This window comes from Lissotriton helveticus, chromosome 12 (assembly GCF_964261635.1).
Source record: "Lissotriton helveticus chromosome 12, aLisHel1.1, whole genome shotgun sequence".
NCBI lineage: Eukaryota > Metazoa > Chordata > Amphibia > Caudata > Salamandridae > Lissotriton > Lissotriton helveticus.
In genome coordinates, this window is record NC_136073.1 from 834,926,674 (window position 1) to 835,070,852 (window position 144,179).

General features: G+C 45.3%; 1 protein-coding gene across 2 annotated transcripts; it reads left to right on the forward strand.

Annotated features, from left to right (window-relative positions):
* The first annotated feature begins 26,719 nt into the window (after nucleotides 1–26,719).
* ACSBG2 (acyl-CoA synthetase bubblegum family member 2) lies at nucleotides 26,720–103,319 on the forward strand. 2 transcript variants are annotated; one of them, XM_078671170.1, is made up of 15 exons: nucleotides 26,720–27,102; nucleotides 61,711–61,846; nucleotides 64,673–64,788; nucleotides 70,540–70,796; nucleotides 74,414–74,502; nucleotides 75,069–75,189; nucleotides 77,731–77,811; nucleotides 78,990–79,139; nucleotides 81,331–81,507; nucleotides 83,578–83,759; nucleotides 88,580–88,813; nucleotides 91,543–91,760; nucleotides 94,518–94,657; nucleotides 95,860–96,106; nucleotides 102,088–103,319. In XM_078671170.1, exons 2-15 carry the CDS (start codon nucleotides 61,734–61,736, stop codon nucleotides 102,204–102,206), a joined length of 2,244 nt encoding a protein of 747 aa, XP_078527296.1. In that variant the 5' UTR covers nucleotides 26,720–27,102; nucleotides 61,711–61,733; the 3' UTR covers nucleotides 102,207–103,319. The 2 variants fall into 2 exon arrangements, with proteins under 2 accessions (XP_078527296.1, XP_078527295.1); XM_078671169.1 differs by lacking the exon at nucleotides 26,720–27,102 and adding an exon at nucleotides 60,784–60,879.
* The last annotated feature ends 40,860 nt before the right edge of the window (nucleotides 103,320–144,179 follow it).

A 144,179-nucleotide genomic window follows, 5' to 3' on the forward strand; every position in this document is an offset into this window, starting at 1 on the left:
GGGAAAGGCTAACAGACTCTAAGACTGGAGCATGCATTATTCTACATGTAGTACGTGATGAAGAATATTAAATGACCATTAAATGCAGTATTTCTCTTACATGGAGACGTAGAGGCTAGACAATGACGGAAACTATTGATGCGATTCAGTAGCTTAGGAATGCAGAGAAGGAGGGCTGTACTGATAACTCGAATCATAACATACTCTTGGCAGACTCAGAGGCAGAGCCAAGCTGGGCCGGGCACTGCGATGCAGGAAATAAGTGAAGGGTCGAGGATACAGGTGGGGGCTGTATCGCTCCTCAGCGAGGCTTCAGGGGACAGGAGCTGAATCTGGTGTCCAGGCCCTTTTGAGGCCTAGAAACGGAGATTTTACAATGCATTAACGTGCACACTGAAAAACGTGGCAACGTAGCTTTACATAGGCCTGATATTCGTATTATTCACGAGAACTGGAAACTGGCATACTAGAGGTGGACACAACTATAATTGCGTCTTTAATCAGACATGGGGAATAACATATGCATATTAATCATGCACAGATAACATATGATGGAGGACGCGTAGGGACACAGAACATAGCAAAATTTTACTTTTCCACATTCCCTCCTTGTCACTACGTTTCCTTCAGGAAACATCAATATTCATGATACCATCTATCATTTCATACAGTATCATTTGCTCGTCTCGAATTTTCTTGGAACGGGATTTAGAACGGGGCTTGGGACTAGGAATACAAGAGGTAGCACAAATGCCGCAAATCGCAGGGCCACATTGTATACAGAGGCAGCAGCTAAATATGATCACTACTGCAATACCTAGAAAGGACAAGACTTTCCATCCCCAGGCGGAAATTATATTCCAGAACCAACCGGACCAAGTCCAGGTGCCTGGATTTTGGTGTAACAGATGGGCAATTTTATGAAGTCTGGTTATAGCTGAATAAACAGACGGCGCGTTATTTGGAATGAAAATGCAGCAACTAGATCCGATGACTCTACAGGCCCCGCCCCTATCGGCCAATATGACGTCAAGGACGAGACGATTCTGGAGCACGACAATTCTCATAAAAGATTGTTCTTCGGTTAAATTACTTAGAGCAGAAGTAGTCTCAATTACTACTGCTTCGAGGGTTCTAGTTAATCTACGTATCAGTTTACTATTCACAACTGTACCTAAATAAGGAAAGACACCTTTATTGATATCTATATATTGTTCTAGAGCAGTTTCAGTATAATCGACAATCGGGAGGTTTCTCTTGTGTCTAGTATGTACTAGGTGGGAATTCCTATGGTAATCGGGCGGGGCTAGAAAAACAGGTGGCAGTAGGAAGGCAATGTAACAGGTTCCCTCCCAATCGAGGGGCAGACGAACATATGCGGTCTGACCACAAATAAAATAAGAATGACGTGAAGCTTTGAAAATAGATTTCCTACTGTCACTATACTTGACAATAGTAGTACAATCACTATGTCCTACATGTACGGAACCATTATTTCGGACACATAATTCGCCTTTGACTGGTAGTACTGAAATAGCAGGTAAGTCTGGAGTAGTATCAGACTGAACATTCAGGACCATGAAATTCGAAGAATAATTACCTAAATTGTAAACTTCATTTTCTAGATCTAACCCGATTCTGTGGGGAAGACCTTGCTTGTCTGGAAAACATGTACTGTTAAGAAAAGACATATCTGTTGAGGACGACGTTAACGTGGACCATGCTCCACACGAACCATTATGTGAAAATGGATAAGGAAAGAGTGGCAGAACTCCCTTCGGTGTCTGGAAAGGGGGGAGTCGACCACACACCCAACAATTTGTAGCATTGCTGGTCTGGTGTGAGTAATGTAACATGCGGATGAAAGTATTATTTCGCATAGCGAGGCGGTAAGAGAGTTCATGAGGAGGCAGATCACTAAACGTGTGCTCTACTGTAACATTAGAAGACGTATTTACATGAGAAACTGGAAAATACAGGTAAAACGCATAACTGGTGCAGGAAATCATAATGCTGAGAAATAATATGAAACATAGAAAAACGATACATCGGATTGAGTTTTGACTAACTCTCTCACTATGGGGGTCTATTTTATACATGTCAGAAACAGTCTAACCGTTTCACCTAGGGGAGGACTTAGACAATCAAACTGGCTGACTTATTTTACTAGACCGGAGTTTCAACTTATACTCCTGTTGCGGAGTTTTCTCTAACAGGGGAGGGTTTGTAGCAATGTCTTTTGCGGGACAGTCCTTAAGAATAGTACTTTGGCAATCCTTCAAATCCTGGGAAAGGTTCTTTGAGACGGGTTTCAGTCCATAAAACTTTTTCACGTGCGAAAGGTGCACCCAGCCTTTGCGACCTTCCAACTTCACGGCTGTACGGGTGGCGAGGAGGACCTGTCGGGGCTCCTTCCAGCGTGGCTCCAGCGGACTTGAGCGATCAAAATTGCGAATTAAGACCATGGATCCGGGAACGATTTCATGCGGTGCCACCTCGGTATTGTCTGGGAATGCGGCGGCAACCTGTGAACGACAAGAGTTGAGGGCAGACATCAAGGAAGCTAGGTAATCTGTCAGCATATTACTTGAAACATCGGTAATACTTCGGGGTCTAGGAGTACCCCACATGTTAGGGGGGCGGCCGAAAACGACCTCATACGGGGACAGACCTGATCTGGAATGTGCGACCATGCGCATATAGAACAAAGCGACTGGCAGAGCTACCAGCCAGTCCACACCTTTCTCTTTACAAATTTTTGCGATGCGAATTTTCAGGGTCTGGTTATGTCTTTCTACGAGACCTGCTGCTTCAGGATGGCGTACACAATGGAACTTCCACTGGTATCCTAACAAAAGGGAAACGTGCTTCATTAACTCTGAGGAGAATGGCTGGCCGTTATCAGAATATACGACCCTAGGGAGTCCATAACGGGGGAAGAACTCACGAACCAACTGCTTGGCAGTGGTCGCGGCTGTGTAATCTGGGACTGGATATGCCTCTGTCCACCTGGACAAAGCGCATACAACTACAAGGACATACTTGAAACCTCGACATCGCTCCATCTGAATATAATCCATCTGGAGGACTTCAAAAGGGTGGTCAGGAGGCTGGAATCCCCCTTGTTCCACCGGGACACTTTTACCTGGATTAAACTGACAACATATCATACAGGTACGGACTTTCTGCTTGGCTGCAGCTCGTAAATGCTTGTTGAACCAAATGTTCTGGATACTGTCTAACATAGCTTTTTCTCCTAAATGTGCTGGACTATGTGCGGTATTGATAATGACTTGAACCATAGAGTCGGGGAGAAACCATGTGGCTTTACCCTTCGTTACCCATCCTTGATCTGTCTGGACCCCTCCTTGTTCGGACCATTTCTTGATTTCATCGGGAGTAGCATGTAGCTGGATATCTATGACATCTTGAGTAGGGTCCTTAACTGTCATACATGTAATCGGATCTGGAGTGTGTGTCATGTTAACTGGAATGTCTGGAGTCTGTGCTGTAAGCTTGGCTGTACGATCTGCTAGATCGTTACCCTGGGAAATAATGTCAGTAACTTTCGTATGTGCTTTGCATTTCATGATAGCAATGGATGTCGGTAAATGTATGGCATCTAACAGAGCTTGAATAAGGAGACCATGCTGAATCTTGGTTCCATGAGAAGTCATGAAACCTCTTTCCTGCCAGAGCACTCCAAAGTCGTGTACGACTCCAAATGCGTAGCGTGAATCTGTGTAAACATTAACTTTCCGGTTCTTAGCATGTATGCAGGCTTGAGTCAGAGCAACTAGCTCTGCTGCTTGAGCGGACAGGGTGTCAATACGGTGTGTCTCAATAACTTCGGTGTCGGTAGTCACTGCATACGCGGCGACTAGTTCTCCTGTACTTGTTCTCATACATGAACCATCCACATAAAGTGTCAGGTCGGGATCTGGTAATGGAATATCTGTCAGATCTTGTCTTGGCTTTGTCATGATGTTGACTACTTCCACACAGTCATGTGTGGCAGGATTTGGATTAGCTGATGGTAACAGTGTAGCAGGGTTCAGGATGTTGCAGCGTCTGATTTCTATGTGTGGCTGGAACAGTGTCAATTCATAACCTGTTAAACGTGCGATTGTCAAGTGCTGAGTCTGTGTTCGGTTTAAAAGAACTTCCACGGAGTGTGGAACTTGTACTGTCAGGGAGTGTCCTAATACTATGGAATCACTTTGTCTGATAGCTAGTGCTGTGGCTGCAACTGACTTGAGGCACGCAGGCAGAGCCTGGGCTACAGGATCCAATGTGCTCGAAAAATAAGCACAAGGCTTGTATTGTCCTGCTTGATCTTGTGTGAGAACAGATAATGCTGTACCTTCACGTTCAGTGACGAAAAGTGTAAAAGGCTTACTGTAGTTCGGTGTGGCTAGAACTGGAGCTTGACATAGGGCTTTCTTTAACTCATTGAAACTGAGTGTATGTTCAGATGTCCAAGGGAGGACAGACGATACGGCTGTCTCCTGTGTCGTTAACTGTATCAGTGGCTTGGCTAGAAATGCATACTGAGGAATCCATTGTCGGCAGTAAGAAGTGAGGCCGATAAAAGCACGTACCTCCTTCTGGGTCTTGGGCTGAGGAAGACTCGCTATTAACTGGATACGGTCAGGTGTCAACTGCCTACCCCTCTTGGACAGTAAGTGTCCTAAGTATACCACTTGCTGGACACAGAATTGAAGCTTCGAAGGGGACACCTTGTGCCCCATCTCGGCTAGGAAATACAGAACCGTCAGTGACGCTCGCTCGCAGTCACGTTCAGAACGGGCTGTGATCAGTAGATCATCGACATACTGGAGCAGGGCAGTGTCAGTTGGCATGTGAACATTATCAAGTTGTCTCTTAAGTGCTTGACTGTAAATACTAGGACTTTCTGTGAAACCTTGAGGAGCTCGTGTGAACATATAGCTCCTTCCATTTAAACAAAATCCGAAAAGAAACTGGCTGTCTGGATGAATGGGAACACTGAAAAATGCGTTCTTGAGGTCGATTACAGTAAAGAACGTGGCTTCGGAATCAATGGCTGTCAATAAGGAAGAGATATCTGGGACAACTGGGTACTGAGGAATAATACATTTGTTAAGTTCTCGTAGGTCAATCACTAATCGATATACTGGGGGTGCATTTGGATCAGTACGTTTCATGACTGGAATGATCGGAGAATTGCATACATTGGAGTCAGTTTCTACAACTACTCCTTGAGCGATGAGCTCGTCAATAATTTTGGATAAGGCTGCTACAGCCTCAGGTGGCAATCTGTACTGTCTGATTCGTGGTAACACTACACCTGGCTTGAGAGTCACACGATGGGGTGTGATTTGCATGTAACCTACATCAGTTGGACCTTGCGCCCATAAATGCTGCGGAACATTAGACAATCTGGGATCAAAATCTCGTAATACATAGTGACCCTTAAAGTCACGCAGGAACAATCGTATTCCCTCCGGGGAACAGCATATAACTGCACCCAACTCTTTCAGTGTTTTAATGCCTAATAGATTCTCTGGACATGACTTAGTAAGTAACAGGTCAGTAGTACGGGACAATGGACCTACTTCTAGAGTAACTGGCTTTGATATTTCATTTACGATGGGTTTTCCTGAAAATCCAAGGGAAACATTTCTAGAGCCTGAGAGCGGAGCCCCTGGAACTTCGGCGTGACTAATTGTGGTCCTACTTGCCCCTGTATCAATCAAAAACTTTCTGTCTTTCCCTAATACTTGACTATGAACATAGGGACCTTCTTGATCTACAGGTATCTCGATGAGAGGCAAGCCTACCTCCCTCTCTAGGCTGTTTCATGAATACTGCTGGTACTCTGGATACTCGGACTGTGCATACTGATACATTTGCTGTGTAACATGCTGTGTTGCAGCGATGGGCTGCGGTGCTGTAACTGTCGGTGGTGCATTCTGTGGCTGAGGAATCTGTAAAACTTGTTCTTGTCTAGGCGGACGTGGTCTTTCTTTAGTCTTACCAGTAGCTATGTTGTGTTTCAGAACTGCACACTCGTTTATAAAATGACCTGGCTGTTTACAATAATTGCAGTTCCCTTTAACGGGAGCTGCAGGATGACTGGCTTGATTCGGACCCCTCTTCTGACTGTCTTGAGGAACAGATTGTGCAACTAGTACTTTCATTTTCGTGTCTTTCATACGCTTCCTTTCGTGGTCCTGTTCTTCTCTGATTCTATTCTGGTGGTATTGGAGCATCTGTAACATCTGGGACGGGGTATTAGCTTGCCAGGTACTTTCGACTTTCAAAACTCGATTCTTAATTTGTGGACTTGAATTCTCGACTAATTTAGTAACAAAAAGGTGAGGGTATGACTCACTACTTGTCTTGAGGCCACTGTTGATGCTAAAACATTTCTCAAATCTAGAATAAAAATCACTAATGTCTTCGTCTTGTTTCTGTTTACAGGCTGAGATTGCATCCCAGTCTTCCTTTTTCGTTGTTAACAATCTGGGTAAAACTTGAATCAATAATTCAGGTAATTCTTTACATTTCGCTCCAAGACCGGTACCTGGTACTCGTGCCTTGTCTTCAGCTTCTAGAACTGCCCAATCGATCTTTTTCTCTCCCACCTCCCATTCTTTTTCCTTGAGCTTTTCATACACCCCTGCGGGCAACAGAACCTTTAACATTTTAATTATATCTGGATACGTGTATTCTCCCATACGGAGCATGTCTTTTAATTCTCGGTGGAACCCTGCTGGATCTTTATCATGACAGGGAATTAATTTTTTCATCTCTAAGAGTTCCATCTTTGTAATCGGAGTGTAAACAAACACTCGTTCTAGTTCGCCACCCGTTCCTCTAACTGGGTGGACTTCTCGTAACGGATTCTGTCTCTCCATGTAAAATGGTTTACTTTCTGGGGGTGAGACATGAACAAAATGCGGGTTCAAAAACGTTCTATATTTGTGACGCTGTTCTAGAATGACACTAATTAAATCGGTACCTAAACCTTTCCATCTATACTGGAGTAACTCGTTCAGGATATCATGTAACGGGCCTGGATCAGAGTGCTGACCCTCATACAATGTAATGAGGTGCTGAATCATATACATACCCGCCAGTCGTTGCTCGGCTGGGGGCATTTTCAGAAACATTTGTGCCACTATTTCGTCTGGAAAAGTGGTAGAATCAGTAGTCCATCGGACTGCTGATCGGGCTAGTTCTTGTTCATGCATAGTACTTAACTCACTGTAACCGATTCGTGATTTCAGAATGTGATCGGTAGCTTGAAACACTTGTTCTAGAGAACCTTGTTCTGGTGCTGGATGATGGAAAGTAGACTTGTGTTCTAGGCGTAAATGGCGATCTGGAAATCTAGATTTTCCTACATACGCTATTCTGGCGGAATTTTCGTCGTCTACCTCTTCAGTATCAGAGTTACTTTCTTTCTCGCTTACTTGTGCTGCTTTACGCTGTTCGTGTAACTTTATTATTTCTTTACGGATTTTCTTGTACATACTCTCCATACCACCGACGGTCTTGTGCTTACCCTCGGCTATATTATCACTCCACCTTGTCAGGATTTTCATTTCGGCCGGATCTTTAGACGGGTAATCTTGTTCTCTTATTAGACAGTTAATCAGAAACTTTAATATCATGAGCTGGATCTCGGCTTTCCTTTGAGACATGGCCTCGCTAATGCTTTCTGGATCATCCCCTGTACGGATGAAACGATATATTCTGTCTAGGTCTTCTTTCATATTCGGTAGGGTGACTAGATACTCGGCCACCTTTCTTACGCGAAATGAATATAAAACCATATTATCCTCGCCTGGGACTGGATCATAGCCGCATTCATTAAGGGCTTTTCTTATTTCTGCTACAGTCTGATGTCTGGGCGTACGCTGTGACGCTTGTGCATGTAATTCGGCTGACGTTAAACGCTTATGTGGCGGCGGGGTCTGAGGAGGACCTCCTCCTGCGGCCCCTAAACTAGAATCGTCGACTGATCCTCTTCGTACTAGTGTGGCAGGAAATTGAAATGCGGGCTGAACTGGTATGGCGGGCTGGACCAGGGGGGCCGTAGCAGGTACTGCAAGGGGTACCCCGGTGTCTGGAGGAACGGGAAGTGCCTGATTTGCAGGGACTGGCGGAGCGCGAACAGGATTTGCATATTCTGGGACTGTGTCGTCCAAATAGGACGAAATGAAAATATCAGCTGCGGTCTGTTTGTGACGTAGCTTGGTCGGAACTAATGGTGGCGGAAAGTTACTGGATGCCTCCGGGGTCGCTTTTGGCAGGCCCTCGGCAAGAAGAGGATACATACCCTTAATAAGAGCATGCCTCTGTCTGTCTGACTGTTCGGTTTTAACTTGTTCACCAATCTCGATTAATTCCCTTTCTTGGGCTCGTTCTAAGGATTCTCTACTTAATTCTGACTTTCTGATTTCTTTTTCGGTTCTTTTTGAGATTCTTTGCGCCATAACTCGATGGCATCTTTCTGTGACTGTCTGGCTTTCTTTTTCCATAATGCTTCTACTCTCATGATGCACTCGGCATCCCATGTGCCTGACACAGGCCATCTATACTTTTCCTCTAACTGTTTGGTATACTCGACCCATAAATCTAGATACAATATGGCGCTTATGCCATGCTTCTGATACATAAAATGACCTGGACTGTCCCTAGGCGGGACTGGAACTGCTGCTTCCAGCAGACCCTTTCTAGTTTTTAACTGACGTAACTTGGAAAACAAGGGCATGACTGAACTGTAATCTAGACACAATACAATACACAATGAACACAATACTTATTCCCCATTCATACCACGACATTAAAATACATGAAGAACATTTAAAATAACAGTTCGAACAGAAATACCACCTGGAATACGGAACACAGTATACATGAATTTTCTCGAGAACAGAACTGACTAGAACAGAAACTAGATGCACTGCTGAAACAGTACGAAACTTACCGGTCTCATCAAGAGACACGTCAGGACCCGTATCCACCGGAGTGGACACTTCGTTTGTGGGCTTGTGTACCACCAACCCACGGACCAGAGTCAATTAAATTGACCCTGTCTAGATACTACCCCAGTAACGGTACTCACCGGGCAGCAAGAACGGAAGGCCTCGGACTGGACTGGACTGCTACGACGACGGACGACGAACTTCGGACTTCAGTTACGGGTGGACCTCCGGATACCTCGGACCTTGGACTCTCGGCTTGGGCTCTGGTCGGGACTCGCCGCGTTCCTCCACCGTCTCGTCTGGATGCTGGACCGCCTCCTCCGTCTCCTCCGTGGGCCTGAGGGATACTTGAAGCAGAAATATCTGCCGGTGCGCAGAAGAGTTCCGTCACGACTGCAGAGGGTCAGGGGGTCGGCGTGGCTTCACCGACGCGTGGGGAAAGGGCAAGTCCCTATTCGGGCGCCATTATGTGGTAAATAAATAAATAATACCCTATTTTTGAATGCATAAATGAATAACAGATAGCTCAATAAATAAGAGTCAAGATTCGAGGTAGTAGGAGTTTTGCAGGTTTAATACAGCATAAGGACAGGAACAGGACGACCTGCACGGGAATAGGATGGCAGCTGCCGGGGACAGGATCGGGACAAGGGAAGCATAGGAAGGAAGGAAGGATAACTTTTAATAACAGTACATGAGCATATATACATAACGCAAACACATAGCATTACATTGCAATAGGCGTAGCAGTGGGTGGAGCAAGAGGCGTGACGCGTAGCAGTCGCGAAAGATAAGGGTGAAAAGAGGTGTAACAGGGCGTATACATAGACATGTGATGCAAACGTAACAGAATATGTCATGAATGGGGCGGAACCCATGGAGGGGGCTACCTAAGGAGCCGGGACCTCTAACCTGATGGTGCGCGCAAACTGGCAATGACGTGTTACTAGGAGAAGCTGGGGGCTATGAACTCTGTGCTAGGAGCAGAGACTGAAGTCTGGAGAGTCAGGGCGACATGTACCTAAGCAGTATCTAGTATCTGATGTTTAGAGAACATGTTGATACAAACTAGAAGTCAGGAGGGGAAAGGCTAACAGACTCTAAGACTGGAGCATGCATTATTCTACATGTAGTACGTGATGAAGAATATTAAATGACCATTAAATGCAGTATTTCTCTTACATGGAGACGTAGAGGCTAGACAATGACGGAAACTATTGATGCGATTCAGTAGCTTAGGAATGCAGAGAAGGAGGGCTGTACTGATAACTCGAATCATAACATACTCTTGGCAGACTCAGAGGCAGAGCCAAGCTGGGCCGGGCACTGCGATGCAGGAAATAAGTGAAGGGTCGAGGATACAGGTGGGGGCTGTATCGCTCCTCAGCGAGGCTTCAGGGGACAGGAGCTGAATCTGGTGTCCAGGCCCTTTTGAGGCCTAGAAACGGAGATTTTACAATGCATTAACGTGCACACTGAAAAACGTGGCAACGTAGCTTTACATAGGCCTGATATTCGTATTATTCACGAGAACTGGAAACTGGCATACTAGAGGTGGACACAACTATAATTGCGTCTTTAATCAGACATGGGGAATAACATATGCATATTAATCATGCACAGATAACATATGATGGAGGACGCGTAGGGACACAGAACATAGCAAAATTTTACTTTTCCACACTCTGCTGGCCATTTATGTCCACACTGCATGTGCATGTCCCAGGCACAGGGCAGGTTTGTGCAATGACCTCATCCTGGCGAACATTGCACAGAAGAACCATTGACCGCCATTTGGTCTATCCCAGAATGCATCTTTTGCTTTCAATTTTTGGTAGCAAACTCAGGGCAATTTACATATGTACAGGGCAGGGTCGGATTGGGATCACAATTTGGCCCGGGCACTGACGAAAAAAGTGGCCCACATTCAAGAGGCGTGGCCCATATTTAAGGGGCGTGGCCCACATTCAAGGGGCGTGCCCTTTCATGAAACACCATTTGCACAGACAAGGAATGAGAGTGGGAGGATACTGTTCTTGCACAGGACACAGGGCCAAGGTGACAATGGCCTACATGCTGAGCAACTAAAAAAAATAGCAAGGCCCCTTTCTGTCACAAAATTATTCCAGCCCTCCAGCACAGGAGCACCTGAAAAGCAGCAAAGCACCTGCTATTACTAACCTACATAGCCCTCCCCAGACCTTCCGCTCAGGAGCAGATGAACAAAGGTAAGGCCCCTGCAATTAGTAAATTAATCAGCCCTCCAGGCCTCGGGAAAATGTCCTGGCAGGGGAGCACAAAACACAGCTTTCTGGGTCATCCAAGGTAGCCAGGGGGAGGCTGAGGTGAAGCTGGTGCATGGGAAGTGCCTTCCCAATGTGTTCTGGCAGTTTGAGTGTTTACCATTTACTGTAGTATTACCCTTGTACCTGTGTATGGTACCCTTTTGTAACTTGCACACGTCACTTTTCTCTGGTATCACACTGTATGCTACCTCTCACTTTTGTTTGCTTTAGATACTTGCACAAGTGCCACCATTGCCTACGTAAAGTTTGTTCTTGTGCTGGAGTGTCTGCCAGTTATTGCAGTATTATACCTCTACTTGTAATTTGTACGCTTTTGTAACCTGCACACATATCACTTTTTCCTCCTGTAATGTACCGATTGCTACCTCATGTATTTTGGTTGCTCGCCATTGTCACTTTTGATTCATGTAACTTAACGTTTGCTTTTGTAATTTGTCCACTTGTAATTTTTCTCCTTATGTATTATTGCTGTTCCTAGTGTGAAGCGCTCTGACACCTTTGGGTAAAGTCCGCGCAATATAAAATCGCATAAATAAATAAATAAAATAAAAAAATTCCAAACATCACCTGGCCCCCACAGCAAGACCCATTCTTCCTCGCCCACTATGCCCTGAATGTGAAGGGCTGTGGGCGAGGTGTTAAGACTAACACCGTTTCTGGGCTGCATGGGCCCCAGGGGGGCCGAGGTGAAAATGGCTCAAAGGCCTGAGAAACACCTGGCCCCCAGGGAGGCCGATTCTTGCAAACAATTACCCCTCCCCAGCCCAGCCTCAGTTTGATTGCTTGGCAGGGCACGGGTGAAGGAGAGGCCACAGCTGACAATCGCTGTCCGGCCGCACAGCGAGGCTGCTTTCATTTTCTCTGTCTGTCTCCGTGCACTCTGTGGGCCGTTTTTTTTCTCCCCTTTCCTAGTCCACTCTCTGTGGACTGGGACTGGGGAGAAAAAAACGGCCCAAGAGGGCACTGAGGCACCGGCCCTTCGGCCCATGCCCGAATGCCCACCTTGCCAATCCGCCCCTGGTACAGGGCCGGCCTGGGAACCGAAACCGGCCCTGGTAAACTGCTTGGCCAGGCCCCCTGGGGTGAGGAGGGTGGTGTGGCCGAGCTGATTGAAACGGCCGATTTTAGCCAATTCTGTTACAGGGGGGCGATATTGCCGGCCCCCGGTAACAAAAATGGCCTCCGTGGGCCTAAAACCGGCCCCCACCCTGGCAGCGTACCAGGAAAATGCCCGGTACCCACTAGGGCCAGTCCGGCCCTGCATATATACATGCACACACGCCTGCCCGGCCACGTGCAAATACACGCACATGAGCAGGCTCGCCCACCGCACACGCACAAACACTCTCTCTCACACCTGTCGGGTGTTGTGTGGGCTCTTCCCACATGCTTGAATGCAAAGAAGCTCGTGAACTAGATGAGACACCAGTGATGTAGCTGTCAATAGTGCAGCCGGTGCAGTGCCACCAGGGCCCAGGGGCTTTCGGGGGCCGCTTCACCCCAATTAGTGACTGTTATTTTACTACCAAACCAGGGGATGGGGGCCCCATTTCTTTCTGTGCATTATTTCTGAGGGTGCCCATGCTAAACCACTGTGAGACACATCTGCTGTGAGATAAATGCAGTGATGCTCGAATCAAGGGTGAATTTGGGGTAACTATAAACACCTCAAGAATGTCTGCTGTAGTTGTAATTGCAGTGAAGAGATTTGAGCTGAGGTCTGTATTCCATGGAGGGCCTGGAATTCAGTGCTTAATTTGTAAAATAATAAGTGCTGGGGCCCAAACTTTTCCTCAGACGCTGCTAACAGCAGTGCAGATGTTTGTGGTGCCGAATAAATATGCGGTGAAGTAGGGGGCGGTGAATGCGGCAGCTCCCCCAGAAATAACCATACCGAGTTCAGAGAGTGAATGAGCAATAGAGATGCCTTAAAATGTTATTTTTATCTTATCACATTTGCTGCTCCTTCAAAGCCAGAGGTCAAATGTCAGGCTCTGTCTTCAAAAAAGTGATGCTTATTCGTTTAACGTGGAGATTGGTGTTCACTTTTCAATTTCTGACTGCAAGTGAGAGGATTCTGTAAAGATAACTGTGTGGCAATCATGCTGGCGTACAGGAGTGTGAAAGGAAGGACTGTAGGATGTAAATGTTTTTACTAAATGTGTTACATGTAAGTTGTGCACGAGTGAAAAATATATCACTTCCGTTTACTTTCCACGAGTTTGGTGATGTCATTTCCTTGGTATATATTCAAGTGATAATTTAGGTCATGTTTTACCTTATCTTTCCAGATTGCTTAGAAGGAGTATACCAATTGGTTATTGTATTTATGCATGTCTTAATGCACATTCTACCTTGATAGTTATCAGGTAAACCTATTAGGTTATCAATGAGTGGTTAAAAGGATCAATCACTTTGGTCCTGAAGAAAAGCCTAGGGGGAGGCTTGAAACATGTAGACCAGGGAGAAAACCACTCAATATAGTGTACTTTTCTCCTCTCCCCTGTTAACAATACCCGCCACAGGAATTAATAAACTTTAGGTTCCACGTGGCCAGGTATTTTTTTAATTCACATCTTTTTCTTGACCCTTTCACTCTCACAACAACACATAGTAATCACCTCACAAAAGTGCTCCCACATCTTCGTCGGTCGTAGCACGCCCCGTATCACATGCAACTGTGCAAACGGCATCAGCACTGGTGCTCATACCCTTTGCACAGATGTGCTATGACACTCTCTTTGCACAGTCACCTTTGCATGCCACACCCCCTGTTTGAAAGGCTATTTTTGTGCACACTGTGCTCGTTAAGAGATCTTGGCCATAGCTCTGCAGCACTTCTGGTTTTTCAGAGCCATCACCGGTCATGGGCAGAACAAGTCTTCCCAGACCCGAACTGTCCTGTTCAAGGCAGGGGGGAACCCTGAGGCCAATGTCAAATGTACATTATTAGAACCTCAAAGGAGACATGAACACATATGCACATTCCATGTTATGTTATGTATTTATTTTTGTATAGCGCATATGTCACCGTTCGGTCTCAGACCAGTAAAGACCAGACCAGACCAGACTGTAAAGCAGGAGTAGCATTACAGAACTCTTGAAAGAAAAAAAGAGAAATTAATTTGTACCATTTTGATTGCTTGTGTCAAGAGAAGTGGTGGAAATAATATTTGCATAGCTGCAAAACACGGCCAAAGCAGAATTTTACCTTTTTGTTTTTTGCTGTTCAGATTTAACAGTACCTGTATTTATGCATGAATTCATGCTTTCTTCCTATTTTTGCTTTGTTTATATTATAGTAAATTGATTTTTAAATAGCACTTCATAGATTTCTGTTGTTTTAAGCACTGTAAATTAAAAGCATTATCGTTCCCCTTATTAAGGAAATGTTGCTGAAGAAAACAGTTTCAAATATGCGCCTTTATCAACAGCCCTTTCTATTGAATCTACCTGTTTCCCTCTTTGGTGTTACCAGCTGTCGGTTGTGTTTTTCTCTCAGTGCCTTTATTTAACACTAATTTCCTCGTTCTGTTTGCGCAAGGTTTTTGTCCATTGTGTGCTCTTGGCCGCCTCAGATGCAAATATGGCTTTTATTGTTCCCTTTTATTTTCTTATCTCAGAAACAATTGACTGTACTAACCCTTTATGTGAGGTTTCTTTGACTGGTTAAGTCAAGTCAAGTCAAGGTTATTCGGTCTTTTAAAACCATTACACCATGTAATTCCATTTTCATTACTTGAAGCGTCCTCTGAAAAAAGTTAGTAAAAAGTATAAACATCATTGTTCATTGTTCTACTCTTAATAAAATCAAGACCCTGATTATATTGTCCGGAAAGTGCTGCAACCCTAACAATCGTCTTCATCATAAAATGTCTTTGACTGGAAGAAAAAAACATTTTAAAGTGGCATTGCATTTAGGTTTTGCTAATATACACATGATTAGCCTTAATCGCAGTCGATTTTAAAATGTGCCAGTGGAGTGACAAGGGTGCCATGGGCCCTGGTGAAAGCAAGTATTATGGGCCGTCTGCTCCGAGGTGGACATTAAAGCACAGCCGTAATTAAGGGGCAGTGAGTCCAGTATTCCTCCAGGCCTCAGTGCCACTCAATCAATCAATCAGGCGTTTGTTAAGCGCGACTACTCACCCGTAAGGGTCTCAAGGCGCTGGGGGGCAAGGCCGAACTGGGAACCAAAACCGGCCCTGGCAAAGTACTCGGCCAAAGCTGCGAAACCGGCCCTGTAACAAAAACGGCCCCCAGAGGCCCAAAACCGTCCCCCACCCTTGTGGCGCACCGGGGGATTGCCCGGTGCCCACAACGGCCAGTCCGGGCCTGCTGGGGGGGGGGGGAGGGCTAGCAGGCTCCAGTCCATCAAGGGGCAGTCTTTTGAAGAGCCACTGTACCTGCCGTAACACAAGGCCCCGCAGCCCCCGCATTGCGGGGGGGGACCCGCGAGGGCCACTGGCTCCGGGGGCCCCGCAGGGGCCCCTCACGTAAACATGCTGCTGCGCACACAGTAGGGCTGTGACAAAATGGTGTGCCCAGCGTGGGCCGGCCGGGCCCCTGCTGCGAGTCAGTAATGGTGGTGGTGGGGCCGGGGGCCCCGGCCGCCGGCCGGGGCCCCTGCGAGTCTCAGTCTGCAGTCAGTCTTCCATCTTTTATGGTGCGGGGCGCGGGCCGGCCAGGGCCCCCGGCCCCGCTGCCGGGGGCCCTGGCCGTCAGTGATGTTGAGTCAAGTCAGTGACTAGTGTGAGGCAGCAGTTCGAAACTTCGAATTTTCAAATTAAATGTATTTATATTGTGGTCTGGAATTGTGCGCGGGGCCGAGTCTACTCTGACTTGTAGTTCGAACGAAAATGGTTGGTGCGGGGCGGGCGGGCTGGGCCCGGGGGCCCCCGTTGGGGACCCCGCCCGACCAGTGGCGGCTGGTGACATTTGAACCTGGTGGGGCGGAAAATGATTTCCGCACTGTAGCTCGCGAGCGCGGCGCGCGTGCCCGAACACCCCCACCCAACCCCCCCCCCCCCACCGAGAAAAATGTGAAAATCGAGTGGACAAATGGTGCATTTGCAAGCAATTTTGAGAAGGAAGGAAGGTTAATAAAGAAATTGTGAAAGTGCAGATATGACAGTAATAAAGAGATGTCATACAACATAGGTAGCTACCTGCTTATTCAATATGTGGCTTCATAACAGACTTTGAGATACAATGCATTTCTGACTACCTCACAGAGGTTTTTTATTTAAAAACAAGTAAACAGATCGCAAACTGCAGGGCCCACCCTCTGACTCACTCACCTGCGCACTTCACTTGAGCACCAGTTTCGATACATATTTGACCCATTTATTTGTCATGCACGGGTGGGGGTTGAGTGAATTGCCCAGAATCACAGGATGTTGTGCGTTCCTGCTGCGACTCGAACATGGTTCCCTAGTGAGGTACTAACCCAGCCCAACGCTGCTTGGCTTTCACCCAGCCATTGCATGTGCTTACCAACCCAGGTGACGCGCCCCCCAAGATGCAAGACTCGCCCTGATATTGCCCACACCAAAATAGGCTGCTCCCGCCACCGCCAATGCTGCCCGACTGCCTCACTGAGGTAACAAGCAGAAAGAAACAAGCTGCAATGTGACCAGCCCGCTGCAGTTGTGAATAGGATTAATGCAAGTTACCACAAAATTTAGCAGAAATACAATCTAATAATCACCATAAAAAGGACCAACCAACTACAAAGAAATGCCCCCAGCAGGCGTACCGTTCAATTAGCATTGTGGTCAATAACACATTTAACCAAATGTGCGCACATATGAAAGAGGCTGTGATGCATGTGTAATGCTCTGGGCTACACAAACACACTTACGCACAGGAAAGTGTACTAAAATCAACACTGTGGGACTAAGTAGTTAATTATAAACCCTTTGGTAGATGTCATCAATAACCATGTACGTGCCTCCCGATATTACTGATGTGAGGGCCATCTTAAAACTTTATGCCCACGACTAGGGGGAACAGATTTTGATAAGCAACATCTATGAATGTCCAGACATAAAAATAGACTTACTTCTGTCCCGATTTTTGCGTTGCCTTGAAAAACTGTGTATTCCCGGCGGCGTACATAACATTACCTATGGCACGTCCTTCACCCGGAGCCCCCCCTCTGTCTCCCCTCTGCTGCCGCGTGCTGCACGTTTGTATCATGGGAATTCAAGCCAATAGGCTTAAATCTTTTAAACAGGAACAAAGAGTGGGGGTTAAGTTCTACCCAACAGCAATCTTCCTTTCTCCCCAAGCAGGAGTCTAATGACCCAACATGACCTGTGTCCTGCCTGCCTCCAGGCCTTCAACAAAGATCACAGATTGGGGCTTATTTACAAGCTCCTCGCGTTGCATTGTCAATTTAAATAAATGTGGAAAAATACTAGCTGTAGCGTCATCTTTTGCTTGTGGCAAAAATAAATGTGGATAAATACAGAAAAAATGCCCGAAAAATAAATATGGATAAATACAGACGGAAATGGCAAAAAAATAAATACCATAAAACCGGGAGCCCTAATTATAGCCTTTTGATCATTAGTTACAATGTCATAGATACTTTTAACATACACTATTCCTGCATCGATCTATGTGAAGCAAAAAGAAAACAAGTCAGGCCGCACACTATGCTAACTGCAGCCAGCCTGTTTATCAGTGCCGGTCCGTGCGCCTCGTGAACAGCGCCGCGCGCCCCACTGCAGACTCCCCCTGCATTCCAAGGGAACTGCTCACGAGGCGCTCGACGCGATCCGATTCTTTCTGCCATGCAGAAAGCAGCAGAAGTTCACGCGCACAACGTTATCCTATGGGACAACGCTGCGCGCGGCCAGGTCTTGTCTCCCTTCGTCGGTCTCAGACTGCTGAGACGACGACTATAGTTCTCGCTTGCGAGAACGCGCTTTCAGTGCGTTTATCGTAGGCGAGCCCTAATAAACGAGGCACCCTGTGGACTGCAAGAGCTAACTAGCAAACACAAGTAAATGAATGGGGCCAGCTGCTAGCCCATATTATTGCCCAGAGAACCCTGTGTACTTTATGGAAATTGTTGAGGGCTAAGGGTGGGACAACAGAAGACCAACTTGGCGTTGTGCAACTCTGAAGGTCCATCCATCGAGGGGCGAACCGTCAAGCCCTGGAGAATTCTAAGCTACAGGTTGCGCCTCAAGCGTTATTTGACGCATCACCACCTTTTCAGATTATTCTGCTAAATTTTGTTTATGCTCAGATTTCTGACTCTGGAGGGAATCCTGAAGATGCCTTTCCTCGTGCATCCATAGCTGCCAAACTGAGCATTCTTTCCATGACTGGCACAGCAAGCTGTCATCTGTTGCCATGCTGTTGCCCACATTGCCTGGCAGGAGAAACCACTCTGCAGTCCTTCAGTTCTGACTCTTTTTACTGCAGGGGCCTGACTCTCCACAACATTACATACATTTCCTTACACTATATTCCGCACCCATGTGTGTGTAATGGGTTACCTCACTTAGGGCCATAAGTATCATGCAATTTCCAATCGCAAAGTCTGAAATTCGCAGAATTTCAGCCTTTGTGAATGCAAATTTGGTAAATGGAATGTATGAAGCAAAACTGGTGCAAAATAAGGAATCGCAAAATTTGCGATTCCTTATTTTGCAATTGCATTTAAAGAATCGAACATTTTGCGATTCCTTAAATGCAATGTATGTAGAATTTTTTTTAGCAAAATGCCCTTAAGGAATTGCAAATTACCACCAACTTCTAGTTGGTGGTAAGTTGCGAATTCCTTGAAAAATGCAAAAATGTGCATTTTTCAAAGTGCCATATGACGCACATACATGCCCTTAGGGCATGTATGTGCGCCACATGTGCACCCATGCATATTTCAGGGGTGTAACAGGGTGTCCTTTGGACACCCCTGCACCCTTGAAATTATTCTCAATTTGCGATTAGCAAATTGCGAATCGCAAATTGAGAATAACTTCCCATTCAATCCTATGGATCTCCTGGCCTATAGAAATGAATTTGAAAGTATTCCTTAATTGCAATTTGCAATTTGCTAATCGCAATTAAAGAATTCTAAGGAATCGCAAAAAAATGCGATTTTGTACATACATACCCATTTACGATTCTCAAATAGCGATTTTTAAAAAATCGCTATTTGAGAATCGCAAATGGGTATCTTGATACATATGGCCCTAGGTAAGACTACACACAAGGTAGGCCTGAGTACATTGGGACACATGGCGATTGTGTTTTGGCCAGCCCTAGCTATTTGTTTACTAGATGCAGGAAATAAACTTGGGTTTATAGTGAGATCATGGTTTATCATGTTCATTTAGTCCAAAGGAATACAAATCGTTAAGTATTATGCATGGTGCTTAATTTGTGCTGGCATTTGCAGGTGGTGGCCTCCAGCACACACTTTTAGGGGACATTATGTATTTTTTTTCATCAGACTTTGAACCACAGCAAGTGTGAGATCTCAAAAAAGTGAGTAAAAGGCAGAGAAGAAAGAAGGCAAAACAGTTCGAAAGGCAGAAAGCAGGGATGGAAAAGAATCTGCAAGGGTGAGGTAAAGAGACAGGATGTGTAGGTGTCAGAAGAGAGAGGAAGAGGTGGAATGCTAGGCAGCCTTTGATTTCAGCAATAGGCCTGAGCACAAAAATAAAGAGGCCCCTATAAGTGAATTAGATAGCTAAAGAAGTGGCCCATATTTGCAAATTGGAGCACTTTTGAACTTGTAAGACATTCTCTGTAAGTCCTTTGCAAGGCCTGGGAGACTGCATGGATTTGAGCTTGCTGACGGCAGTTTTTGTTTTAATACCAGGGAAATCAACACTACTGTAAAAAGCATTTGCAATGCAATAGGTCTCACATTTGCAAGAGTTTAAACTATCGCATTGTAAATGACAAAGCCTTTTATGTGTCAGGATTCAGGCAAGCCGGGCCGAAGACGGCTGTAATGCCAGAAACCGGTCCCCGGAAGCTTGTTTCCTTCCCAGTGTAAGAATTGGCTTTTGTAGTTTGGTTTGCCCTGTTCCCATCATGCACTGGGACAGGAACAGACTAATTTGCATACAGCCAGGTTCTAAAACTGGGATGGTGCAGTGAGCTAAAAAACGGTGTTGGATCTAGCCCTGATCTCTTGACTGGGTGAGAGTATTCTGCTTAATTCAGAGACTCTGTCCCTCACCACCCCTTGTTGTAAATAATTTTGTCCACCCTAAGCGTGGAAGGGTATACTCAGACATGAGTCCCTTGCTCATTGCACCATCAGGATTCAAGCAAGCTGGGCCGAAGACGGCTGTAATGCCAGAAACCGGTCCCCGGAAGCTTGTTTCCTTCCCAGTGTAAGAATTGGCTTTTGTAGTTTGGTTTGCCCTGTTCCCATCATGCACTGGGACAGGAACAGACTAATTTGCATACAGCCAGGTTCTGAAACTGGGATGGTGCAGTGAGCTAAAAAACGGTGTTGGATCTAGCCCTGATCTCTTGACTGGGTGAGAGTATTCTGCTTAATTCAGAGACTCTGTCCCTCACCACCCCTTGTTGTAAATAATTTTGTCCACCCTAAGCGTGGAAGGGTATACTCAGACATGAGTCCCTTGCTCATTGCACCATCAGGATTCAAGCAAGCCGGGCCGAAGACGGCTGTAATGCCAGAAACCGGTCCCCGGAAGCTTGTTTCCTTCCCAGTGTAAGAATTGGCTTTTGTAGTTTGGTTTGCCCTGTTCCCATCATGCACTGGGACAGGAACAGACTAATTTGCATACAGCCAGGTTCTGAAACTGGGATGGTGCAGTGAGCTAAAAAACGGTGTTGGATCTAGCCCTGATCTCTTGACTGGGTGAGAGTATTCTGCTTAATTCAGAGACTCTGTCCCTCACCACCCCTTGTTGTAAATAATTTTGTCCACCCTAAGCGTGGAAGGGTATACTCAGACATGAGTCCCTTGCTCATTGCACCATCAGGATTCAAGCAAGCCGGGCCGAAGACGGCTGTAATGCCAGAAACCGGTCCCTGGAAGCTTGTTTCCTTCCCAGTGTAAGAATTGGCTTTTGTAGTTTGGTTTGCCCTGTTCCCATCATGCACTGGGACAGGAACAGACTAATTTGCATACAGCCAGGTTCTGAAACTGGGATGGTGCAGTGAGCTAAAAAACGGTGTTGGATCTAGCCCTGATCTCTTGACTGGGTGAGAGTATTCTGCTTAATTCAGAGACTCTGTCCCTCACCACCCCTTGTTGTAAATAATTTTGTCCACCCTAAGCGTGGAAGGGTATACTCAGACATGAGTCCCTTGCTCATTGCACCATCAGGATTCAAGCAAGCCGGGCCGAAGACGGCTGTAATGCCAGAAACCGGTCCCCGGAAGCTTGTTTCCTTCCCAGTGTAAGAATTGGCTTTTGTAGTTTGGTTTGCCCTGTTCCCATCATGCACTGGGACAGGAACAGACTAATTTGCATACAGCCAGGTTCTGAAACTGGGATGGTGCAGTGAGCTAAAAAACGGTGTTGGATCTAGCCCTGATCTCTTGACTGGGTGAGAGTATTCTGCTTAATTCAGAGACTCTGTCCCTCACCACCCCTTGTTGTAAATAATTTTGTCCACCCTAAGCGTGGAAGGGTATACTCAGACATGAGTCCCTTGCTCATTGCACCATCAGGATTCAAGCAAGCCGGGCCGAAGACGGCTGTAATGCCAGAAACCGGTCCCCGGAAGCTTGTTTCCTTCCCAGTGTAAGAATTGGCTTTTGTAGTTTGGTTTGCCCTGTTCCCATCATGCACTGGGACAGGAACAGACTAATTTGCATACAGCCAGGTTCTGAAACTGGGATGGTGCAGTGAGCTAAAAAACGGTGTTGGATCTAGCCCTGATCTCTTGACTGGGTGAGAGTATTCTGCTTAATTCAGAGACTCTGTCCCTCACCACCCCTTGTTGTAAATAATTTTGTCCACCCTAAGCGTGGAAGGGTATACTCAGACATGAGTCCCTTGCTCATTGCACCATCAGGATTCAAGCAAGCCGGGCCGAAGACGGCTGTAATGCCAGAAACCGGTCCCCGGAAGCTTGTTTCCTTCCCAGTGTAAGAATTGGCTTTTGTAGTTTGGTTTGCCCTGTTCCCATCATGCACTGGGACAGGAACAGACTAATTTGCATACAGCCAGGTTCTGAAACTGGGATGGTGCAGTGAGCTAAAAAACGGTGTTGGATCTAGCCCTGATCTCTTGACTGGGTGAGAGTATTCTGCTTAATTCAGAGACTCTGTCCCTCACCACCCCTTGTTGTAAATAATTTTGTCCACCCTAAGCGTGGAAGGGTATACTCAGACATGAGTCCCTTGCTCATTGCACCATCAGGATTCAAGCAAGCCGGGCCGAAGACGGCTGTAATGCCAGAAACCGGTCCCCGGAAGCTTGTTTCCTTCCCAGTGTAAGAATTGGCTTTTGTAGTTTGGTTTGCCCTGTTCCCATCATGCACTGGGACAGGAACAGACTAATTTGCATACAGCCAGGTTCTGAAACTGGGATGGTGCAGTGAGCTAAAAAACGGTGTTGGATCTAGCCCTGATCTCTTGACTGGGTGAGAGTATTCTGCTTAATTCAGAGACTCTGTCCCTCACCACCCCTTGTTGTAAATAATTTTGTCCACCCTAAGCGTGGAAGGGTATACTCAGACATGAGTCCCTTGCTCATTGCACCATCAGGATTCAAGCAAGCCGGGCCGAAGACGGCTGTAATGCCAGAAACCGGTCCCCGGAAGCTTGTTTCCTTCCCAGTGTAAGAATTGGCTTTTGTAGTTTGGTTTGCCCTGTTCCCATCATGCACTGGGACAGGAACAGACTAATTTGCATACAGCCAGGTTCTGAAACTGGGATGGTGCAGTGAGCTAAAAAACGGTGTTGGGTCTAGCCCTGATCTCTTGACTGGGTGAGAGTATTCTGCTTAATTCAGAGACTCTGTCCCTCACCACCCCTTGTTGTAAATAATTTTGTCCACCCTAAGCGTGGAAGGGTATACTCAGACATGAGTCCCTTGCTCATTGCACCATCAGGATTCAAGCAAGCCGGGCCGAAGACGGCTGTAATGCCAGAAACCGGTCCCCGGAATCTTGTTTCCTTCCCAGTGTAAGAATTGGCTTTTGTAGTTTGGTTTGCCCTGTTCCCATCATGCACTGGGACAGGAACAGACTAATTTGCATACAGCCAGGTTCTGAAACTGGGATGGTGCAGTGTGCTAAAAAAACGGTGTTGGATCTAGCCCTGATCTCTTGACTGGGTGAGAGTATTCTGCTTAATTCAGAGACTCTGTCCCTCACCACCCCTTGTTGTAAATAATTTTGTCCACCCTAAGATTGGAAGGGTATACTCAGACATGAGTCCCTTGCTCATTGCACCATCAGGATTCAAGCAAGCCGGGCCGAAGACGGCTGTAATGCCAGAAACCGGTCCCCGGAAGCTTGTTTCCTTCCCAGTGTAAGAATTGGCTATTGTAGTTTGGTTTGCCCTGTTCCCATCATGCACTGGGACAGGAACAGACTAATTTGCATACAGCCAGGTTCTGAAACTGGGATGGTGCAGTGAGCTAAAAAACGGTGTTGGATCTAGCCCTGATCTCTTGACTGGGTGAGAGTATTCTGCTTAATTCAGAGACTCTGTCCCTCACCACCCCTTGTTGTAAATAATTTTGTCCACCCTAAGCGTGGAAGGGTATACTCAGACATGAGTCCCTTGCTCATTGCACCATCAGGATTCAAGCAAGCCGGGCCGAAGACGGCTGTAATGCCAGAAACCGGTCCCCGGAAGCTTGTTTCCTTCCCAGTGTAAGAATTGGCTTTTGTAGTTTGGTTTGCCCTGTTCCCATCATGCACTGGGACAGGAACAGACTAATTTGCATACAGCCAGGTTCTGAAACTGGGATGGTGCAGTGAGCTAAAAAACGGTGTTGGATCTAGCCCTGATCTCTTGACTGGGTGAGAGTATTCTGCTTAATTCAGAGACTCTGTCCCTCACCACCCCTTGTTGTAAATAATGAATGTTGCAGGAAAGCATGTCGTGCCTGCAGTAGGAGAAACTCATTAAAGAAAATAGTGCTTACAGACTAAAAAAGACGTACCATGTAACAACCACAGTAAAAGGGTCAGTCTTCAAGGGAGGTTACAATGAAGATAAGGCAGTACTGAGGAGGTACTAACAAGCCTATTAACGAATCAGAAACCAGCATTTAAGAAGGACAATGACGCAAGCCAATGAAAAATATGAGCGGAGTGTGGGTGGGGCGTCTATTCCATACTCCAATACAGCATGCCGTAGACCAGCGCATGCACTGCCAGGCTTAGCCTACAAACCGGCCCAGAAGCAGGGGCGTAACACAGGCCCCCCACAGCCCACGCGGTGCGTGGGGCCCCTAGCTCCAAGGGGCCCCCTTGGCACTGCACTCTGGCCGGAGAGCTCCTGATTGAGCCCGGAGGGGGCCCCCCTAAGTACTGTGCAGGGAGGCCCCCTCACTTTTCGTTACGCCAGTGCCCAGAAGATCATAAAATAGGCCCACAAACAGCTCAAACAAACGGCCTACACACTGACCAGTCTCTCGGATACTGGCTGATTGTTCTGTAAGGCAGCCCGACCTTGAATCATACCTTGCCCCACAGTCAACAGTTCATCTGGGGAAAAAAGATATTAGATAAGACAAAGATATGCTTGGCTATTACATTACAAGCTGCATAAGGATAAACAGGGCTCTGACAATAGTTTTGATCTTCTCTAGCTCTTTATCTGCAAAAGATATGCTGGTTTATCTGTAGGAATTTCAAGTATGTCTGTGTGAATTACCCCAATGGAGATCATTAACCTATTTAACGATGATTAACTTGCAACCTGCAGGTTACGCAAACATCTCTGCCAACAAAGTATGAACCCCCAAGGTTCATAGAATTTGTATCTTTGACTTACATGTTCTATAGAAGGATCTCTAGCAGACATATTAACCGGCTAAACTATTTTACCTGTATTGCACTCCGAGACTTACCTGAAACAACAACATTCCCTTGAGGAAGTGCATTAACCCCTTAAGAGGTAGCCGGTTAGTGATCCTTATGCACATTTTTACCTAGAAGGTTTACTTTTTGTCAATCTTAGTTGCACATTTCACCGATTCGTATTCTTGTGACTCTGTCCCTTTCTGCGCAACCTAATCCCAAACTGAGTGTTCTCTGCTTTCATTCTTTCCGTTTCCTGCACCGTTCCCTGACAATTGAACAAAAGACAATCAAACAAACAAAAAAAAAGACTATCACAAAGGGATTTATATATCTGAAAAAATAGTAGACAATATGTTCTTGTACAACAGGGCTTTAAGTGGGGTGAAAAAAACTGGGATGTGGTGTCTCTCCAAGGGGCGTGGCCGGTGTAATTAAGTGCTTCACTTAAAAACATGTAAACTAAAACTCTGTGCTTAGCATAGTCTGCCTCCTGACTGGTATGTTGCTGCTTCTGTCATTGCATCCAGATATATAATACAACAAGTAACATCACCCCATACAACAAGCCAGGACTATTGGCTTCGTCAATGGTTATTAGCTGCATAAGATAAATAAGTAACAACAATGGCTTTCTTTGTATAAAATATTTAAAATGCTTCAGTTCTAAAATGATGAGACAGTTAAAGAACTATAACCAGTTTCTTTGAAGTTACATCAAAGGCAGTGAAGGGTGGTACAGCTGCGGAGTGTATTTTCACCCTGATATTGAGGGCAAAAGTGAGCGCCCAATAGGTACCCCTATCAGCACCAGCTTTTTAGAACTGCCGGTGCTGAGCACCGTCAGGACCTGGCCCACTTAAAACCCTGTGTACAATATACTGGGCGTAAACTCAACACATTCGGAATCTTCACTATTTCCATCGCATAGAAATTAAATTGTTTTAGACCCATTTTTGGACTGGCATAGAGACAGCTTTAGCTGGCTCACCAGCCTCATATTATCCACAGCGGCATAAAAAATGTGTAAATATATAAAACATACTTAAGCTTTTCATTAGCGCCTGTACCTTGGCAGCTGAGCCACTTCTTCGCTTTTATATTTGTGCAAGGTTTTACATTTATTGCACTATGTCTGCACAAAAAGCCTCAGGCTGCTAGCCTGCTCCCAGCTGAATCTGAGCTTGGTTTTACCAATGCTTGTTTCTCTTCAATGACCAGACTTTAACTCAAGGGTTCAATGACCGGAGGTAGCTTGAAGGGGCGTGGCTAAAGCGGCAGAGGCTCGGCTTTGGTGGTGTGTTTCTCGCTCAAGACTCTCATTGGCTACTCGTGTCCCTCATGTAAATAACAGCGTGACTGGGGCGGAACAGTAAAGGAAGGGTAACGTGTCTATCTCACGTCATATCGGAAAATATAAACGTCGGCGCGCCCCCTTCCCCTCCTATTTGTCACTTGAGTACTGACAGAAGCCACACACTTGGCGGGGATTGGAACCGCCTAGGGGGCGAGAACCATCTTGGAGTCAGGCAAAAGCACTTCCCTTTTTACGCTCTAACGCCTACACTTTCCTGACTCCAAAAGGGCCTCCGCCTGGGACATAACTGGTGCATGCGCTTTCTTTTTCCCGTGCTCGTCGTTTTACAACTGACAGGCGCGCGCTTCCTTAAACGGTCTGACAAAGGCACGTTCCCGAGCCAGCAAGGCGTCTACGGGAGTGGCGCGAGACTCCAACCTTCAGTCAGTTGCAGCAGCGTGAAGGAGAGCGCGCGTGCGGCGGAGCGCGAGACCCAACCGACTCTCACAGCCGGTTCAAATCAATTCACGGTAAGAAAAACTGCCATTCTGGTAGTAAGGCAATTTATTACTACATAGTCTGACCAGAGGGGGCCAAATTCAGTAATTTTAATGGTAATGTTGTGCATAGCCTTCTCATACGGGTGGACTGGAATAGACACTATTAATACTGGTACTATTTTAATCGTCGATTCAAATTTGTCCTACAGGGTATTGACTTCAGAAAGACAGTGGGGGATTTGACTTGCCTCGGTACATACAGCTTTGTAGCAGGTTTTCTAACAAGTGAACTCGCTTATCTGCCTTTCATACCTCCCCAGCCCGTTTTATTCACACACATAAATAATTCCATTCATCAGGCTATTTTTTCTTACTGAAAACGCCCCCATTTTGTCAGAGATACAGAGTGTGTGTGTATATCCACAAATATTATTATAAGGGTTTCGTGTAACTTTGCTAATTTAAGCACTAGTCATACAGGTTGACTATTGGTGAGTTGTTGATACAACTAACAGTAAAAAACATGAAATATTAATAACAATTCTGTCAGAGTGTCTTTTTAGATCTTGTTTCTCATTTTCCAGTACTCAAAGCATTAAAAAACCCTGTCTCTTATTTTCAAGTCACCTCCCCACTCACCAAAAAGGGCGTTTACTTAAGTTACATTGTTCAAGGTGGTTTTCATGGCATTTGTTAGACGCTTGGTATAGTGTTACTAAGGGACAGGTGTGCTGCTTGCACCAAAGCGTGTCGGCTGAATGGCTTTTAAAGATAGGTGAACAGCGCAGTGCTATTTGAAGTGTACATATAGGGATATCATATTTACAAAATTATATATTTTCTGGCATGCGGTAGAGCTACACTAGCGGATTAAATGACATTTGATTTAAGGGTTAGGCGCTTTTTTAGAACGCTTAAGACAGGCAATGTAAATTTTCCTGCTAGAGTCTCTGACAAAACCCTTTCAAACAATCTCCAGTCCAGCAGATCTGAACTGAACCATTATTCTAATTATTATGATCATTGTGATTAGGACCAACTGGTCATTGCCCACATGATTCCCTCCATTAATATCACTCATTGAATGTGGGCTTCCTTCTTGGATTAACGTATTACCCCCTGGGGTGAGGGCCACAAATCTGAGTATAGCATCCATCACTGGTAACTTCACTGATCCCCCATTGTCCTTTGCAGAGTGTCACACAGGAGTCTGTATCTGTCTGATATAAAACACACTTTTCATTGACAAGCAGATGTCGCTCTCTGATCCACCTTCAGATCTGACACCGAAACAAGCTCGTTGACGTATGACTCATTTTAAGGGTATTTCAAAATGAAGGCCAACTAATGTGACCCCACACTGCAGAATTGTAAAATAAGATGTTTTTTTAAAATGATGCTCTGGTGCAAAATGTATTAGACAACATCACCCACGTGTGCTGATGGTTTTAGGCCTAACCTTCTGTCCCTGTTCATTCCATATGTGAGGACACCATCCAGAGTGGTATGTCTAATAGGATATTAATGCTTTCTGTTCAAATAACCATTTTCAGCGTGTGGTTTGTCTTTTGTGGTATTTTTTTCCCTTCACACTAACATTCCATCTAACTAATCCCATGTTAGCTTCTGCTACTCTCTTTTCACAGTTTCTGTCAATTTTCTCATATACTTTTACACTGAGGAGATTTTTGTGGTTTGACAAGCTTGGCACGTGATAAATATTCCACATCAAACCAATTTAAAATTCACCTTGGATAAGCTTCTCTTGCTAATCCCTTCCAACAGCCACGTCAGTGTGTTAAGTTTTAAGAATCTGGAACCTTATAAATAGGAAATTATATCTTAGCATATTGTTTTACAGCTGCGTGCAATATACTCCGAAGATCCCATGGCGGAGAATCAACTACACTAAATCTCACCATTCCCCTCCCCTTTCACTTTCCATTCCTGCTTTGGTTGATCTTGAGGTAGAGTTGCTTGTCTGGTCTATATTTGTCCACCTTACTGTCATTCTCCTCCCAGTACTTCTCCACATGTCACTGTCACCCTCGGCTTGATTTGTGTGTCCAAATGTGGCCTCGTTTCCACATTAAGGTTCGTGAACAGGGTTGCCACCTGACCTATATGTTTCCAGCCTTACCTGTACGCCAATACATGGAACAATAATACCTGTAAAACCCTTAAATGCGTTATTTTTTTCTTTTAGAAGAATAAAGTCAAACCCAAATAAATAATTAGAAGACGTGAAAATAATTGTAATCTTGGCTTCAATATTGCCAATTGTTTTATAGCAGCAGATAGAGGCAGAAATGCAGTGTAAATAACTAGAGACGATTTGACATAAACCGCTATTCGATTATTAACCGCTGGCCGGCCCTTTCATAACCGCAAAAAACGCACAAATGGCCGATTTTTATCGCTTGCAACCCTATTCGTTTTATCAGATGCACATGTGTTTCTGGAAATATCTGTGCAGGTATTACTCGTATATGAAATAAAGATTTGATCTAGCATCCGGGTTAATTTCCCAGAATTGCATCGCCTAATCACTCTGCAATCCCACCCCCGCCCTATGGGTTTCCTTTCCGCCTTCCGTCTGCATCATCACTCAGATGACAAGCCCTCCCCCGGGGCCTGGCAGGTGGGAGGGAAACCGGTTTCAACACTTCTCCGTTTTATGCACGGTAGTGTCTGTTGCAAACACATAAATCCACAGCTGCACTCCCTATAGGAGACGCGGTGCTTGCCAACCTGCCATTCCCTGCAGAGCACACTGCAGCCTCTCCCAGCATTGCATCAGAATAAATATTTACATATATGCATACAAGAGATGATTGTGTCCAAACTACCGCCTGGCTGATGTAATGTATTTAATGGCAAGGAGATGTTCTTCATGCTGGACTACTGTTTGCAGCCGAGGTCTATTTTCTCATGTGAAGAGCCTTATTTTACTGACATTTGAATATACATAGGTGCTTCTGGCTGCTCAGATGGGAGCCGAGAGCGGCTGCCTCGGTTTTATTCCCAGCCTATCATTTACTCCTGTCTCCCTCGGCGCTACTGCATGGGGGCAGCCGAGTGTCCTGCAGTAACCTCTCCGAGCACGCGCTCAGGCGGCGCGCGAGGCGGGACGTCACGTGGCGACAGGATGAATCACCGTGTTTTGATTGGCTGAAAAGATCTGGTTACATTTGACATAGGGTGTAGTGCGGCCCGAGACTAGTAGGCGTGCTTTTTGCACGTGTCCTGAAATGTGCATTGCATTTCGCAAAATGGCAGCAACCAGGGCGTGCTCCCGTTTTTAGTTTGTAATATAAATACTTGCCTCCTATGAGCCGGAAATTGATTTTAAGGATAGTTTTTTTTTTCAGTGTAATTGGTTTTAATGATTTTATGTATACAAACAACAGGTGGGATCTAAAATCAAAGGACAGATGGATTTGTCATTGAGGATATATTACATGGACTGTATAGGACTAAAGCAGACCACCAGGCATATGTAGCCTTACAGAGATTATATCGAGTCTTGAAATTGTGCTAAAGCAACAAAGCAGCCATTGTCCTCTTGGGCACTGTAACTGCCTGTTATGCTAGCCCCCAGGTCATGGATTGTTTGGAGGCGCGAGCTGGCGTTCAGTGTGAAAGGTCTTAGCAAAACAAGGGCTGGTTTGTTTTACATCATTAAGTATCGTCTCCCACTGGATAATGATGCATTGTGAATTATGCTGGCAACCTCGACAACCTCGATGCCTTTCAATTTGAGAGAAAAATATCTTATCTTGAGACCTAGAAGCAGAGATGACGTGGCCATGCTGCAAAAGATCCTGGCTGAAGACGGCTGATAGCCAGAAACCGGTCCTACGATGCTTGATTCCGGTCCAGGAAAGACATGCCTTGGCAGTTCGGCCTGGACTGTTCCCATGAGGCACAGGGTCAAGGCTGATTTGCATATGGCCATGTCTGAACTAGGGTGGCTTGGTGAGCAAAATAACAATGGATTAAACCCAGATCTGTGACTGGGGGTGAATGTTTTACCTACTTACCCAAGGTGCGCGAATATGGCGGGAGTACTCTCCGGGACCTGATTTATGACCTATAACTACCACTTATCCTGGATCTACGAATCCTCCGAATGGTGAATACCACAATTAGAAACTTTCTACTTTGAATCTTAACTGGAAGACATATGGGATTTCTACACACGTTGGAACTACATTGCTTAATTGAGAATACCGCCAGATGAGACCTTAATATGGTGATATACTCCTGATTGGATCTTGAAATAAATTCTGCGTTAGCCCTGAGGAAGTCTTTGGGTATTTTCCCAAGACGAAACACGTGTTGGCTGTTTTCTGTTTGGCTACTGTGGATGATCCCAACTACGCTGGATCACCGATTGAAATCTGTGTTTTGAAAATAAAGACTTTGTTTGAAAGATACGATCTGGAGAACCTTTCTTGGACTGATATTTCGTACTAAATTTTGTCTTTATTGCTCGGGGATTAAGTTTGTTTATATTTTACCATTGTGCAACATTCCGTCCATCATCTTGTGTGTTATGCTGCAAAAGATGTCATTAAAAGTCAGCATTTTGCCCTTCTGGCTCATTTTTAAGAGTGTAAAAGAAATCATTTGAGTGCCGCTTCGTTTTCTTATTGCTGCCAAATGTTGAAGTTAGTCCTGAAGTGGCAGTTTCTAGACCTTTGCTGAGATCCTCACCTAGTTCCGAAGGGTTAAATTGGCTTGTAGAATTGCACACAAGGCTTCTCTTCAGTATACGATTGTGGTCTACATGAGTGACTCTTGAGAAGTAATGAGTTTCTCACATAAAGAGGTTGTGGCAGCATACAGTGTTTTTGAAACATTAGTTTGACCAGGCCTTTTTGTCCTGTGTCCGAGACACTGTTTTTTACTGAAACGGACCGTTACTCTTGCTTGGAGCCAGGATCATTTCTACTGGCTGTGAAAGTCATCACCTTGCACAAAGGCTGTGTCTGATAAACAGCCAGATAAATAAACATTTGCAAGTGAATCAATCCAAATTGGTTCAGACATCTGAAAGGTAGGATCCACATCCCCTGTCTGGAAAATATTTATAAAAGTGAGATTCAAACCACCGCACTGCTGTGTTCCAGGTGCAGGTTCTTCATGAAGAAGGGAGGGAGTATTCTGCAGTTACACCTGTATTACCACCAGTAAAAATACCAGTGTTAGACTCTTATTCTAAAATATATGTACAAATAAACATTCAATCAGACCGGTCTTCATAGCAGTGCTGCTGGCTTATACGGGAAGTGGTGGGGCAAGCAAATGGGTGGTGGGTAGTTGTTCACTATTGCGCCACAAATAAAATAATAAAAATAAACTTACTGTATATGCGCAACATGGCATCCTCCTCGCTGCACGTCGTCCTCCTGCTGCAGTCCTGTGTTAAGCTTGGGTCCCAGCCAACTCCCTTAACCAGTCCTGGTGCTGTTCTCATGCTATCAACCAGCATGAGAGAAGCACCAGGATGGGAGGGAGCGGCCTCTCTTAGCACTCCAGAGGGCACTGGAGGCCTGTGCTTGGTCTAAACCAGCTGTCTTAATACAACTGGGTTAAAGAGGTTTCAAAGTGTGCATTTCTGGCTGGCCCTCGCAAGAAGGGAGATTTGGTAATTTGCTCAGAATCAGAGGATGTTGAGCTGATGTGGAGACTTGAACCTGTCCCCCAGCTCTAAAGTGGAAGAGTGGAAGAAGACCTTTAAAAAGGGTCCTCCAGAAGGTGAGCTAGCTTGATTAAGAATTCTTGTTTTACTGTGTAAGGCACGAAAGCACACGTTACGTATTAGACTGCGTTCATGAGCCAGTTGTAACTCCCTGTGTCTCCGTGCCTTTCAGGTCCATTTATTTGCTATCCTCCGTGGCAGCACATCAAGATATGCAATTCCTGCCTTTGTTAATCTCCTAAATTTGGACACCTCCTGAGGCAGCATGCCACTGACCTTTAAGTGAGTAGCTTTCCACATGCCCTCTGACCCTCCCAGTAAGTTATGCAACCATTTGTCTTTCCCAGGGCCGGACTGGGAACGCAAACCACTCCTGGTAATTAACTCGGACTGGCTGCAGGGGGGCTGCTGGGGGGATACACTGCTATTGCTTTTGTGCTTTTGGTACAGGGAGCCGATAGTGCAACACTGCTGCAAAACTGGCCCCTTGTACCGGAATCGACCCCATCCGATCCAAAACCGGCCCGACCCTTTCAGCCCACCAGGAAAACACCTTGTGCTCGCTACGGCCAGTGCAGCACTAGTCAGTCACCGTGCTGCGACTGACTAGATGCACGGAGACCTTTACATTGTCTGCAATATGTTTTTGGAACTTGAACTGAGACCGAGTATGTTTGGACTGGCTGTGATTTGAAGCCTGTGATGAAATTTGTAATGTTGGAGGCTCATATATAAATATAGATGCCTAACACTGAAATTCAACCTGCGTGAAGGACTCATTGATGTGGAAAGAACTGAGTGTGGTACTTATAAACGGGAAAGTCAGTCTAGGGGCCCTGAGGAAGTCTTTGGGTTACACCCTTTTGACAAAACACGTGTTGGCTGTTGTTTGTATTATCAAGGCTCAACATGTGTACCAACAAGTCTTCGTGAACATCTCTCTGATAAGAAAATAAAAGACAAAGGACTGATGACTACAATGCGTGTATATGGACAAATGATTTGAAAATGTGTATTTATATTGCTAACACTTTTCTAAGCTCAGGGTACCTCTTTCGGTCTACTGCTGCAAAACTGGCCCCTTGTACCGGAATCGACCCCCGCCGATCCAAAACCGGCCAGACCCTTTCGGCCCACCGGCGAAACACCTTGTGCTCGCTATGGCCAGTCCAGCACTGGTCTTTACTTGTTTCAGCCCGCTGCAAGGCTCATCGCTACAGTAAATGTTATTCAGGTCCCTCTGGGATTCTGCCGGTCGATTTATAATTTTATTTCCTGAAGACTAAGGCTTCTCCTTTCTTTCTAACCAGATGTTCTATCTAGTAGCACTAGCGAGTCCCTCCCTGGCTGTGTTCCTAAGATCCACATAGGATAAACATTAATCTTTCCTTTCTGTTTCTTTCTTGGAGCGCAAGTGACTGCCTCTGCGTTCTCTCTCCTTAACAGGATGACCAAAGGTAAATTAATATCTACTTATAATGCTCACCATACAAGTCTATACAACATAAAATAAATTAGACATTCTTGCAGGCCCCCTCGGATTACATACACCTGACCTCGATGGTTTTTTTTCATTCATTTTTTAGATACTAGGGGCCTTAGGATGTTGGTCGGACCGCCACCGACAGGCCGTCGGTGGCTGTCCAACCAACATCCATCAGAGCGGTCTGACCGCTACATTATGATGCAGTCGGTCGGACCGAATAGGTCGGTGGGACTGACCGACCGTCGCTTCTGACGGGCCAGGCTGTTGGTCGAATCGTATTCCCTACAACGGAGGGGTCCTGTGCAGGCACCACTGTAGCGATTATTATGTCCTTTCTGACAGCCTTTTTATGGCTGCCCAAATGCCATGGAAAGGGACTTTGGGGTCCCTATCAGGGCCCCGTCCCCTTTGCGCTTCCGCTATGAGGCCTAGGGGGCACCTGTGATGCCCCCTAAACAGCCATACCATGTTGGATTACGTTGGTCAAACCATATCTGTCTTTTCACTTGAGAGTTCCTCAGTCTCAGTAAAAGGGACCGATTATTGAACCAAAAAGCTTCCTATATAATTCTAGAATCTTGGTTTTGTGAGACAATTATTTAACTATTTCAATACCCCTGTTATGAGCACATTTCAATTTTCCCAGGCCAGAAATCCATTTACCAGAAAACCCAATTGAGAGATGTCTAGAAATAACTGGGAAGAGTAGTTTTCACAGAATTGATGTTAAAAATGGGTCATAATTGTGTTAAAGTCTACAAAATCAATTCGGCTCCGGAGGACTCTTGGAAGAACTGGAGCCTTAATACTAGCTTCCCAGGACCTTCCCAGCGGTACCTAGAGGAATCAAATAGGTTTGGGCCACTTAGTGACGTAGAATAGGTAAAGGGGCAGCCACATGGCTTAAAAATGGTCTCCTGGAATATAAACGGACTAGGAAATCAAATAAAATTTGAACGGCTAAAAGATCTGGCAAAAAATAATGCGATCATCTGTATCCAGGAGACCTGGCTATGTGGCGAGCCCCCTGTAGTGGAGGGGTTCTGTCAGATCTATCGACCGGCAGTAAAATCTAGTTCAGGACGCTCGGCAGGGGGTTTATTGACGTTACTATCTACAAATTTGGTGAAAAAATTCTCCTGGCTCACTAACTTGTAAATGGCTGCTCTGCTGCAGAATAACTTTAATTACAGTCGGTAATAAGAAAGAAAACGTGCTGATTCTAAATCTATATATGCAATGGGGGGGGCAAGGAGGAATATGGAGTTGAAATGAGTCTTTTTAAAAATGATTTAGATTTACTGTGTGAAAAGTACGATTCAGATTTGATTATGTTGGTAGGAGATTTTAATCATAAACTTAACCCTAAGCGGCAGGATCTCATGTATCAGGATATTTTAGAATCTTATGACATAATACAAGCAAAGTTTCCCGAATGTCTGTGTTCGACAAATGATGTAAGCTTGGGGAACTACCTAGCGAATAAGTGTTTTTTTGTCTGAACGGTAGGTTTCCACAAGATCGCCCGGCAAAGAAAACTTTTAAACAAGGTACACAAAATTGTCCCATAGATTAAGTTTTTATTCCAGCATGGAACTTTAACATAATAATGGGCTTTACGGTTAACCACATAGAAAATAGTGACCATAATATCCTAGAATTGGAACTGGTACATTCCCACCAGATAGTTGCTGAAAAAGTAATTATTCCACAGATGGACTATCCCAGGCCTATCACAACACGGTTAACCGAAGAATATATAGAGAAATTAACCAGGCTCCAACATAACCTCGTCTTAGGATGTGTAGCTGGTCCGGATCTGGCCTGGTACATTGAAAAGATAAACCAAGTGGTACAAAGTATCAAGGTCGAATTTAGAACAGACGTAAAGATTACTAAGAGTATACAAACCACACAGGTTAGGAAGGGAAGTTGGTACAATGTAACCTGTTTAAAAAAGAAAAGAGAACTAAGGTGAGAACAGCGCAGTTTGCTCAAAAAATTTGATAAATCTAGAGCTGAATATCTTGTCAAATTAAAGAAAGAATATACTATGCTTCTTTATAGCACAAGAAGAGCCCATAAGAATAACTGCTGGGTGAAACTGCTGGAGGCAATAGAATCCAAGAATATACGATTATTCTGGAACCTCGTCCGTTCAGTAACTGAAGCCTCAGCTGCTTCAATGATCTGCGTGGTAGCTGAGGGTGCCTGGGAGGATTATTTGAAAGAACTATACCCTCCGGGGAGAGAAACAGAAGAGGAAGTACAAGGGGACTGGAGAGGTCTAGTAGATGTGTGGAAAAGTAAATTTTGCCATGTTCTGTGTCCCTACTCATCCATCATATGTTATGTGTGCATGACCAATATGCATATGTTATTCCCCATGTCCGATTAATGACGCAATTCCAGTTGTGTCCACCTCTAGTATGCTAGTTTCCAGTCCTCGTGAATACTACGAATATCAGGCCTATGTAAAGCTATGTTGCCACGTTTCTCAGTATGCACGTTATTCCATTATAAAGTCCCCGTTTCTAGGCCTCAAAAGGGCCCGGACATCAGATTCAGCTCCTGTCTCCTGAAAGTCTCGCTGAGGAGCGATACAGCCCCCACCTGTATCCTCGACCCTTCACTTACTCCCTGCCTCGCAGTGCCCGGTGCAGCTTGGTTCTGCCTCTGAGTCTGCCAAAAGTATGTTATAGTTCCAGCTATCAGTTCAGTCCTCCTTCTCTGCATTCCTAAGCTACTGAACTGCATCAATAGTTTCCGTCATTATCTAGCCTATTCGGCTCCACGTTAGAGAAATACTGTATTAATGGTCATTTAATATTCTTCATCACGCACTACATATAGAATAATGCATGGTCCAGTCTTAGAGTCAAGTTAGCTTTTCCCCTCATGACTTCTAGTTTATATCGACATGTTCCCTAAACACCAGATACCAGATAGGGTTTAGGTACATGTCGCTCCGACCCTCCAGACTTTAGTCTCTGCTCCTAGCACAGAGTTCGTAGCCCCCAGCTTCTCCTAGTCATACGTCATTGCCAGTTTTCGCGCACCATTAGGTTAGAGGTCCCGGCTCCTTAGGTAGCCCCCTCCTATGTTTCCGCCCATTCATGACATATTCTGTTACGTTTGCACCACATGTCTATGTACACGCCCAGTTACACCTACCTTTACTGTTATCTCTCGCGACTGCTACGCGTCACGCCTTCTGCTCCACCCACTGTTACGCCTACTGCAATGTAATGCTATGTGTTTGCGCTATGTATATAAGTCAATGTATTGTTATTAAAAGTTAGCGCGCTCATCCCAGATCAAGCCCCGGCAGCTGCTGGGCCCCAGTTGTCCTGCTGGGCCCTGTCACCTCTGTTCCTATGCAGGTTGTCCTGATCCTGTCCTTATGCTGTAATAAACCTGCAGAAACTCCTACTACCTCGAATCTTGACTCTTATTTTATTGAGCTATCTGTTATTCATTCATTCATTCAAAAATAGATCCGGTATTATTTATTTATATACCACATAATGGCGCCCGAATAGGGACTTGCCCTTTCCCCACGCGCCGGTGAAGCCACGCCGACCCCCTGACCCTCTGCAGTCGTGACGGAACTCTTCTGCGCAGTGGCAGATATTTCTGCTCAAGTATCCCTCAGGCCCACGGAGGAGACGGAGGAGGCGGTCCAGCATCCAAACGAGACGGTGGAGGAACGCGGCGAGTCCCGACCAGAGCCCAAGCCGAGAGTCCAAGGTCCGAGGTATCCGGAGGCCCACCCGTAACTGAAGTCCGAAGTCCGAAGTTCGTCGTCGTAGCAGTCCAGTCCCGTCCGAGGCCTTCCGTTCCGTGCTGCCCGGTGAGTACCATTGCTGGGGTAGTATCTAGACAGGACCAATCTAAATTGACTCCTGGTCCGTGGGTTGGTGGTGCCCAGACTCACAAACGAAGTGTTCACCTAGGTGGATACGGGTCTTGATGCGTCCCTTTATGGGACCGGTATGTTCCGTACTGTTACAGCAGTGCATCCAGTAACTCTAGTCTGTTCCGTTCTCGAGAAAATCTGTTCTGTTTCTGTTCTCAGTATTTTCAGGTAGTATTCTGTCCGAACTGTTATGTTATGATGTTGTTCAATGTATTTCCAATATCGTGGTATGCCTGAATTGTTTTCCCAATTGTTATTGTTCTTTGTGTATTGTATTGTGTTCCGATTCAAGTTTACAATGCCGCTCTTTTCCAAGTTACGTCAGTTAAAAACTAGAAAGGGTTTATTAGAAGAAGCAGTTCCTGTCCCGCCGAGGGACAGTCCAGGTCACTTTATGTATCAGAAACATGGCATAAGCGCCATATTGTATCTAGATTTATGGGTAGAGTATACCAAACAGTTAGAAGAAAAGTATAGATGGCCCGTATCGGGTACATGGGATGCCGAATGTATCATGCGAGTAGAAGAAGCATTATGGAAAAAGAAAGCCAGACAGTCACAGAAAGATGCCATCGAGTTATGGCGTAAAGAAGCGCATAGAAGAACCGAAAAGGAAGTCAGAAAGTCGGAGTTAAGTAGAGAATCCCAGGAACGAGCCCAAGAAAGAGAATTAATCGAGATAGGTGAACAAGTCAAAGCCGAACAGTCAGACAGACAGAGGCATGCCCTTATTAAGGGTATGTATCCTCTTCTTGCCGAGGGCTTGCCAAAAGCGACCCCAGAGGCATCCAGTAATTTCCCGCCGCCATTAGTTCCGACCAAGCTACGTCACAAACAGACCGCAGCTGATATTTTTATTTCGTCCTATTTGGACGACACAGTCCCAGAATATGCAAATCCTGTTCGCGCTCCGCCAGTCCCTGTAAATCAGGCACTTCCCGCTCTTCCAGACACCGGAGTACCTGCTACGGTACCCCCGGTCCAGCCAGCGTTTCAACTTCCCGCTCCGCCACGAAGAATGTCAGTCGACGATTCTAGTCTAGGGGCCGCAGGAGGAGGTCCTCCTCAAACCCCGCCGCCACACAAGCGTTTAACGTTAGCCGAATTCATCACAGCGTACGCCTAGATATCAGTCTGTTGCAGATCCGTACAGGGGATGATCCAGAAAGTATTGGCGAGATTATGTCTCAAAGGAAAGCCGAGATTCAGCTCATGATATTAAAGTTCCTGATCAATTGTCTAATAAGAGAACAAGATTACCCGTCTAAAGATTCCGCCGAGATGAAAATTCTGACAAGGTGGAGTGATAATATAGCCGAGGGTAAGCACAAGACCGTCGGTGCTATGGAGAGTATGTACAAGAAAATTCGTAAAGAAATAATAAGGTTACACGACCAGCGTAAAGCAGCACCAGTAAGCGAGAAAGAAAGTATCTCTGATCCCGAAGAAGAGGAAGACGAGAATCCCGCCAGAATAGCGTATGTAGGAAAATCTAGATTTCCAGATCGCCATTTACGCCTAGAACACAAGTCTATTTGTCATCATTCAGCACCAGAACAAGGTCCTCTAGAACAAGTATTTCAAGCTACCGATCACATTCTGAAATCACGAATCGGTTATAGTGAATTAAGTACCATGCATGAACAAGAACTAGCCCGATCAGCAGTCCGATGGATTACTGATTCTACCACTTTTCCAGACGAAATAGTGGCACAAATGTTTCTGAAATTGCCCCCAGCCGAGCAACGACTGGTGGGTATGTATATGGTCCAGTACCTCATTACTCTGTATGAGGGTCAACACTCTGATCCAGGCCCGTTACACGATATCCTGAACGAGTTACTCCAGTATAGATGGAGAGGTCTGGGTACCGATTTAATTAGTGTCATTCTAGAACAGCGCCACAAATATAGAACGTTCCTGAACCCGCATTTTGTTCATGTCTCACCCCCAGAAAGTAAATCATTCTACATAGACAGACAGAATCCGTTACGAGAAGTCCACCCAGTCCAAGGGGCGGGTGGCGTAATGCAACGAGTGTTTGTATACACTCCGATATCAAAGATGGAACTTCTTGAAATGAAGAAATTAATTCCCTGTCATGACAAAGATCCAGCAGGGTTCCATAGAGAATTAAAAGACATGCTCCGTATGGGAGAATACACTTACCCAGATATCATTAAAATGTTAAAAGTCCTGCTGCCCGCAGGGGTATATGAAAAGTTAAAAGAAAAAGAATGGGAGGTGGGAGAGAAAAAGATCGATTGGGCAGCTCTAGAAGCTGAAGACAAGGCACGAGTACCAGGTACCGGTCTTGGAGATAAATGTAAAGAATTACCAGAATTACTGATTCAAGTTTTACCCAGATTATTGACAACTAGGAAGGAAGACTGGGATGCAATCTCAGCCTGTAAACAGAAACAAGATGAAGATATTAGTGATTTTTATTCTAGATTTGAGAAATGTTTCAGTATCAATAGTGGTCTCAAGACAAGTAGTGAGTCATACCCTCATCTTTTTGTTACCAAATTAGTCGAGAATTCAAGTCCACAAATTAAAAATCGAGTTTTGAAAGTCGAAAGCACCTGGCAAGCAAATACTCCGTCCCAGATGCTCCAGATGCTTCAGTATCACCAGAATAGAATTAGGGAAGAGCAAGAACACGAGAGAAAACGTATGAAAGATACGAAAATGAAAGTGCTAGTTGCACAATCTGTTCCTCAAGACAGTCAGAAGAGGGGTCCGAATCAAGCCAGTCATCCTGCAGCTCCCGTTAAAGGGAACTGCAATTATTGTAAACAGCCAGGTCATTTTATAAACGAGTGTGCAGTTCTGAAACATAACATAGCTACTGGTAAGACTAAAGAAAGACCACGTCCGCCTAGACAAGAACAAGTTTCACAGATTCCTCAGTCACAGAATGCACAACAGACAGTTCCCGCACCGCAGCCTATTGCTGCAACACAGCACGTTACATCGCAGATGTATCAGTATGCACAGTCTGAGTATCCAGAGTACCAGCCATATTCATGAAACAGCCTAGAGAGGGAGGTAGGCTTGCCTCTCATCGAGATACCTGTAGATCAAGAAGGTCCCTATGTTCACAGTCAAGTATTAGGGAAAGACAGAAAGTTTTTGATCGATACAGGGGCAAGTAGGACCACAATTAGTCATGCCGAAGTTCCAGGGGCTCCGCTCTCAGGCTCAAGAAATGTTTCCCTTGGATTTTCAGGAAAGCCAATAGTTAATGAGATATCAAAGCCAGTCACTCTAGAAGTAGGTCCATTGTCCCGCACTACTGATCTGTTACTTACTAAGTCATGTCCAGAAAATCTGTTAGGCATTAAGACACTGAAAGAGTTAGGTGCAGTTATTTGCTGTTCCCCAGAGGGAATACGTCTGTTCCTACGTGACTTTAAGGGTCACTATGTATTACGAGATTTTGATTCCAGATTGTCTAATGTTCCGCAGCATTTATGGGCGCAAGGTCCAACTGATGTAGGTTACATGCAAATCACACCCCATCGTGTGACTCTCAAACCAGGTGTAGTGTTACCACGAATCAGACAGTACAGATTGCCACCTGAGGCTGTAGCAGCCTTATCCAAAATTATTGACGAGCTCATGGCTCAAGGAGTAGTTGTAGAAACTGACTCCAATGTATGTAATTCTCCGATCATTCCAGTCATGAAACGTACTGATCCGAATGCACCCCCAGTATATCGATTAGTGATTGATTTACGAGAGCTTAACAAATGTATTATTCCTCAGTACCCAGTTGTCCCAGATATTTCTTCCCTGTTAACTGCTATTGATTACGAAGCCATGTTTTTCACTGTCATAGACCTTAAGAATGCATTTTTTAGTGTTCCAATTCATCCAGACAGCCAGTTTCTTTTCGGATTTTGTTTAAATGGAAGGAGCTATATGTTTACACGCGCTCCTCAAGGTTTCACAGAAAGCCCTAGTATTTACAGTCAAGCACTCAAGCGACAACTAGACAACATTCACATGCCAACTGACACTGCCCTGCTCCAGTATGTCGATGATCTACTGATCACAGCCCGTTCTGAACGTGACTGCGAGCGAGCGTCACTGACAGTTTTGTATTTCCTTGCCGAGATGGGGCACAAGGTGTCACCTTCGAAGCTTCAATTCTGTGTCCAGCAAGTGGTCTACTTAGGACACTTACTGTCCAAGAGGGGTAGGCAGTTGACACCCAACCGCATCCAGTTAATAGCGAGTCTTCCCCAGCCCAGAACCCAGAAGGAGGTACGTGCCTTTATCGGCCTTACTTCTTATTGTAGACAATGGATTCCTCAGTATGCATTTCTAGCCAAGCCACTGATACAGTTAACGACACAGGAGGCAGCCGTATCGACTGTCCTCCCTTGGACATCTGACCATACACTTAGTTTCAACGAGTTAAAGAAAGCCCTATGTCAAGCTCCAGTTCTAGCTACACCGAACTACAGTAAGCCTTTTACACTTTTCGTTACTGAACGCGAAGGTACAGCATTATCTGTTCTCACACAAGATCAAGCAGGACAATACAAGCCCTGTGCTTATTTTTCGAGCACATTAGATCCAGTCGCCCAGGCGTTGCCTGCGTGCCTCAAGTCAGTTGCAGCCACAGCACTAGCTATCAGACAAAGTGATTCCATAGTTTTAGGACACTCCCTGACAGTACAAGTTCCACACTCCGTAGAAGTTCTTTTAAACAGAACACAAACACAGCACTTGACAATTGCACGTTTAACAGGTTATAAATTGACACTGTTCCAGCCACACATAGAAATTAGACGCTGCAACGTCCTGAATCCTGCTACACTGTTACCATCAGTTAATTCAAATCCAGACACACATGACTGTGTGGAAGTAGTTAACATTACGACAAAGCCAAGACAAGACCTGACAGACATTCCGTTACCAGATCCTGACCTGACACTTTATGTGGATGGTTCATGTATGAGAACTAGTACAGGAGAACTAGTCGCCGCGTATGCAGTGACTACTGACACCGACGTTATTGAAACACACCGTATTGATACCCTGTCCGCTCAAGCAGCAGAGCTAGTCGCTCTGACACAAGCCTGTATACACGCCAAGAACCTGAAAGTTAATGTTTACACAGATTCACGTTACGCATTCGGAGTTGTACACGACTTCGGAGTGCTCTGGCAGGAGAGAGGTTTCATGACTTCTCATGGAACCAAGATTCAGCATGGTCTCCTTATTCAAGCCCTGTTAGATGCCATACATTTACCGACATCTATCGCTATCATGAAGTGCAAAGCACATACGAAAGTTACTGACATTATTTCTCAAGGTAATGATCTAGCAGATCGCACAGCCAAGCTTACAGCACAGACTCCAGACATTCCAGTTAACAGACACATACTCCAGATCCGACTACATGTATGACAGTTAAGGACCCTACACAAGACGTCATAGATATACAGTTACACGCTACTCCCGATGAAATCAAGAAATGGTCTGAACAAGGAGGGGTCCAGACAGATCAAGGATGGTTAACGAAGGGTAGAGCCACATGGTTTCTCCCCGATTCTATGGTTCAAGTCATTATCAATACCGCACATAGTCCAGCACATTTAGGAGAAAAAGCTATGTTAGACAGTATCCAGAACATTTGGTTCAACAAGCATTTACGAGCTGCAGCCAAGCAGAAAGTCCGTACCTGTATGATATGTTGTCAGTTTAATCCAGGTAAAAGTGTCCCGGTGGAACAAGGTGGTTTCCAGCCCCCTGACCACCCTTTTGAGGTCCTCCAGATGGATTATATTCAGATGGAGCGATGTCGAGGTTTCAAGTATGTCCTTGTAGTTGTATGCGCTTTGTCCAGGTGGACAGAAGCATATCCAGTCCCAGATTACACAGCCGCGACCACTGCCAAGCAGTTGGTTCGTGAATTCTTCCCTAGATATGGACTCCCTAGAGTCGTATATTCTGATAACGGTCAGCCATTCTCCTCAGAGTTAATGAAGCACGTTTCCCTTTTGTTAGGGTACCAGTGGAAGTTCCATTGTGTACGCCATCCTGAAGCAGCCGGTCTAGTCGAGAGACATAATCAGACCCTGAAAATCCGTATTGCCAAAGTTTGTAAAGAAAAAGGTGTGGACTGGCTAGTAGCTCTGCCAGTCGCTTTGTTTTATATGCGCATGGTCGCACATTCCAGATCAGGTCTGTCCCCGTATGAGGTCGTATTCGGCCGCCCCCCTAACATGTGGGGTACTCCTAGACCCCGAAGTATTACCGATGTTTCATGTAATATGCTGACAGATTACCTAGCTTCCTTGATGTCTGCCCTCAACTCATGTCGTTCACAGGTTGCCGCCGCATTTCCAGACAATACCGAGGTGGCACCGCACGAGATCGTTCCAGGCTCCTTGGTGATGATCAGAAATTTTGACAGATCAAGTCCGCTGGAACCACGTTGGAAGGAGCCACGTCAGGTCCTCTTGACCACCCGTACTGCCGTCAAGTTGGAAGGCAGGAAGGGGTGGGTCCATCTTTCTCATGTAAAACTTTTCAATGGATTGAAACCCGTCTCCAAGAACATTTCCCAGGATTCCCAGGATTTTAAAAACTGTCAAGACATTGTTTTAAAGGACTGTCCCGCAAAAGACATTACTACAACCCCTCCCTGGTTAGAGAAAACTCCGCAGCAGGAGTATAAGTTAAAGCTCAGGTCTAGTAAAATAAGTCAGTCAGTTTGATTGTATAAGTCCTCCCCTAGGTGAAACGGTTAGATTGTTTCTGACATGAATAAAATAGACCCCCATAGTGAGAGAGTCAGTAATAACTCAATTCAATGTATCGTTTTTCTGAGTTTCATATTATTCATCAGCATTTTGATTTCCTGCACCAGCTATGCGTTCTATCTGTATTTTCCAGTTCCTCATGTAAATATGTCTGCTAATGCTACAGTAGAGCACACGTTTAGTGATCTGCCTCCTCACGAATATTCTTACCGCCTCGCTATGCGTAACAACACATTTATCCGTATGTTACATTATTCACACCAGACCAGCAATGCCACTAATTGTTGGGTGTGTGGTCGACTCCCCCCTTTTCAGACACCGAAGGGAGTTCTGCCACTCTTTCCTTATCCATTCTCACATAATGGTTCGTGTGGAGCATGGTCCACGTTAACGTCATCCTCAACAGATATGTCTTTTCTTAACAGTACATGTTTCCCAGACAAGCAAGGTCTCCCCCACAGAACAGGTTTAGATCTAGAAAATGAAGTATATAATTTAGGTAATTATTCGTCGAATTTCATGGTCCTGAATGTTCAGTCTGATACTACTCCAGACTTACCTGCTATTTCAGTACTACCTGTCAAAGGCGAATTATGTGTCCGTAGTTATGGTTCCATACATGTAGGTCATAGTGAATGTACTACTGTTATCCAGTATAGTGACAGTGGGAAATCTGTTTTCAAAGCTTCACGTCATTCTTATTTTATTTGTGGTCAAACTGCATATGTTCGTCTGCCCCTCGATTGGGAGGGAACCTGTTACATTGCCTTCCTACTGCCACCTGTTTTCCTAGCCCCATCTGATTATCACCGAAACACACATCTAGTACACATTAGACATAGAAGGGAGTCCCCAATTGTCGATTATACTGAAACTACTCTAGAACAGTATACAGATTTCAATAAAGGTTTCTTCTTCTTTGTAGGACCTGTCCAGAATAGTAAACTGATCCGTAGGTTAACAAGAACCCTTGAAGCTGTAGTAAATGAGACTGCCTCTGCTCTAGGTAACTTAACTGAAGAACAATCTGCTATGAGATTTGTCGTTTTGCAAAATCGTCTCGTCCTTGACGTCATACTGGCCGATAGGGGCGGGGCCTGTAGAGTCATCGGATCTAGTTGCTGTATTTTCATTCCAAATAACGCGCCGTCTGTTTATTCAGCTATAACCAGACTCCATAAAATTGCCCATCTGTTACACCAAGATCCAGGCACCTGGACATGGTCCGGTTGGTTCTGGAATATAATTTCCGCATGGGGATGGAAAGTCCTGTCCTTTCTAGGTATTGCAGTAGCGATCATATTTAGCTGCTGCCTCTGTATACAATGTGGCCCTGCGATTTGCAGCATGTGTGCTACCTCTTGTATTCCTAGTCCCAAGCCCCGTTCTAAATCCCGTTCCAAGACAATTCGAGACGAGCAAATGGTACTGTATGAAATGATAGATGGTATCATGAAAATTGATGTTTCCTGATGGAAACGTAGTGACAAGGAGGGAATGTGGAAAAGTAAATTTTGCCATGTTCTGTGTCCCTACTCATCCATCATATGTTATGTGTGCATGACCAATATGCATATGTTATTCCCCATGTCCGATTAATGACGCAATTCCAGTTGTGTCCACCTCTAGTATGCTAGTTTCCAGTCCTCGTGAATACTACGAATATCAGGCCTATGTAAAGCTATGTTGCCACGTTTCTCAGTATGCACGTTATTCCATTATAAAGTCCCCGTTTCTAGGCCTCAAAAGGGCCCGGACATCAGATTCAGCTCCTGTCTCCTGAAAGTCTCGCTGAGGAGCGATACAGCCCCCACCTGTATCCTCGACCCTTCACTTACTCCCTGCCTCGCAGTGCCCGGTGCAGCTTGGTTCTGCCTCTGAGTCTGCCAAAAGTATGTTATAGTTCCAGCTATCAGTTCAGTCCTCCTTCTCTGCATTCCTAAGCTACTGAACTGCATCAATAGTTTCCGTCATTATCTAGCCTATTCGGCTCCACGTTAGAGAAATACTGTATTAATGGTCATTTAATATTCTTCATCACGCACTACATATAGAATAATGCATGGTCCAGTCTTAGAGTCAAGTTAGCTTTTCCCCTCATGACTTCTAGTTTATATCGACATGTTCCCTAAACACCAGATACCAGATAGGGTTTAGGTACATGTCGCTCCGACCCTCCAGACTTTAGTCTCTGCTCCTAGCACAGAGTTCGTAGCCCCCAGCTTCTCCTAGTCATACGTCATTGCCAGTTTTCGCGCACCATTAGGTTAGAGGTCCCGGCTCCTTAGGTAGCCCCCTCCTATGTTTCCGCCCATTCATGACATATTCTGTTACGTTTGCACCACATGTCTATGTACACGCCCAGTTACACCTACCTTTACTGTTATCTCTCGCGACTGCTACGCGTCACGCCTTCTGCTCCACCCACTGTTACGCCTACTGCAATGTAATGCTATGTGTTTGCGCTATGTATATAAGTCAATGTATTGTTATTAAAAGTTAGCGCGCTCATCCCAGATCAAGCCCCGGCAGCTGCTGGGCCCCAGTTGTCCTGCTGGGCCCTGTCACCTCTGTTCCTATGCAGGTTGTCCTGATCCTGTCCTTATGCTGTAATAAACCTGCAGAAACTCCTACTACCTCGAATCTTGACTCTTATTTTATTGAGCTATCTGTTATTCATTCATTCATTCAAAAATAGATCCGGTATTATTTATTTATATACCACAGATGACCTAAAACCAGACTTCTCAGAAGAAAATGTACTTAACACGATAAAAACCCTTAATTTAACAAGAGCCTCAGGCCCAGATAACCTGCCTGCCCTGATAATTAAGTCACGGACATCGTGGTGGGCTAAATTCTTCTCCCAAATGTTCTTAGTAATTCTAGAATCAGGGATAGTTCCAAGCAATTGGAAGGGTGCGATAATTCGACCAATCCACAAAAAAGGGGACATCAATGCACCAAGGAACTACAGACTTATCAACCTACTTGATATTGGAGAAAAAATATTTGCGAAAATAATATTAGGTAGGTTAAAGACTTGGGCAGAAGAGAGAGCAATTATTCCAGTGGAACAAGGCGGATTCAAAGAAGGCCATTCTACAATAGACCACTGCTTTGCCCTATGGGCTTTGGCCCGGAAATCAATAGAACAAAATGGGAAGTTGCACTGCTGCTCCGTTGATTTTCGGGCAGCGTTTGACTCTGTGGACCGTAATAAACTCTGGGAGGATCTGTCAGGATGTGGAATTCCGGATGGCTTATTGATGATCTTGAGAGATCTCCACAGAGGGAATTGGGCCCAGGTTATTAGAGATTCGCATGGGTCACTAACTACCAAGATTTTGGTAGGGAATGGACTTAGACAGGGGTGCGTTTTGGCACCCCTGTTATTTTCAATCTTTCTGGCAGATCTCCCTGCGACACTTGAAGTAGAAAGAAGCGCAAGCCCTAGGATGAGCGGGCATAAAGTGCCTTGTCTTCTATATGCTGATGACCTAGTCATCCTGGACCAAACAGAAATAGGACTTCAAAGGAAACTAAATGTTTTTAAAAGCTATTGTGACAGGAAAATTCTGACTGTAAATATGGAAAAAACTAAGGTTTTATGTTTTGGTAAGAGTAAGAAGAACTTTAACTGGTTTTTGGGTAATGACAAACTAGAGGCAGTCAAGGAATATAGATATCTAGGCCTCTGGTTTGATAGTGCGCTAAAATGGCGCACTCATTTGGAGGCTCAACGAGCCAAAGCTTTTTCATCCACATGTGGGTTGAAAAGGTTTAACAAAGAATATGGTGACATGACTCATAAACCAATGTTAAAGGCATTTGGAGCAATGATCCCTCCCCAAGTATTGTATGGGGCTGAGGTGTTATACTTGAGTGGCAAACATGAGTGGGACCAGGAAGAGGGAAAAATCTGAAAAAGGCTATTGTCCTTACCGAACTGTACCATGGTTCAAGCAATAAGAATGGAGCTAGGGCTAACCTCATGGACTGTACAATCCCAAATGGCCCTGGTAAGATTTTGGAAGCGCCAAGACCCAGGAGTGACACTAAAGGTCTCACAATGGTGTAGAGATGAGATCCAAATAAGTAATCCTGTCTGGGCAAAGAATGTAAGTAAAACTCTCCAGAAAGTAACAGGGCGCCTTAATGTGAAATTCTCACAGGATGCCTTGATAGCCGATTTTACTAAGAAAACTCTTAGGGAACAAGGTCAGTCACTCTCCAAGGCGCAGGACCTAGTTTATATGTCAGAGGAAAAATCAGTCCAGTGGTTAAAAAAGTCATGGGTTAATGATGGCTGGTTCCCGTATTTAGACATATTGCCCAACCAAGCTCTGAGACATGAAATTCTTAGAACCCGGGTTGGGATTAACCCTTGGAAGATAGATGGAAAATTAAAGTTTGCTCTGATTGGCCCAGAAGGTAACTGTAACTGCGGGCGTGGCCTAAGACATGATATGTTGCATATTTTACTTGATTGCTTATTTGTACATGATATAAGGAAATTGTTTTTACGTCCTATATTCCTATCACATAAGATAACCTCACGTGCCCAGGCGATCTGCCTACTTACCGATATACCCACGTTAGAAATTGCAATTGGATTGGGTCAATTTTTGAAGGGTTTAAAAGAATTCGGAAGGGAGATTTTGAAGGAGGGGCACTGATTTTTTTTAAGTCATTTTAAAGTTTTATAAAATGCAAATTTTCAATTTTATTTTTTAGCGATTATGAGATTTCTGTAAAAATAGGGTGTATTGTATGCAGCATTTCTGAGGGCACCACCCTCTTTTAACTTTCCAATAATATGTATTGAATTTTATCTATTTAAGATATAGTAGAATTTTGTCTGTTCGTACTCTTTTTGATACTGATTGTGTATGTTCTGTATTGTTTAAAAGACCAAGGTCTAAATAAACAAGTTTTCTCTCTCTCTCTCTCTCTCTCTCTCTCAATCGGTTTTATCCTCTTGTGGAAACTTCAACCACACTTGCCCCAACTACTGATTCGGAAATGTCCTACCATTGATGCATAAAGTACCAGTTTTCTTTCTAATATACTCATGGATGATTCTCTCTTTTCACTTCTCGTAACCAGACCACTACTATCTATGACAACTTCACAGCCAGTGACATCTAATGCAGTTTGACCGTCACCCATTCATGACTCTTCACAATGCTGTGAAGTGATACCAAAGACAGACGTGCCCAATACGAAAGAAAGTAACGTAATCCAAGAAATCTGAATTCAGCAAATGAAATTCAATATTTGAACAGTTCTAAAATTCAGTAGTGTAGCATGAACAGTAGTTTACAATAAATTAAAAGAATTGGCTATTTTCATATATAAGATTTCCCTTTTGGAATGATTGTTAGCAGCTAAAGCATATAACTGACTTCAGCAACTCTAAAGCACTGACAAGGACTGTAATTCACCCTCACTCCCGTCCCCTCGGTATCTCCATTTTAGGGATAGGTCACATGGCATGCATCAGTATAACATGATACATTACCTCCTCGTCCTGTCTTCCTCGCCACAGTAATTACATATGAGCCTCCGGCTCCACACAGAACTCCAAGTAAAATAAAAGAGCAGCGCTCTAGTCTCCCCTCCCTCCTCCAATATGGCCCCCGAGGCTTCATCCAATCCTATAAAAGGATACATATCAACCAGCCCGTCCTGTTCTTTTTTTCTGCACTTCTCCGAGTGCTGTGTTTTCCCTGCTGGTCAGGTGAGTGGGGCTGGGATCCTGCTTGAGCTGTCCCCTTCTGCCCTTTTGGTATTGAGTTTGGGGGTAGTAGTGTTGTGCTAGTGTTGTTTTTCTATGCACTTTGTGGTTGGTGTTCTTTAATTTGTCTTGTATAATTTATTTTCTTGCCCCCTTCTTTTGCCTTTTATTGCCTCTCGTCCTGCTTTAGCGGACTTCTGGGCTTGTTCTTTCGGCTTTTTAGGCGGGACGCATGGGTTCCTGGAAGCCGTTTTTATTTTGTTTCCGACCGCGCGTCCTGCTGAGCGGACGTTGCGCGGTCGGGTGTCTTTGCTCTGGGGGCCGGTGGCTCCCGGTCGCATTTCCCTACCTGCTGCCGAGGCCGGGTGTACTTGATGTGGGGGCCGGAGGCTCCCGGTCACATTCCCTACCTGCTGCCGGGGCCGGGTGCGCTTGCTGTGGGGGCCGGAGGCTCCCGGTCGCATTTCCCTCCCTGCTGCCGAGGCCGGGTGTACTTGATGTGGGGGCCGGAGGCTCCCGGTCACATTCCCTACCTGCTGCCGGAGCCGGGTGCGCTTGTTGTGAGGGCCGGAGGCTCCCAGCCGCATTCCTTGCCAGCTGCAGTTCTAGGCATATTCTTTGGCTGAGTTCAGCTTTCGGTTTTCTCCGACCACGCAAGGCGGTCTATGGCTGTTTTTTTGCGCATGCGCGCAGCTCTTCTTCAATGCATTTGGGTTGTTGGAGTCATGCGTGCGTTGCTTTATGTGGTTGCCTAGCAACCTCGGGGCCCTTTTCGACCTGGCATGTTGTCCTGTTCATTGCTTGTGTTGACTCCACTCGTGTGTGGATGTGATGGGGCGTGGTTCTCTAGATTTTCCTGCTCCTGGGTCCTTGCATGGGACTTCTGGGTCAGTGGTGGCAATTCATTCTTTTGTATTGTTGCTGCTTTGTTTACTTCTGCTATGGCTACGGCGTTGCAGGGTCAGGTACCTGTTCCTCCTGATGATGTGGCGACGGTGGATGACGCTACTGCTGCTGATTCTGTCGATGTTGTGGACGTTGATGTCCAAGGTCGCTTTGTGCTGGGTGCTGCCTCATGGTGGTGCTGGGTTACATTCGTGTGGACTTGGTGTTTCCTGCATTTTTGGTGGATCTGGTGGGCGATCTGTTTTTCGCGGTATCAGCGCCCTGAGACTGTTGCTTTGCCTATACCTTCTTCTGTTTTAATATGGATACATGTAGGGTAGTATGTGGTCAGGGGTTCGTTTTCTCGTTTTGTGTACTCGATACCCGCTGCGGGTTTTTTGCTGTGAGTAATGGTTGGTGCGATGAAGCGCACTTTTTGCAGCTGCATTGTTTTTTCTATCAGTGCCTATTCGTCTTACGCGATCTGGTCTTTGCTTTCAGTATTTTGGTCGGTGCCTGCTTGTTGGTTCGAAGGGTAGTTATTCTTCTACTCTGGCGATATTGGAGCAGCGGGTGCGCCTGCTTTCTGATGTTTTTCATTGGTTCTTCGCTCCTGGATAGTTGGTGCTGCGCTGTATGTTCTCCGGATGATCCCTTTTTCGGGTGTTTGGTTGTTTGATCCTCCTTTGGATGTCATGGTGGAGTTGACTGCGGAGGACCGTATGTTCCTTGCTCCTGGGCGTCCTGATCGCTTCCATGCCTTTGGTTCCCTGAGTGCTTTTGGTCATTCTTGGATGGCCGGGGTACTCCTTCCTTTGACTAGTCCCGGTTCTCTGGTGCTTCTACCTCGTCCGCTCCCACTTCCTCATCATGTGGGGCTCGCTCCTGGTGTCGGCCCGGTTGGGGGTCGTCTACCTTGATTCATGGATTATTGACGCGAGACTGTGTCGGACATGCGGGTTCTTCGAGTGGTTTCGGAGGGTGTTCGTCTTGGGTTTTCCCTGACTCCCCCTGACTGTTTCAGGGCCACGCCTTGTCCCAGAGACCCTGTAAGGTGTTTGGCGCTGTTGGGACGGCATCGATTCCCTGGTGGTCGTTAGGGCGGTGATTCCTGTTCCCCGCGACCGATTGGGGTTGGGTGTGTATTCCATCCTGTTCCTGATGTCCAAGCGCCCTGGGGTTCTTCGGCCAGTGTTGGACCTGCAGTGGTTGTATGCTTACATCCCTCACATGCAGTTCTATCTGGTTTCGCTTCGGTTGCTCCTTCCTCTGATGTCTCAGGACGTCTTCCTTGCTTCATTGGCCTTGTGAGATGCTTCTCTGCATATCCCTGTTCCTCCAGCCTCTCAGAGATTTCTCCTGTTTTGCGTGCTGGGTCGTCATTTCCATTTCCAGGTACTGCCCCTTGCGCTCTGCTCTGCTCCTGGGATCTTTACTGAGGTTCTGGCTCCTCTTATTGGACATTTGCATGGGGAGGGCGTCTGTGTTTTTCCTTCTCTGGACGACATTTGATTTCTGCTTCTTCTCTTCCTGAGGCGGAGTTGCATATCCAGTGGGTGTGCATTGTCCTGGAGCATCATGGGTTCCTCGTGCTTGTGCCAATGTCCTGCCTGGTTCCTGCACAGGATTTGATTTTCATTGGGGCTCTGTTTAGGACTCTGTTGGGGATGGTGTTCCTGCCCCCTCCACGGATTCTGTCCCTGATGTCTGCAGTTCGTGTCCTGTTGTTGGGGCGTTCTCGTCCTGTGAGCCTCTGTTTGAAGGTTCGGGGTCTGCTGTCGGCGTCGTTTTTGACGGTGCCATGGGCTCGCCTCCACATGTACCCGGTGGGGTCCCGCGTTTTTGTCGCATTGGGTCCCCTGTTCCCTCGATATGGGTATTTTGGTTCCTTTGTCGGAGGACTCAGGGGATTTGGCCTCAGTCTGTCTTGTCGTGTTCCTCCGACTACAAGGTACTGAAGCCGTCCTTCTGGGTCTGTTGGACTTCTCGGATCTTGTTCTGGGTCTCCACGTGCAGATCCGGACGGACCATCTGGTTGTGTGGTCTTATGTGTACCATCTAGGGGGGTGCTGGGTTCGCTCCCTCAGTTGCCTGGCCCTTCGGATTGGTTCTTGGGCGGAGGTGCTTCTGGGGTCCCTGTCTGCCATCTACCTGCCTGGTACGGAGAACACTGTGGCGGATTGTCTGAGCCGGGTGTTTTCCTTCCATGGGGTCCTTGTCTCTCATGAGGTGGATGTTCAGGTGATGTTTGGCTGTCCGGTTGTGGACGTGTTTGCCTCCCGGGATAATGCCCAGATCCGTTGTTTTTGCAAGATTGTGTCTTGCCGGGATGCCTGGAGGGTGGACGCTCTTTCGTTCCCTTAGCCGAAGGGTCTGCTGTATACTTTCCCCCTGTTCCCCTGCTTCCTGCTGTGTTACGGATGATCTGGAGGGAGGGGTCATTGGTGCTTCTGGTTGCTCCTTGTTGGAAGCGTCGCCCTTGGTTTCCCCTTCTGGTGGAATGGGCTGTGTCTCCAGGGTGGGCCTTACCGTTCGTGCCTTATCCTCTGATGGGTCCTCTTCTTCCTCTGCCTGTGTTCCGTTCCCTGGGTCTGCGGGCCTGGCTCTTGAGAGGGAGTCTCTGATGCGTGTGGGTTGTTCGGTGGCTGTGGCTGGGGTCATTCAGCATTTCCGGTGTCCTTCTACGCTTAAATCTTACGCCAAGCATTGGGTTCGTTTTGCTTCTTGGTGTGTTGGTCGTGGGCTGTAGCTGGGTTCTTTGGATCCGGCCCGCATTCTGGACTTTCTAAACGATGGGTTTGTGTTGGGATTGGCCGTTTCGACCCTTCGGGCTCAATGGGCCGCCATTCGGGCATTTCATGTCCTGCCTTTGGTTTCCATTTCTCCGTTGGTTGTTCGACTTTTTAAGTCTCTTTCTTTCCAGCGCCCCCGTCCTTTCATGTGTCCTCCTCCTTGGGGCCTTCCTTTGGTTTTGCGTTCCTTGCAGTTGGCTCCTTTCGAACCTTTGGAGTCTGCGGACTTGAAGTTTTTGACTCTCAAGGTGGTGTTTCTTGTGGCGATTGGCTCTGCCAGACGTATGGGTGAGTTGGGTGCTTTCCTTCGTTCTGCCCCATTTTTGTTGGTTTTGGCGGACCGTGTGGTCTTACGCCCTCATCCTACCTTTGTTCCTAGGGTGGATTCTTATTTTCACCGGTCTGCTGAGGTGGTTCTTCCGGTTCTTTGTCCTGATCCTTCCTCGGCTGAGGAGTCCCTTTTGCACCTCTTGGATGTTCGTCGTGCCTTGCTGATTTGTTTGTCTCGCACGTCTTCCTTTTGTACGGGTGGCGACTTGTTTGTCACTTTTGGTTTGTCGCGTCAGGGTCTGACACCCTCCCTGTCCACGATCATTCGGTGGATTGAGGAGGCCATTCTGTTGGCTTGTGCTTCGGTCTCTGTGGTTCCGACACTTCCTATTCGGGGTCGTTCCACCTGATCTGTTGCTGTATCCTGGGCTTCTTTCGAAGGGGTGTCTAGGGAGGATGTTTGCTGTGCTGCTACGTGGTCTTCTCCGCATACCTTCATGTCCCATTACCGCCTCCAACTTGGGGGTGGGGGTTCTGTTTCGTTTGCCTCTTCTGTTTTATCGGCTGGGGTTCCTTGAGAGGTTGTCCTTTTTTTGGGTTGTTGTGCCTCTGTATATTTCAATATGTTTTCACTGCACTGTTGGTGTGGTCTGTTTTCCTTACATGAAGCTGATTGCTTTGGTATCGGCTCATATGTAATTACTGTGGCGAGGAAGACAGGACGAGGAGGTAATGCCCCGGTTACTTACCGGTAATCTTCATTACTCCGAGTCCATGTCTTCCTCGCCACAGTTTAGTTTCCCTTCCCTCCCGGCCCTGGTGGTGGCTTCATGTCTGCGGCTTGGTTTTCAGGACGGGCTGGTTGATATGTATCCTTTTATAGGATTGGATGAAGCCTCGGGGGCCATATTGGAGGAGGGAGGGGAGACTAGAGCGCTGCTCTTTTATTTTACTTGGAGTTCTGTGTGGAGCCGGAGGCTCATATGTAATTACTGTGGCGAGGAAGACATGGACTCGGAGTAATGAAGATTACCGGTAAGTAACCGGGGCATTAATTTCATTATCAGCCTCAGGACATCTTGATCTGCATGACTAAAGACCACGGAGCAGTATAGATCCTTTTACCTACAGGAATACTCTTATGTAGTACGACCAAGCTGTAAATATAGTAAGTAAAGGTATAGGCTTTCAGTGAAGCTTGCAAAAGTCCCTTCTAATATGGAATAACATTTGTCACATTTAACCCTGGTGATGTATGTCAAAAGGACAAATGCACAGAAAGTCGCTAGACTGTTTGTAGCACTGCCTGGCTGTCTGAGCTGAGTGTACAACCAGTCAGTTAAACTGTGCTTTGAGGAGAGGGTTTCACAGTTGGTTGCCGATTACCTGTTTGATGCAAACTGATGAAATGACACCTGAAAGTTTTCACGGACTAATAACCAGCGATCACTCTTTCACTTTCCGATTCTTTTTTTTAACTCTGGCGTCTCCTTTGTTCTAAAGGGTAAGGGAAACAAAAAAATGTGTTATATACATCTACTGAAAATAACTTTAAAAAAAATCACAGAAATATTTACATCACTTATTGGGGGGAATTCAGAACTGTACTTTCCAGCACCCATAACATAGCCAAGCACCCCTGAACATTAACCCTCATCGTACTTGTCTATCAGTCTTCACAGTCATGTCAAAGACAATCAGTTGTTTAAGATAATCGTACACAGGCATTTCTGATGGATTGTGTACTCCCACAACCTTCAGACCCAAAATGTAAGCCGATGCGGTTAGTAAAGGATGAGATATGATTGTTTGAAGGACACTCAAACAAACCTGCACTGGCCACATTCATGAGGTCTTAAGAGAGGTGTCTCTAAGCATTCAAGGCAGACGTACAATCTGAAGGCCGCCTTAGAGTTTCAGGCTCCAGCTACTCCTTTGACTTAAGCCTAAGTGATGGACGATGCAATGGTCCTGTGTTGAAAATATGTAATGACGCTATTGAAAATAACAAACGAAAGAAGAGTCTTGGTTTTATCCAAATCTCATGGCCTAGTAATCAAGATCGATGGCTCTACCACACCTTTTTGGCTGTCTTCTTTTCAATTTCGTGGTTGCCTACCCAAATGAAGGAGGTATTCAGGCCCATGGACCGTGTAAAAAGACAATTTGCGCACACAAGCCATATCTATGCCACTGCTGACAAAAATACTTTGTACTGGAGTACTCGGTCACTTTAGCACCAAAGTAACTAAAGAAGTGCTTCAGTGCTGCGCCTATCCCCACATAAAACTGTTGCTAACAAGGATTTTTTTCTATTTTCTTCTGTGAGCCCCTGAAGGTTGTGTAGTGGCTATTTTGCTTTGTGGGGAGTTTCTCGTGAATTCTTATTTTCCAAAATCTCAGGATCATCTTGTTTCTACTCTGAAAATGTGATATCAGATGGGAAATCTTTGCCTTTCCTTTGGAGGCCCATACAGAGTTTGATGACACTGTTATATTTTTCTCTTTAGTAGTTGCAGATATATACAGATCTCTTGGGACCTTCTGATTTGAAGGCCACATAAACAATACCCTTCTTTTTAAAGACCACTAGGCCTCTCTTTTAGAGGCCACTTTGTTCTTGGAGCAGAATGTTCTTTTGAAGGTCCAGCCACCCAGTCCCTTCTTCCTCAACACCTTAGAAAATAATGTAAATGGCATAAGTTTGATGCTACTTGAGAGGTGGCTTGTGAGTTCATCAAAGATCTCAGTATTGGAGTACTGGAAATTGGAATGGAATCAAAATTCTTTGAGGCTACATTCTGCCAATTTTGAGATTGTTACTTCCTTTAGAGTAAAGATGGCAATCTCAGCACTGTGGTAGTCTTTCTAGTACTGTGGAAGTCAACACCTCACCGTTTATTACCCACCCGCCTTTGGTGATTCCTGCCACAAAATACAACTCTGAACAAAGCTTTGTGGCTCTTACTGACATGAAATTGTCGCTAGAGATTGACTGTGGCTCTGGCACTTGTGTGGCCTCATAGTACTTTTATCTTGTCGGATGGGTAGACAAATTTGAAGCTCCAGTAGACGATAGAAAGATGTGGGTTAACCCTCACCGATATAGGAACTGTGTGGTGTCCTGCCTGGAGGCTAAGAAGAAGCTCGGATCCTGTAGTGGTGGATTTGGTCCTGTGGATTATGAGGCCATGTCAGGATGTGTGGTGATAGAGAAGGAATTGCACCATGATACACTTCTGTAAAGGACCTATGGTAATGCATGACTAGTCTTCATCGTTGAGGGCAGGAGGAGATGAGCAGATGTAAAGACATGTATGAGACCTAATCTTGCAATGCCCTAAGTCAGGGAAAAAGTGAAGGAGAAATGGACACATCATCTGTACTCCAGTCATAAGCGATGTGTACCTTTTCTTTTACTTATAGGAATGTGTACAACCTTATCTTCAACTATTGTTACCTTGCGTAAAACCGACGGGCCTAATCCTGATATTTACATACGGTTTGACCTTTGCTCACATTTGCTCAACATAAAGAGTTCCCAAAACGTGTGTTTCTGTTACAGTGTTTGACTTGATTGCACAGAAAGTCTTGCAAAATAGATGTCCCAATACACTCAATACCAGTCTGTGTACTATTGCTATAAACTGTCTAGGTCAGATAAGGGTCAACGTGTTTACTTTGTTTTGTAATCCCCGTATGAGAAACCTTGATGCAATAGTTGTTGTAATACCGATATGTTGCTGATGTGTTTGAGGTTTGTGACCATTCACCAGTTTCCACATATCCAGTGGGGTTGGAGAAACCAATTTGCTTGCCACTGATAATCACTTTTATTATATTGTCCTTAATATTTGATGGTACTTTACACTTGGTTTAAAATGTATACTTTAATAAGTGTAATTCTTGAACTTTTTGTGGTGTGCCTCATTTTGACAAAGTCAATTGTTAACCAATTTCTAATTTAGATGCCTAAAATTTGAAAGTGAAAGTCTGAGGATGCGTTACTAGGCTGCTCTCCCTGAAAAGGGCCTGGTAACTCATATATTGTATTGTAACTTCATTTATGTTGCCCTGATTACACTGGGTGCAAAATAGGCACTATTCCTTTATGTAGAACATTTTCTATGCCGTTAATTAGAGCCTAGACAAATAATTAATGTACTGTACTGAGTGAGCACTTCATTGGACGCGAGGAGATTTCTTGGGTAGCATGAATCCATTTAATGGTCATTGTCAAGTAGTGAAGAAATGTGCCCCCAAGTCTTGTTTTCACTGTTTCACTGTTTGATTCTAGACGTCTAGCCCCCAGGGGTTTAGAACATCGTGTAGCTTATAGCACATGCAGCTCAAAATGGCAGGTCTTTTGATCCAAGTTTTCTGTAGCATGGACATTTATACTAGAGAAGAGGAAGAAATGTAACAATTTCTAGCTGGTAGAAAAAAAAAGCAAGATTAATAGGTGATTGGAGTGAGAGGTGTGTAATACAATCATGCCACGCCCCATCAAGAATATGTGTTTTATTTGGAACTGGCCACACAGCAATAAGTTGAAACTTAACAACGAGAAGACAGATGCGTTCATTGTCAATAGCGGTTCAGACCTTTGGCTGAACTCTTACAATTGGGCACCACCCTTCACCTTGCGTTTTCAACCAAAAGTCTGCGTGTGACGAGTGATTTTCTGTCGACTGTTTTACCCTTTAGTTACCGACAAATAATTCACTTTAATGTACTAGTCCCTGTGCACAAGGCATTTTATGATGATGCTCCTCATTTATGAAAAGGCACTTTCTGAAATACTACGAAAAACTTCCGGTAGGTCCCCCGAGTGCGGAAGAGCAAAGCAGGCAGCCAGGGCTTCGCCTACTGTCATCGTAGGTTGTTGAATAGGTCTGATCAGATTGAACTGGGGTGTGCAGAAGAAGCAGGGAGTAAAGCAGTGGGTGAGAGACAGCAGCAGGACAGCTGACTTGGGGCCGTTCGGCTCAAGGCTGCCCTTGCCCTACAGTTCTCTGGAGCTTTATCTGTCTCTCTCCCCCACCCTGACACTACTCAACATGCCCTCGCCCTTCGATCCGGAAAATCATCAACTCTGGTTAATACCTTCTCTCCTATACCGTCAGGGATGGATCCATGTCATCTTTTCTGGATAACCACGCCCTATGCAAATGAGTCTCATTCAGATTTATCGTATGTAATGTATCTCGTGGATATCCTGAAAATGTCACGTGGATCCGGCCTGAGTGGACTCACGTTAGGCACGCAGCTTCATGGCATGCGCATCGACCTCCCACCGCCCTCTTTCACCCCTGGAACTCAGGAATGCGAAGAATGTTAGAGCACCTCGAAAACCTGCTGTTGCAATAAGGCGTTATGTAAAGGATACCTACACAATAGCTAAAATATTTTGAGTCCCACAAAGGCCACGACAGGCGCCATGCAGTTTATTTAAGAACAATAGGAACCTATGAGTTCCCTATGCAGGACGCTAGGGCGCCGCTGCCGCATCATTGTGCATAGAGACGTCTGAGTGACGCCAGATGCATGCTATGATAACGCCTGATCTCATCTCCTCCTGAAACTGACAGTGATAGTGGTATCCGGCATCGGCGAGGGGTGAGGATGTGTACAGATCTCTCCTGAGTGGAGCCGATCCATAGATCGTATGTAGATCTATCTATCTGTCCCATGGAGCCGATCCATAGATCGTATGTAGATCTATCTATCTGTCCCATGGAGCCGATCCATAGATCGCATGTAGATCGATCTGTTCCATGGAGCCGATCCATAGATCGCATGTAGATCTATCTATCTGTCCCATGGAGCCGATCCATAGATCGCATGTAGATCGATCTGTTCCATGGAGCCGATCCATAGATCTCATGTAGATCTATCTGTTCCATAGCCCGGGGCTCGCGTGCCCGGCAGTAACCTCTCCGGCTGGGAGCGCTTCCCAGCTGCCGTGGGTGGGCGGGGCGTGTCCCCGGTGGGATCCAGGCAGGGGCTGGCATTGGCTGGTGGACCGCAAACAGGAAGCAGCGGCCGATGACAGGCGAGCTCCCATATAAGGGAGATGGTCCTGTGGGCTGACGCGCCAAGCCAATGCCAAGGCAGGAAGCGCTGACATCACAGGCTCATCACCAGAGCCTTATGTAGCTGTGCTGTCAGACTGCTGTGCACATGCTGCTGCGGGCTGCAGAGGAGCGCACAGCGGGGGTGCGCTGTAAGGATGCATGTTTATACCCATCTATCCTATTTTATGTGCGCATTTAAGGATCAGAAATCATTAAACTGATTTATGTTTTTGTTTTATTACTTTTATTATTGGCGTTTTGGTTTTGAAAAAATAACTTTCTTAAAGAAAACCACCACAATTCCTAGCAATGTAAAATATAAATATATATGCCCTATTATCCACTTAACAGAAGATTAAAATATGTGTATATATAATGCCTTATTTTTATGAATGTACATTTTTTTTTTGAATCAGTTTTATGGTGCATGGCCCCGTTATGTGTAATGTTTAAATGTAGAATGCAGCACAGGGTAGCTTCATTAGCAAATGTAGTGCCCAAATTGTGAATTGCAGAGTGAAAATGCCACATTTGGCAATGCATTGTATTATTTTTGGTTCTGGCGAGGTCTATGTTGCGATGTTCATTGCCACCATGTTATATTGTTGCAATGGTATCTGCATCTGGCACGCCTCTGTGATTAATGGTTGATAAAAGGCGCGGTGAAACATGTTAAACCTGTATTATTGCTTTGCTCCTGTGAGTCATACGTGGAATCAGGTGTGCAGCGGGGCACCGTCTTTATGCATATTTGAGCAATAATCACAACCTGTCCTCCTGAATAAATAAAAAAAGAAGGCATAGTACTCTTTTAAGAACATCTCCTATTTATTGTAAGTTTGATTATTTGCTTAAAAGTATTTCAAGAAAAAGTTGCATGATTGTCTATTTGGGGAAATCGGGTTTTTAAAAGCAACTGCAATTAAATGTTTTTCCACCCATGTGACGCACTTCCATGCCTTGCTTTTCCTTTTTTGCAGTATCATTGGAGCCTGAGTCAGATATGTCGACATTAGTTGCAAACCCACCATCCATGGAAAGGTCTTCCTTGGAGTCTCCCGCCAGAACACTGACGGATGTGTGCATCGATGACATTTGGGAGGACTCTTCAGCGAGGTAGGAGTCTTTCCCACACAGTAATGGAAGGCATATAGGGTGAGGGGGGGGGGGGGGGGGACAGCCCTTCACAGAGCCCAATTCACCCCTGTGTCATGAAGATTTATAAGATATGGGCGACTCGGTGCCCCTCATCACATTCTGCAGGGGGCCACATCATTTTGCATCAAGGAACTGGCGATCCCCCCAGGTCTTGAATGAAGTCATAGGGCAGCATAGAGTGCATTCAATAAATGAGATTTGCCTTTTTGCAGATTGTGCAAGTCCATGTAGGGCTCGCACTACAGACTTATTGTCAATTGTTGTGGTTTAAAGAGGTGGACGAGGGATCAAGGAGATGGACGCCAGGGTCCAGGGCAATACATTGTTAAAAAAAAAAAAGAGCAACTTGGGCTACAAATTCCTTGGGTGAACTCTGAATGGGAGGTCCACTCTTATACTTCCCAGCCCAGAGCCGGATAATCCTCCAAAAAGAGTCTCTTTTGCCTCTCTGCAAGCCTCTTATAGTGTCTCGTATCCAACTTGGGAACATGTACCTGTGGAAAGAATGATATCCAAGAGATGTACTTCCAAAATGATGCATGGTTTGAAGCATGTGCTGTGAACAGTGGCTGAAAAATGTAAACATTCTTTAGGTGGAAGGTAGTGAATTTCTGTTCATTGTGATCAACATTTTAAAATTCATTGCACAAACAGCAAGCAAGCCTGTTTCTTCGGAATAGCGCTTGTTGCACTAGTCGTCACAATATGAGACTGAAGGGGCGACTCTGGAGAATTCTTAACGTATGTGTTCTTATGGAACTTATAGGACATGTGCCAATGAAACTTCCACGATAATTGAGAGAGACAAAACATTTAATGAAGTCAACCTGCCAAGGACATACAAAAGGGAATAATAGCAATTGAAATGTAAATAGTAAAGCTGAAGATTCTGTGGGCGCTTGAAGGAGGCGTTGAAATTAGGGGCCTAGGGTGAGCATGGTGGTTGAAATATCTTGCATTGTCTCCTTTCTAATTTGTTTTGTTCAGACACATACAAGTAAAGTGAAATACTTGTTCACCCTTTCTACGGCATTCATTTGCAAAACATGCACTCTTCTCAGGCGTTAGCGGGCACTGGAATAAACATTGAAAAAGATGATTCTCACTCCACCCTCTCCCAGCACCAGCAAATATCCTAGATCTGTGGATAGTGAGACACATTGGAGATGGCATCCTCTCTGTGGGTTGGGCATTACACGGTGAACGTTTTGAAGAAAGCAGATGCTGTTCTAGCTGTCTCCCAAATCCCCAGTGGCATCTCTGTGGCCAGTATAGGCTTGGAGAGATAACTCTGTTTTTGCATAATTTGGCTGAGGTTCCTTTTATGAGCGCCTCTGTGCTGTTACTATCCGTCTCAAGGTGTGCCTAAGGGGTAGATCTATGTTTTTTGGTGCCAAGCAATTTTGAAGTGCGAGTTGTGACCCAGGCTCTTTTTCCAGATTGAGAAAGACCGAGAACAGTTTCTGCTTTTTGGCTACATTTTGAGATATTTCAGTCAGACAAGAAATTGCCTTGTATGACCCAGGCAGTCTGATATTTGTCAGCAAAATTTAAAGAACTTACATTTTTAAATCCAGAAAGGTACGTACATGGGCCCAGTGAAAGTATGACTTGGTTCAAGGACATTTCTTTCTTCTGTAAAGACACCTACTTTTTCTGTCACAACACCATAAGATGGACATTAGTGAGAATATTTATGTCACCACTACAGAGAGTTTTGTATTCTCTGAAATGGTGTCGTCTAACCTGCCTGTATTGTGACACAGGAACATATTGTACGGACTACATTGTGGAACTGGTCCATGGAGAACAACCATTCCACTTTTCTCAGAATCGCACTCCCTCCTGTTTAGGCTTTTGCCAGCGTATAATTGAACCTCCAAGGAAGTTCACCATGTTCTGCAAGTCTTTTGTGCCTAATTTTATCAAAGACTTTATCAACTTCTATACAATGACATCCATTGTTTTACATTGATGAATTTAGTCAACTCGTCTGATAACTCACTTAAAATCGTCTGCATGATCATGAACCAATTATTCACTCTGCATGTTTTTGCAGACTCAGTGCACAACTGTTTTTTATAAGTCACGCTGAGAAACCTAGTCTCCCCACCTTTCTGTCTCGAAGCAGACCATCTCCTCCAATATTTTATTCAAGAATTGACTTGAAAATGATGTAACCAGCTCCTTTTTAAGTGGCTTGACACCATTCCTCCATCCCAAAAGCAGCGCTACAAACAATTTGGCAACATTGAAGCCCACACCACTAGATCCGCTTTCCGCAGTGTTTCCTGGTGTATGCAGGACAGAGGTTTGGGTCGAAGATGGTACAGGTCATCCAAGTGGCAGGAAAAGGCTGCAGATCTCCAGAATCACACCACGGAATGACCCACCTGGAAAAATGCAAGCCGGGTAGAATTGATATTTACAAAAAGAATCCTAAAATGTATCGCCCCTTCCATAAGTAAAAAAAAACAAAAAACTGTCAGCCTGAATCAGCCAGACTATTGATAAGCCTGTATGCTACCGAACTCGGATGTTGCTTTAGCTGGGAAATGAAAGACGGGGACAGATTAGAGGAAAAACCGATAGTGTGGCCTCTTGCTCTGGGACTAACATTTTTAAACTTGTCATAATACAGATTATTTGGCAAAGTAATGTTTTATTTCATACATCTAATGTTAGTCCCAGGGATACCATTGATGAAGGTTAGTCATGTCTTTGTTTATTGTGACACATTTCAGCATTGACTATTTCTCCATTATTGCTTCTGTTGTCCAATAGATATACTGCAGAAGATAGTTGTGAGGCCGGTGAAGAAACACAGAGAGAAGTAATCTTAAACTTGCATGAAACTACTTCGCCCCATGAAGAAGAGCCTCAACCAGAAAATAAAACTGGTATGTTTGGTCGAGCAGATTATTGTAAAGTGCATGTTGTTTACGCGTATTGAGTAGGCGGCAGATGTGAAACGGACCACAAAATTGTTTTAATAGGAAAGAGGATTGGCAAACATTGCTGATTAATTAAATCCTTTGCAAATTGAGACAGTGAAAAAGTGCAGCGAAAACAAATGCCTCAGTGGTACGTAAGACGTAAAAATGAATACTCTATTAGCGGAGTCTTCCTCCAAAAAGTGAACTAAAACAAATTTATATATTTTAGAAAGGTCCTCTATAGGACACCATCTATCCAGCTTAAATATTCCTGAGAGCAATAATGGAGGCAAAAGAGTTGCTTATGGTGTCCTAGTGGGAATTGGTGTGGTGGAAAGCTAATGGTGCGTGTGTTCCAGTTAATGGGTATTAGAGAGGACAGTCTTCCCTGTTAATAATCAGCAAATCATCTCCCACTTCACTTAACTTCTAGGACACTGAAGCCACAAATAATTAAGCACACAGTGTTCACAAGTATGTACAAAATAGATTACTTATCAGAAGTTCCTGATGGATTGCCAATGCTGGCATTCCTTCTGTTAATGAACAAACTCAAAATACCAGGGGGCTGCATGTTTAGAGTGAGAGAACGACTCACCAACAGCACTATTTTATTTGCAAACAGAAGAGATAACAAGAAAAAGTTTTTAAAAGAAACTCTAGGAAAGAAAAAAAATAGTTTTACTTCCGTCGCTTTAGGGATGTCTGTTATCCTACACTGTCACTTGAAGCATAAACAATTTTTTCTAATGTGACAATGTCTTTTAGTGTTTGTATGTGAAGGCAAGATCAACTGAAAAATCCTGCGGTCCAGGGTATTACTGTGATTTTTATAGGTTATAGATCCTACAAGCAAGACCGTGCCTTGGATTCCACTTCTTTCAACTAGTTCAGTGTCACTTTACAGATGGCGTTATTCCATCATTAACACCTTGACCCCTATCTTCTCATTCTCTCGGCTTGATTCCCCTTATGCGGTTGCAAAAGACACAAACGCACAAACCTTGCAGATGCTGTAATTCGTGGACCACGCAGCATCTTTAAACATAGACATACTAGCTGTCCCATAACACTAGAAGCCACTAAATCTTCGCAAGTCCAGAATCTCCTTGACTCCTTGCTATTTATTATACCTAAGTCTTATAGATGTGCCCCAGAAGGTCTTTGCGCGCCTCATCTTGGATCATCTCCTGGACTGGGTCGAGGACAACGACATCATGAGCCCCCTTCAGGCTGGCTTCAGGAAGAAAACGTCGACCATGGACCAAATCTTTCGCCTCCTTCTCCTGTATTGGAAGACGGTCACGCTAGAGGGAGGTCGACTGTACATGGTCTTCGTGGACCTGAGGTCAGCCTTCGACCTGGTCCCAAGGGGGAAGTTGTGGGAGGTTCTTCAGAAGCTAGGAGTTCCCCCCCACCTCCTCAGAATCATCATTAGGCTGCATAAGAACAACTTTGCGGTAGTGAGGTGTGGGAGGGATGGCAAGCCCTCGGGTAAATTCCCAGTCCGCCGAGGTGTCAGACAGGGCTGCGTTCTGGCTCCGACGCTGTTCTGTCTGTACATCAACAGTGTCATACAACACCTTGACGCTGTTGGGGACAATGATGCCCCGGTTTTGGCAGGAAGGAGGGTTCCGGCAATAATGTTTGCCGATGATACCCTCCTTCTTTCCAAATCCCCCATGGGGATCCAGAGGATTGTGGATGGTTTTGGCCACTTCTGTAGACAACATGGGTTGGAGGTGAACACGGATAAAACCAAGTTCATGATCTTCAACCCCCCATCCAAGACCAGACCCAATCCAAAATTGGGGGGAACTAGCCTTGAAAGGGTCTCCACTTTTATATATCTGGGGGTTTCCCTACAAGAAAATCTGACATGGGACTCTCAGGTAGCAAGATCCAGGTTGAAACTTTCCCAGCTAACGGGCGCTCTCCTCAGGGTGTCCAATAGATCTACTTTTAAACCTGTTAGCCCGGCTCTTGAAATGTACAGGACCCAGGCGAAGGCAGCTGCCTTGTATGGCAGTGAGCTATGGGGTCACAAAGCTGGGAAGGCTATGGTAGGGGTGGAAAACTGTTTCCTTAGACGCTTACTTGCTCTCCCGCAGGGCACACCACTCCTCCCTCTAAGACTCGACCTGGGCATTCCGTCGATCACAGAGGACCTACGGTCGAAACCCATGAAGTTCTGGCACCGGGTATGGTCCACCGATGAGCTGCACCATTATAGGCAGGACCTTATACACATCATGAGGCTGGACGTTAATGATAAGATCCCTTGGTTGGCATACATCAAGTCGGAATGCTCTAGCCTGAAACTGCCTGACCTTTGGGACGATCCTGCTCAGGGCTGCAGAAGGATTTCACGCAAGTCCCTCGCTCAACTCTATAAGAATGAAAGCCTTGTTGATATGGCCAATGCACATGACAGCGGAACTCTGACGGGCCGTTTTTTAGCATCCAAAAATTCGTATGCCTTTGAACCTTTTATGGATTTTATTTACCCGCTTCTCGCGAGGAAATTGTTCCTGCAATGGAGGTTTGACACGCTCCCTACTAAAGTTTTTACCTACAAATGGGCGTCAGGGGGCGACAAGCTTTGTCCATGCTGCAAAGCTAGGGATGAAGACGACCTGCACATAATGTTCTGTTGTTATGCTTATCGGAGCCCGAGGAGGCGCTGGTTAGCTCCACTATGCCGGAACCTGGGCTTCAGGAACTATTTACAGGCTTACAGGGTCCTGAAAACTAACACCCTGGGCCACATTGTGTTTGCGGTTTCTAAATTCCTAATGGCAGCATGGCTAATAAGGAAGAAAATGTCAGGTTAACTTATTTTACCTTGTACTTTCTAAACATTGCAGCCCAATTGGTTTTATTGTATATATTGTGTTTTATCTGTATGTATTTTTACTGCTTCTTTTATGGCCTATGTGGCCGAAATAAAGAATTTTTGGATTGGATTGGATTATACCTTCCATGACTGAGCATTAACCTCTAACCTTTCCATCTACGCTATGCCTTTATCTACTGACATCTATTCCTGATCTTACTTCTTTATCCACATACATCTCTTCAGTCAGAGGTTGCATTGCCATACTCTTTTCTGCCCTTCCATCCATCTCCTTCAGCTTCTTCTCTGTATCCTTTCTTCTCGGTTAGACTTACTCTCTCTCAGCTCTCCAGCTAACCTTATTCCAATCAGCTAACCCATCAGCATAATTTGATCCTTTCACCCCTTGAACAATCAGACCTCAAACCCTCACCTCCAGATATCTGAACTGTGACACTGCTTTTGATTTCTCTCTCATTAATGGCGCTCTTCCAAAAACATCAAATTGGTTGTCATAAAATGTATTAAATATTTTATTGCTGACTCTTTAACTTCGTCAACTATTGAGCTCAGTTCAAACTTCAGGCTCTAGTCTTCACAGTAGTAGAAGCAGGGGCAGCTCCTATGCAAAGGCGGAAGAGCGACGCCAGACTGCTCGCAGAGAAGAAAAATAAATACAAATAAAATGATGATAACCTCCATGTTATAATTTTATTTTTCTTTGCTATGGGCTGGGTTAGGGCGCGGTGGGCCTGGGGTCACAGGGGGAGGAGTGTTTTGCACACTAAGTATGCATGACTGCTTGGCCGCCCATCTCGGGCCGGCCAAACAATCATGCACACTTTGCTTCTTCCCCTCCAGGATGGAATGCACAGCCTGGTGGGGAACATGCACATACTCCCTGTCCCCATCTGAGCGCCGAACGACAGAGCTCAGACCAATCACCACGCTGCCGTCAAGCGCTATGACTGGCTATGGGGAGGCTGGGTGCTTCCTGGTTCGGGCCTCACCAAGAAGAACGGCAACGCAACGGAGAAATGGTGGCCACTTAAAAGGTAAGTATTTTTTTGTTATACACCCCGCCCCCGTACCCTGCCAGCCGACACTGAGTAGAAGTTGACATTCTCTCATACCATTCCCAAACCTTTACACTGCTACATCCTATGGAAACCCCAATCTACAATCTGCCAATCTAAAGCTCCTTGTCCCTCCTATGCAAGGATGCACTGCGTCCAGATTGCTGGGACCTTTCTGCTACAGCACATTCCCATCTGAACCAAAAGCTACCTCATCATTACACCTGCTCAAGACCAGTCCATACTGCTTTTCCTCCAAACCGAGCTCCTAAATGACTAAAAGCCCTCACTACACACCGCCCACTCCCACCCTGATTCCTCTCATGCTTCCCAGAATCTTACATATTGTGTATAGTCCTTTATATAGTGTTGATTTAGCTGTAACTGTGAGCAGACCAAAATGGAGACCGCTCTAAAGGTACACCATCATGCAAACTCTGAAGTCTTTCTCTGGGTTTCTTTTTTTTATTCATGGTGGAATACGCGTTTGTACTTTTGGGTCTTACCCTAACAAAGTAAGTGCTTTCAAACCAACTGACATGAATGTTTGTCTCAATCAATATTCCTTTACTTCGCAATATTTCTATTGCATATAAAGTACATTTATAGAAACCATTTCATCACATATAAAAAATATTTTAAAATCGACACACCGTCTTGACAATGCATTAATGCAGTAAAAGAGAAAGATAAAATGCCCTCACAACAATATATATGTACAATATAAAAAGTGATAAAAAAGCTACATTGAACCACTATCTAAAGGTCCAGAAACCGATCCTTCGCCTTAAAGGTGACCATAGAAGGAGGCTAGAGAATTATACACAAATGCGTCCCCAAGCATTTGGATAAAATATAGAGCTACCCTACATTGACTGAAATTGTATTTCCGAACACGAGGTAGAATAAATCTTTTTCTTGGCTCTTTGTAGAATTTACAGAAAAAGATAAATTGTAGATCTGTTTCTGAAGATCACACGGACATATGGTCCGTTCTGCTAGTGTGTACATATTACCCTGATAACCCAAAATCAGGGGGATATAATTTATTCAGAATCTTACTAAGATAAAACGATGTTGTAGATTTGGGATATGCGCTAAATAAGAATAATTAACCGCCTGCATAGAAGGAGACCATTTATAGAGCTTTACTAAGGCTTTCGCCCAGTTTGTGTCCCTTCTGTCCCGAGCGGCCTTTAGGCAAAAGGCCCCTTTCAGTTTGGCTTTAGAAATCTGGTTACAACTAGGTAGGTTCTCAAAAAGTTCGGAGAAGCCCAATGCTCTCAAAGTGTTTTTGACGAATGTACCCATCTAATTTTTCGGACATTGATCCAATTTTAGACAATCACTCAGGATAGTTTGATTTAATGTAACTGGCTCCCTTCTTAATATAGAATGCCACAATGTGATTGGTGCTAAACAAATTATATCAGAAAGAAACAGAGAGCCCATTTAAGTGTGACATTTATAATTTGAGCAGGTACAAGGGAGGGAAAGTAGCCTTTTATAGAAGGCATCCTCAATGCTCTGGAGGAGGTCTCCTTTTAAGACTGTATGAGAATTGACTTTGACCACATCGGAAAACATGTTTACGTGCAAAAATGTCATGAAATTCTTCTGTTAATGTACGTTTCCAGGCTTTAAATATGAATACCCAGTAAATGCAGAGTGGTGTTGTCCTACTGCCTTAAAATGAGATGCTAGCATTAGATCAAGAGAAGGACGTAACATTCACCAGTGTAGCCTGGTAGTTTTGTACTCTTAAATCCACTTATTCTCTTTTTCTTCTTTTAACGTTCTCAGAAGGGGTTGTGACCCGTCTCCCAAATGTTGAGAATCGCCTATGGACAACCAGGCGTGATGGCGAAGTGAAGCTTAAGATAGAAGAATCCGAAACTGCCAGTCTGTTCCCAATCACTATTCACCAGCTGTTCCAGGAATCTGTTAAAAAATATGGTGATTATTTTGCTCTTGCCTCAAAAAAGGGTGATCAGTGGAGCAAGCTGACTTATAAGCAGTACTACCAGGAATGCCGAAATGCTGCTAAAGGATTTCTAAAGGTAATGTACGTTTAGCTACTATGTCATTCTGGGTCTCTAAGAAAAAAAAATATGACAATACAATACAGTTGTATAAATTGTAAACCAGGTAGTGTTGACTGGCACATTATTCTGCTCCTCCTCCTTCCCAAAGATTTGAGAATTGCCAGTACCTTCTGTATTGATACAAGAATTGTGATCCATACCTTCATCCCCCACCCCCGGTATTACACCGGCACAAAACTTAGTCATGCGTATGATGTCGACTACTCTCACTATTCTCCGGTTTCTCCATATTTAGCAAGATGCAGAAATTGGCTGTTTCTTTGGTGCTTCACATATTTAACAGAACTGTATTTTTTCCCCTTGCTCCCCTGCTGGAAGTTGTATTGTTTTTATTGGTTTCTCATATTTGATTCTTCATTAAAGCAATGATTTCCCTCAGCCTTGTATGCCATTTCCAAGATAAATCTTATAGTAAATTGCATGATAGAAGTTCTCAGCAGCTGATTCAATGGGACTTTACAAGCCTGCATCTCAGGTTTGGGGACCCGACAATGTTTGGATTGTTGGGTTTTCTTCTCTGGGAGTTCAGCACCGGTTACAAAAAACTATTTCTTGATGTCCAAGAAGCATCCGGTCCTGAAGGCGAGCTAGTGTTTCATTGCAGGACAGATGTTTACACACTGTTGTAAGGGCTATTGAATGCTGAGTTCATCATGAGGCAGCAGGACCTGTTGGTACATTGAATTGTTAAGCAAAAGAGAACTGTTCTTCAGAACTCCATTATACACACCTGGAGCATCCTGGGTTTGATCAGAGTACTGAAGCAAAAACCTGGCAAGCTTCATAGTGTTTGGTTAAATTCCACACTTCTGCGGCCGAGAGTATCTCGCGCTGGGTTGCTGATACCAGTTCATTGTTTCCTGATCTGCTGCTTCAGTACCCAACTTTATGGAAACACCCCATCCTACAGTTTAGATGATAAGATTCCTTGCCTTCAGCCATTAATACCCGTTTTTCCACTAGGCTGGCGCACCTTCTGTGTCATGACAGTCTTCATTTATTATGGAAACCCCTTAAAAATCAATCCTTTGCGATCTGTTCTAGGCCGCATTCTTAGCGATACCCTTCACAAACCTTAGACGCAATAACTAAGACCCACATGGATAAACGGTTTGAGGTGAGGAAGGAATTTTCCCGTTCAGTCAGCACCGATTACCACGGTTCTTGGGAAGGGGTCTGCTCCTCATCTGTCTTCTGTTCCGGTTAATGATGCTAAACTCTGTGAAAGTGGGTAAAAAGTCTTATCTGAACCCTTTGCTTGCACTTTAAATTTACTTTACAGGCAAGTGTAGGTAGCAGTTGTAATGGCTGCTTATGATGTATAAAGGTAATAGAATCTAGAAAAAGTTACTGAATATGGGTAGAGGAAATTTGTTTCTAGCTTAATGAGGATAGGGAGGCAGACATTGTCAACATCACATTAGTAAAGATCTAGTTTACGTAATAGATATGTCCATGAAAGAGTCAATCTATATGAGCAGATAAGTGTAGTTTCCCATGCCTTCCCTGCACCAAGCTGTCAAAGTCAGTTTTACAGTTTGATGCCAAAAAGGTGCGCCCCCCCCCCTATTTAAAGCATGAGATGTTAGAAAAGAGGCTAATAGATGTTGTAACAGCTAAATCTTTAAATGCTTTGTTTATCACACCCAGAAGTAAGCTTCTATCCAACCTACCATGGCAATAATGTGTTCATTTCCAGGTAGCTATCAAAGAGAATAGCAAAAACTATTCATTTAAAGCTATAGATTTCTAGCTTAGCAAAATAGTAATTTCCTTATCTAGGGTCATTGTAGAGTTTTCCAGAAAGTCAGCCTGACTCCACAAAGTCTTTCCAAAAGTCAGCTGACTTTCCCTTGGTGTGCGAGAAGCCACCGGCAAGCATCAGTTGAGACATGGAGTGACTGAGAATCACAGCCTTCTGCAAACCGTGTATATTTATGTAGCCAAACACCTTTCAGTATCAGGGTGAATCTCTTCATCTTCCCAAAGACAGCGTAAACTATGATTTAGGCCATATATTGATTAGGGACTGATGCCTACAAAGCCAAAGAGTAGAGAGGTCTTCAAACAGCAGCAGTAAGCTGGAGGACAAACAACAACCAAATAACAGAGATGAAACCGTAAGATAGTCTGAACCAGAAGGAGCAAAAACAAGAAAAGTCATGGCCGAGTGGACAAACTATGCAGGAGAATAGAACTCATACACCTTTGAGACGTTGCAGGGTACAAAACCGCGATTGCAATGTGATTTAATATGCTGTGCTCATGTTGACCGTCAAGTGAAATTCCACACTAGAAACTTGCCAGCACTGCTGTTATTAGAAAGTTAGTTAAGTTATAGCAGAAGCCACGGTCTTGTCCTCCAAAGTTTCCAGGTGTTTTGCTGTATACATTTGATGATTGTATTATTCCAGTGAATAATGCGGTAATTAACACATTTGGGTCTCCGGAGTGTACGTTTTCTTAAGCTGACTTTGATGTTTCCAAACAGTGAAGTAGTATAGATTTTTTCACCCAACATAACTTGTGTCATGAACGTGTACGTGGTAGTTGCAACAGTTTGGCTCACTAGAGCGTGGACGGCAGTTGAAACAAGTTTGAATGGTTTAGTTCGTAATGTTTTCAAACATTTATAGTAAGTGCAAAAATGTGCATGCACCTGATCTGAAACTTCTGTTTAAGGATTGGCCAGTGTTCGCAAACATTTACACATATTTTAAGAACTGGTTTAGAAAAATTCTGTTGATGGAGAACTAGGATTACAAGCGATATTTCCTTTTTCTACCATTTCCCCTATGTAATAATTGTTATAAAATTGTGGAGGAGCAACAGACCCTAGCAAGACAGTAGTGCTTCAACCATGCTGCTGTCCCACTCCACAAAGCATCCTACAATGGGGCCTGTTGTACCGTCAATCCTGTGCAAATTCCTGCGTGCCCTACCCTCTTTTAGGTCCTTAGCACTAGCGTGTCCGGAATATTCGGAGATGATTCGCCGTGCCATACTTGTTCGTTCATGCGATGTGAGGGGTAAATATAGGATTATCCATATTCCCCGGTTGAATTGGTGATCAGGAAGAGAGTACTGCAATTTCTGCTGTGGCCTAAAGCCAAAGGGGACATTCCAGGACTTGGGTCGCAGTCACCAGGCAGGGAAAATGTACAGTGTGGTGTTTCGCCTCCCTCCAATCTCTAAATAGATACCCCAGTGCTGGTCGGCAGAAAAAATTGGACGCACAAATGTAGCTGGGTCCATCTGTGTGAAAGGTTCGGAGTAAAATTACATCCCGCACATGGGTGCTGCAATTCAAAACCTAGTAAGTTATGTTCCTACCAAACACCATGGAGCCGAAGGAAATTCACTGATGTGGCGTGGGTGGGGCTTCCTGCACTTGGGCTGATGTTGATCATATTTCTTTTAAATCTACTGAGTTTATTATTTACACCTTATAAAATATTCTTACAGGGTTGATATGTAATTAGCAGACAGATGGCTTAGAAAGTATCTGTATGTTATTGGATAGCTTCTCAACCCCTCACGATTAATCTAAAGTACGGTGTTTTTGTTTACAGCTGGGGCTGGAGCGTTACCATGGAGTCGGTATTCTGGGATTTAACTCCGCAGAGTGGTTCATTGCTGATATTGGATCCATCCTAGCAGGGTAAGACATCTCTTTCCGCAGGTATCTAATTAGTCTGGACGCTGTAATATTTCATGCTCTGGATGGCTTCGATCCACCATATCGTATTAAAGAACATCTAGTTACAATGGTAAATGCCACACTGTGAACACATTTTAACAGGGGTTTTGTGTCTTGCAAATTCTTTCATTATAATTTAATGCAGGCTTTGTAACCAAAGGACTTGACCTAAAGCATTTTGGTACAATCATTCAAATGAAATCTAAATTGAAATCATGCACTTGGCTATGATCTCCAGATCTCTTCCATAAGAGTTTTCAGCAAACACTTGAGTCAGTATTGCTGGATGGTCTTGGTACTTTAGAAATAAATCAAAACCTCATTAATCTGGCAGAAGGCACTTAACTGACCCAGCTATTGCACCAGCTTTAAACTGCAATGTTGATTTAATTACTGTCACTGTTTCAACAGTTTCACATAAAGCGGGCAATAATGGCTGTAGAATCATCATCCTCCTGTGTTCATTGTGTTTTTAAATCTCACCTGACTTGTGTTAGGATTTAAATTCATATGTTTTTTTTATACAGTGGTTTTGCGGTTGGAATCTATACCACAAATTCGCCTGAAGCTTGCCAGTATGTAGCAGAGAACTGTGAAGCTAACATCTTGGTGGTAGAGAATCACAAACAGCTACAGAAAATCTTACAGGTAAAATCAATTAGTGTAACTTAAATATACCCGCCTAACCTCCAGTATCACTAATGGGCTGGAAAAGGGACTTGCCAGGGAACGTTCCTTTACCTGGCTCATCTTTTGGGAAGCATCAAACTGCTTAACAATGGTTCAGCGTGCCGCTGTTGCACCAAGATGTGTTGCAGGATCAAATACAGCAATGGATGCACAGTGCGAGGTGGTCGATTATGGGAAACTTAGCTTCACATCGCGCTCCATTCATGTATGGTAAATGAGAAATGCCCACAAGCTACATTTCAACTCTGCATGGGGATAATAAAGAAGGGTTTTTCCTTACAAAAGGGCAAGCACATGCACACACATGACACCCGCCAAACAGTAACAAACCGCCCACACTGTCTTCGCACATCATTCCCACCATTAAAACCACCAGACAAAAAAGCCTCCGACACCAACCCTCCTGCAAATCAGATGACAGCCCCCTCACAACGCTCGACCAGTTTATATGTGAATACCTATAGAGAGATGTCTCAAGCTGGAATACAGCAAGTCGTTCACACTATGCTTGACTGACCTTAGGTCAATAGTATGGGTCGCCACCTCATAAAGACCCGACTTACCCCATCAGTTTTTCAAAATCCATGAACTTCACAGTTTTCCAATTACAAGACCAGACCAACATGTTCCACAAAGAAATCCATCTGGGTCTGATATCGTTTTAACTCCGTTGCCCTCATAGCAAGGCCTGCTGTATAGTTTCTTGAACCAGTTACCAGAGTGTAGGCAGATATTGAAAGAAGCAAATATCTCTTCCTCAAATCGAAAATGTGCCCTTATGCCTTTCTGTATTTAGTGTATCGAGAAAGAATGTAGTGCTCCAAGATGGTAAGGGCATAGCTTCTTTATCTTGCAATTTCAGAAATTCTGTATTTCTTTAGCTAATGTGCATTTATCAATAAGTACTCCTTCAGGAAAAAATCCTTCACAAACTTATTTGTTTGTCTCTGTAAAGTCACCTGAGAGCCTGCTCGTAACTGGTTATAGTTTTGGCAACTTGTTTATACATTAGTTCAACTATGGAGCACAGCAGAGTTCAAATTAATTTCGTAGAAATTGTTATAACGTCAACTAGAATTCTAAGCAAATGACAGGCATTTTGTTTTATAGAACAGTTTTTAACTTTTTCACAAGGTAAAGTTGGCATCGTTAACTCGTCTTCCCCTTCCTTCCGAAAGTGGTGTCAGATTTCAGTTTAAATCACAGTGCAGCTGGCTGACTCTTTCACAATGATCATAGCCCCAGGAGAACAATTGTTACTCAAGTTAGATGTGAGTGAGCTATGAGAATCTTCTTAGGCAAAGGAAACATAAGTCAATTTTAACAGCTTTTTTTTATCCTTAAACCTCGTGCCTTGTGTACGATTATTCAATTTACAAGAAGTGTTGGCAAATTGTGCACCGGCATTGTGCATGGAATAGTGTTTTGCGAGCGACTAGTGCTAGTAGGTCGGTTCACAAAATACTGAATCACAGGAAGAGTTGGAGAAGAACACTAGGTAGCTTGCAATCTGCAACAATCTGCAACACCTCTAACTGACTATATTCATGGGATGGTGGCCTTCAAGTAGCTGCAGTCCACCATTCATATGATTGCATTTCAAAATAAAAAAAAAACGTTTTTGGGGAGAAAAAAAAGCCTGTGCTCTTTAAAGGAAGCAGTGCTGCTTTAAAAAAAAAAAAAAGTTTTCTGTTTTAGAAAACTTAAGTTGGAACATGCAGTGGTTCCCTGGACCACTGCATTATCCTTTAGAAACTGCCAACAAGATACCAGAAGGGAACCATTTTCTTTGCCCCATAGCTAACCAACTGGGTAGAGTCCTGTAAGAGTCAGGCTTAAAGAAATTAACACATGCATTTTTTTAATTCCATTACATTATTGGGTTTTTCCGCACCGGTTTTCTTTCTAGATGTGGCAGAACCTCAATAGAGTATTTTTTTGCCAGTAAAACCAGTTGTAAAATCGCTTGAGACTATGGCTGCAGCAGCACCCAGTCCTTCATGTTTTTTAAATGGGTGAAGCATAAAATACTTCCTTTTGCTAGAAAAATGTTTCACCTTCCTCTATCATCCCCCACCGTAAACAGAGCCCGCAGCATGTAGTAAATGTATGCATTAAATCACACTGAATTGGGAATTATTCATAGTTTAACGGCCTTAAAATTCAGTCTCCCTCAGGAATGCGCCATTCCAAAGGGTTTAACTCGTAATTACATGGTACTGGGTAGATTTACTTCACGATTACAGATACGTTGGATGTGAATTGGCAGTGCAGTGAATCTGCCCCAGTACCGTGCAACTCCTAATTGGAATTTTGTGTTACACAATTGCCTTTTTTCCGCCCCTGTAAACATGCCTTCTAATAATAACAGCTATAACTACAATAATAATTAGAATATTACCTTTTGGTTTTCTAGAATGCATTCTGCTTTGTCAGTAATAGTAAAGCTGCAAACCAATCACTGGAGTTCTTCTTTAATGACAATTGTATGTTTTACAGATTCAGGACAAACTTCCTCACCTTAAAGCAATCATACAATACAAAGACGAACTGAAGGAGAAAAGACCAAACCTTTACACGGTATGTATAAAATGAATATTTACCTGGTCGTCTTTTCCAAGCCAGACCTCAGTTCTCTGTCCATCATTTATCTGTGTAATCTGAACATGTCTGCTATCTCAAAGCGTGCCACTATCTGCTATTCGTCTCTTGTATTTCACGTATGCAATATATTCTCTGTAGCCCTCCAGCAGTGGTTAAGATGGATGAACTACTCAGTAAAAAAAAGTAACCTTCATTGTTAGATGGTATGTCCCTAGGATCCATCTGTCCATCTCAGACAGTCGACTTCCTATAGTGCATTTCAACTATTGCAACAGCACCTTGCTTTTATATATCTCTACTGGAGTTGTCATCACAACATTATATACCTGTTTAAAGGTCAGTGTTGAGCCATTGTTCTTAAAGTTATCGTTGGATGGGGAGGGGGGTGAAAGTAAACAAGCAAAGGCGGTAGGTCTAGTTTTATTTTAAGGGCTTACACATTAAAGAAAAGCTTCTACTTTAAAAACACCAATTTGATTTCCAGAAACAATACATCTGTGAGATACATAATCTAATGTGTGATGATTCAGTGTACTTTTTAGTTGTAACAAATTCACTGTTATTGTAAAAACAGGAACTGCATTAATGATACTAATTACTTTCGCACATGGTGCTATTGGTTGCTTGGTGTAACAATAGATCTAGAGACCGCTGTGCTCTCAAGCCAGACTTAAAAAGCTACCAACTAGTTAGTGGCTCTCCAGCGTTTGTACCTTTCACAGATTTAAAATGGTCTGAGTGTTCCCTGTTAGGAGTCTGAGAATCCCAGGAATTACAAGCCTGGAGCAGGGGGGCATGTGATTCTATGAAAGAACTGATGACGGAGAAGATAAAGGTACCTTAATGAGAACTGTAGTTATCCAGCATTGATATCTTTCAGACATTCACCTTGTTTGATTATGTTTTATTGTCAGACTGGAATGTCCATGGGTACCTGTGTTCAAGTTGTCAGCATGTTAAAAGTTCTTATTTATTTTATTTTACAGAGTTTTTATATAGCGCGAACTAGACCCGTACTGAATCGGGTATCAGAGCGCCTTACATAGCACCAGTTGCATTACACAAGGACACATTCATTTTTGTTAGGCTTATATTCATCTGAACTTAGCTCTAGGATTTAATATACTTACAGAGCTGTTTTTCTTGGATTGCAGTGGTCGGAGTTCATGAATCTTGCAAAGGATTATCCGGACAGCAAGCTTGATGAGGTCATTGCTACACAAAAAGCCAATCAGTGCTGTACACTCATCTATACATCAGGAACTACAGGACAGCCAAAGGGAGTCATGCTGAGTCACGACAATGTAAGTCGCAACTACCTTATGTGCCAGTGGGGATGTGGATGAAGGGGATTCTACAGTTTCTAAAGTGGAGGTTTTTTAAGGGCTCTAACTCCCACTAACTCGTTTGTGATCCAAGATGGAATGTGCTGAAGCTTACACAATGAAAAATGGTTTGACACCAAGCACTGTTGCTAGACTTATGCAGTTTTTGGGGTTAATGCTGGTGTGCCTCAATGTTCCATCTCTGGAATCCACCTTCAAGGCTTTTGTCCTTTCCCTCACGAGTGATAAATGAAGGCTTAAAGTCTCCTGTAACAGTCAAAAGCAGATTTTCTAGTGTCACTGCCAAACAAACATAAAAAACTCTTTCATAGTCTCACAGATGCACACTGTGCAGCCATCCGAAATTGTGCAGGGCTACCATTCATGAACTCGGTTATGCATGCTCATCACAAGTCGAGCAGGCATTCCAACTCAGTTGTGGAAGTTGTAAATAAGTCTTTGTTCACTACAGCCTTATCACGGGAAGCTGAGGAATGACATAACTTCAGCTGCCTGATTTTGGCACATTCTAGCTAACCACCCGCTTGCCATTCTATGACTTCACTAAGAGTTTTCATAAAGTAAACGGGGAACATGCCACTATAGATTCCTTATACAGAGCTTCCTTCTTTCTGTTGCTGAGCGGATTTGACAGACTTCCTCCAATTGGAGCGGTTTTGCCAGGGAGGTTTGTATAGACCCACAAGGTGTAAGAAATGGACACAGAGCATAGTTATGCAAAGGCCTTTTCCAGTGTGCTGTTGGGAGTCATCGAAACCTCGAGAAACCCAGAAGGGAGAGGTGCTTATGGAAAAAGGGCGAATTATCTACTTGAATGTATGCTCCTCTACTTCTCTATGATTGTTTTATTAAATGGATAACCATTTTCAGGGTGCTTTGTTAATGTCTTGGTGGGTTAAGCCTTCAGCTGTGCTAGATGTACGGGTGCCTGATTCCTTCCAACAATTGCACCGGGCCCAATATGGGTCGTAACTGTAAGCTATACCTGCTATATCGCTGCAGACCTCCATGCGTATTAATATCTATGTATAGATGGTGAGCATATAAATACACCTCTCAGTCTGTTTCTCACAATCTCTGCAACACTTAAGTCTCAGTGTAATTTGAAGCCTTTCAAAACACTTACAGTATGGTTCCTAACTGCATTATTGGCACACAGTCGCCTCTACATAGGTAAAGCAACACACTTTTATAGCAAATGGGGGAAAAAAGTTATCACAAGTCATTTACTAATGGGAGTTGCTAATTATTCAGCAGTCGTAAACAAAAAAATCCTACTGGAAATGGTTACATCATTTGGGGACTTTGAACCAGTGGAATATGAGACATAAGCTGTGGTAAAAGAAGACAATATAGATTATCCTGGTAGACCTCTTGTGTTTATGCCAGTTTAGCAGCCAGAAATGTTGCCAGTGGAGTCCACTTGGAGGGTGCCATCGCTTTGATTAAAACTAGAAGCCAACACAAAGGCTGCAGAGGAGAAGTACCAGAGGAAGAAAGAAAATGTTTTCTCGTTACCCATTTTTCAAAAGCACAGAATGCTTGAGGCATGGATCATTTCTTCCAAGCTGCTGAAAATTTTCCAAGCACAGATTTGTTTTTAGGCTGCGAATGATAAGCTTCTTTCTGAACTACCAGATTATTAGCAAGTAAAATAATTTGCCTCTGGTGCATCCATCTACCTTAAAAAGGGGGTGTCTTTCTTGCATAAATTATCAATATGACCGTCCAGATGATGGTGTCTTATTTTCAGAATAGTTCCCAGTGATAGCGGCCTAAACATGCCTAGATTCTAACCAGATTCTTTATTGGTTTTCCAATTAATACAAGGGCAAACTAATCCTAAAACCGATTTTCAGGCATTTGGCACCTAGAAGCAGAAAGGATTTGATTCGATATTTTTATATTCTTCTTAAGTCCACTTCAGTGGTGTGCATTCAAAGTCCTGAGCTTGCTAAATTGTATGGTATTATTTGTCAAGTTTGTATATTATCCTGCTTACATCCTTCTTAAAATGGAATAGCAAAGGAAACAGCAGTTTATGTTTTTTTTGGATATGTGAAATAGACTGTTAAGTATTTGCAAATTTGTATTGTGAATATAAAAGTTTAGACTTTGTGAACAAGTGTAAATTTTGTTACTGATTTAGGTTACGTGGACGGCAGCTGCTGCTGGTAAAAGTGTCAGTCTTCGGGAAGCCCATGATCAACAAGAGATTGTTGTCAGCTACTTACCTCTTAGCCACATTGCAGCACAGATGATAGATATCTGGTTGCCTATGAAATATGGGGGACTGACATACTTCGCTGATCCAGACGCCCTGAAGGTAAACTATTTACATAAATAAAACCTTACTTGCACACTAATGACCAGATCTTTAAAATAGTTGTAAACCTACACCTAGACAACAGGTGAATATTTCCGACTGTTTACAATTCTTAAACGTTTTGCCAGGCTTGTGCCGAACCTGTGTACTAGTCACAGCTCTCCAAACATAATCCCAGAAAAGTAGTATACATTTTATTTTGTATTCCAAAATCTAATTATCAGTGTTAAGCCCCTACCATTTCCAGAGCAAGAAGGGAGTTGATGAAGACAAATCACTTGCTGTTGACAGGACTAGATGTTTTTATACAGAAACCTCAATGCAAGTAAAGACTTGTGCAAAGCCACTTTTGTGAACTGCAGATATCTCCTTCAGTTACGAAAGCAAACCATCTTCCTGTATTAGTTAAACTTAGTACCTATATCGCTTTGGAGAAATGTGTCCTCCCTCAGATTTGGTGATAGTATCAGTGGCTTGAAAATCTTATGCAGTTGCACCTTCCTCTACTGTTCCTCCTGACAAGGAGAAAATGCATGGCCACAGCAGGTAGGAAAATATGTGGAACATTGGCAGCTAGCATAACGACAGCTAGCTCAACAGCCGTCTTAGGCCGGTATGATAGTTCTTCATGGTTCTCTTGGCAGAGCTCTGTTGACAAATTGCCAAAGGAAGACGGGCAAGACTTACAAGAAATTTTCAAGCAGAGATGCTAGTCTTGAACTAAGAAATAAGTGCTGCAGCAGATTCCACTTACCTTTCTGATTATGGTTACTGTCATGGTATTTGTCTGAGGTAGTTCTTAGCAGAGATTAACTGACCTGAATAAAGCAAGAAGACCAGCAGAGGATTCTAAATCTTACTTTCTCAGGCAGTTCTCTGTTCACCTCGCACAGCGACCATAAGAAGGCTCGTATGAAAACAAAACTGGATAACTTGAAACCGGTGGGATTGGAAAGGAAGGAAAACTATCAAATGGATTGCAGCCTTATGACAGACATGCTTTTCAGCAGAGGGATCAAACTGTTTAGTGGCCTCAAAGCCCACACTTAAAGTAATGGAGACAAGGTTACCAGCCCAGATACTCTTGTCGTCTCGGTCTGTTGTACCATTGAAGAAATCCTAACATCAAGGGCTACTTTGAGAAGAAGTTAACACCTTAATCCAGAAGCAGACAGTGGAAGAAGTCTAGAACCACCAAGTAGGAAAAGGGATCAATTCCTGTTATTTGCTGGTTTTAAGATTGGATGGAGGGAGGGTTCAACCATTCTCTATCCCAGACTGACTAACAAATGGATCAAGGAAGAGGAAAATCAGAATGTTGGCGTTTCACCAAATTTACCACCAATTACATCGGGGAACTGATTGTGTGCCATAGATTTGCAGGATGCCGAAGTTTCACATTCCAGTCATAAATATAAAAAAGATTGATGTAGTTTGTGGTAGACAAGAACCCTTTTCAATTCAAGGTTCTTGCATTTTGCCTGAAGTCGGCTCCTTGAACTTTGTCAAAGTAGCTCGCAATGGTGAAGGCACATCTGAGAAGGCAGAAAATCCTTTGTCTACTCAAATAGATGACTCAATAATAAAACTGACATCAAGGGCCAGCAGTGAGGCATTACCCTCAAGCGGCTAACATCTTGTGAAGTCTAAGACAACATGAAAAAAACAGAAGTTGACGATTATTCCAGCTCATAGGATCCACTATTTAGGAGGGACTTCAGATGCATAGGTTGCAAAAGTGTATGCCTTAGAAGACAGACTCCCACCTATCCATCTGAAATGTCAGTCTCCTACGAGCTGCCAAGATGCAGTGTTTTCCAAAAGGTTTTGAATTCTGATCTCTGAGCAGATTGCTGCAAATTCCTCTCCCTCATGCCCTTTCTGAATCAAGGTCTAGGCTTTAGGTACACTTGTTACTTGTAAGCTTTATACTGGTCCCATCACTTTACACAATTAAACAGAGTTCAGCAAAGAAAAGATTGGAAACTTCAAAGCCTTAGTATGCTACGCACTCTTGGTACAGATTACATTTTACAATCAATTTTAATTTCATGTATTTTTACCTCCTAGGGTACTTTGGTAAATACCCTCCGAGAAGTGAGGCCGACAGCCTTTATGGGCGTTCCTCGTGTCTGGGAGAAGATGCAGGAGAAAATGAAAGCTGTGGGTGCAAAATCCTCAACAATCAGAAAAAAGGTTGCAGCATGGGCAAAAGATGTTGGCTTACAAACCAATCTCAAGCGGATGAACGGGTAGGTGGAACAAAACTAAAGAGGGGTTGTGGAAATGTACTATATTCTGGTATAAATTACAAAGTGTGAGTGACTGAATAATATGATCTGAAGTCTCCCATGCAAAAAAATAATAATCTAAAATTACACTACAAAGTCTCTATGGGACACTCCACTACTCTGCAGATAAACTCTGTGTAGGAAGCCTTTTAAAAAGCTGTTTAAATTTAAGAACAATGTACAGAGAATCTAAGCAAAGTCTGCTATAAAACCTACAATTTAAGCTGTATTTTCAATTAACCAAAATTAAGGCTATGTAATGACCTAATTTCAACGTAGAGGTGAAGAAGGCCAAGGTTATTTACTTCAGAAGCACTCTACATGTGTGCCTTATTTTGGAGTTATGGTGTTACTCTTGACTTGCAGTGATACGAATTTGCAACTTCTCAAAACAATGCATGGAAACTGGCAAGTTAAGTGTGAGAAGTTGGCCTGATATATGATGTTTTCAATTCTGGAACCACCTTGTATCAGTCCAAACAACCCTTATGGTGTCTGGTTGCAAGTCAACCTTATTAGACAAGCTATCCTAGGGGTAGCATGGACTAAGCAGCCTAAAGGCTTAACATAAGAGGTCATGTTAAGCGAGCTGTTTTACCACATACAATCCTGTAATATCAAATGAAAGGACACCACACAAGTATATATTATAAAAATATATGTATTTATTACTAAAAACAATCCCCAGTATTCTTTATGAACAAAGGGGCACACGCGTTAAATCAAAAGCACAGTATAACATACAAAGTTGCACAATTTTGGATGAGGCCTAGGGGCCACTCAAACCATATACTAAAAAAATGGTATAAGAGATACCAATCGATCAGTGGTTAGGCCTAGGGCCTAGGGAATCGCTGGGAGCAGTCGGGACTAGCAATGCTGAAGTCGGGAAAAGCCCGCGGGATTCGGGTGCAGCACTTAAAGTGCGGCTTGCACCAATGCAATGTCAATGGTGCATAAAAGTTACACAAATAGAGTTTAAGGACACTTCCGCTGAACCTAGAAAGACAAAACTTAAGACACAGACCCTAGAGGTGTGTACCAGTGTGGGAACACCGGCGTTGCAATGTTACCTCACCCACAGGAAGCGGGTGCACAGGGTTGAAGTAGTGTCGGGTTTCGTCACGCAGGTTCTTGGTGCTTGGAGCTTGGAGCTGAAAGGGCTGCAGGCGAGGTGAAAGAGAAGTGTCCGGTGGAGTCCAAGGGTGGACTCAAGTCGAAAAGTACCTGAAAGCAGAGGGGACAGAGTCTGGGTCACTCAGCAGTGACCAGGGTGGAACCAGGACGGAACCAGGCAATGTCGGGCGCAATCAGGTGGTTGTCGAGGAGCTTCTCTCCGCTGTCACGTGGGCTCTGGGGCATCTACGACGTCCAGGAGCGGGTCACGATCTGTCCCACGCAGGCTCTCGCTGTCGGCTTCAAGATTGGAGCAAACAACACTTGGCAAAAGCAATCCACGCGAAACCGGGAGATTGCTTCTCACTCGAACCAGGAGGGTCAGAGTGGGGGCTCCTTTTCAGGGGAGCTGGTGCAAATCTGGAGCAACCAGAATCGCAGGTCGAATTTCAAGTTTCGTCGGTACAGGGGCCACAAGCCGGCTGGCAAGTGACCGGACCAACGCGTTGAGCCAAAAGAAGCAGAAGGGCCCCACGCAGCACTCGTCGAGTATGGAGGGCTGAACTTCGGTGCAAGAGTGGCTCAGGGTTGGGGCTTCTCAAACCCCGGTGTACAGCTTCGAGGGTCACTCGTGGGCTGCACGGTCAGCGTCTCGTGGTCTTTTCAAGATGGTGTGCCCCACGCTTCCGGTCGCCTCCACGGGTCTCAGCTCTGCAGGGACTGTGGATCGGGCTGTTGGAAGGCAGGCAAGCTTGATCTCGTCGATCTCTGTCGCTCGAGTTCCGGCGGGAACTGCAACAAAGCAGACGTCGATGGCTGGATGGTGCCTGTTTGCACAGGGTGGTCACTCCTTGACCACAAGGGAGATTCTTCAGTCTTCTACGTTGAGTAGGATGTCGAAGGGTCCAGAGTTTCGTTTCTTATGTTTCATCAGGATAATCTGAAGTGCATTGGCACTGCTCCCACTCTTATTCGAATCTAGGGGGCTGGATTACCTGCTAGGTCCCCTCCTATGGGTGGGACCCAGGAAGTGGGTGGATACACCCCCTTCCTTTGATCCTGGCCGCGCTGGGACGGGGGCTGGAGTGCCCCAGAACCGGTTTGGCCGGATTATGCAAAGGGCAGCCTTGTGCTCCCCATGCAGTGTCTGGTTTCTTTCAAACCTCCCTGCTACAATCCACGATCTCCTGTCTGAGGGGGTGTAACACCGCCCTGCGACAGGAAACCCTTTGTCCAGGCCCCCTTGGCTGAGTTTCGGTCAGCTGCAGGGGGTCAGACCTGTGTCTGTGGCAGAAGCATCCATTTTGTGGATCTGAGGCTCTTTTAAAATTAACCGCATTTCAGTAAAGTAACATGTCTTCTCCCTCTAGAGGGGTGGAATGCTATCCCCGTCGCCAGAACTGGCGAGGGGATAGTATTCCAAATCGTATGACACCTTACACGACATGTTTTGATAAAGCCAAACCAAAGTTGCTATATAACCGCGAGGATTATAATGCACTTAATAGTATATGGTATGGCATTATCCTGAAACAGCTTAGGGAGTTGTTCCCGACAGCTGCAGACAGGCTCAGCTCATGCTAGAGCTCCATCTCACATTAAACCACGCACTCTGCCTCCAGGATTGATGAGGCCTTCCATAGGAGTGGCTCACAGGTTTATATGTGTCCAGATATAGGTTTAGATATAGGTATACTATACCTAAGCAAGAGGTGATTACACCACCTTGCCCCAGCTGAGTGATCAGCCAGTTGTGTCAATTTTTAAGAACCAGTCAGGGGTGGCAAAAGATATGCTTCAGCCCCTGGTAGGCCTTGGTGGCACCTATGCCCTGAGCACCTATAGTGCATGGTACAGGGGCTGACAAGGAGTCCATTTCCAATTGTGGTATGTACCTAGGGTACATGGAATCCATTTTACAGAGAGAGCAGATGGCCTGGGGCCCTGATTGGCAGGGAACCAGGTCAACTAAGTTGAAAACCAGCTAAACACAAGGCAAAAAATCTGGGGTAACCATAGTCAGGTAGCCACCTTCCTACATTAAGTCAGTCACGTAATTCCCTAGTTTTTCTGACAAAGAGCAAGCATGTCCTCTCGTCACTGTAGTGGTCGGCATGGTATTTGAGACGAAAGCCAAATACTAATGGCCGTACATAACACCATCAACCTGCAGCTTATGTGAGAAAACCACACACATATACAAGATGACTGGAAGGAAAAACACATAGAGTTTCAAATGTTAACAATCTCAAAAGACCAGTCATGTTAAAAGGTGCCCTATGTCGTGCCTAAGGCGGCTCTGGAGGTAGTATCACAATGGGGTGATATGAAGGTCATAGCATGCCCCCATTTTAATCAGATCCAGAAATTAATGCGGTCTATTGGCTCCCTGGAAAAGATTAATTTCAGGAAAACAATAATGCACAGTTTAAGTGAAGAGGGGGAAAAATTGGTGTAAAGTGGCAAAAGAAATGTTCATTTTTGTGTTATTTCATTTAGAACAGTTTTAACCCAAAGTGTATTGAGGCACTATTAAAATACTGAGGGCCATAATGTCCACTAAGGAGCCTATTACGATGCTGTAGTAAACGGCTCCGACCCTTGGTCGGAGTCATTCCTGCGGCATTATAATCAGCTGTTTGCATTCATTTCTGACCAACCCATTTGGATGGAGTCAGTTGGAAAGGAATCCGTACTGGATTTCCAAATGGCTTCCGATGGGCTCTGAGAGCCCGTCTGCCATTCGGAAAGCCTCTAGTAATCTCAAGGGTGGCTCTTTTTGCCCGAGGGATTACAATGTTGGATTCAGACAGCCTTTCTGTGCCGCCCTTTCAGACACAGAAAGGCTGTCAGAAGTCAACTTTGGGAGCCCCCAACAGGTCCCTCATGGGGGCATGGCCTTCAGTGCTCTGCCTCCTATGGTGCCCCCCTGGTGATCCCTGCACCCCGTGGCCGGCACCTTTAGGTGCCTGCCTCTTCTCTTTACAATGGGAGCATGCTATCCGGTTGGAAAACATGCTCCCATTGTAAAGAATAGGAGTGCGACCGAACACTGTGTAATTGCTGGGTTGGGACCTCTGACACTAGGTCGGCTGGTCTCAGTACTGGATCGATATCGGACTGACTCAGGTCCGTCGACATCGAAATCGGGCCCATAAGTAAATGAGACAATTTACAAATTAGTTCTTTCCATCTGCCCACTCGCCTCATCTCTTGTTAAAAGAGTGGTGCACCACCTACAAATAGCTGTTAGCCAACAGTCCCATACAGATATCTGTAAAGAGCTATCAGTCTCATATGGAACAGATACTCTTTAAATGTCCACCAGTGAGTCAGAGAGAGATGGTTGCATTTATTTAGCTGAAACTGTATGCTTGTTACAAGTTCAGAGGAAATCATGGTATTCAGTGCCATCACACTTGTGGTCAAAATGTATTTGAAAATAAAATGTTCAATACTTGTGTCTAAAGAATGAATGTATTCTGCTTCATGATTCTTTTTCAGTGTATGTTCAAAATGGGGGACGCAAATTGGGAAAATGTTGCTTTGCTTACTGAGGCGTCCTGTCTAAAAAAAGTTTGGAGACAATGATTTGAGAAAATTTGTAACCAGAGTTAATTTATTTTAAATCATACTAACCAGTTAAATACTTATTTTCTTTGAAGGGCTGCTGCTGACCCAGTTACATTTCGTGTAGCAAACAAGCTGGTGTTCAAGAAAGTTCGCAAGGCGCTGGGATTGGATCGATGCACAAAATGTTATACGGGTGCTGCTCCTATCACCAAGGACACGTTAGAATTTTTCTTAAGTCTCAACATTCCTGTATATGAACTATATGGAATGAGTGAAAGCACAGGGCCTCATACATTATCTGTTCCAGACTCCTTCAGAATCACAAGGTATGTGAACTGTTGAACACTTTGTCTCACATTTAGTTTTTTTGATAAAAAAAAGTTTTCATAACAAAAATAAATTGTCTATGAATCACAGATTTTACCAAAAATCGCATCCAAAGTAGGTGACCAGCGGAGCTATAATCTTCCCATCAGAGCGAAAGATTCAAACGTATACTCTGCTTCACACACAGCTCTTCGTTTCTAATACACAACTAAATCCTCACCAAGAGAACAAGCAGGTGTCTAGCTGAACTCATTAAAATTAGAAGAGGCCCTTCGCAAGTAAAAACAATGTAAACATTTTTGGCTGAGCAAGCTAGTTTGCAAATGTTAGCTTCAGCAAGAAAGCTGCTTCGTATTCTTCATTGTTGGTAGATGCTGTTTCCTTTCTACTCCTTTTAATCTGTTTAGGTCTTGCGCCTAGCGATACACTGCGCAGCAGTGTTCGCGCAGCGAGAGTCCTTTTGGCCGGGTTTTGAAAATGGACCTGGTTTGTGATTGGGACCGTAAAGTTCTAATTTAGTGGGCGATTCAGAGTCTCCCCTGTTTTGATTGAATGATTGGTTCAGGTGCATGCTCCTTACTTTGGTAAATGAATCTGGCCATGTTCCATAGAGTCTCGCGGCATATAGATCTTCCGGGAGGACTGAGGCAAAGAAAGCCCTTGTGCCTGTGGTCCTGAATGTGTAAACCCATGCTTTGGGCTGCTTTACGAGTGCCCAGAGAGGATAGACGGGTTGATTTTATGATTTTATCACCCCTTGGGTTAACAGTAGTTCGGTTAACTCTAGGGGTGTGGGATTACAGAGTGATTCCTGAGAAATTAAGAATTATGTGGGGGATCATTAGGGCCAGGTCTGATTTCTATTCACAACCCCTTAATTTCTTATTCACCCCTCTATCCTTTCCGCTGCCAAAAACTCCACTGAGAGCATACATAGGCATGGTCTTACTGCGGACCTTGTAATTGTCAACAGGGCCTGTTATGCTGAATTGACATAATGCAAATGTTGGTTATATTTTTTAACTAAGCTTGTATTTCTGCACTGAAGCATGGTCGTTTTTTGCTTTACTTGTAGGCAGTGCAAATCATATGATACACTTTACAATATGTACTTTATTGGCAGGAAATAGTCGCCCATGGATGGCATCTCTGCTAGGGGACCAACTGTGAATAACTTTTTATAATCCTTCGCATACAAGGCCGGGGACTACTCTACTCTCCCTCTAGGCATACAGCGGACAGTCAATTACTCTTGCTTCATTCCGGCCGATTGCTTTGAACAAAAGTTTCAAAAATTGCTTGTAGATGTGTCCTAGTTGATTCTAAATAGTTGTGTGTGTGTATCAACAGGTCCTTCATAGACATTCCGTTCTAGGATGGCATGTCTCAGTGGTTCCAGGTATTATCAGCCTGAGACCTGTAATAAAGAACAATACAATTTGGTGCATAGAAAACAGACAAATGTATAGGAACTTGCCTACAGTACAAAGTAAAAGAAAAACAAGAACTTGCGTTTATGGTTTGAATAAGACCACCTGAAAGTATTTTTTTGCACTGGTAGAACACCATTTTGTAAGCAAACAGTATTGCATAAGGAAACAAATGCTCTCTTTCTCATTCTGAGCCCAAATTAGTTAAAAGTATACGTTTTGCACTAAGGGACCGAAAGGTTTGCATATTTATGTGAAATGTGGTGGTAGTATTCTGAGATTTTGCCTGCTGCTATTAACCTTACCCGAGCAGTGACCCACTCTCTTCCTGAAACTCTACCCTACAGTTTTTCCGTTTAACAAAAAGTAATTTACAAAATGTGACGGATTGCATTTTAAATTAGTGTAATTTTAAATGAGTGTAAACTCCTGTTTATACCACCAAGTGAGTCTTTGAGCTATAATTGTGTAATGTAGAGAAATGTTTGGCTCTTCCACTTTGGACACTTTCTACACATTTTTCCGAAGCCCTGGCTTTTACATATGTGAATGTTTAGGGTAAATAGCTTAATTGGTTATGAATGTCATTTATTTCTTTAGTAGAGCATGAATGTTAAATCGAAAAAAATTAATACTGGCTTGACATATGGTTTGATGAAAGCGTTGTCTGATGCTTCTCTTATAGGAGAAGGCAGGAGGGAGTACTGTTAGTTGGGGTATGAGGACCTTCGATTATCAGTGACAGTACAGTAATGCACAGGGGGTCTCCGTTACAACGTGATGGTATTTCGGTGTGCGCATCCTCCGATATATTTCATCAGGTCAAAACTGTTCAAATTTACCTGTGGAAAAAGTCTAGTAAACAATAGGACACTAGGATATTGCGTGCTGAAAGTACGAAAATCTCCACGTTATGCTCCATTTCTAAGGGCTTCGGAATATGTGCCATTTATCGTGCCCATTAAATAACGATCTATAGGGTCTGTGTGTCTAACCGATACAATCAAATTTGCCTGGCCCTGCCGGGCAGTGGAATTGATGCCTATCAGTTCTTTCTGAACGACACCTTAATGCATTGCTCTAACATGAGTTTAAAGGAACCTAGGGAAGGAGAATTTTACCTGCCAACCATAACAGCTGAAAACGTGCGCCTAGTGTCGGGAAAGTAATAATTGTTGTGGTGCATGAAGAACAGCAAGTGGAAGCAAGGTGTTCAATTATAGAAGACCGGTGACTTCTGTGTTTCTCCCCACACCCTTTTCTACATCACTAAATAATAAAAAAAAATATTTTTGCAGCTGTGGGAAAGTCATTTCTGGATGCAAAACCAAGATATTTCAGCCTGAGAGCGATGGGAGCGGAGAGATCCTGTTCTGGGGAAGGCATGTGTTCATGGGATACCTGAACATGGAAGATAAAACAAAGGAATCCCTGGATGAGGAAGGATGGCTGCATTCGGGTGATCTTGGAAAGCACGACGAGCGAGGATTTCTGTTTATTACCGGCAGAATTAAAGGTAAGAGCTTCAGTGCTTAAAATGTTACACATGGTATCTTGCAATAGTATTGTCTTCCCACTACACAGCTCTGCTGAAGAATATTGGAATTTAATATGTGCTTCTGGTTGGTTCTAGAGTCTGCACAGGGAGTATTCGATCCATACTGGTGTTTTCATGTAGTAGGTATTTAGTGTCGGACTCCCCAGATGTCCAGCACGCTGTCAGTTTTATACACCAGCCAGTGACAGTTCCTCATTGGTTGAACAAAAAAAAGGAGAAAACATACTGAGCGCGAACCTAATTGCTTTAGTAGATTTCTCTCAGAGGAATATGTGAGGCATACATTACATCCACTCACTAGCAAGACTTTAGATGACAAACCCTTGTGGCCCACGTCCTTTCTTTGGTGATCCTTACTTGATCATCAGCAACCAACATTTGCAACTTCAGCCCTAGTACCAACATACATCTCTCAAACAAAATGTTGCAATACAAGGAGCTGGATGAAGAGGGAGAGAAGCAAAATTCCTCCCTAATGTTGAAACTAACCTGAAACAATTTATTAAATTTCCAATGAAGAACATGAGAATGCTTCTTATGAGGAAACCTGCTCGGGGGATCATTTAAAACTAGGGATGGGGAATCCATATAAAGAACCTTATTCCTTCCAGAACCTAGCATGTAGAAGAATGTATCCGGGCCTGAAGGACTAGAAAACATTATTACCAAAAGATGAATGCTGGGAAAAATGCATTGTTGACTTCACTCTCCCTTGCTGACTGCCAAGCCTAATGGCTATAGCAGGCAAAGTCCTCCCTGTTACTATGCCACCACATCCTGTTCAGAGGGATGGTTTTCAAAACATTGCCATGCAAAATGGAGAATCGAATTAAACAGTCAATTCAATTCAATTCATGAAGCTTTATTCGGTACATATAAAATGACCATAAAAGCACAAAGAGAAAAGTTTTAAAAAAACGTAGTATAACAAATATTACAGAATTCAGATCAATAAAATGTTCAATAAAAGTATATACAGATTTCCTTAAATAACATGGATTTACGTGCAGTAATGGACTGATTTAAAAATGTAGCAATATAAAAACAGACGTCGACAAATTCCAAATTGAATATTAAACTCATTGCCTGGTTAACTGTACGTACACCATATTTGACAAACATAGGTTTCAAATAGGCTATTCGAAAATCCATGTACAGTTTACAAAATAATAAAAAGTGCAAGGTACTTTGTTTAGAAAAACACCATCATACAAACACGGCCCTGTCGGATGTTTCTTAAGATTCGGTTTGGCCACTAGATGGTGTGCTACCCCAAACCTTAGTCTGGTTAGCACAAACTTATGAGATGGCCTAGTCACCAGAGCTAGATAAACTGGGAAACCTTCCATAATAATATGTTTGTTGTAAAATATGACAGTGGACAGAGTTCCATCGGCTGAGGCCCTCTTCCTCGCCTTACTAACCAAAATTTGGCTTTCAGCTCTGCTTTGGGAATCTGAGAAGCGGCCAATGGATCAACCAATACATTTATGTTAAATATTTCCAAAAAACAATCAGCAACATATTTAAGCCAAGGGATATTTCGGTGTTTATCCAATAATAAACAATCCTCTATTATAGATCTATTAAAAGACTTCCTGAAGCCAGATAGAGCGCCAAGCCATAAGTGGCCTTGGGGCTAATAGATCATTTAAAAATGTATATCCAGTTCCCGATTGATCAACTCAGTAGGGGCGGAGGGAGGTAGACACAGAAGCTTTTTTAAAAAGGTGTTCTCCTTCTGTAAGTTATGATCACATCTGTGACCCCAGACACCCGCCCCATACAATGCTATAGTGACACATCTGGCTTGGTATATTTGAAGCATGTCCCTGATCCTTCTGTCCCCCACTTTTGCGGCAAATCTAAAAACACTGTGGGCGTTTTTGGCCATTTTGTTGCTAATGTTATTAAATTCATTGGACCATTTTCTGTCTTTTGAGAAGGTTTCACCAAGATAACAAAATGTATCTACTTGTTGCACCTTTTCACAATCAATAAAAAAGGCATTAGTACATTTGCTTCTTGCAGTCTAAAAGTTTTGGAGTTCCGATGGTACCAGCATAAAAAACACATGGAGCAGCTCACAACGGCAAGTCCCTGAGAGGTTGGGGGGAGGGAAGGCAAAGTCTTCCTGCAGCCTGTCATGTTCTCTCATTTCCATCTTTAACCAGAGTACCAGCAACGTCCGTAGGGAAGTGGCCATTTGTTGTAGTGCCAGTCACCCGAATGGCGGACCTCACTTATTGAATGTAGCCCTGATATCTGGTGATGGGTATCCCGTTCTTGATGCCAGAATGTCGGCATGTCCTTACTAAAGATGTGTCCGTAAAATTCATCTGGCCCTAAAGACTTTCTTACCTCAAGCAAAGCATTCTTCAGCAAAAAATACATAACGCCAGTACATCAGTCAACATACTGATGGCTGCCACCATACCATGATTCTCTGTGCATGGTCAAGTTATATGCATAAATAAGGGGTAGCCCCATGACGGGAGGAAGACAGGGTTTAATTTTATCTGATGCTGGGCCTCTCTATCCTGATCCAATAGGACCTCCATTCTAAAGCCCGTTTCCTGGACTTAATGACCAGTGTTGTCTCTCAAGTGTAGCTTCTCTCGTTATAGTGGGATCTCTGGATCCCAGTGATGACATTTCATGTTGTCAACATTTTCTTAGCTTTGTTTATAATTGTCTTTTGTTTTGTTGATTTAGAACTCATCATCACAGCAGGAGGTGAGAATATCCCACCAGTTCCTATCGAGGATGCAATTAAAGAGAATGTTCCTATTATCAGTAACGTTATGTTGATTGGAGACAAGAAGAAATTCTTATCTATGCTGGTAACACTGAAGGTAAGGCCAACTCTTGTTATCCATGTACTGTATACTGTGGATGTCAGTAAGCTTCCTAATCATCTTGCAGGAGCTTGACATAATTTCATATAATGTAAAAGATAAGGTGGATATTGAGCCAAAATTAATGCATCCATTTGTTTTCATGTCTTTTGGATACTCAATCTATTTTGAGTATCAGAAAATTTCATTTAACAGAATTACTTTGTTGGCTCTTATGTCTTAATATCTTTTGTAATGTCATCTTCACACACCAAGGTATGACTAGACGGTTGAGGTCTGTCGATTTGCATTTTAGACATTTTATGTAACCAGTTAGCCAAAAGAACAGCCCCCCCAGCCTCCTCTCTCCACGCTTCCTTAACTTGCTAAATTAAGCGTTTACAATGTACCTCCAGTAAGCCTCTTCTGAGACTTTCTGCCTGATAGGACTTCAAATCTCCGCTCCTTCCCAAAGGCTCTGAAATGCCTTTCTGTTTTCTCCAGCCAATTTAACTTAGATGGATACTAACTGCCTTCCTTTTGCCATTAGTAGTGCAGTAGTGTTCAATATTGGCCCGGGCTGGCAAGATCTTTGACAGATGTTCAAAATAACCACTTGCGGCATATTTACATGAGGGTCGGATTCACAAATCCCAAAATCAGATTCAGGAGATCTGTGCTTCTAAATTAGATTTAGACAAACACATGCGATAGAAGATCGCAGGAATTCACCAAAGGTGGCCATGCAGGTGTAAATACCTTTACGCTAGCATATTATGCTATATTTGTGAAAATCCCACTAGCCAATCCTCACCTTTTTGCGTGGCAATGAAATGCCACATAAGGAGTGGGTGTTTTCAGGAGAGTTTAGCCAAATGAGTCTGTGAGCCCCCAGCTACATGGGAATTCTCAGCCATTAACAAACTCCTTTCCCCACCCTGATATTGGTAGAGCCTTACCCCAGTCGGAGTCTGTTGTAAGTCCATATTGTAGGGTGGGAAAGAGGACGCATCGCCCCCAAAATTAGTAAGGGTGAATAGTAAGAGGTACCTTAGGCAAAAACTATTTTCCCTAGGAGAAAAAACAGTTTCTTGCGTTTAATTTTTTACTGTGTTGTGCAAACAACGATATGATGAAAAATAAATGTTTGCGGATCGATTCGAAGCTGTACTGCAGATATCCTAATGCAGGTTTTTGATTGTCCATTTTTTATTTTTTAGTGCAACATTGATGGCGACACCGGTGAACCAGAAGATGACCTGACTCCAGAAAGTATAGAATTTTGTCAGAAACTCGGCAGTAAATCAACAAAGGTTTCCGATATTGTAGGTGGAAAAGACAAAGCTGTGTATGCAGCTATTCAGGAAGGACTCAATGCTGTGAACAAAAAAGCTACCTCAAATGCGCAGGTCATCCAGAAATGGGTCATCCTCGAAAAAGATTTCACTGTCACTGGAGGAGAATTAGGTAATCACTTTGTTTTGTGAATAGTTTTATGTATATCGATTTGTAAATGTATACATAACATGGACCTGTATATTAATTTTCAATTGCTTGTATTATAAAATCTCTCAGTTTTATAACCTAATCAAACATGTTACCACTCTTATTCTGACAATCAACCTACATTTTAACATATTTTGCTTTACTCTCGACATGTCATTGAGAGCATTGTCGTTCTTCTCTATATTCCTGTCTGTGCTCGTTTTTTTTATGTCACTTTCAACGCCATGTTGACACACAATACAGACAGTTTGAGTATGGCTTTAATGGTGATATGCCACCACAGCTCAACAGTTCTTTGTGTTTCACAAATAGCATTTCTATCCTTCCATACCTGGATCCAAGTGAGAGAGAAAAATAACCTCCACTCCTATAATTGGAGTAGCTGTCTACTTCAAGGGAAAATTCTGAATGGACCCATTCGCACCTTAAGCTCGAAACCTACCATCCAACGTCTGCAAGACTCAATCTACCATGGCTTGGGTGAAGTTCTTTTCACAAGCAAATTCAAAAGACATGGCACTTTTAAATTAATAGCCAATTCTCTGCATCTTTGACCAATGAAAGGGGTTGGAATTCGAAAAAAGGGAATGTCAGGCAGACATGGACAAATAAAATACAACAAAATTATGTTAACTAGTTAGAGTGCAAAAGAGGACGGTTTTGTATAGATATTTCTTGCACTTATAATTTCTGATATAGGTGCTGTATTAAAAAACATGTAAAATTCCAGCCAACTATCTGTATTGGGGAGAGAGAACTCCTTAACCCCTTCGGCGCTGTGCGGGAGAATTAATAAGTGGGTGGAATTCGGACGGCCCCCGGCCGTCCTCTGCACACGCCCACCAGGGGCCATCCTGAGCACCAAAGAGGTTAACCACTGGCATGCAGCTATTTAGACATTATTCAAAACTCTGACATAGTGTAAAAACCCTGCAATTTCATATGCTAGCTGGTGTCTGCAGTTAGCATTTTAGCTTCTCTTTACCATTCGCATTATACAGGGCAAGGAAACGTTGGCTAATTTGAAGTGGGATACCATTGAGGATCAAAACCTTTATTTATTTTCCATAGACCCAGCATTTGCATGCTTGCCAACAATGCCTATTTAGGCAGGAAGCCACCGCTTTTGTGGCTGTCCCACTGCCCTTCTGATTTAAACCTACATTCTTACTGGGTTTTCCCCCCAAAGGTTAGGCTACATGCAACAATTCCTTTCAAGGTGCAGTTTTAAATTTAGATACTAGCCCTGCAAAGCCAGGGAGCCTGTCTGAACGTAAACTAGCAATTGCTCCAAATATCAAACGGGTGGTTGTTTACCGGGGTCCCTTGATTGGCGCTCGCTATTCATGAGTGTATTTGCACTATTCAATATTTCCACAGTAGTGCTCCAAAGGAAGGAGGAAACTCCCAACCTCCTTAATTGAGACCTTCAATGATCTCTTTACATGTAAACAGTTCAAATCCAGAGCACACACTTGATCCAATCGTAAACAAAATTCTTTATTGCCCAGCCAACACATGTTTCGTCGTGTAGGGTGTTCCCCACAACTTCTTCAGGGCTAACAAAAACAAAAGACTTTTGGGGATTGTAGTGTGTAATAAACACACCACATACCATACATTTATGATTATAGTGGAAACCTGATTTAGTAATCCCAAGCGTAGAATATATAGTGCAGTGTGAAATCAGCATCATCTTATTCCTACGACAGACCAACAATCCAATTTTGATGGTATATGTCAACACTTAATATTGGGCATGTATATGAATTCATCAATTCACTTTGAGTAATAGAATTAAAGCATCGTGAAGCAGGACATAGTGCAATTTATTATCTTATTTTATAATATAGGATGTGAATCAAATGTACACCTCCTTGTGGGCCTTCATGCCATGCTCCCATAAATGGCCTATGATCCAAAAGTATAACCCCAAAATATGGCACAGCGCATACCTGTCTTCCTCTCATATATCACGTTGTACACCTGTCTGATATTTGGAGTAATTGTTAACAGACAGCAGCGGTTACACTTCTGAGAGGTCACCAGGACAGCATCTTGACATGGCAGAGCCTTCAAGCTCCACACTATGAGTCACCTACCAGAAAGCATTGAGATGCTGACTGGGTGAAGTAAGAAACCGCAGAATCAGTTTCCATGACATTGCTGTACTCTGACACCGGGAAATAGTTTGCCTGGTAGGGGCAAATGAGAAGAGCGAATGGACCACTGCTTTTCAGGGACAAAGGTAGCAGGAGAGCAAGAGGCAATAGTGATGGTGAAATGACAGACTGCATAAAGTAGGACCTGCTGAGAACTGCATTGCCACTGTTATCAATAGGCAGGTTCAAGTTTACTCTTCGGAGTGTATGGATTCAGAGGGAAGTCATTGGCACTGGTGACTGATACTGACCGTGTCATGTCATTTCCATAACTGTACTGTATCACATACGTTTTAGAACAGAATGGATTCATTTGAAACGGCCACCCGCAGTGACTCAGCAGTTAAGTGAAAATTAGTATTTCCCTCATTTTCGGCTGTATTGCAATAATGTGCGAGTGAAAGTTAGTCTTATCAGTACTACAGGGTGCTTGGTGAGTTGAATACATTTCCTTTTTGAATGAGCAGAGGCCACCATTTCCTGCAATTTGGTCTTGCACGTCATTTCCTGTGTTATCATTGACACGGCAATAGCCATTTGTCAATGTCTGTAAAGTCATCACTACGCAAATTACCATTCTTGTGATCTGGAAAAAAATCTACCTCATCTAGTTCACATAATGTTGGCAAGTATCTATTCTGTCTCCTCACCACTAAAACAATCAAATTCAATTAAAAGTTTCACAAACCTATAATGAGAAAAAAACATTTTATCAGTCATGTGCTTGAATTAATCTCGGTCACTGGTTACTACTCCAGTGTATCATTTCCTTTTGCCAAGCATTCTACCTATAAATGAACCACTCACATGCAGTCTGCTTGGGACTTCTCTGTTGGTATTAGTCTACAGTGGCACAGTGATTAAAATAAACCATAAGCCAAACTTCACAAATTCAGTGAACATTTCCTTTTGAAGGTAGAAAATTCCAAGTAAGTATTGCTTTCTTTTTGGAAGCTCTAGATTTCTCCAATAGAATAGTGTGAGTATATCTTGATTTTCATGGGCCGCATCACTTGTAATGTAATGGTGTCTTGTAAAGCGCCTGAATCACCCCACATGGGGTATCTCCGCGCTGTAGACCGCTGGGGAACCCGTCCTGGCTTTCCCTGTGAGATGGTCCTTACTGGGTATCTCCAAGGTGAAACCAGGCATCCCTGGCGTCTGTGGGGGGCCGTTGTGGAGATGAGGCAAGCTAATGCCCAGAGTTGCCGAGTGTGATCCCTGGTTAGAGTAGGCACCGAGGCGAGAATTATCGAGTCCGCTGACCCTGGTCCACGAATCTACCACACGACCCTACCACGTCGGGAATTGAACCCTGGTCCCGGGCCGTCCTCTGCTTCCGGGTCTGCCGCCTCTAACCAGTGAGCCACACCACTCCACTTCTGAACCTCCCTTTATTAGTTTCCATTGTGTTATTTGTCGCATAAAAATGCTCATCTCACCTGAAGAATTAATAATAGCAGAGTTGCCTGTGCCACATTTCTAACAATTTTGTATGGAGCAAAAAATGTCTAATTTTATCGTTACTGGTATTTCTGGTATTCTTGGCGTGGTTTCCTCTGTCGTTTTGTCTCTGCCTCCTGTATTTTTGCTGTGTGCTGGATTTCGTTTTTTTCTGGTCTAGATGCTTTGGGTACTTTGCCACTGCTGATCAGTGCGAAAGGTCAAGTGCTCCCTCTGTAAATTGTGCTTATGGATTGGGATTTCCATGATTGGCTTATTTAGTTTACTAGTAAGCCCCTACCTAGTACAATGCGCATTGCGTGCCCAGGGCCTGTAAATCAAATGCTGCTAGCGGGCTTGCAGCAATGTTTGTGCCACCCACACATGCAGCCTTTCAAATGATTTTCAGACCTGCCACTGCAGTGTCTGCTCGCAGTCTTAAACTGACATGTCAACCTGGCAAGTGCACCCACTTGGCAGACTCTAACCTTCCCTTTTCTTACATCTGAGACACCCCTCAGCTAGGCCCAAGGCGCCCCATTGGCAAGGTGCAGTTTATGTGAAAGGTGAGACATGTCCTGATGTGTGTCACACGTCCTGATAGTGAAATACTGAGTATTTCGTAGTTCACTATTGAAAGACTATCTGTCCCATAGGGTAACGTGGGAGTTTGTATAACTTTCCACTGGGATAGCGAAATGGAGTTTGGGCTCTCTAAACTAAGCATTTAACAACATCTTTTAGTAAAGATGATTTTTAAATTGTGTGCTTGAAAATACCACTTTTAGAAAGTGGACTTTTTCTTACTCAGCCATCCTATGTGCCTATGTTGGGTTGTGTATTGACTGTCTTGTATTGGAGTGACAGGAGCTGGGGATGTGCATTCACTGTAGACAGCCACTGGGGGGTGAAGTGTGCCCTGCCTTCCCTGGAAAACTCAGAGTTGAATAGATTTGGGCTGCTTTTAGAGTAGTGAGAGGAGATTTCCTTGCACCAAAATGGGCCCTGGCTCCTGTGCACAATGCAGTCTCCACCTCCTGGCAGGAAGCTGGACCAGAGAGGACAGAACTGATTTGGACTGAGCTAAGAGACTCTCTGCCACAAGAGAACAAAGGAAAATGTGGTATAAATATTGGGGCCCAGGACTTTAGATTACTTCTAGACTCAAGAGCAACCTCTGCCAAGGAGAAAAGCTGGAGGGGAAGTACTGGCCCTGTGCTGTGTGGAGTTCGGCTGCAGCGGCTTTTTCTGCCAAGGAGAGAACAAAGACTGAACTGTGCTGTGTATCCTGCTTGAAGAAGATCTCAAAGGGCTTGGTGTAGAGCTTGCCTCCTGTTTTGAAGTCTCAGGAACACAGACTTTGTTTCCTCTGTCCTCCTTCACCTGTTTCAGCTGCCACAGAGGAAAACAGCAACATCAATGCAGGTAGTGACACCGCGACCTGCAACAAAGCTGTGGACACCGCTTATGAAGTGCACGATGCGCTTGCATGACTTGCATCACAGCCCAATGCCCTCCGTACCGATTCTGACACAGTCCCGGAGGCCTCTGTCTGCACTGGAGCCCAGTGCACTGCTCACGATGCACTGCCCTGACTCGCACCACAGTCTCCACCTCATGTTGCTTCATCATCACGGAGCCGAAACCCGAAATGGGTGACCTCCAGAATTTATTTACCCCACATAGTCACCTCCCCAGCAACAGTAAGGAACAGATGCCTCACCTCCAGTGTGGTCATAATAAACTGCCACCGCCAACAAAGCATCACCTCCCTGATGCCATGCACCATCATTATTTGCCTAGATACTCTTCTTTAGGATCCGTGTGACTCTGGGCCCGATGCCGCGCACCTCATGGTCAGTGCCATACTTTTTGATTTGTGTCACAACGTCGTACTAGCTGGAGGTGGAGCCATTTCTAACAGTTACTTTATGTACTTGCATGATAACAGATATAGTAAAATGGTTTTAGCTTCAAAGCCAGTGTGAATTATTTTCAGAACATTTGCCTGGGAGACGAAAATGGAGCAAGCAAATTTTGTTCTGTTTTTGTTACTTCTGTAATAAGAACAGAACAAGCTTATCTGGTCTCATTTTTCAGATTTGAGCATGAGAAAAAGTTTACGCTAAAATCAGTCTATTACATAAACCGCAATATATATAACATTATTTATCTTTCATTTTGTATTTTTGCTTAATCTTTGTAGTGTTGAAAGGTTCACTCATTTTCATGGTAAATGTGTGCTGGACTGAGTTTGTTAATTACAAGTGACAATGATGTATCCAAAGTGCACTAGTTAATACACGCTTAACATTCATTGCATTTGCCCTTTTGCAGGTCCAACAATGAAGTTGAAGAGGCCAGTTGTTGCAAAAATGTACCAAGACCAAATTGACAATTTTTACACAGATGCTGTGACACCAACCGCTCAGGAAAATCTGCTTCCACCAAAATAACATTGTAATGATTTAGTTAGCTGTTAATCAGTAAGGTTTATTGTTGAATTCTGTACAGTTTATTTTATAATTGTTATTTTAAATCTATGTTGTACATTGAAATGATTGTACCAAAAGTGGAGGATGTGTGTCCTGGCTGCAATATGCTGAATTTATGTAACTATTCTGCTAAATATTTTAAATGTACAATTTTTTTTTTTTAATACCACTTTGCACCCATTCGCGATTTTCCATTTCAAGTGTGCACTAAATGTGTATCCATGTTTGGCCTTGCAAGCTCAATACATGGACCAAGATGAATGAGTTGGCTGCAAAACATTTAACCAATACACAAAAGTTTCACATCCAGAGCACTTGCCACCTGATTAAATAACTTCAGTTATGTGGGCCAGAAATTATTCTTTCAGATACAGTTACATAGCTGAACCGTGCGTTCCAGTTAACAGGGAAATGCTGCATTTGGCCTCTTACAGTAGCATCTCTGAATATTGCTTTAGTATCAAATATCAGACAGTGGTGACAAAATGCAGCACCTTATGTACCACATGCATACAATGTAACCAAATCATATGTGATTTTTTTTTGTTGCAATGTTAAAATTAACATATGTTGAAAGGTAGTTTTTGGGCTACCCAGATCACCAAATTGTTCCTATGTGACAGATTAAAATATAGGAATTATGAGACTGGAACACAAAAATATGCAAATGAAAACTTTGCATATTAAACTTCAGGGGATTGCCATACAACATCACACACATTAATACATTGTGATGAAAGGCTTTGGCAATAGTTGTGTGTGTTCTAAAATAAACGTCTCACTTTAACACTTACTGAATATCTGTTATACACTGGTGTGAATAATAGGAATTGTGTGCGGATGTCAGAATTGTGTTGGGTTCTTTCATATTTATAATATATTTGGTGGAATTTCACTGGTTCCATTTGCCTACATTTTGTGAAAATGTCTTGCCACAGGTAAATTCACATGTTCTCTATACTGTTCTAATTTATTATGTTACTTTAAAAATATAATTGCACATGAAGGAAGTTGTTATTTATGTGTTTCAGAGTTAAAATTCAGCATTATATTTAATAAAATAATTTACATTTATTTGTTTTGCATCGTTGAATGAATGCAAATTTTAAATGGAGAGATTTGTCAGTTCTGTTATGCAGGACTAAATATTTTTAGGATATTTGGAATCATATCTAAGTTTCTACAATTTCTTTTTAATTGGTAAGGAGTAAGAATAAATCTCAATTCAAATTGTTCTCAACTCTAGGTTAATTAACATGAAGATAATTTTCGATAATTGAAGTCTATATTTGGAAAAAAACATTCTAAAGAAACTGGGTTCTTTTTGTGACGGTGATTAGCATTTGGGTACAACTCTGAGTAAGTTCATGCAACAGCTACCATATAAAGCCAAATCCCCATAATGGCACTAAACATTCTTTTTACTTGATGCATGAACTATTAAACCTTTTTTCTAAATCTGTGTAAAGAGAAGTCATTTTATTTTCAAGGACTTCCAACGTGTGTTTATGAACACTTAGGAACCTCTTGCTAAAGGGGTGGGAAATGAGACTATCCACCCTCGTTGCATCTAAATTAATCTCTCATCCAGTAAATAAGTACTACATAGGAGTGATATAGATCGGTATTACCTAAAAAGCAGGACGTATTGCAGTGAAATGTTTCAGTAGAAGAAATACTGAACTTGACACCAAAACACGGAGTTTACTTTGCTGGTCTTCATTACTGCATTATTTTTCTTTCTTGTGCATTATAATCTCCCCCTCCCCTCATCTAAAACCTTAAATGTCTATTTTCCACTTGCTACCCAATTTACTGCTATTTTAATTGGTGATGGCAAAATATGTAATAGCTCTCATTTACCATTATAATCTCAGTGGTTTTACGTAATAAAAGGCTAATCATATTTTTCAAATCATCTTTGGGTATAGGATGGTAGTATCTGAAAGCACCAACATTCCGGTCATATGGGAACGTTTTTTTTATTAAGTATGTGTTGCATAAAACTGCTGCTGTTCAGTTCCCTAAACTTGTGGCGTCGATATTTATCAGCTAAATTATATTTGGTAGAGAAATTTCTAGGAACTATTTATCAGTTAAAACATTTGAGCAGGTTACTCACTTTTGAAAACAAATGTAAATTCTATTAATGTACTAAGCATTACTTAAATGTTTGCTGTCCTAATTAAGCCCAGATGTCCTTTAATTTGAAGCAGAAAAGGTTGTCTTAATTGTGTTCCCTGTCTTGGTCTAAATATCTGTGGGGATAATTACAGAGAAAATACATTTCAGTCCATGCTACTCGGACGTTTCTTCATACCTAGAACCTTGGTGAAATCCACTTGACCGAGCTCTTACAACTTAATTTTTATATATTAGTAAGAAAAGGAGTAAAATTTTAAAAAAGAAGTAACACAATTATATGCTTAACTCATGTAACTGGCATAAAATAGAACATTTCCTGTACTGGTTATGTCGGTTCAGAGCTACTTTACAACCGCCTTCAAAAGAAAAATATAAATTATTTTTTCTAGTAAAGTATGGAGGTCCTTTTTAATGTCTTGTAACTAATCCAGTAAGTTTGGTTCAATTACAATAAAATCCTCAGTCTAGAAAATGTATTCTACTCACCTGTGTTTCATTGGTCCTAATGCTGCTTACTGTGAGTAATTCACTGGTATTCATGTTGGCTAAAAATGAATGCGGTGAGAAGGAGCACCAACAGTGCCTGAACACTTTTTCCTCTGTAATTTGCTTGTGCGGCTCCTGGAATTTTTCTTTATTCTAACACAAAATGGTGAAAAGGGCCAGGTTTAAATTTATATTGTTCTCTAGTATGATATTGCATAGCAACATATCGACAAAGCCAGATCTCTATTACTGTATTTTAATAGGATAAGACACATTTGATCTTCCACCCAGTTCAGTTTTTAATAAATTAGTCTATTTTTTAAAGAAGATGTACTCTCGAGCAATAAGGCGTTGCCAGTCCACAACTAAAAGCAAGTGGCAGTTTATTATTCTATTCAGAAATAAGGAGAACTGTGTAATGACTTAACAGGCGACGAGTGCAGTATTTTAATTGGACAGTAAAAAGGCACTCATTTTAAAATAATTAAGAGTATTACAAGCATCATCCTACAGTGCAAAAAGTTAGGCTTGTTTGGGCAAGGTGCCGTTTACCTCTGAACTGTCATAGATCAGTGATAAACTGGAATTAATGTAGTTATTAGTTTTAGCACTGTTATTTTCTCACCATATGACCTGGTATTAGATGCTTTGAGTACGAAAGTTCCTAATATATTGGTAGAGACAATTCAGTCTTTCCTTAACCTGCCAACTGAAAGTTTATTCAAATGACAAAATAACGTATCCTACAAATTGTTGTTAATAGGTTGAATATGATGAACAAACTGTATGGACTAAGGAATTGTAAAGCCAACCAAATTGCACTCATCATTGGGTTAGAGCAATTTATGCTAGAAACATTGTTGTAAATTTCTTTTAAGACCTTCTTGAAGGTGTCATGTATGTATATATTTTTTCCAAGTGCCTGCCGTGCAAGGTGATGTGCAATTGATTGCATCTCAATCAACAAGATTTTTCTTCTTCTAAGAATAAGTGTGGCATATCATTACTTTATCAGTTTTCTGTGATGCAGTTCTTGTTATTGCAATATAAACTTTCTGGTTTAAACCAACAAGTCAGACCATACTTGTAGCCTCACATTTGCTTCTTGTATGAAAGCAGCTCATAAACAAGCTTCTTTTTAGCCATTGCATGCACTAAATCCGTGATGTTCATATATACAAATATAGCTCCAGATGTTTTAAGTAAATGATCTGCTGTTTACATATATACTGTTAAGCCACTTGGCCTTAACACTTGTTATAATATTTGTATTACTTCATAAGTCAATGTCCTAAAAGTATTTTTGATTAGTAATTAATTACGGACAGTCAGTGTCCGCTAATCATTACAAGTTATTTCTAAATAAAACAAACTTTTGTTAGTCAAAATCACTGAGTTACCAGTAGATATTTTAATGAAAACAAGAGCATAAATGTTTTTTTCTTTAATAATTTTGCTATGTCTTATCAACCTTCATGAAAAGTACAACCCGAGCCAGCAGCAATATTTCCTGCTGTATTGACAACTTGCATCGCCATTTTGTGTTAATTTTCTTTTCATTTCTTGGAAATTGAATCTTTTTCCATATTCACTGTTTTTTAGTCAATTTTGCGGTCAGATTAGAAAGCTGAATCCTTTAAATATAGGAATTGAACTATGACAGCTAACATGTTTACCTTCACAACTGATGCAAATAGAAATCATGGAGTCATATTAAACTGACAAAGCATTAGTGACTTCTAGATCTTTTTTTACTTTGCAATGTGTACCGATTATGTGGCCCCAGTGAGAATTAGCAACTTAGTTTGTCTTCTCGATTACAAATGCAACAAAACTCTATAAAAATTCTCTGTCACGACCATTAATCCCTTTGTGGACTTGGTTCCAAAATATAGTACTTCGAAGAGCACAACCCCTTCAGTTAAGGCCAGAGAAGTCAGACAACCATTTCTGGATTCCTAGAAACTCAAAGAAATCCAGCAGTGTACAAAATATTAATTTCTGTTTGTCAGCAGACTTGGTTCATGATGGAATCGACCTATAAGTTTGTACCTTTATTTAATGTATGGTAAGGTTTAAAAACAGACATTACATTGGGAGGGGGGATCAAAACATCCATTTTACCGAAATGCTTTGTTTTATTTCCACTTTTATCAACTCAGCCTAATTAGTGAGCAATTCCCTCCTCATTTTAGCATTTTCTTATTAAATAATTGTTCTAAACGTTCTTTTTTGACAATTTAATTAAACAAATTCCACTAATGTAGTTCAGTCACTTGGCTGTCTCGTCTTTAAGTCTCTCTCTGGTGCTTGCCCCGCTTTCCTGAAATCTTATTCGTCCCTACTGCCCCTCACGTAACCTTAGATCCCTTCATCTACATCTCTTGGTGGTCCCTTCCTTTAAACTCTGCAGATCTGGTGGTCGAAGATTTGCTTTCCTCGGCCCCAAACTTTGGAATTCCCTTCCTCTCCCAGTTAGGATCTCTGGTTCTCTCATTCAATTTCGCAAATCTTTAAAAACCTGGCTTTTCCCACAACCTAGCTAAATTCCCTCTGTTCCTCCTCATGTACCTTTTCAGCGCCATGATACCCACGGTGATAGTGCGCTCAATAAATACCCCCTTAACATAACATAACATAACATGAGTGAAAGAGGAAGGATCCTTCCAGAACACTGCCTTGGGTATGAGTCTTGTTAAAGAAGCTATGAATTTCAAGGCAGATTGTATCCATAGGATGAGCATCATGCGCTAATAATCCTTGCAATCTTTTGGCTATGAGCGCCCCCCACTTAATATTGAGTAAAGCCACAATGAAATTCCCTTGACTGTAGCTCTTCTGATGCCCTTGTGTTGAACAAGTATACAGATTATCTGTCATTTGGACGATCTAAAACTTTCTAAAGACGGGCCTGATACAGGCTCAAAGCTGCCATTAATTAACCACATGTATCATACGTACCCTAAACTCATTTACAGATTCCTTATGATGAAGCGCACCTGCCTCATATGTACTCCACAAAAAATGAATCCTGAAATTAATATTTTTATTTATTGAATGTCTACTATCTTGTCTGGGATCAAGTTCTGTGGAAAGAGCTATGTTCCATATTTTGTAGGCTGGGTTAAGAGAGTCGGATTCAACTTCACTGCTTGGTTGTTCAAACTTTTATGTAGAATCTAGATTTTTTTCAATCTCTATAAATGTTTGTAAAGCATGTGTGTGTGTTTATCAGGCACTCTCAAATGTTCAATAGACTATCCATGCGTGGTCAAGAATTTCCTCATTCAGTTTAAAAATTATTTAAATATGGAGGATTTCATATCAGCCTTCCCATGATTTTGAGCACTAATTCCCTAAAGCTTCAAGTTTCAATAGCAAATACAATACATTGTAAACATATTTTTATTCTGAAATAAAGTCTTATTATGGATCGTTGTGTTTGCCATACTGTGCCTGGGTACTGTCCCAAAGGAGTTTGAAAATCCAGACCGATCACAATCGACTGTCTGAAGTGGTGTATTAGGTAGTAGTAAATAAATGTAAAACAATGCTTGTGATTATACTTGCAATGGAACGGTTTTTGTATTTATGAAGGACAAAATTATGCACTAACATTTGATTCAAATGTGTGTGAAGCATCAAAAATGTCTCTAGAAAATACTTGAAAGGATTATACTTTCTGCAGTTTTTTTGTATTTTCAAATAAATAATGGGAATGGAAATACCCCTACGAATTTACTTTGTATTTCTTTTATTTTACTGGTGATTTGTGATACCTAGTGGCTCACTGGTGATGGTGGTTTATTTATTTAATTGGCATATACCAGGTTTTGTTTTTTAGAACATTTTAAGGCTCTACAGATCACAGGGTATATTGCATCAGTGAGCTTCTTAACGACATCAGTTATCCAGTATTGTGGGTGTCTTTCATAGATTCACATGCCTGAATCATTCCCCGTCGTCGAGACGGGAGTACCCGGTACATAGAAAAGTAATTTCCTATAGACATACATAGAGAAAAGTAGGCCTAAGGGCCTAACCTTAGTAGCCTATCTATGTCCTTTTGTAAAAAAGACCAAACTCCAGAAGGTAGCCAATCAGCTACCACCTCCCTCTAGAACCTTCCTGTCAGGAGCCTCAGTCTCTCAGATTTTCTACCGCACGTTGTGCTAGGGAGTCTCCACCTGAGTTCTCCTCAGGTTTCCTAGTTTTATCTCTTTTCCTCACAGAAATTGGATATTTCCTTCATAAATCAACAATGGCTGATCAACAGAAGAAGGGTCTCTTCAGAGCTTGCTCTTCTTGTGTTAAGAAGAGGCTCCACGTCGATGACAAGCATGAAACCTGTCTATACTGTCTTTACCCAGACCATTCTCCTAAGGAATGTAGGATTTGTAGAACATTCTCTACAAAAACTCTAAAAGACAGGGAAGGAAGGCTGCTCCTCTGGTTGAACAGGCTGAAAACCAGAGACAACCTGGAGTCTTCAGAGGACGGTTAGATGGCTTCAGTTTCCTCTAAATTATCCTTGAAGAGGCCAAGGGTTGCTTCCCCAGCCCTACAGACTTTCCTCCTAAAAAGACTATCACAATGTCTTCAGAGGCAAAATCTACAACGTCTGACAAGGAGGTTCCTGCCTTCAGGAAGCCTGTGCCGTCGTCGACGACGATTTCGTCGACGTTTCACTCAGCGCTGAAGAAATCAGTCTCTACAGTCTATGTTTCTACATCGACGACGACTACTCCATCGTCGACGGCGGGTAAGCCTGTGTAGTCGATTGTTCTCATTAAAAAGCACTCTACGTTGATTAAGATTCCGTCGACGACTACATCATCGTCGATGACGAGGCCAAAACCGTCGACGCCGTCGACGAAGACACTCTTGTCGACCAGCGTGCTGTCGACGAAGACATCGGCGACGGTAAAGACATCGGCGACGACGAAGACACCGTCGACGGCCGCTCCATCAACGACGAAGACACCGTCGACGAGCGCACCATCAACGAAGGTACCGTTGACGAAATCACCATCGTCAATCGAAATTCAGTCGACGACAACACCGTCGACGACGCCACCGTCGACACTATGGAAACAGTCGGACTTGATTTCTCCGTCGTCTGCAGCCAGTCAGCCGTCTACGATTCCAGCGACGGAGAGTACGAAAAAGCCAATAACACCAGACTTAACGTCTCCAAGCAGGGTGCAAAAGTTACCCCCATCTTGTCTGCTACAAGACGAGGAATCGGACGATGACCAGTACGGTCAGGCCACCAGTCCTTCAAACCTCATAGTAAAGTGCCAAAGCACTGATGAGGACGGCGATGAAGTGTTTTTTTACGGAGGAGACCGTGCATTCACAGGTCCAGCCGCAAGTCACGCCTATGGTATGCCTTCCGGTGTCTATAGTCTCAGACCTACAGTTCTTGATCCAAGACTACAAACAGCGATTTCCTGAATCAACATCGACCCCCATCAACGGAGAGGGATCCAGCTACATCTGGACCGACCCCATCCTCAAGACCTAGACAGTCATCTTTGGTGATCAGTCAAGAAAGAGAAACAGTACAACATATCACGTCTTCTGACGACGAGGGCGAGGAACCAGAAGAAGGGGAGGTACGGGACGACCTGTCCGACCATAGGGACGATGAGGACTACATCGCTCCTTCTCCGGCCACACCTGAACCCACTACCTCGGACTCGCTGCCAGTGGACATTGGCGATTTCACAATTTAGTGGAAAGAGCGGCCACAAGATTCCATATGTCTATGGAATCCACTGGAACAGACTGTTTCCTATATGATTTTAAAGACCCAGTTAGGAAAACAACCAGATCAATTCCAATCATTGATCACATATGGGAACAAGGGAAACAACTGATGCAGATACCAGCCTCGGTCTCCGCAGTGGTACCACGGCTGGACAAGAAGTATAAGGCACCAACAACAGCACCGGCCTGCCTTACTGGGCATCCCAAGCCAGATTCCGTGGTTACCCAGGCGGCTCAAAAGAACTTTAGGAATCCGTCCTCCCATTGTCAGCTCCACCGGACAAGGAAGGCAGGAAACTAGACAGTATTGGCAAACGTTTTTCCACCACGTCGGCCATGACTGTCAAAGTAGCTAATGCCATCGCGCTACTCGGTCGCTACAACAGGCAATTGTGGGAGGATATTGCCCCATATCTGACGGAACTACCTGATAATTTGAAGGAGGAAGTTCAATCACTCCTTAAGGAGGGCCAAACATCGGCATCAGAACTTATTGATTGTGCTATAGATGTTGCAATGACCGGCTTCAGACACCTAGCAGGCGCCGCGGTCCTGCGAAGACAGGGGTGGCTTAAAGCAACATCCTTCCGTCAAGAAGTCCAAACTAAAGTACTCAACATGCCCTACGACGGCCAGCACCTCTTTGGGGAGAAAATCGACGAGGGCTTACAAACAATCAAAAAAGATACAGACACGGCACGAGTGCTTGCCACGTTGCAGTTTAAAAACCAGTCCTTTCGAGGGAGCAGGGGTAGAGGTCAGCCCTCTTACAGAGGATTGTACCAGAGCAAATCCTCATACTCCTATAACCAAGGCCGATCGCAATACCAACAGCGACAACAGCAACAAGGTCGCCAGACCTCGTATGGAAGGTCCAACTACAGGGGAAAAAACCAGAGGAAGGCCACTGGCGGACGCCAATGACCGTTTCCAGCAGCCAGTCCGTCCACAATCTCGTTCTTTCAAACTTGGAGGAAAACTAACACACTTCCTCCACAATTGGGGATCAATTACAACGGATCGGTGGGTGCTCCAATTGATCCAATTCGGTCATTCGTTGGAATTCAATTCAATCCCCCCGACAACTTCTCCTCGCAAGCTTCAACACGGACATTTACGATTACTCCTTCAAGAGGTCTCTTCAATGTTAAGGAAAGGAGCAATAGAGCGAGTCCCATCAGCTCAGAAAAGGAAGGGATTTTATTCCCGCTTCTTTCTAATACAAAAGAAAGGGAAGAAATGGAGGCCCATCCTAGACCTCAGGGCACTCAATGCATTCTTGAAGAGTCGATCGTTCCGTATGGTGACTATCCAGGAGATCTTGGGGTCACTGGAGGAGGGAGACTTCATGACGTCTTTAGACCTGCAAGACGCATATTATCACATCCCTATTCACAAACGCCACAGGAAATTCCTCAGATTCGAAGTAGCGGGTCAGCACTACCAATTCTGTGTCCTCCCATTCGGCCTCAAATCGGCACCTCGAATTTTCACCAAGTGCCTCTCCTCTGTGGCAGTGTTCCTAAGACAGCATGGACACCAGGTCTTCCCTTACCTGGACGACTGGCTGGTGAAAGCACCATCTATGAAAGGCGCAGCCGAGTCCTCCAACGCCTGTCTCAATCTTTTCCAGCAACTGGGCCTGACGCTCAATCACGAGAAGTCTACCTTACAGCCCTCCCGAGTTTTTACCTTTCCCGGGGCAACTTTGAATACGGAATGTTCAAAAGCATTCCCATCTCATGAGAGGAAGCACAAGCTTATCATTCTGGCCACCGCAGTGGCCTCAAAGAAAACCCTACTGGTCCGTACTTTCAAGTCCCTCCTGGGGATGATGTCCTCATGTATCCTGCTTATTCCACACTGTCGGCTCAGAATGCGCCCTCTGCAGGAGGCCTTGACCAGGCAGTGGACTCCAAGCACAGGCTCTTTCGAGGATCACATCGTGATATCTCAGCAAATGACCAAAGCCTTGCTCTGGTGGAGGTCGCCCAGGAACCTCTCACAAGGACTACCATTCTTGCTGCCTGCAGCTCCACACGTGATAACTACGGATGCCTCCCTAGAGGGATGGGGAGCGGTCCTTCAAGAATTGCAGATCAGCGGCAAATGGACGGACCAGGAACAGCAGCTCCATATCAACCTCCTAGAGCTGAGAGCAGTTTTCCTATCTCTGCAGGCTTTCCTCCAGCGCATCAAGAACTCCCCAGTGCTAGTCAGGACCGACAACACCACGACAATGCACTACTTGAACAAGCAGGGAGGGACACGTTCGCTAACACTATCTCGCGAATCGCAGAAAATTTGGAACTGGCTTGTGCTCCACAATATCACACTGTCAGCGGAGTATGTCCCAGGCAAGGACAACGTCATAGCAGATGCTCTAAGCAGACGACGATCGCTGTCCCACGAATGGGAACTCGAACAAAAAGCGCTGAATCGCATCTTTTGGGAATGGGAGAGACCGCAGATCGACCTCTTTGCCACCAGGGAGAACGCCAAATGCTGCAACTTCACAAGTTGGCATCCCCAGTCGCGGTCCCTCGGAAATGCATTTTCCATCGCCTGGCGCAACGTGTTTGCGTACGCATTTCTGCCATTTCCCCTGATACCAAGAGTCCTTCGGAAGATGAAAACGGAGCACTGCACCCTGATTATGATTGCCCCGTTCTGGCCGAGGCAGCATTGGTTCACAGACCTCCATCGCCTCTCAGTCCAACCGTCAATCCGTCTGGGCCAACATCCATCCCTGCTCACGATGTCCAACGGCCAAGTACTGCACCTGAATCTGAAATCACTCACATTAATCGGCATGGCTCCGGAGTACCGAGAGTTCTACCAATTAGACATTCCACAGGAGTGCAAGGATGTCCTCGCAAGAGCAGACAGCACAAACAAGACCTATTCCTTAAAGTGGAAACGCTTTTGCATTTGGTGTAAGGACAAAGGTCTCCATCCCTTACAGGGTTACTCCGGAGCAGCTCCTACCATATCTGTTACAACTGGCACAATCGGGACTTGCGCATACCTCTATCAGAGTTCATCTGGCAGAAATTTCCCAGTTTACGAGAACTTCAAAAGGGCCCCCTCTCTGGTCCCACAGGTTAATAAAGCAATTCCTTAAGGGGCTCTACAGATCCTTGCCACGGAGAGTTCCACCAACATGGCATCTCAATGTGGTACTCAACCAATTGATGAAACAACCTTTCGAGCCCATCCATAGGGCGGATGTCAAATACATCTCCTGGAAGACAGCCCTCCTATTGGCTCTGACCTCAGCTAGACGGGTCAGCGAACTACAGGATCTTTCCATACAAAATCCCTTCATGCAGTTCAAGGAAGACAGAGTGGTTCTAAGAACTAATCCTCGATTTATTCCTAAGGTCCCGTCGGACTTCCATTTAAATGAACCCCTAGTCCTCCGATCATTCTTCCCAAATCCCAGTACTGCAGCTGAAAAATCCCTGCACTCTTTGGACCTGAAGAGGTGTCTTAAATTTTACCTTGACAAAACAAAGCATTTCAGGAAAACGAATCAGCTTTTCATCGCTTTCAGCAGACCGAGGAACGGCATGCCACTTTCCAAACAAAGTATCTCACGATGGATATCCTCTGCAATTGCCTTTTGCCATGACAAAGCTGGACGGCCATTGCACTCCAAAGTGAGAGCCCATTCTACAAGAGCTGTGTCCACATCGGCAGCGCTATTCGCTGGGGTGCCAATACTGGACATTTGCAGGGCAGCGACCTGGAAGTCGCCGCACACCTTTACCAGGCACTACTGCCTGGATACGAAACTGATGCAGGATGCAGCTGTGGGCCAGGCTGTGCTTCGCCATCTATTCCAGTGAGGTGAGCCTTCCTCCTTCCCACCATCCTTCGCTGGTATGCACATTTATTTCCTTATTTCTTGTTACTTGTTGATGGTTCTAAGTCGCATGATATGTATTATCTACAGACTGCTATATGCTGTTTCATCAGAAATGTGCATAATGTATTGCTTGCTACTCTGATTCAGGCATGTGAATCTATGAAAGACACCAATACTGGATAACTGCAGTTACAGGTAAGTAACGCACTTCTTATTCTCCCCCCCCATTGAAGCGGAATAGTTTGTGCGGTCCTTTAACTGGTAACTATAGATAATTGCATCTTGGCACATGGCTGCTAATGGAGCCTGAAGCCCTATGATTCCAGAAAATGAGCAGAAAGCCACAACTTAAGTTCCTCACCATGAGAACTTAAGTTCCTCACCATGAGACCTTCTTGATCATGAGCGTACAAGATCCTGAGCATTTTAAAAACCAGAACAATTGTCTTTCCACAACCACTATATATCTGGGAGAAAGAAAAAACACACAAAGGATTAAGTTGTTGCCACCTTAACATATGTTTATTTTTTGTTTAAAAAAGTTAGTGATGGTGTGATTAAGAATCAAAATATGACTGAAATTCACAAGTTATGTTTAGGACCATAATCTGAACTCACACAACAGCCATACAAGACAAATCACACACACACCAAATGTAATGCTTATGATCTCATTCTTAGTGATACAGCTGCAATTACAAATGTTGTATTGAGTCTTAACAGATGGGATTATTTAACACCTATGCCTTACCACTTTCAGAGAGACAACTGTGAATGTATTCTCATTTATTGCGTTAATTATATGTTTAATCGCATTTTACAGTTTGACGTTGCTGTTTATTGGTATACATTGTGAGGTTACGAGCCTTGCACCTGCTTTTGAAGTTATGATTTGCATGGCTATTGTAAGTTATGGATTGTGGTCTTAACCATTGTGAATTTCAGTTTCAATAACCATACCTATTACCTTTTTTTTGGGGTTTCCATAACAGCATTTTTACTGTGTTTTTAGATTCACAATTTTGTTTTTTATTAAACATATGTTAATGCGTTATTGTCAAGTGGGACAGGTTTTACATACAAGTTAGTCCTAGTTGTATGCTAACATGGGAGCACTAAATCTTTAGAGCGTATGTATGACAGACTTACGACTTACAAAACAAATATAGAGAATGGTAATGCTAACCTAGCGTGTGACATTACCATATTATTTTCAGGCCATATTTTCAAAGCAGCACTTTGACATTGTATGTATCTTTTAGAGTGTGGGAAATGTCAGTTCTCCATTTTGTTACTGTGCCAAGGATTAGAGCTACTGGTCATCCTGCCTCGTGAAAAATCAAACTTGGAAACAAATAGAAATGGGTACATTTGACTGTGCAGGAGTTCCCACACTCACCTCTCCAAAGAAAATAATTAGACGAGAAATTATAAAGGGATGTGAGCATTTGGGCATGGCAGACACGAGGACTGATTGCTGAGGGGGCATGCTGTAGTGTTGATATCTGACATAAGATCCAGTGGCTTTATAAGCTGCAAAGGGATCCTTACAAGGCTTGGCAGAAATATTTAGCAAGTTCAAATAGTAATTCAGCTAATATAATAAACATAGGTCTGAAAAGATATTTAGTTATTCGCTAGGGACTAGACAAATTGAGTATGGAATGTAGGGACAAAATTTGATGAAATATCCCTAATGGTTTCTTTAAATTCAATTTGTCTCATTATCATCAATTTGATACACAAATTTCATGGTTCTATTGCACAAGTTACTACTTGTGTAACGATATATCTGTAAGAGACATTAGTTAGTGATAGATTCCTTACCTTAGACTATCCCCAGGCGTCAGTCGGGATACGGAAAGTTTCTCGTCAGCAGTACCCTTGCGCGTCGGTAGGTGGCGTTGTGCGGCTCCGCGTCCGTCGCTGGTGTAGTAAGTGCTGAGATGACGTCACGGAGATTAGTTATGTGCCACCATGCGTGCTGACATCAGTTCTGTACACGACTTCCAGCGCCAGGAACGCAGAGCCATGCAAGAAACTGACCACTGGTGCCATGAAACTAGGGCCCTGAAAGGGATGTCCTGAACCATAGAAATCAGTTTGCAGAACGGGGAGGATGGGTGGGTTGGTAAGGAATCTATCACTAACTAATGTCTCTACAGATATATTGTTACACAAGTAGTAACTTGTGTATCTGAAAGACACATGTTAGTGTGACGGTTCCTTACCTTAGAATAGATAACCCAGCAATACCAACCCCGGTGGTGGGCCTGCGATTAAGATTACACCAGAAAGTCACTGAGAACAGGACAGCCAAAGAAGCAGTCTCTCCGGACTTGACGGTCAAGGCAGTAATGCTTGACAAACGTGTGCAGCGAAGCCCACGTAGCTGCTTGACAAATTTCCTGCAAGGGAACACCGCGTAAAAAGGCACTAATGGCCGCCGTTGCTCTGATAGAATGGGCACACAGGCCTACAGGAGGCTCCTTCTTAGCCAATGAGTAACACGCTTTGATGCACAGAACAACCCACCAAGAGATGGTTCGCGTTTGTGCACGGCCTGACCTTTTTTGGCGCCCACATAGCCAACAAAGGCTGGTCATCCACTGGAACTGTTGTGTGCGTTTCAGATAGAATGAGAGCGCACGTTTTGGGTCCAGACGGTGGAGACTCTCTTCCTCTTTTTTTTTTTTTTTTTCAGAACAAATTTTATTAGTTTTATGGCAGTTGACAGAATACAAGAGGAACACTTCTTCCAAAATGGCAGAAAGACAGTGAGCATATAAGAGCAATAGTGGTCAAAAATTCCAATCAACATTATCCAACACCCCCCTCCCCGCACTCCCACCCGGTTCCCACCCCCCTCCCTGCACGGTGTACACATTGTCCAGAAACAGGAGCCGAAGCATCACGGTAGCAGCCTGTGGTCAGTTCACCTGGGGGTAGCACAGGCGTGGTCCATAACAGTGTCTCGCGGCGCCGGGGGGTCCAGCGACAGGCCCCTATAATCAGCCCATTTCTTCCAAATTCTATAATGTTTCTTGGGGCAGCCCCTGGCCTCAAAGATCGGGCGTTCCAACCCCATGCTGAAGTCCATGCCCCGCTTCCACACCCCCACCAACGGGGCCTTGGGGGCCTTCCAGGCTTGGGCTATATCCCGTTTGGCTATCGTAAGTCCCAGTAGGAGCAAGTGCCGTTTATACAGATTACCCCCCACCTGTTCCATAACGTGAAGAAGGCCCAGCTGCGGCGTGCGAGGGAGTTCCCATGCCAATACTTCCTCCAAACATTCCCACACACCTGTCCAAAACCTCTGCAGCCTTATACATCCCCACACTGTGTGCAAGAAGGAGCCTACCGCACTGCCACACCTCAAACAAACTGGTGAGGCTATCAGCCCCGCCTTCCACAATCGTTCCCTCGTGTAATATGCTCTGTGAAGGTACTTAAATTGGATAAAGCGCAGGCGCACTGCAATTGCTGCTCCCCTAGGTGCTTCCAGGGCTTCTCTCCAGTCTTCCTCCTCCAGATCTCCCAGACCGCCCGCAACTTATCAAGAGAGGGGGAACAATGTGTAACTAATGTTTGATATATGGTTGAGATTTTCTTCGATTCCAATTCCCCCATAAAGACTTTCGCTTCTAGGGGACTAAACTCCGGCAAGGACGACATGCCCGCTATTGCGGGGGCCAGGGCGTGTCGGAGCTGTAGGTACCTGAAGAATTGGGACCGGGGCATATTGTATTCACCCTGCAACGTCTGAAACGACTTGAGGACTGCGCCCTTCAGGACGTGGCCCAGCGCCGAAATGCCAATAGCATCCCAGCCCTCGAAGCCCCGGAGTGCAGCCAATCCGGGCAGCCTCCCATTATGCCATAAAGGAGTCTCGCCCGTGAGCCTGTTCCACCATCCCATGCGGCGGAGCGCATCGCGCCACACTTTGAAGATTACTTGGGTGGCCCTCGGGAGTCTCTTCCGGATAGTCGCCGAGTATAAAATAGTATGGAGCGTGTGTGGGTCCATCGTATACCTCTCTAGGGCATAGGTCGGGTCACTGCGATCCCCGTACCACCATTCGTTAAGGACAAGTAGGTGTGATGCCTGATAGTAGGATTGGACATCAGACGTGGCCAGCCCTCCACAGTAGGTTGACAGGAAGCAGGTGCGGAGCGCTACCCGTACCGCTCCTCCGGCCCATAGGAACCGACCCAGAGCCGAGTTCACCTGTCGAAACCACTGCTGTGGAACTGGGTATGGGTGATTCTGCAATTGGTATAAGATCCGGGGCAGGGCCACCATCTTAAAAATGGCGGAGCGGCCGTAGACATTCAGGGGCATCCTGGACCACATCTGCATATCCGAGCGGATCCTGTCCCAAACAGGCACTATGTTACGGGACCACGACACTCCCTGCACATCAGTTAGAAAGACACCAAGGTACTTAAGGCCTCCTGAAGGACTGAGGCCCAGGGACCCAACGTCCCCCTGTCACCCAGGACCCACAATTTCGACTTCTGTGTATTGAGCCGAAGGCCCGACACCTCACCGAAAATGCGCATTATTTCAAGGACCCTCGGCCCCGATCTATTGAGGTCCGTAAGGAAGAACAGGACGTCATCCGCATACAATGCGATTCTGTCAGACGGGCCCCCCATCCACTCCACACCACGCAATTGAGCATCCATCCTCACCCAGGCCGCAAGCGGCTCCATCGCCAGGGCAAACAGGTAGGGTGAGAGAGGGCATCCCTGCCGGGTACCACGACCGATGAGGAATGAACTGGAGGTGGCTCCCGCTATTCTGACCGTTGCCGTCAGGTCTGTATATAACAAATGAATGTACGACAGAAAGCGTGGGCCTAAATTGAGCCGAAGGAGAAGGGCTCGGAGGTATGACCAACTCAGGGAGTCGAAGGCCCGATCCATGTCCGCCAGCAGTAGGGCCGCGGGGAAGCCCGCCGCTCGTGCCGCCTCCACCACTAGGTGAGCGCGTCGTATATTGTGTCTTGTCGCCCTGTGAGGCATGAAGCCCGCCTGGTCGGCATGGATCAGGTCCGTGATGTAAGGGAGAAGACGGTTCACCAACGCCTTAGCCAGTATTTTCGCTTCAAAGTTCAGTAAAGAGATTGGACGATAAGATTCCGGGCTGTCTTGGGGCCTTCTCGGTTTGCAGAAGACTACAATCTCGGCGTGTCGCCAGTCCGCCGGTAGCCTGCCGAGCTCCCGAGCCGCCTCCAGGGCCTTCTTGTAGCGCATCCCCAGTTGGAGATGAAACATCTTCATAAATTCGCAGGGGAACCCATTGGGCCCGGGGGCCTTGCCCGAGTTCAGTCCACCCAGAGCTTCTCCAAGCTCCTCTGCTGACAGCGGGAGGTCCAGTCGAGCTCGCGCCTCATCCGAGAGCGCCCGGGGTGGAAGATCCGCGAGAAATCTGTCAATCTCTTCCGCTGGGAGGGATTCTCGGGGGGCATACTGAGTCTCATAATATTGGGCAAACATCTGGGCCAGGACCTCAGGGGCCGAAATAGGGCCGCCCGCGGTATCCCGGAGACCCGGCAGGGGCTGGGCTTGATAGGTGTTTTGACACAACCTATATAGCATTGTGCTAGACTTGTCCCCCCATTGATAGATCCTGCTCTGCGTAGCGAGCCAAGTCTGCCTGGCCTCGTCCAACAATAGCGAGGTGTACGACTGCTGAAGGTGCAGGAGCTGGTCCACGGCCACTCCATTCTCCCCCGTCAGGCATCTGGCCTCCTGGTTACGCACCCGATCTGCCACCTCCTCCACTCCTAGCTTGCGGGCCCTACGATTCGCGGCGCACCACGCAATATCCACGCCCCGAAGGACAGCCTTGAGGGCCTCCCACATGGTCATGGCATCAATACTCGGGTCCTCGTTCTCTGACCAGTAATGCGATATAGCCTCCCTCATGCGTGATTGATAATCGTCGCGCTGCAGGTGCCACACAGAAAGGCGCCAGCGAAACGGTTGCCGCTTCACACCGAGGCTCAACGTCAGTGCGATCGGGGAGTGGTCCGACAGGCCCCTCGGAAGTATGGAGGTGGAGTTAATTCTGCCTAGCCAGGGTTGCGGGACGAACAGGTAGTCCAAGCGTGAAAAGGATTTATGGACCGCAGAGACAAATGTATATGCACGGTCGCAGGCATGTTGATGGCGCCAAGTGTCGACCCATCCCATCCCCCGCACCATCCTACTCAACCTCGTGGTGGCATCCGACAATTGGCCGCCTCCAGGCTTACAGCGGTCCAATCTCCCATCCATCACATCGTTCCAATCGCCACCCACTACTGTCAGTACGTGCGGAACATTCGTCCATACATCAAACAGCTGTTCAATCAGGGCATCTTGGAGTGGGGGTGGAGCATACACACTACCGAAAACCACTGGCTCACTCCCCAGACTTCCTTTAACGAAGACATATCGACCATGCACATCCAGCCATTGTGTTTCATGTGTGTATGAGACCCTACGATGTATAAGAATTGCAACTCCCCTGGACCCTCTTGTAAAGCCAGCGTGGAACACCTGATCATACCCGTATCTGCGTAGACTAAGAACCTTGGTACCTAAGAGGTGTGTCTCCTGAAGGAGCAATACATCCGCCCTTTCAGTCTTCCCCAGACGTAGAACTGCACTGCGTTTAATTTTGTCGAGCATCCCTCGCACATTCCAGCTCAGTATTCGCAACGAGGCTAGCGGGGGGCTCGATCCCAGTTCTTCAGCCGCCATCAATCGTCCAGATTCCAAAATCATCAGACCACTGAGGCCACACACACAGGCTCAATCGCCTCCAGGTCCCCATGTACACCGTGCTAAAGCCCTCCCCAACTGCCCTCCCCACCATCCCCGGAACCCCCAAACCCCCGCCCCCTCCCCTGCAACCCTTCCCCAACCGCAAACCACACCAACAACCCCCCCTCCAGCCCCCCACCCCATACCTCAGCAACATTGAAGTACCTGTCGCGGTGCAGGCAATCTCAGCCCTCCAACGGGAGGCCCAAGACCCACCGCACCAATGGATCCCACCCAACTACCCACAAAGTGTCCAACTACTTCCCACCCAACTCGCGGGAATGAACTCCGGGAGTAGGCCCGCTCTTGCACGAGCGTCTCCCGACCAACCGTCCACCCCTGAATAAGGAATCATGGAGTCAAACAGTACGTGGCATGTCTAAGAGGAGCAGCCCGCTCTCACCAGCAAGGCGTTTCATCAACCCATCAATACCATAGCTAGCACCAGTGTAAACGTGGGGGTCTCAGGATTTCGAGGGAGAAGGTTCTGTTTCCTCCGGGGTTTCCGCCGTGTCATCACTTGGAGGTGGGCGCTTCTGAGAGCGCGACCTCCAGTTGCTCTTGCTGCGGGATCGTCTGGGCGGTCTCGGGGGTCTTTCGGCGGTCGACGAGTCCGAGCCCCTCCGAGGGGGGGTGTTCACCTTGACTCGTACTGACTCGTCCGTCCACTCGAACACTTCTTCCGGGGAGTTGAAAAACTGAGTGCGAGATTGGAAGACCACACGCAGGCGAGCCGGGAATAGTAGAGCATAAGGAATCTTGAGCTCACGCAGCCGTGCTTTTGCTGCGGTGAAGGACTGCCTCTGCTGCTGAACCAATTTTGTGTAATCCGGAAACACGAGGATCTTATGATTCTCAAACATCAACGGGTCCTGGGCGCGGGCCTGCCGTAAGATAACATCCCTATCATGATAGTTGAGCAGTTTGGCTATCACCGAGCGTGGGCGAGCCCCTGTGGGCGGTTTGGGGAGAAGCGCCCGATGTGCCCTCTCTACCACAAAACAGCGCGACAGGGAGTCCGGGGGGAGCCATCCCTCCAGCCATTGGGTCAGGAAGGCCTCCATATTTCCTTTCTCGCAGTCCTCCGGGAAGCCTACGAAGCGCAGGTTGTTCCTTCTGGCCCTCCCTTCCGCATCCTCCACCCGCAACGCCAGTCCCTTCTGAATCCCTTCCATGGCAGCAACCCTCCTTTTAAGATTCACCACGTCGTCCTCGACTTCAGTGATTCGGGATTCCGTTTCCGTGATACGCGCCACCGCATTGCGCAGATCCTGTCTGAGCAAGGTCACATCGGCTCCGACCGCTCCGATCTTCGCGTCGAGCATGTCCCTCGATTGTGTGATCGCCACCATCAATGCTGCATTGTCCGGCCCGGCGCCTGGGGGGCCTCCAGATGCCCCAGCACCCCCATTGGGCCCCGCAAACTTGTCCATCGGGCCCTGTTTGGGGGCATTTCCACTATTGCCCCCTCTCGTCATGACGCTGGTGTAGTGGTGACCCCAATCGTGGGGGATCGATGATCTAGGGGCACTCCCGACTGGATGGGTGATCACGGGCGGCGAGTGTCACTGAGGCCGCCCAAGGATATCGTGGCCCCGTCGGCGTCCGAGCGCGGCGCGCCCCCGAAGGAACTGCTGGCCACCACCCCGCTAGGGGACGGGGAGGTGCTGCACCACGCTATTAGACCACGCGGTCAATGAGGGGGCCCGCGCCGCGCTCTCCGGCGTCAGAGTTGAGCTGTCCCAAGGGGTCGCCGGCCGGTCCGGTGATCTATTATAGTCTGGGGGGGGGGGGGTGTTCCTCGCAGCCCTCGCCCCTCACCGCGGTCCGAAGCAACCGCCAAGAGCACTCCACGTGGCAGGTGCCGGCAGAGTCTGGTGCCGGTGCCCAGTAAGGGCGCACTTCAAATGAGGGGAGGGGGGGGGGGGGAACAGGCAGGAGAGCCGGCAGAGCGGCTGCCCTCCCACCGATTTAGCAGGACTGTGCCCCGCGGCTCGAGTCTGCCGCCGGAAGGGCCAGACACATCCCCTCCCCCGTTAGGCTGCTCCTTACCCCCACCCCCGACCCCCACCGCGGTCCGAAGCAACCGCCGAGAGCACTCCACGTGGCAGGTGCCGGCAGAGTCTGGTGCCGGTGCCCGGTAAGGGCGCACTTCAAATGAGGGGGGGGGGGGGGGGGGGAACAGGCAGGAGAGCCGGCAGAGCGGCCGCCCTCCCACCGATTTAGCAGGACTGTGCCCCGCGGCTCGAGTCTGCCGCCGGAAGGGCCAGACACGTCCCCTCCCCCGTTAGGCTGCTCCTTACCCCCACCCCCGACCCCCACCGCGGTCCGAAGCAACCGCCGAGAGCACTCCACGTGGCAGGTGCCGGCAGAGTCTGGTGCCGGTGCCCGGTAAGGGCGCACTTCAAATGAGGGGGGGGGGGGGGGGGGAACAGGCAGGAGAGCCGGCAGAGCGGCCGCCCTCCCACCGATGTAGCAGGACTGTGCCCCGCGGCTCGAGTCTGCCGCCGGAAGGGCCAGACACGTCCCCTCCCCCGTTAGGCTGCTCCTTACCCCCACCTCGACCTCCGTCCAGGCTCCGACCGCTCTCCACTCCAGCCGCCGTGTCTATCTCTGCCCCGGATGTCCGAGTGCCCGCAGGGTCAGTCCAGTCTTCTCCGCCGCTCCGCAGCACTTCCGGCCGGCGCCTCCCGGCTCTCCGCCACTTCCGGTCGGACCACACCGCAATGGAGGTCTCGGCTGCGGTGTCTGATGCAGGCCTCGCCTCCGGCCAGGCTTCCAGCCGCCGTATGTCACCGATTACGGGCCGCCAGAATGCCAAAATCGCTGTCGAGGGATCCCCTCAGGAGCCGCCCTATGCCACTCGAGTCTGGGTGCAGGTTGGTCAGGGCGACGCAGGATTCAGCAAGGATAATGAATCGGCGGGACGGAGCTCACTCAAGCTGCGTCCGCCATGATCGCCGGCTTAGCCACGCCATTCCTCTCTTCCTCTTTTTAAGGAGGCGGAAAGAAGGTGGGCAAAGTGATGGTCTGCCCGATGTGGAAGGGCGTGACAACCTTTGGCAAGAAAGAAGGACGGGTCCTTCAAACCACCTTGTCCAGTTGAACAGAAAGGAGTTTTAGAAGAGCCTGGAGCTCACTCACTCTTCTGGCAGAGGTGATAGCTACCAGGAAAGCCGTCTTTAGAGTGAGAAGACAAAGGACAGTTATGAAGAGGCTCAAAAGGAGCGCACATCAGATAGGTCAAGACAAGATTTAAGTCCCATTGAGGCATTATGAAAGGCAGGGGAGGAAATGTGTGCGTAATGCCTTTCAGAAAACGGTTAACAACCGGGGACTTAAAGAGAGAAGGCTGATCTGGAAGCCTTATAAAGGCGGATATGGCCGAAAGATAACCTTTAATAGTGCCCAGAGCAGAGCCCTGCTGGGCCAAGGATAGAAGGAACAGAAGGACCTCAGAAAGAGGATCCACAGCCTTTGCTGTGCACCATGCCACAAATTTGTTCCACCTGCAAGCGTATAGCGTCTTAGTGGAGGGATGCCAGAATGACATCACAGACTTCGGGAGGAAGATCGAAAGCTGGCAACCGTCGCCGCTCAATCTCCACGCATGGAGGTGGAGGCTGGACAGGTTCGGGTGGAGGACCGTCCCCTGCGATAGAAGATCCTCCCGAAGAAGCAGTCGGATCAGGGGATCGATCGCCATGCTGAGTAGCTCGGGATACCAGTATCTTCGTGCCCAATCTGGAGCCACAAGGATTACTTCAACACTCGGCAAAAGTGGTATAGGCGGAAAGGCGTACAACAGACAGCAGCTCCACTTTTGCCACGAAAAGCACCGCCGAGCGAGTGCCACCTTGGAAATTCCAACGCGTAGAATTGATTACCTTGCGCGTTCTCTTTGGTGGCGAATAGATCTAACCAAGGCTCTCCCGATTGCAGAAAGAGACCTTGCGCCACGTCAGAGTTCAGATGCCTTTCAGGATCCATCAAGCACCGGCGGCTGAGTTCATCCGCCCTGGCGTTCGGTGAACCCTCCAGGTGTTGAACCACCAAGGTAATGCCTTGATGTTCCAGCCATGTCCAAAGGCACTGAGCCTCCTGACAGAGTCCACCCCGCCCTGTTTGTTGCAATACCACATGGCGGTGGTGTTGTTCGTGAACACCTGCACTACACTTCCCTGGACAGAGGGAAGGAATGTCTTCAGTGCAAGTCGGATCGCCCGAAGCTCCAAAAAATTGATATGGAGCCGGGACTCCGCAGGAGACCAGAGGCCTCTGATCTCTGCATCTCCCAAGTGGCCGCCCCATCCCAGGAGGGACGCATCCGTCACCACTGTGTGCTCCAGTTGGGGAAGGGAGAGGGCTCGGCCATTGACCCAATCTCGATTCGTGAGCCACCACTGCAATTGTCGTGCAGTGCCCTCCGAGATCTGGACATGATCGGACAGGTTGACCTGATGCTGTGCCCACTGGAACTTCAGGTCCCACTGCAGAGCCCGCCTATGCCACCTTGCATGTGGCACTAGCAGGATGCCAACAGACTCCGGAACCGGAGGGTCATCCTGACTGAAACCCGGGATAGAGGCTGAAAGATCGGAATCATAGCCTGAATATCCCGGACTCGCTGCTCGGGAGGATAAACCCGAAACTGCGTCGAATCCAGAACTGCCCCGAAGAAGGCACGCTGATGGAGAACCCCAGCGAATGCAGGAGGTTGGCCGTAGTCTGAAGGTGGGTGACGACTGCCTGGGGCGAGCCCGCCTTCAACAACCAGTCATCGAGGTAGGGGAAGACTGACACCCCTGACCTGCACAGATGAGCTGCGACCACCACCATCACTTTTGTGAACACCCGAGGGGCGCTGGTAAGGCCGAAGGGGAGCACGGCAAACTGAAAATGCCCCTGGCCTACCGTGAACCCCAGGTAACGCCGGTGGGCCGGCAGGAGGGGGATGTGAAAATATGCGTCCTGCAAGTCCAACGCTACCATCCAGTCTCCAGGGTCTAGGACAGCCAAGACCTGAGCCAGAGTCAACATCTTGAACTTCTTCCGGAGGAAGCGATTGACGTTCCTGAGGTCAAAGATGGGGCACAGGCCCCCTTTCTCCTTCTTGGGGACCAGAAAGAAGTGGCAATAACAACCACGTCCTACTTCTGGCCCAGATACGCGCTCAATGGCCCCCTTGGCCAAGAGGGCAGTGACTTCCAATTGGAGAAGCGCAAAGTGATCCCCCGACATGCGGTGGAACAGAGGTGGCATGGCTGGGGGGGCAGACTCGAAAGGGCGGGGGGCAGACTCGAAAGGGCAGGAGTAGCCCCTTCAGGCGATTTGCAGCACTCACCTATCAAAGTGAGACAGCACCAGTGGGGGAGGTGATGTTGAATCCTGCCGCGTACCGGCTTGGGGTGCACCCCAAAGCTTGGACTAGGAAGGCTTTGAGGTCGGATGCAACGGGATGCAGACTGACCCGCACGCTGGCCCCCTGTGCCGCAAGTCCACCGTCGTGGAGATGGCTCTCCCCAAAGAGTCCGCGGTGTCCAGCCCACACCGAATGTCGAACTTTGCGGCATCCTTCCCCTCCGCAACAACTTGGGAAAGCACAGCCTGAACCTCCTCTGGGCACTGGGGAAGAGTTTGCGCCACCGTGTCCCACACAGCATGAGAGTAGCAGCCCAAGAGGCTTGCGGTGTTGACTGACTGCAGCCCCAGGCTGGCAGAGGAAAACAGCTTTTTGCCAAACTGCTCCAACTTATCAAACTGCTCCATCTTATCCAGCGGAGCGGTAGGGAATGCACTTTGGGAAGTGGAGGCCTGAATGACCAGGTTCTCCGGGGTCAGATGATTTTTTTTTAAAAAGGCAGGGTCACCCGGTGCAGGGCAATGACGCCTGGCCACGTTTTTATCCACAGGAACCCCTGTGGCCAATTTAGACCAGGTGCCCCTCAAAACATCCATCAAAGCCTCGAACAGAAGCAGAGGTTCCATATAACTTGCCACTGGCTGAAGGACTTCAGTAAGGAGTTTCGTCTTGAGGGTAACCGTAGGCAGATCAAGGTCAAGAGCCTCAGCTGCTCTACACAGCACCACAGTGTATGTGGCACCTTCCTCCATGACAGCGGGAGGATACACAAACCCAGGCTCAGAGGAGAGGTCAAGGCCACCTGCATCCTCTGAGTCACAAAACTAGCGCCCTAGAAGGGAGTCCCTACCCCTATAAGTCAGTTCGCAGAACAGGGAGGATGGGTGGGGCGGTAAGGAATCTATAACTACATATGTCGCTTACAGATACATCGTTACTGAAGGTAAGTAACTTGTTCATTTGAAAGAGACTGTAGGTATAGATTCCTTCCTTTTAGAATATATACCCGAGCAATGCCAACCCCAAAGTTGGGTCTGCAAACTAAGTTGAGAACAGACCAGCCGAAAAAGCCATCTCTCCAGACTTGGCTGTCCAGGCAGTAATGCTTGGTGAACGCGTGCAAGGATGCCCACGTGGCTGCCTGACAGATGTCAAGGGAACTCTACGTCCCAAAGCAGTTGTGGCTGCCGTCACCCTGGTAGAGTGGGAACGCAGTCCCGCTGGAGGGTCCTTTTTAACCAAATAATAGCAGATCTCAATGCATAGGACAACCCATTGAGAGAAGTTTGTACACTGCCCGACGATTCTTAGCACCCGTATAACCCACAAAGTTATTCGTCCACCCAGAAGTCTTTTGTGCGGTCAAGGTAGAAAGACAGCGCATGCTTTGGGTCCAGACAGTGAAGTCTGTCCTCTTTGGAAGGGTGAAGAGGCAGGAAGAAGGTGGGCAATGTGATAGTCTGACCTATGAGTAAGGAAGGAACCACTTTGAGCAGAAAAGCGGGCCTAGTACAAAGGACTACTTTTTCCAGATGGACATCAAGAAAGGGAGGTTTGGAAGATAAAGCCTGAAGATCACTCACCCTGCAAGCAGGAAAGCAGTCTTTAAAGAAAGAAGAGGACATTTATGTAGTGGCTCCAAGGGGCCACACATCAGACAAGTGGCACAAGGTTGAAGTCCCACTGGGGCATTACGGAAGGAGGAGGAGGAAAGAGATTAGAAATGCCCTTCAGAAATCTCTTAACAATCGGGGACTTGAAAAGATAAGGCTGATCAGGAAGGCTAAGAAAGGCTGAAATGGCTGAAAGATAGTCCTTAAGCATGCCCAGAGCAGAGCACTGCTGGGCCAAAGAAAGAATGAAGAGTAAATACCTGAAAGAGGGGCAGAGGGGAGATCCACAGCCTATGCTGTACACCATGCCACAAATTTGTTTTATCTACAGGTGTATACCGTTTCTGTGGGGAAACGCCTGGCTGCCAAGATAATGTTACAGTGTTTGGGAGGAAGGTCGAAAGCTCAATCTCCATGCAAGGAGGTAGAGTCCGGACAGGTTCAGATGGAGGACCATCCCCTGCTGCTGCAACAGAAGATCCTCCCAAAGAGGCAGTCTGATCGTAGGATTGATGGCTATGCTTACGAGATCGGGGTACCAGATTCTTCGTGCCCAGTCCTGAACCACTGAGCCTGGTTACGCTTGATTCTTTTCAGCTCTCTGTGCAAAAGTGGTACAGGTGGAAAGGAGTACAGGAGGCCGCAATTCCAGTTGCGACAAAAGGCGTCGCTGAGCGAGTGGCGCCGTGGAACCTCCAACATGCAGAACTGCAGCCATTGTGCATTCTCTTCAGTGGCGAATAAATCTAACCAAGGCTCTCTCCACTGCTGAAAGAGACCTTGTAACACCTCCGAGTGAAGACACCATTTGTGTTCCATCATGCAACAGCAGCTCAGTTTGTCTGCCCTGGCGTCCAGGGAACCTGCCAGGTATTAAACCACCAGGGATATACCCTCATGTTCCAGGCATGTCCAAAGGTGAGGGGCCTCTTGACATAGGGTCCAGGACCCCACCCCGTCCTGTTTGTTGGAGTACTACATGGTGATGGAATTGTCTGTGAACACCTGCACTACTCTTCTTTTGAGAGAAGGAAGGAATGCCTTCAGTACCAGGCAAGTCACCCGGAGAGCCACAAGACTGATGTGGAGCCCGGACTCCGCCTGAGACCAGAGGCCCCTGATCTCCGCCTCTCCCATGTGGCCGCCCCATCCCAGGAGTGACTGATCTGTCACCACTGTGAACGCTGCTGGGGAAGGGAGAGGGATCTGCAGTTGACCCAATCTTGGTCCGTGAGCAACCACTGCAACTGACGTGCAGTTCTCTCTGAAATCTGGACGACATCTGAAAGATTTCCATGATGCTGCGCCCACTTGAACTTCAGGTCCCACTGCAGAGCCTGCATAGGCCATCTTGCATGATCCACTAGCAGGATGCAGGAGGCCATGAGGCCCAGCAGCCTCAAGGTCATCCATACCATAATCCGGATTAGATGCTAAAACATCGGTATCATAGCCCAAATATCGTGGACTCGCTGCTCAGGAGGATATACCCAAAACTGTGCTTTGTCCAGAACCGCTCCGATGAAAAGGAGTTTCTGAGAGGGATTCAGGTGCGACTTCGGAACGTTGGCTGTGAACCCCAGCGAATACAAGAGGTCAGTCGTAGTCTGGAGGTGGGAGACGACAGCCTGGGGCGTTGAGACAGGGGAAGACTGGAACCCCTGAACTGCACAGGTGAGCTGAAACCACCACCAACACTTTTGTGAACACCTGAGGTGTGCTGGTAATGCCAAAGGGGAACACGGTAAACTAGAAATGCTCGTGGCCTACCGTGAACTGTAGGTTACGACAGTTGGCAAGGGGGATGTTAAAGTAAGTGTGCTGCAAGTCCAACGCTACCATCCAGTCTGCAGGGTCGAGGGCAGACGAGACCTAAGCCAAGGTTAGCATTTTGAACTTCTCCTTCCGGAGGAAGCGGCTGATGTGCCTGAGGTCTAAGATAGGATGCAGGCCTTTGTCCGTCTTGGGTACCAGGAAGTAGTGGGAGTAGCAACCATGACCTACTTCTGGCACAGGGACGCCTTTGATAGCCCCCTTGGCCAAGAGGACCATAACTTCCTGATGGAGAATGGCCAAATGATCCTCCAACATGCAATGGAATGCTGGTGGCATGGAGGGAGAAGTCTTGAAAGGGAGGGAGTAGCCCCTTCGGACTATCTGCAAAACCTACCTGTCCGATGTGATGTTGTGCCAGTGGGGAAGGTGATGCTGGAGCCTGCCGCCCACTGGGAACTGGTGGCCCTGAAAGGTTGGACTAGGAGGGTTTGGAGGCTAATGTGGGGGTGGGGCATTGGTGGACTAGCCTGCCCTCTGGCCCTTAGACCCACAACACTGGCTCCCATGTCCCCGGCCGTGCAGAGGCTGGGCAGCTTGCGTGGGTCTGTGGTTCTGGGGGGAACGTGGTGGGCCACGAAAGGGGCAAAAGGCACACTGCATGGGGTGGGAAGTTACGGCAAGGATCTGGCCGTAGCCCTAGAGTCCTTGAAACACTTGAGCGTGTTGTCCGCCTTGTCACCAAACAGGGGACGGCCATCAAACGGCATGTCCAAAAGGGTAGACAGAGGTCCTCAGCCAGGGGATACTGACGTGGAAACAGTTCTACCCAGCGAGTTGGCGCTATCCAGCCCACACCGGTGAACTTTGCTGCGTCTCGGTCCTCAGCAACAGCTGGGGTGAGCATGGCCCAGGCCTCCTCCAGGCACTGTGGCAGCACTTGCGCAACCGTGTCCCACACTGTGTGCGCGTAACGGCCCAAGAGACCTGCGATGTTCACCAACTGCAGTCCTAAGCTGGCAGAGAATACATCTTCTCAAGATGGTCCAGCTTCATGGACTCACTATCTTGAGGAGCTGTAGGGAATGCGCTGCCTTTTGAGGATGAGGCTTGGACCACCAAGCTCTCGGGGGTAGGGTGTTGGGAGAGGAAAAGTGGGTCGCCTGGAGCCGGGTGGTGGCGTAGGGCAATTATCCTGTCCACAGGAGTCCCTGTGCTGGGCGTGGATCAAGTGCCCATGAGGATTTCAGTGAGGGCCTCATTAAAAGGCAGCAGGGGCTGCTAAGAGGCTGCTGCTGGCTGAAGCACCTCAGTCAGGAGGTTAGTCCCGACTAACACAGTAGGAAGCGTAAGGCCCAATGCCTCAGCCGTCCTATGCAATACCTCAGCTTAGGAGGCTCCCTCCTCCGTAGCCACGGTAGAGGGAGAAAGCATACCAAGGTTTGGAGAGGCATCCAGACCACTTGTATCACCCAACTCCTCTGACCGGTCTGGCTCTTTAAGCAGGTCTGCTAGAGGGTCAACAGACCCCTCCCAGTCTGAGGTACTGGGTTTTTAAGAACCGGCACAGAACCGGTAACCCACCGGTGCCAGGGGATCAACACCCAGAGACCTCGGGTTCTCCTGAGTCAGACCTACAGAAACTCGGAGTCTTCTAGGTGAAGTCAAAGATTAATTTATTGGCTGCAACCAAGGTAACAGGGTCCTAGAAGTACAACACGGGTATATTCTCAGGAGACTGCACACTTTCACGAAGTCAGGCTTCTCTTCTTATACATTATTTTCAGCCTTGGGCAAAACATTCCTTGGATTCGTGGTATTTCATTTATAGTTACTGATTACAAAAGAAAAGCAGAGTCATGATGACATGTACATATTTCACGTCGTGCTGTCCATAACAAATCATCCGGCAAGGCCCAACATTTCATCAGATATCGCTGGACCCCTAATAAAAACGGTCACCTCCCCATCATAAAGCAAGTGAAGAAAAGGAATGGAGGAAAAGATGTGAGCGAGATATGGCAGGTGTGCGCGCTGAAATGGTTTTATGGCTGGTTGAGCCTAGATGCTATCTTGCTCGGCCACTGGGAGGGAACTGACCTAACGAGTTCGGCCTGGGGCAATGGTTCTAACTTGTACTGGGGTCAGGGAGAAGTCGATTAAGGAGTATGTGTCCTTGTGGAATCAAATTCAACTGGATTAAGGCCTATGTAAAGGGCAACATGTAGCTAAGGGTTCAGAATGTAAATGGCGATTTCGAGGTGAAATCGTCACTCGAATACGCCGAGAATACATGTACTTGACGTACTCGTCATTCTCGGTCTTTTGATACCAAATTCGTCCTATTTCGGCGAAGTTTTTATTCTCGAGTCCAGTACTATTATATGAATCCAGATTTTTCAGAACCACAGACCCTCCTTTTGCCCTTACATAGGCAATTAATCTATCCTTATGTTAGTCTGAGTCCAGATCTATATTCCCAAAGTCATTGAGATGTTGCTGTAACATCATTCTAGTGTTTAGTTCATCTCTTGACACAGGCTTCCTCACACATGATGTAGCACAGAGGCCACATATTGCAGGAGCACACTGTATGCATAGACAGAACAGGAAAAGAATGGCTAAGACCATCCCAATGACCATCAGAATTTTCCATCCCCAGGCAGATATCAGTTCCCAGAACCATCCCATTAACGACCAATCTCCTTTATCCACATGAATAGATTCGGAAATCTTATGTAGTTTGGAGATGGCCTTGTACACTGTTGGAGCATTATCTGGAATAAAAATGCAACAACTGGACTGGATCAATTTGCATACTCCACCTCGGTCCGCAAGTATTACATCCAAAGCGACCCGGTTCTGAAGGGTCATAAGTCGATCCGACTGGAGCTCAGCAGTCAGGTTACTAAGGGCACCAGCAGTTTCAGTCACGGTGGATTCAACTACCCTTGTCAATTGCCTTATGTTCCTGCTGTTAGCCATGGCTCCCCAGAACGGCAGAAAACCCATTGCAAAGTCACCAAATTCTTGACCTGCAGTGTCTTCTTTACTCAAAACACCTCTAACTACCCTTGTCCGATGGTAATCTGCCGCTGCTGTGTAGGTGGGAGGTAACAGGAATGAAACAAAACATGAGCCAGAGAAGTCAGGGGGCAACCATGTATAGGCTCTATCATGGCAGATGAAATAAGTACCCTTAGCGGCTAAAAACACAGGGGAAGTCTGAGATCCAAAAACATACGTTTCTGTACAGACACTCTTCCCTAGCTGAGCTCTGGGATTCTTGCCAATACCTTGCAGACATAGGTGACCTTGATGGGGTACGATCCAGATAGGGGACGATCTCTTGGCTTGCTGTTTCTCACTTAATGTAGTGCCATATCCGGTCACATTCCAACCTACATATGCAAGTATCTCATCATCCGGGATATCTTCGTAAGAAGTTACTTCCTTGATCATGTCAACTATACCTTTGACTAGGGCGCTAGTCTTGAGGTTGTCTTTTACAGAACGTAGGGGTTGGATTTCTCGTGCATATATGAACATTGTCCTATATGCCCATACTGACCCATTGTGACTAAATGGCAGGACCAAATAGGGGATACCTCTATCCGTGGTGTGGGGCATGAGACCACACACCCAACAGTTAGTTGTGTTCATTACAAGTTGGTGTAATAACTGAACGAAGGAGTTATTAATGAACTCTAATCTCCTATTTGATTCGTGGTCAGGCAAAGGGTGGAAAGAATGAGAGGAAACAGTAGGAGGAGGTATGGGTGATGTAGTGGGCGCAAATATCACATGAAAAGAGAAATAAACATAGCTTATCAAAAAGGCTATTACGCTGAATAGCATAAAAATACACACTATTATAAAACTTTTCTTCGTCATCGTGTAAAAAAGTCTCTGCTTAAAGTTCGTTTGTTTGACAGGCCTCTCCACATCAGGAAACTCCATCCTCTCTGAGGTGCTGCCCGCGGTGGTAGGTTGTTTCTGCTAAAGGATGCTTCCGTGAGTCTAGGGCAGCTCCCTTGGACCAACCGGAACCAGCGACCTAACGTCGTCAGCTGCACCCAAAAGTCTTTAATCAACCGCGACCCTAGCAGCAGAACCCGGATGGCGGTTCGAAAAAAACAAAAATAAGCAAGTTACCTAGATGGGAGAATCTGCACTTTCAAAAAAGGATTTTGGGGAAGCACACATTTTTTATTAGTCCACAGGTTTTTTCTCTCGGATCATAAAAGAAATCACTTTTACTTTAATCTGTTTTTCTTGGACGTAAATTGTAGCGTCTTTTTTCGGGTACTGTCTGGTCCAGAAATAGTAGTTCAGGTTCCACAGAGTTCAATTGTTCTGGTGGTGGCACAGTTTCTTGAAAAACGTTCTCACTTTCACAATCAGGATTAGCTTCTTTTACACGTTCATAAGTTGTGCGCTCTGAGTCAGTGCCTCCTTTCCGGACCCATTGGTCATGTGGCAGAGGGAAAGGTATCTTCTTACAATGGATCCCGTGGACCCAATTGGCCTTCCCCTCCACCCTAACAGCCGACCTTGTAGACAGGAGGACGAGGTGAGGCCCGGTCCATCTGGGCTGGTCGTTTCTTGTTCTTTGAAAGTTGCGGACTAGGACCCATGAACCGGGTTCAATGGAGTGACCCGGAGTCTCAGAGACCGGAGGCAAGGTGTTGTGGACCTGTTGATATAAAACACGCAATTTAGCCGTCAATTCATACAAATAGTCAAGCAAAATAGGGTGTTGCAGCTCGCTAAACTTCGTGGGCCTAGGCACTTCCCATATGTTGGCTGGCCGACCAAAGACTTTCATAGGGGCTGAGTTTCACTCGCGAATGCACAGTCATTCTGGTGGATAGGAGTGCTAAGGGTAGAGCGTCAGGCCATTTAAGACCTGTGCTCGCTTGGATTTTGGCCAATTTAAGTTTAAGCGTGCCATTGTAACATTCCACTAATCCAGCTGATTGGGGGTGATTTGCAGCGTGGAACTTCTGCCTAATGCCTAGCCCTTCACACACTCTTTTCATCACACGACCCACAAATTCACTTCCGTTGTCAGACCAGACCATTCTAGGCATTCCGAACCTGGGGAAGTACTCTTTCACAAGGGCTTTCGCTGTGGACAAGGCAGTATTGTCCCTTAGGGGATAGGCTTCTGCCCATCTTGAGAAGGCACAAACAACCACGAGCACGTATTTTAAGTTGTTGCACCTCTCCATGTTTATGAAATCTAGCTGCAAAACCTCGAACGGATACGTAGGAGGTGCAAAATGACCAGCTGGAGTTGGGGTTCCCCTACCAGGATTGTGCTTCAGACATACCATGCAATTCTTGACAACATTCTCTGCACACTTGGGAATCCCAGAATTCTTCCACACTGGGGCCAACAACTCGCAAATCCCTTTTGCGCTGATATGGGCCATCCCATGAGCCATTGTAACCACTGCAGGCACATATGCATCGGGTAACAACCATCTCTGTTGCTCTGTCGATTCAATCCAACAACCATTTGCATCCATTCTCCCTGTACTTTCTCTCCACATGCTTAACTCTTTCTCCGTGGCCTCAGCTTGGATGGACTTCACACTTTCTATCGTGTCTTCACATATTCCAACATCACCAGTCCATCTTTCTGGGCTCGCAACATACATTCGGCTCATCATATTCTTTGCAGTTTCCTTAGCAGTTTCATCAGCAAATGCGTTTCCACGACCAACATCATCAGTCACTTTCTTGTGAGCACTACATTTCACGATCGCTACTTTCAGGGGCAATGTCAGTGATTCAAGAAGCTCATTCACCAACTGACCATGCTGAATCTTAGCTCCATGCGAAGTCAGGAACCCACGTTCTCTCCACAATCGTCCAAAACTGTGAGCCACTCCAAAAGCATACTGGCTGTCGGTATAGACAGTCACTTTCATTCCTTTAGATAACACACATGCTCTCGTCAGTGCCACGAGTTCAGCGGCTTGAGCTGAACCATGTGGTATTCGTGCAGTTTCAATGACTGTGTGCAAAGTTGTGACAGCATATGCTGTAGTCACGTTACCATTTGGGAGTTTAAAGCATGAACCATCCACCCATAATGTACCATCACATTCAGCAAGAGGAGTGTCGAACAAATCAACTCTCCCATTTGTCTCTTCCTCTGTTCTGAGGAAACAATCGTGCTGTTCTGAAGCATCCGATTCCTCTGCAATTGGTAACAATGTGGCTAGGTTCAAGGTACTGCACCTTTTTATGTGCACATGGCTCGCTAGTAGCGTCAATTCATAACTGGACAGTCGAGCACTAGTTAAGTGCTGTGTCTTGGTCCTATTTAACAATGTGTCTACTGCATGCGGGACCATCACGATTAGTGTATTATTCATTACTAGACCTGCAGACTGTCGAATAGAAACAGCTGCTGCTGCTGTGGCCCTTAAACAACTTAGCAATGCTCGTGCTACCGGATCCAGAGTTGACGAAAAATAGGCGCATGGCCGCTGTCTATCTCCGTATAACTGAGTCAGCACAGACAATGCACAGCCCTCCTTCTCGTGGACATATAATGTGAAAGGCTTACTGTAGTTCGGGTTACCTAACACAGGGGCCGAACATAATGCTGTGCGTAATTCGAGAAAACTTTTCTGACACTCATCAGACCAAGGAATGGGATTGGGTGTATTGTTACACGTTAGTGCCAACAAGGGTTTGGCTAATAACGAAAAATTTGGAATCCACTGTCTACAGTATGATGTGATGCCCAAGAAAGCGCGTACTTCTCTCTGCGTTCTTGGCACATTCAATTTTGCTATTGCCTGAATTCTTTCTGGGGTCAGTTTCCTTCCCTCCTTCGATAAGAGATGACCTAAGTAGGTCACTTCTTGTCGGCAATATTGAAGCTTGGAAAGTGACACCTTGTGATGCAGATCACATAGATGACGCAGTAATGTCAACGTGGCCACTTTACAAATTTCCTCAGTATCCGCAGCGATGAGCAAATCGTCCACGTACTGTACGAGAGTGGCACCTGTAGGCAAAACAATTGTGTCAAGCTGTGTTTTCAGAGCTTGACTGTATATTGAGGGGCTTTCACAGTAGCCCTGAGGAGCGCGTTTGAAGCGGAAGCTGCGACCTCCTAAACTAAAGGAAAAAATATCCCTGCTTTCCTCAGCGATCGGGATACTGAAGAAAGCATTCTTCAGATCAATCACCGAAAACCAGGAGGCAGAAGCTGGAATCATAGTCAATAATGTGGTAATGTCGGGGACAACTGGGAATTGTGGTACAACAATTTTATTCACCTCTCTAAGGTCAATCACGAATCTGTACACAGGTGGCTGAGAAGGGTCAGTTCGTTTTAAAACAGGCAGAACAGGACTGTTGCAAACATTGCCTCGTGTTTCTTCAATCACATCTTTTTCAATCAACTCGTAAACAATCGCTAGCAAAGCTTTTTCACCCTCATTAGATATTCTGTATTGGGGAATTCGTGGCATTTTGACATTCGACTTTAATGTTACAACATATGGTGGAATTTCTAAAAGACCTACATCATTTGGACCAGTAGCCCAAAGAATATCTGGGAGAATCGACAATTCTGCTGGAAGTGCATTTCTCGACAAATACATGGGAGAAACCACTTTTTTACCTAAAGTAAGTTGTACTCCTGAAGGAGAACAGTACAAAGTCGCATACAATCTTTTTAGCAAATCTAATCCTAGCAAATTTTCACCACAACCTGTTGTCAAAATAAGGGGTGCTTCGAATTCACAAGGACCAACAGAAAGAGATAAAGGGTCAGAAATCGGATTTCTAACCGGGGCGCCAGAAAAACCTACGGAAACGTTCATTTCGCCAGACAAAGGTGCACCAGGGAGTTTGGAGTGCATAATAGAACTCTTTGTAGCACCAGTATCCAACAGAAAAGGTTCTGACACACCCGATGTAATCACCTCAACGTAAGGTCCACTCTGATCTACTGGAACTGAAACAACTCCCTCTCTTCATCTATGGCTGTCCTAGCAATCCTCATTTTCCCACTGCTCATTTTCTGTGTAATACTCATCAACGTAGTATTGAGCTGTCCTGTCAGATACGTTATTTTGCTGATCAAACCTGTTCATAGAGCTTTGTGGTGGAAGGGGACGTGCGTCCTGAGGGGCGTTTCCACGCCCTCTACCTCTAGGCGCTTGCTGACCACCACGACCTCTTACACCGGGAATTCCATTTGCACGTTGTGGTAGGGCAGGACAGTTATATTTGTAATGACCCTCTTGTTTGCAATATAAACACTGGTTGGGACCTACGCGGTGTTGAGTGTAATCGAATCTTTGCAAGTTTCTCTGATATTGTTGAGGCTGCTGAAAAGTATTCTGGTAGTGACTCTGACCATTATTATTTTGATTACCACCACCACGTGGCGGATAGGCTTGCTGTAGCAAAACCTTCGTTTTGAGTTCTCTAGTTTTCTTTTCTACTTTATCTTTCTCATCTTTGTCTCTATTTTCGTAGTACTGTGCGGTAGCTAATATCTGGGCTGAAGATGAGACTGCCCAAGAACTTTCCGAATCTTTTAATTTCCTACACAAATCTGGAAGCAGATTGTGCACAAATTTATCGACAAACAATCTCTGACCACCTTCCGTGGTCATATCTTGACCGCTATGGTCAATGAAGGTTTCTTCAAATCTGGTGAAGAAATCTGAAACAGTTTCTTCTTTCTTTTGCTTGCATGCAGATAACTTATCCCAATTTACGCGTATTGCAGGCATTATCGTTTTCATGTAATCTACTATTCTACCAGGTAGTTCCGCTATCAGAGGCTCAGGCTTGGCACCACCAACTTGGCGTGCATCTGCAGCAGTAATATTAGCCCACGTGTCACCTAATTCCTGGTCATGATCTACATGACGAATTTTACCCCATAAAGGCTGTGGAACAACGTTCCCGAATAACATATCGATATCGGCCAAATTCATTATACATGACCCAGCAGTTTGCGACAATTCTTTATAGTACCCTGCAGGATTTTTACGCGGATCTGGTAGTGTTTGTTTGAGTGCTAAAACTTCAGCTCGCTTCCATGGGACATGTACCCATACATGGTGAAAGTGGGGCAGGACAGGTGGGACAGCTGTCGCGTCACCCTCTCTCCACTGTGGGGGAACTTCTCTCATAGGGTATTGTCGTGCCTTCTTCCTACTAGATGCACTGGATTCCGATGGCGATCCAGAACTGCTTCCCTTACTTCGATATGATAATAGCATTTCAACTGCCTTTTCCACATCGGGACCTACAATCATACCCTCTCCAAACTTAAATCGTACACGACACATCTCTTGTGGGATGCATTCTTGATCATTGTCTTCTAAATCCTCGCCAAGAAAGACACACATCTGTTCGAAAACATATCTCTGTGTCGCTGCTTCCCATTGATGGAAGACTTCCATGACAGACTGTACATCATATTTTGCAGTGTCCATAACCCATTTCCGAGCTAAACTATTCAGGGAATCTCTCTCTTGATAATCAGGCAGTTGACTTCGCAACTGTCTTCTTCCTATGTTAAGGGTCGTAGTAGGCGACCCGAAAAGAGGTAAAAGAAGATTAGTAACAGTGCTGGCCATTTTCTGCCGAATGGAGGGTGAAACTGAAGGACAAACAGATGGAAAAACGGGGTGTGATAAGGCGGGGGTAGAGATGGCAGAAGAGGTATCAGGAATAATAGATGTGGTACTAGGCAAAATCGTAGAGGGGGCATTAGGAGATGTAGAAAGTATAGTAGGCAAAATCGTAGAAAACACAGGTGAAACAGAAGTGGTCGGTGGGCCTGGAGGAGGCTGCACCGAAGAAGTAGGCGCCGGCTGAAGAACAGTTGGTGGGTGCTGTGGAAGAGCCGGAGGCGCAGCTTGTGCAACTAAAGGTTGCGGGGGTGCTGTGGCATTCTGCGCATAGGGGGGTGGTGAAGTTAATAATTGCGACATTAATGGGTCTTTTTCACGCTCTTTTTCTGTCCCTTGATGAAGAGACGGCAAAACTGGGTAACACTTATCTAATGCCATTTTACGTTGCCTGTGCAACTGCTCATTTATCTGTTCTTCCTCATTATCTTTAAACTGCACAGCAGCTTGCATTACTGAAAGTCCCCCTTCTCTCTTATTTTTCTTAGCTAATTTAATTTCTTTTTGTTTGGCTTCTTTGCGCCATAAGCGGAAAGAGTCAAACATCGCCGGCCGGGCTTTCTTTTTAAAGAGTTTAACTTCAAGGTTGTCTAAGATTTCAGAATCAAAGCTGCCATATTGGGGCCATTTTAAAACACCATCTTTCCTAGTGTATTTAATCCATACTTCGTTGTAAACGATGGGGCCTACCTCATGTTTAACGTATAGCTCGTAAGTCGGAGTTCCAACTGGAGGAACCGGACATGAGTCCTCCAATCGGGAGTCCCTATTATTACTACCAAGACAAAACCAATTCCCAAGTCTAAGACTAGGCATCCTCGCTCTCTAGTCTAGTTCCAAAACTTCAAAGGATTTATCGATTACGATATTTCTGGTGAATACACGAGTCCTTCGGTTATGGTGCTTGCAAGAACCAATAAAAACCTTTTGTATCTCCAAGATACCACAAAGTAAGTCCAACTAAGGACTGGGAGACGCTCCACTTATACTTAACTGAAAAATATCGATGGCGTCACCAGAAGACTCGTCTCAGCGTTTCGCTCTACCGAAAACTTCAAGGGTCCAACATCAGGGCGATAGCCAGGGCAGCAGTCCTTGTAGCCGTCGGGAAGCGGGGAACCTCGCAGCAAAGACCTTCGGACCACGTGGACATGCAGGGGTCGATGAGGTGGTGGGCCCTCCTCCAGAATTTCCACACGAAGCTCCTCACGATCTTCAGGCTGACTGGTACCACTGTAATCGCCCCAAATGTTGGGCGCCAATTGAGGTACTGGGTTTTTAAGAACCGGCACAGAACCGGTAACCCAGCGGTGCCAGGGGATCAACACCCAGAGACCTCGGGTTCTCCTGAGTCAGACCTACAGAAACTCGGAGTCTTCTAGGTGAAGTCAAAGATTAGTTTATTGGCTGCAACCAAGGTAACAGGGTCCTAGAAGTACAACACGGGTATATTCTCAGGAGACTGCACACTTTCACGAAGTCAGGCTTCTCTTATACATTATTTTAAGCCTTGGGCAAAACATTCCTTGGATTTGTGGTATTTCATTTATAGTTACTGATTACAAAAGAAAAGCAGAGTCATGATGACATGTACATATTTCATGTCGTGCTGCCCATAACAAATCATCCGGCAAGGCCCAACATTTCATCAGATATCGCTGGACCCCTAATAAAAACGGTCACCTCCCCATCATAAAGCAAGTGAAGAAAAGGAATGGAGGAAAAGATGTGAGCGAGATATGGCAGGTGTGCGCGCTGAAATGGTTTTATGGCTGGTTGAGCCTAGATGCTATCTTGCTCGGCCACTGGGAGGGAACTGACCTAACGAGTTCGGCCTGGGGCAATGGTTCTAACTTGTACTGGGGTCAGGGAGAAGTCGATTAAGGAGTATGTGTCCTTGTGGAATCAAATTCAACTGGATTAAGGCCTATGTAAAGGGCAACATGTAGCTAAGGGTTCAGAATGTAAATGGCGATTTCGAGGTGAAATCGTCACTCGAATACGCCGACAATACATGTACTTGACGTACTCGTCATTCTCGGTCTTTTGATACCAAATTCGTCCTATTTCGGCGAAGTTTATATTCTCGAGTCCAGTACTATTATATGAATCCAGATTTTTCAGAACCACAAGTCCGCCTCACCTTCCTCTGGCTGGCAGTCAGGGCGGAAAAGAACGCCAGCAAAGAACAGTGGTACAAAAATACTGGTCGAAGCCGGTTTGGCTCCGTGTTCAAGTCAGGGGTGAGACTGGGGTCGACACCGGTTGGGGGCACAAACAGCATCCGAGGCATCACTGGAATTGGCACTGGGAAAGGTACCGTGAGGTCGACTGGCACCGATCCGGATCAGGCCTAGATCCTCAGGGGCCCTCTGGCACCAGATCCAAAGCCGGCATCCTCGAAGGCCCAAGGCCCCCAGCCGAGTCCGTGGAGCTCGAAGGTGCGCCTGCAGAGTCGGGCTGCCCAAAGATGCCGTGAAGCGCTACGCAGAAAGCTCTAAGCTGGGTAATGGGACACACCGGCTCTGGGAAAGGGAGGGAAGTGCGGAGTTGTACCAGAAGGGGGCTCCGAAGGCGGAGCCGGAGAGGAACGATGGTCCGGGTCCCACTCGCCAACGGATTGGGTGGAGGCGAAGAGTGACAATTCTTTTTCGCCTTCTTCTTGTGCTTCGACTTACCTGATGAGTGCAAAGACTTTGATGACGAGTGGTGATAGATCCACAAACCGGTCCCGAGATCTTCCTCTCGACCGGGACTTCGAGTGGCAAGGAACAGACTGCCGGCCTCCAGAAGCTTCGGGTTCATGTGCTGACAGTCTGAGCACGAGTTCGGGTCGTGGTCACGCTCCAGGCACCAGAGGCACACCTGGTGCGGATCCATGACAGGAGTCACAAGGCTTGAAGCCGGTCCGACGATGGGACATGCTCCGTGAACCAGGAGTCGAAAGACTCAAAAGAGGTGTCGACAAAAGTCGAAAAAGTTTTAGTCAAAAAGTGATTAAGGGGACCACTCTCTCCAGATCTGCTGTGGCTGACGCGGAAAAAGAAAGAAATTATGGGGCGGCGTCTAAGTAAACACCGCAACATCATTCCAGCGACCACAACGCAAGGGACAGACGCAGAGTCAACCGACGCGCAGGTGTACTGCTAAGAAAAGATTTCTTCCCATCCAGTCTAACGCCTGGGGTTAATTCTAAGGTAAGGAATCTATAACAGTCTCTTTCAGATAGCAACATGACAGCCTTTAAGGTTTGTAAATGTAGTCATTAACCAATCACATAATGCCTTTTCATCCATATGTGCTGAAATACTTCTGCGAAATACAACAAAAATATTGAAACAGATATCACTAAGATCAAATGCCTTATAAGTTTAACAAAATGACTTACCCTACTTACCAGTAGTACTCAAAAAGGATAAATTGAGCACTATAATCTAGAACTCTACTAAATTTTATATAAATCCATTCAGCCATTTTCACCCTGCGCGAAATGAAATAGGTGAGGAAGATATGAGAACTCATTGAAAATGTATCCTCATTTTAGCTTTCTAGAGCACGAACTATAAATTCTAGGACATGGACGAAATTGTGCATTTGCCCATCTACTCCTGTATCAACCAACTACCGATGCATCGAAACTCTTTCGCCCGTCCACTTCTATTGTATTTCTGTGTCCTGTATTTATTTATGTGTCCTGTAATCTTGCTGTGCAAAGTGCTCTGTTTCCTTCGGGTCAAGTTCGTGTTGTATAAAACTAAAAAAATAATACACCCCGCTACCCCCCCCATGTTAACTTCAAAAGGAAATGCGTCACAATTGCTTTGGGTGTGCCACAGTTTTGTCATAAATATAGAATGTTAGCACCCTATTTGTTCATTAGAACACAGTTGGAAGCTGCAGTTGATCACTAGGTATTTAACACCAGAGGTGCCTGGCCTCTTGGCACTGCACCACACTCTGCCCTGCTTGTTTCAGTACTATAAGGCAAGGTGTTGTACGTGATCTGCACCAGCCTTTGCTTGATAGATGGTAACGAGGCCTTCAACGCCAAGCAAATAGCCTGAGGCTTCAACAGATTGAGGCGGAGATCTCGGATTTCCATCTCCCTCAGATGACCTCCACAACCTACAGGGATGCATCCGTCACCATCATCAGCTCTGGGGGCTACCAATGAGCAATATTGATCAACCTGGTCCTGGAGTACGTCAGCTTAAGGTCAGAGGTATGAAAAAAGCATACAGAAATGATGCCTGACGAACTGATTAAGAGGTCATGCTCTGCTGACACGATCCAATACTACCTGTATCAAATGTCCAGGCATTTCGTAATTTTTCCGCACTTGCAAGCACGTTTTTAGCGGAAAACAAAAAAAGAAAAAAAATTATGGAAGGTGAAACCCATAAGACTACCGTTT

What these genes read in the sequence shown, in the direction of transcription:
- ACSBG2 (XM_078671169.1), top strand. Translation starts at nt 60,837, where the DNA reads ATGCTGCTGCGGGCTGCAGAGGAGCGCACAGCGGGGGTGCGCT. An exon ending in ATTGGATCCATCCTAGCAGG is followed by an intron (nt 74,503 to 75,068) that starts GTAAGACATCTC and finishes TTTTTTATACAG; the next exon opens with TGGTTTTGCGGTTGGAATCT. An exon ending in TATTACCGGCAGAATTAAAG is followed by an intron (nt 91,761 to 94,517) that starts GTAAGAGCTTCA and finishes TTGTTGATTTAG; the next exon opens with AACTCATCATCACAGCAGGA.